This window comes from Stegodyphus dumicola, chromosome 1, assembly GCF_044657685.1.
Source record: "Stegodyphus dumicola isolate Sdum_Otavi_A_Nest chromosome 1, ASM4465768v1".
NCBI lineage: Eukaryota > Metazoa > Arthropoda > Arachnida > Araneae > Eresidae > Stegodyphus > Stegodyphus dumicola.
The window spans coordinates 109,084,076-109,228,254 of record NC_140768.1 but is presented as its reverse complement, the minus strand read 5'-3'; the positions used below and the strand labels follow the sequence as shown (position 1 = coordinate 109,228,254).

Genomic DNA, 144,179 nt, shown 5'->3' with positions numbered 1-144,179 from the left:
AGAATACACATAATTGCAACATCTAATAAGTTATCTCATTTCTTCTTTATAATTTGAACTTCTGTCATTCTCATTGTTGTTCTTGCAAATCCTTAGGCCTCAGATCATACATAAATAATTAGAGAAGGTTGTGGTCCGATGCTTGCTAGGGTGAACATTCAGCTGATATGGCAAAATTGCACAGTGAATGGCAGTTGGTATTTGCTTTCACTATCATAGATCATTGTTTGTATTAGGCTGGCATAATATTCAACAGTTAGAAGAGAAAGATTCAACGGGGCCTTAAGTGTGCAAAAGTTTGCCTTTGTTAGTATGACGAAAACAATCATTATGTTGATAAATCCATTTTAAAATCTTGGGATATTCATTTTCTGAATGCATTAAAAGGGGGAAAATTATGTAAATATTTTTTTAATTTTCAGAATCTGGTTCTAAAGCTGGGTGGGGTGGAATATGCAACGCAATACGGTAATTCTGAAGATCATTGCTCGTGGCAGTACAAACTAAACGGTGGTAACTTGCATGCTGTAGAAGAAGACACAAATTGCAGTTCCAGATGTATTAAATGCTTTGAGGTCTAGGGAGTAGCAGTGGGCAATACTAAGAGTGAAATTCAAGGTATAGGAAGTAGGAATGAAAATTACTTTTATCAGATAACTTAAATGGTTATGTTACTAAGCGTTCTTATTGGAATGTAGGTTTCTTTTAAATAATAATACTATGATAGTTACCAGTAGTTCATTCATGAATATTTTTGATTGGTTATGATCTTATTGTAATCACATCCTTCAAAATTAAATTGATTGCTTAATTTCTCTCTTGATTTTCATACTATAATATAAAAGGAGGAAAAAAGTCTGCAAGTAAACGTAACTCCTATTTCTCTCTCTATATATAGACATGTATCTTCGTGTGCAACTAAGCAAAACAAATGTGACTTTTGCTTCTTTAAAAAAATTGTGTAAATATATAGGATGAGAATTAAGTTCATTTCAAAGACTTATGACACATGAAATACACATGATCAAAATAAATTAGAAAATTAAGTTCAAATAAATTTTAAGCTAAATTACGTGTTGCAATGTAAGTTGCAATAATTCAGTTGTAATAATTAATACTAACAAAACCCATTCTGCAAAGTATAAAAATTCTTCTGCAAAACTGAAAAAATGACCAACACTTTGGCTTATTTGATAACTTTCAAATTCACTCCTTTGTTTGCATTTTGAATTTATAACTTTAATTTTCCACAGAAATTTGTTTTTGATTTTAAAAAATTTCACTGGCATAATTCATTCACTTCAGCATATATTAATAGATGCAGAAGGTTTTTGTACCTTACATAATTTTAAATCTTATGTAAACTAACGTAATTAATAACAAAATCGAAACATAGATCAGAAACTGCATAAAATTTAATTAATAATTACTACTAGTGTCACACGAAATGCTATGAAATTAATTAATAAAATATATAGAATTAATATTCCACATGTGTGAAGTTTGGAAGTTTTACGTTAAATATTTTTTTTAATTAAGTATTTTTAAAAATGACCCCTTAAAGCATGGGACCTTTCGTAATTAGAACTTGCAAATCCACTTCGCTAGTCTTTCATAACATTGCTTTTCTTTTATTAACAAGAAATATGGCATTCAGTTATTTAATTTAAGATATCAAAAATAATGCTACTGAAAGGCATGAATACTTACTTAAATTTGAAATTAATTTGGTTGACTTAAAATAATATTTAAAAAAATAAATCTTCATATATACGTCTAAAAATCAGACCTTATTAATTTCTTTTATTTGAACGATATCTGAATTCTGCCTTGGTTTGGACTAGTAAATCATTGAGCAATTAAATGCCAAGCTATAAGAGAACTAATGTAGTTTACAAGTGCACTGAATTTTATTTCCGGTATTAACTTTCAAAGAAAGTAAAATTTTCTGCATATTTGCATCATTTGGATTGATAGAATATGGCGAAGCATGCAAAGGCTATCAGCCTTAAGGAAAGTATATATTCATAGGCGGTTTTGTAAGGAAAAGTAGCTTGCATTTCCATTTATTCATGTGTATATATATATATACATTGTTAATGCTAAAATCAATGCTTCATTAAAAATTCATTATTATTTTATTTTTAATACAACATACAAATACAGAATTGTTTTAAATTCCAATAAACAATAATAATTTATTTTTAAGAAAACTTATTTTATGATTTATATATTATATTACATGAATAAGAGAAACATTTGTCAAGAAATGTATTAAACTTGTATTAGCAGATTCATGCTATCCTAGTAACAAGACTATCATACTTCAAAACTGTATTAAAACTGGGCAAAATAAAATCAACATAAATTCTACATTAAATGTTTAAAAACTTGTAAGTATGCAATGGTAGTTATATATACAATATAATATATGTTGTCATTTATAAAATATTAATGAAATGATATTTTTGGAAATAATGCACAAAATTTTAGTTTTGTTTTATAATTAGTTTAACGAATTGTTAGAAAAATATTTTAGGTCATTTCCATTTCCCCCCTGTTGATATTGGTATATTAAAATATATGGAATAATTAAGTTGCATCTAGTTAGTAAAACAAAACATTACGAAGAGTATGATACGGCATATTTTTAATCAATATAATTACTTCACTTTGGAATTATAATATTTTCGTAAATTAATACCACTGAAAAAAATATTATTACACTAAAGGAATAAACGAGATTCTCGACCGCGTTGTTCAAGTTTCTGTAATTTTACTTCATAACACACTCGTACATAAACATATTAGACTGAATTATAAACCAGGTATAACTAATTAGGTAATCCTAGAAAAAGAATAAACTAAACCTAGTAAGCAAAAAATATATACATTACATTCAGAATTCTAAATGTTTATATAAACGTTTCTCGCAAGGCCTGCCGGGAAAAAGATGTCAAACGTTCTTTGGTCAGACGATTGGAAAAGAACGCTAACATGATTAGTTTTGTTTTCAACAACCACATTACGATTTCAATTAAATACCACAAACAGTGATTAAATTTCGAAATAATTAGTTTTAAATAATAATACGGGCAATTTAAGGCGTAATTTATCGGATGCACAATGACAAAATACTACTACTAGATCTGCATTTGGAATAAATATTTTGCACTCTTTCAACTCATTAGACATTACGAACACTGATATTAATTAATCGCAAAGCTTAAACGTTTAAATACTTACTCACTACATATAACAGTGCAAAGTGCATGAGAATAATCTGCATAAAATGAACAAAAAATATTTCAAGCAGTAATTGTAAACCTTTTCTTACTTACCTGCGCTATACAACCAACATGCATTCAGCCATGTTTTTTTCTGCAACTAGCTTTCAAACACTTTTCTCCTGATTGGCTAATTTCCAGTCAGTCACGTGATTCTTCCGCGCGGCTACTAAAACATTATTAGTAATGCTACAAGCAAAATCAGCTGTTACCGCTACAGTTTGCTTTCAACTTGTTACCATTACAGGAAATTCTTCTGTAACTTTACAAAACTTTTGCCTGTAAAGAGCGAACTTTTTTTTTACCGTGTAGAAGAACGGTGGACATTGAAAGAAGAATTGCCAGTATGAGCAAAGAAGCCAATTTGGTGGGCCAAGACCACAGCAAAGTCAAGAACACGGCTACGGAAGCAAAGCGAATCAGTGGGCAAGGAAACCCGAGTATCCAAAAACAACCGGCGAACGTCGACAGTTCAATAGTAAGCCAGAAAAAAAGTCTGAAGGCCAGCGGAAAAAGAAGGAAGGCATGGAAAGGAAGAAACAAAATTTAAACTAAAACGGATTTCTGCTGATGGAAGGGTGCGGAAATCCGAAGGCCAAGAAAACCCCTCTTCCTTCAAGTTAAATACAGTTATGGTGAAAAATTTGACTCTTCCAAAGATTGAAGTTTTGGTGAATAACATCCCAGCCACCGCACTCCTGGATACAGGCGCGCAGTGTTCCTGTGTGGCAGAAGTTTTTTCTTAGGAAGTATTTCCATAGACACCGCATATATAATTCGGATAATACGACAGTGTTAGCTGCGCAGGGAGAAAGATGCAAGTGCATAGGTAAATTACCCTTATACATTCGTATCAAGGATGAACAAGTAAAGATCATGTTTTTTATCGTAAAAAATTTACAAGCACATGTCATTTTAGGGATAGATTTTCTTTCAGAGGCGGAAGCAAGCTGTATTTTAACGAAGCGTCCCTTAAGCTGACGATGAAACCAGTTCGAGAAGAAAAAACAGAACCACCGACGTTAAACCTCGACCACCTGCCTAAGGAAGAGCAACAAAAAATTCGACAAGTGGTAAGTGAATTTGCTTCGTTATTTAGTGATACTCCCGGATTTACTCAAGTTACTAACCATAGTATCGACACAGGAGATTCACTGCCAGTTCGCCACAAACCATATCGATATGATAAGAATAAAGAAAAAATTATAGAGTGGCACATTCGAGATATGTTACGTAAAAAGATCATAACGCCCATCTCAAGTAGTTATGCTAGCCCGGTTGTGTTATGTAAGAAAAATAATGACTATCCGGTAACACATCCGAAAAGGTGGCGTTTTGCAATTGACTATCGTAAATTAAACTCCATGACTAAATATCCGGTATATCCGTTACCTATTATTGAAGAAATTATAAGGAACATATCTTCTACCAAATATATGACTACGTTAGACTTAACGACTGGTTATTTTCAAATAGGGGTTAAACCGGAAGATGTGCCTACGACTGCTTTAATAACCAAGTCTGGCACTTAATATAAGCTTCATCTATACTATAAGCTTCATCTGGAACTCGCTAATTCATCATATCCAAAATTCACTGCCCTTGAACAAAAGTCTTGGTCTAGAACGGAGAATGCAATTAAACGTCATAAAAACACCCTTGCAGTTAAATTCGAAAAACTTCTTTTACAATCTTCCAGTTCAAGTAGTTCAAAAAATCTTCCCATTGTAAACATTAAGCCAATAATTAATATTTCTAATGCTAGTTTATCAGAAGAACAAGAGAGAATTCTAAAATATAATTTTAACTTCTACCAAACCTGTAAACTCTCATTTCCAAAGACTTTGGCTCCTATCGAAAAAGCTTTTAAGTTCAGTAAAGTTTCAGATTCACAGAAAGAAATGATTAGGCATCTTATCGCTCATAATGTGAAATTCAATAATAAACCTTTAAAACCAAATCTAACTGCGAGAGAAAGAGCTACAATGCGCGAAATTCATTCTAACCTGGATATTGTCATGTCAAAGGCCGACAAAGGTGGCCAGATAGTCGCTCGTCATGGATAAAAACACTTACATCGAAACTGTCACTAAAACGAAGGACCATATAATCCGATCTCTAAAGGTCCTTTCCCTTCGGACCTGTCAAAAATAAAAACTGCGATTAAATCTTCACAAAACATTTCAAGCAACTTGAAACATTCGCTTATCCCATCTGTTGCGAATTGTGCCAGATTATCTGCTCTTCCCAAATTTCATAAAAGTGGTATTACTTTCCGCCCTGTTGTATCAAATTTAGGTACTGCCTCGTATCCATTAGCTAAATATTTAGTTTCTAGATTTTTCAACTCTATTACACAATAACATTTAAACCATAAAAAATTCAACAGAGTTTGTAAAAAAGGTTAAAAACATTTCTCCTAGAAATTTACTCATGGTTTCTTTTCATGTAAAATCATTATTCACCAATGTTCCAGTGGAGGGTGCATTAAGATGTGTAGAAACCAGACTTCGCGAATTTCATTTCTCTTGCATCGAAATTGATGAGTTAATTTCTCTCACTCAAATCTGTTTGAAACAAACACATTTTGTTTTCCAAAATAAATATTACAAGCAAACTGAGGGATTAGCCATGGGAAGCCCCCTCAGTCCCATCCTGGCTGATATCTACATGCATTGTTATGAATCAAAATTGTTTGAAACTTTAAACTTATCGGTATGGTCCCGCTACGTAGACGATACTTTTACCCTGTTTGAAGGTAATAAAGATGATTTAAATAAGGTTCTTTCAACAATGAATTCTATTGAACCTGCTATTCAGTTCACTTTTGAATTTGAAACTTGCAATTCTCTTCCGTTTCTCGACATTCTGGTCACACGTAACACATCCAACTTCAGTACTACGGTTTACCGTAAACCTTCATCGGTTTGCCTTCCTTAAATCATGTCATCCGACTAAACAAAAGTTAGCTTCATTTTATTCCTATGTTTTCCGTGCTCTTCAAGTTTGCTCCTCCAAACTAATGATGAAGAACTAAATTATTTAAAAGCAATAGCTATTGACAGGGGCTTTTCACCCAACATTATTAATAAAGCAGTTAAAAATTTTTCATCTCAACACACTAAAAGGCACACTCTTGTTTTAGGAGATTATAAAAATTTTGTTGTCATTCCCTTCTTGCCGTCAATTAGCTATAAAGTTGCACATATTTTGCAGAAATTTAACTTTCGGGTCGTTTATTCTCCCATCAATAAAATTCCGAGTTTCATACTCAAGGATCCCATTCTGGATATGAATTCCTGGGGTATTTATAGGATTCCTTGCCAGTGTGGTTTAATTTACATTGGCCAAACTAAGAGAGTCTTAAAATTTCGCGTCAAGGAACATGAGGCATATGTTAAAAAAAAGGAAACACAGAAGTCTTCTGTTGCCCAATATTGTTGGTTTGTTGGTCCGAAAATCACATTTTCAATTTTTCTGCTGACAAAATTATTCAAAAAACATCTTCCATTGGAGAAGTGGATTTTCTAGAGGCATTTAACATTCAAAAAAATCTTTCTGTTCTAGTTAACGATCCTAATTCCAATCCATCTTTGCCTTCGGCCTTTAAAGAAATTATGTTTTAGTTCTGGTTTTATCATTAGATGGCGCCACTAGCTTATTTTTTGTCCAGGCTTTCTTATCTTATCTCATTCATTATCCTTTCTCCTTCATTTGCGCTTTTGCAGCTGAAGATGGTGGTTCGGTAAAACCATCGAAACTAAACCTGTGAAAATTTGAAAATAGAACGCGGATTTTTGTTGTTTGACTTTTGAATTAGTAAGGTATAAAATATCAAAGAAAAATAACTTTAATATACAATGTTCATTACCATACGTATATTTATACAATATAAATATAAATGGTTAGTTAGGTTTCGTACATGTATAATTTATCTTTATATTTTGTATTTTTTGTATTGTATTCAGTATTGTATACGTATCTGAAGTTTAATTTTACTTGTTCTCCTTTTGGGTTACGATTTTAAGTGAGAAAGAATTGTTAGGGCCTTTATAGGGATTAAATTATATACAATCAATTAAGATCCGACTTTTCCTTTCTTTTAAAAATTATATATACTATTTTATAAGTATACATAAAATATAACAGTTTTTTAAGCTACATATTTATATATCTTTGTTTGATCTGGTTTGTTTGATTATAGCAAAGCATTTGACGGCTATTTGCCTGAGGGTAAGGATACCTCGTGAAGAACTTTCTAAGCAAAACTGACTGGTATGTACGTTACACATGGGGAAAACCACGAAAATGCCATTACGTTCATCGAGATTCGAACCGCGGGTCGACCTACCAATGTTCAATGACTTTACCGCTCAGCCGCTGGTGAGCCACACACACACTCACATCCACATCCACACATATACATTCAATTGTATTTACATGTCGTCTATAAAGTATAACCGTGTACAATTTGGAATGATGGAATAGAAAGATCGATTTGTTAATTCATTCCAAGTTTCAAATCAGATGAATGGACTCGAAAAAAAAAAAAAAAAAAAAAAAAGGCACATTAAAATACGGTCACTGAACTAAAATGAGCTATGAAAATTTTAACGAAGGTTTCGTATTTTATCTTATGGAAACAAAGTATCAGAAACTAATTAAATGTTTTACTTCTTAGAAAAATAGAAAATATAAATATTTGTAAATAAAAAGAAAATATCTTTAAAAAATAAAATTTAAATTTACAAAAATATAAGAATTACAGAATATTGCAGAAATTAAATAATATAGCGAATAAACTTATTCGTCACAAGCTCGCTAAATGTAAAATAGATTGTACAGTTAGAAAGCTCTCCTTGTCGCAGAAATGTACTGTTCATCAGGTTTAACGGTTATTCAGACTAAAGTGCGAAGTTCAGTGAGTAGCATGTATTTTCCTTTGAATGAATTAGCAAAAAAAAAAAAAAAAAAAAAAAAGGGGGGGGGTCTCTTGAAAATTAGATGCAATGTTAACAAATGGATTGAACGAGCCCTTCTATAGCCTACTACTATGTGTAAGGATTTTCGTGGTTTTCCGTAAGGTATATAAATATGAGCCCATTTTCCTTAGAAAATTCTTCATGAAATCATGCCTAGCCAACCCTTATATGCTTTGCCATATTCAATTAAATAAGCACACAAAATCAAAACTAGGATACTTTCCGTAAACAATTAGTGCTAATTAGTGCTGTTCAACTGGAATTGGATCGGATTATTTGTTTATAACAGTGCTTTTCAGCCACGTGGCTTACATGTATGTAATGCTCGGGGGGGGGGGGTAGTTCTTTTTCGAAGTACGTCCCTTGCCTCGTGCATTATCGCTATGCCTAACGAACATCGTTCGGTCCTTGTGGACCAGTCGTATGCTGTATTAAAGAATTTTGGTCTTGCTTTGGATGATCCTGCAAATAAAGAGATATACGAAGCTCTTAACAAAGTGGATGTTCTGCAAGAACAATTACGAAACGGCAGGCCTGCTAAGGCAGCGCTAAGGAAAGCGGAGAAGATTTTCCTTGCCCTTATGGAGAAGGAAAGCCTTTCATTGGATCAATTCTGTGATAAAGATTTCATGAAAGAATTTCCCAAAAAGCATCCGATTGTGATTGAATTTCACCGAAGGCAAGCTGAACGGAAGAGAAAGCAGTTTCTCATATCAGATAAAACTACAGATGATGAATGGCAAACGCCTACGAAGACTGCTAAGATTTTCGCTGCTCCTGTTAAGGAACCGTTGAAAACCCCTACGAAGAAGACTTCCGCTGCTACTGAGATTTCCAAAGTTGTAACGTCGAATTGTTTTGAAGCTCTCGCTACAGTTCCTCATCCAGTGGCTATGGACTGTGCTGATAATTCCGAGAAAGCTGATAAAGATCTTATGTTTGTTTCTAACGCTAAGACTGATCATAAAAGTGAACGACTTCCACCGATTTTCTGCCGAAGACCGGATGTGAAATGGAGCGAATTGAGAGGACAATTTAACAAATTTGATGTCAAGGATTACTTTGGTGTTTTGACTAACGATAAAATCACTCTGATTTTTAATACAGCAGATTAAAGAGATAGAGCACTAGCTGTGCTAATGAGAGATGAAGTGCAATTTAGCACCTTTCGCCCTAAGAAAGATACACCGCTGAAAGTGGTTATTCGTGGATTACCTGACAACTCGTCTGTGGAAGAAATCAAGGCTGAGTTGGTTAAAGATGGATTCCCTGTATTAAACGTAACGCAGTTTACCAAGAAAATTGATGGTAAAGAAATAAAGTTACCAGTTTTCTTTGCATCATTCAAAAGGAACGAAGTGAGTAGAAACATCTACAGAAAGAAAACTCTGCTGGACCTTAGAGTCAAGTTTAGAAGATACAGATGCAATCTAAGCAACATGATTTGCTTCAGATGTCAACGATATGGACACGGTCAGATGTTTTGTAACAATTCGCCAAGATGTCTCAAGTGTGGGCAGGGACACCTGACCTACACATGCAAATTAGCCAAAGAACTGAAACCTACTTGCGCGAACTGTAAAAAGGATCATATTGCTACTTCGAAGTTATGCGCATTTAAGCCAAAAATTCGTGTTGTCTCTGACAGGAGGAAAAGGATTCCAGCGCGGAAGTCGCAGTCTATGAATATGTCTCCGTTGACTGAAATACCATTACAGAAAGAAAATAGTATGCCATCAGACTCCCACTCAGATGCTAGTACTCCAGCTAAAGTGGATTTCGCGATGGATAAAAACCTTCAGAAGATTGCAATCAAATTCCTAGAATTTGTTGAAAAATGTAAGAAATTTGATTCGCCGCACGACAAAGTATTACTTGCCCTGGGAATGGTTGAACAGATAAAAATGGACAGAACAGATAAAAATGGACTTGTAAATTTTCTATTATTCTTTTGCATGATGAATTTGATTTAACTTTGCTTAATTTCGAGTTTGCTCGGGCTTCAGGGGATAGCACCGCCCTCCGGATTCTGCGTTCCTGCTCTGGTTAGTAGACACGCCTACGTCTCATGACTGACACCTCCCTCTACGCCTGCCATGCCTTAGGCCTTCTTTTTCATCACTTCAATAGTTCAGCTACAACTTCAGAATTTTTTATAGTCATGTGCTTATACGCAACTCTTCATGAGCTGGAAACAGCGCGCTTCGCGCGCTATCCCAGCAATAATTTATCTGATTGATTGATTGATTGGGGGGGGAAAGAAATTCCTAGACGAAAATAATGCAATAATGAAATGTTAATAAACAAATAAATATAATCATTAAATTCATTTGATAATTATAATTTAATTTGCAGTTATAAGGAGATGTATGTTATTTATAATCCCCAAAAGTGCATACTAATATTATTAAACTGTATAATAAATACATAAGAGAGCACTTCAAAACTTATCGCATCCTATATAATTTGTCTCCATTCTAGTACCATGTACATCCTTGTACACATTGCGGACTTACAGTGAAGAATAGAGGAGAACTCTGTAGCTCCATTCAAGTTTTTATTCTTGATATACTGATACTGAATGAGACCTAAAAACACTTTTCTTTTACAATATATCTCCCCTTATGATCCCTAACGCACCTGCTTATTTTCCCCTTCGCAATTAACGTCAAAGTCCCCTTCCTGACCGCCATGGAGGTAGGAAGTAAGATGGAGTCGCCCTAAACAAGTTTCTCCCGTACCCTGCTCTGAAGCACCGGCGATCCCTACGTGGTGACCAAAACATTGGGCCATTTACCATTGAGTTCTACGGGATTTGACGCGTTCGGATGTAAATATTTTGTAATTACGTCGTAAATATACATATAAATGTATATATTTTCTTTTTCTACAACACTTCAGAGTCCTAAGTATGTGAAAAGAACATATTTTTAAACAACATTTTATTCTGAACGGAATTAAATGCTATACTTTTCACAGGACAGTTTTCTCAGAATGGTTTAATTTGAATGAAATATTTTCGCAAGTTTTCGTTAATTACATTAGAAAAAAAATTAAGGTAATTCGATTTGATTCGGTTAAGGTACAAAAATTAAGATCAAAGTTTATTGTATTATTAATATTAAAATTATGCATTATTTCTTTTCTATTTATAGAGCTTCTTCCTAAAATACTTTCTTAAATATGACATGATTTTTTGGCTTCTTTTAAATCGAAAAATGTAAGTCAATTTATAATTAATGCTCTATTCGGTTCATTTTAAATTAGAGAATTATTAGGAATTAGCGAAATACTTTAAATAAGTATTTCGCTAATTCCTAATAATTAAATAGGTATTAAATAGTGCTTGACTTTCTCTGAACATTTCTGAAAGGGAATAAAATAAGGTTTTTTTTTTTTGGAGGGGGTAAGTATTATTTAAAACTTGTAACTGAGTTATTATAAAATGTAAGGGGAATAATTCTTTTAATTATACTTATCAGACTTTTTTTTACCCTTCATTTCAACAATACATATTCCAAAACTCTTTATTATGTTCTTAAGTGCGCATCTCATAGCATTTGCTTTACAATACCTTTTAACAAATTGCTTTCCAATACGAACAATTCTTGCTTAAATAGTTTTATAACGTATTTGTCAACAGGATTTCAATTTATGTTTACAATTCAATATTAAGGTTATTCATTATAAATTAGACACATTTCTTCACGGTACTTTCACAGTTGTTTATAAGTGAATAAATTCTTCATTTCAAATACATTTATAAATAATTTAATGAATATTTAAGTATTTTGTCAAAGGCAGATACATGGTTTTTGCAAGCATATGCACAAATACCCATACATATTTCCTATTTTTTATTTCCGGCATGTGCAAATCTTTAATTTCTGTGCATTCACTATATTTTTCGTGTAAAGTAATTTGCACTAATTTAGCATACACCCGAAAGTTTTACATAAAAAATATATATGAATATAATTTGAATGAAAATTATAAGTATTATTTTTAATACCCACTCAAAGGTCAGTTTTTCTTCAAAATTCCTCCACGATGGCATCTCTATCTCTTTAGGCAGATAGCCCTTGCATGCGTTACTCTATTTAAAAAAAAACGTAATCTGACCTATGTGCCTAATTATAAATATTTTAACATACATAATTTTATATTTATAAAACATGTAAGCCCAAAGTGATTATTTTTCAGATATATAAAATTAAAACTATGGGTTTAAAATGAGCAGCAGTCAAGCCTCTCCAATAAAAAATTTTAAAAGGTACATGTTACAATAATATATGGATGTGAAAAAAATTTGTTTTATTTAAAACATTTCGACGTTTGGAAAATAAAATAAAAGTAGCGAATACTCTATCAAGGGTATCGAAAGACGTATACAATTTTAGATGTACCGTAAGGTATTTTTCATTCTTTAAGCATAACACTTTTCTTAAAATCTATATTTTTGTAATGCAACAGCTTATAATTTTATAAAACAAATTCATAATCCAAATCGCTGTTGTTAGTTATCGAAAAATAACCAAGATGTGATTTTTGCGTAAATGTCACTAAACTATACAAATTGCTATTATCCATCACACTATGAATGTTTCTTTCATGCGAAAGTGTCCCTTTTTCGATTTCTATGGAACTGTCGTGTGTCGAAATACTATCAGAATATTGTCAAGCGAGCTTCTGAATGTAAACAAAGAACACCCCATCTGGTGGCCCAAGCTTCAAAGCAGTGCTTCACTTTTAGCGCGGGTTAGCCCCTCCTCCCTTTCCCTACCTCCATGCTGACCGCATTCGGGACGCCACCGTATGAACGTTGCGCCTTTTTTTCGGTCGTGCGCAGTTTGATAAAGGGAAAGAAAAATATACTGCTGTAAATTAAGAATTTCTCCAAGTGATTTATTCTCGACGCAAATTAAAAAAAGTGCACCGAGATACAATTTTTAAATTTCTCATTAAGTTTCTCACCAAATTTAACAAAATTTAATATTTGAGCACAATTTACGTCGTAGAATCGAAATATAGAAAATAATCGTCATGCAATTTCAGAAATATATATATGTATGTAATAATAAAATTCCATAGTCAAAAATACACTTAAAATTCTAACTGTATGTTCGTTTTTTAATGGCGACGGTCTCTTATTTGAAAGTACGTGGAATTAAATCCACAGTCCCGTAGTCAAGTTGTTTTCCCTGCCTTTTCTACACGTACAGTTATAGATTGTGCTGGAGATATTTAAAGCGAACTGAAACATGGACCTTATAAGAAATAGACTAACCCAAACGGGTTTTCTCCCTCGTCTGAGACATTGCCGGCTGTCACATTGATCACATCCGGAGGAATAGGGACGACTTGCAGAAATTTAACATTGGTTGCCTATTGCTGTGTGTATAATTGTCGAGAAAAGTCTGGTTGTAGCGCCTCATTTCACAAATTAGAATTTCTACATATTTTTATTTTTGAAACCGAGATTGATTTTAAAAAATTTAGCATATTTGTCAAGCATAATTAACGTTCCAAATAATTATGAAGCTATTGCACGCTTTCAGGGCTGGATATTTTTTTAGCTTTTCCTATGCCGTAAAGAAATTTGTAACTACTTCTTTTAGAAAATAATATTTTAAATCTGAACTAATAGAAAATTTCAAACAAGCAATTTTCTTTTGCAAGTTTTATGCTTTTTATTGGTGTAAATAAGTAAAAAATGCTAAAATATTTAAAAACGAATTTTTGAAAGTTTTCTTTAAAATTCTAAATTGCTTTTTTAAAATTATAGATGAGTAGTATAGCACAATTTCTATAAAGGAATTTTATTTCAATTATATTTCATAATACATCATAGTGATAAACACCTTTGATTCCTTAAAAAATTTATACATTTAATTCTAATATTAAAATTGTATTTAACCGTAATAATTAATTATGCTTGTATTTTATAGTTATTATTTTTTTAATTTATTTTTAGTTCTGCATAAATTTTTTTTGTTTACTGTTAATTTAATTTATTAGCCCAAAGCTGCGGTAGCCTAGAAAGGATGTTAGTTTCGAAGCGGCATTTTGCACTGTTTTACTATAAATGTCCGTGTCTCCTTGCAAATTGTTGTTACCAAATATTATCGCCCTGTATTATATGTAAAGAAATTAAATAATGAAGAATCTGCATGAATACATGTATGTTTCTCGCACTGTAACAAAAACGACAGTATCTAGAGCCATCAAATTTTGAATGATATAATCTTCCACCCGAACATGGGCATCTGGACGGCCGAATTTCGAATTTGTTTTAATCTATTTTATATTTTGTAAAACTTTAACGAATTTATGATTAACAAACTCAACGAGTTCAGAGCGAGCACTGTACGGAAAATAACAGTTTTATCTCCAGTGCGGAAATTCTAAAGATATGCTGTTTTCAAATGTATGAGGTTTACGGGCGAAGACCATGATATTCAATAAATATAGGTAACACACAAAATTTGAAATAAAGGTTCTTTTTGGGCGTAATATAAAATCTGAGTGCTTCTACATTTTATTTTATCTCTTTTCTTTCCCTTCATTACGCTCAGAAAATGTTATGTTCCGAATTTTAAGAATTAATAAAATAACTAATCCACTTTAATGTTAATAATTTATTAATCATATAATCAAATAAATATGATCGTTTTGAATGTTATTATAGTTTGAAAAATCACTGCCTGAAAATGTTCATTAAATTTTTTTAAAAAATTGTCAAATCTTGTTTAATTTACCTTATTTATTTCAAAGTATCACGTACTGTCAATCTTATCTAATTTATCTAATTTTACTTTATTTTTACGCAAAATCAAGTTTATAAATTTTGTGCTTAGAGTTTTTACCAAAGTAAATATGTTTGTACAAGAATTACGTGTGAAAAAAATGCACGAAATGAGTAAAAAGTGCTTTAATGAGATATATTAAATCCTATTTGGAAAAAACTGTGGCTTTCATAATCTCATCACTATAGAACGTAACACATTTAATAATTAAAAAAAGTTATGTGATACAAACCCCATAGGTTTCAATGTTAAAGTAAATCAGATCGTCCCTACTCTTCCTTGCCGACATGTCGGTGACGCACGCCCCGCCCACTGGGTTAGTCTATCTCTTATAAGGTCCATGAACTGAAATGGCTGACGTCATTTCTTGGAAGCTCCGCCTTTCCAGAGGCTATAAAAGGATTCGCAAAGGAATATCGAGGTCTTTTCTTTAATGTAACGATGCAGTAAACTTCATACAAAAAGTTAGTAATTCTTTTTTATTTACTCCGGAAATATGATTTTTCTAACTGCTATTTCTCCTGACCAATAATAAATGGATCCTGTTTTTGAAACTTATCGTCTGATAATTTAAGCTACGACTGCATCTATATTTCTTCACCAATCTATTTATTCCGGACAAAAGCTGGTACATCACATGTATATATTCTAAGACTTTCGAGACAGGAAAAACTCAAGTTAAATTCCGTCAATTGGCTCAGTAGAAGTGAAATATCGAACTGTCTCCCCACTATTTTTTGTGGAAGGTGTACATTTAAATTTTACTAATACAGTAAAATTGGTCTTAACTAGCACCCAGTTAACCGACAGCATCAAAATAGTGGCACTTTTGAAAGTCTAGATTTAAATCCGAAATTCACCGCCTACGAGATAAAAACGTACTTAATGAGCTAACAATCTAGAAACTTAAATGTTGAATTTTTTTTAAAACTTTTTTTTTTTTTTTTATTTTTTTTTTTTTTACTTCCAGTGGCGAGCACTAGTCGTTTTAGGCATTGGCTACTGCCGGAAGCTGTGATCACTTTATCGTGGAGGCACCTAATAGGTGGTTGCCTCCTGTGAAGGTACAGGCAAATTACATACGTGCCTTCCCTGGAATTCGAACTTGAGCACTTCGGTACTGCAGTCAAAGCTTTAAAATTAAGTTAATGTAAAATCATCATAAAAAGATGAAAAAACAACTTTCTTACTTCGTAGCCTTCAATGTATAATACTTTGCTTGGCACCTTCATAGAGTTGCAGTTTCCTTCGTAGAACTTATATCTGGAGTCCTGTTTAAGTCTCTGGCTGCCGTTTTATGAATCTCTTCAGTGCTATTAAAATAATGACTTTAAAGATGAGATGAAGACAAAAGTGAATACTTGAGAAGCGTGGGATTTTTCATTACTAGATTCGACACATTTTTCAGGTCACGTGTGTCGAATAATACACTGTCATGCAGCAGAAATCAGTTACTGTTTTAGGCCTAAGGGCGCCGAATTCTGTTTAAAATTCTCTCAGTTATGTTTTTATAAAATATCAGGATGATTCTCCAGAACATCAGTGAATCGAGAAGATTCGTCTAAAATTGGACAGAATCAAGATGTTTCTCCAAGCATCAATGAATCGAGATGATTCGTCTTCCGAACCTTCACTGAATGGGGATGATTCGTTTAACATGGAATAAGGGTTATTCCACTCAAACTTCACTGAAGCGGCATGATTCATTTATCAGAATATTTATTTAAATCAGAATGATTCCCTAAAACTTCACTGAATTTAGATGATTCGTTTATAAATGCTATATTTATTGCATGATTATATACTAGAAACTTGATTATATACTAGTATATATTAGAAATATAATTATATACTAGAAATTACATATATTAGAAAGCCCGGCGGTCATACGAAATGACCGCTGTTTTAGATATTATAAATTGTAATTAAAATGATTTGTGCAGAGGTGTCTCCTAATTCAAACTGAATTAATCTGAATTAGTTTATTTACTGCACAAAATGAATTTTTGTTTAAAATGCAAAGTGTAAATACTTGATCCCACACTGGCAAGAATACGAAATAACAAATATCCTCGTGAACAGATTCCGTGGAATAAAGATATAATTACAGTTGTATACCGTTTCAAAACCAGATGATTGCCGATGCAAACAAATGTTCAACGCTCAATTTGCGTTCAGCTGAAAATTCAGTTTAAAATACAAAAACAGATTTAATAATTTTAAAGGAAAATGCATTTATTGGCAACATTGTATTTCATATCTAGTTTTGGCAACAATAAAAGAAAATTCTGAACTTGGATTTGAAAACCAAATGTATGAGAAACCATTGGCTAGTACAGTTACGCAAGCAACCAATAAACTATCGGCGACAAACACTTAAGCCGCATGTAGTATTTAAGACTAAAAAGCCCGGCGGTCATACGAAATGACCGCTGTTCTAGATATTGTTGCGTGCGTACGGGTTCGTTACGAAATGAATGCACAAGTCCGATAAAAATGAACAAAAATTTATCATTATCACAACAAAAATGCTTAAATCTTCTCAAATTATCATGCAGTATTACAATATCTCACAGTAGTAATCTTTTAACTACTCAAATGTCCAATAGAACGTAATTCAAAACAGCTAAAGAAAGCTAATCCGCGAATTCGCTACAATCAACAAGAGCAGTTTTCTAAACAACAACAAACTAAGCAACTACTACGAACTGAGATGTTTTCCTCCTTTTATAAGATTTTAAAATCACGCGCTAGAATTTTCCAGCTAAACGGGTGGCACCTTAGTCGTCCTCACGGGTGTCAATCGGCTGGTCACTAGTCCTTGTGTCAGTGGCTTGGGGTCAAGCTCTCGGGAGTACCTGCTTTCGGGAAAGCCGACTGTGGGGCTTCAGTTTGCGTATAGGTCCGGCTAGCCCTAACACAGGAATCTGTGTTCCCTTGTTGGGCTCCGTGGTGGGCGGGGCCGTCGGACCCGAATCTTTTCTTTCTTAAATATGGCTTCTATGTTTCTTCTCAAATCAAATGAAAACGACCAAAGTATTGAAATAATTGATAAATCTCTTACTAAGAAAATACGTACCGATGCAAATGCCAAAGTAATCACTGATAATCCACGCTTCCTTGTAGTCTCGAGTCCCTCCGGTGAACTGCAAAAGATGTCCCCTTTCGTTGTAAGCAAATATATCCGTTCTTGCATAGGTGAACCAAAGAACATAAAGCGTCTCCGTTCTGGAGACCTGCTTATAGATACTGTCTCGCCAACCCAATCTGCTTCCCTTTTGTCACAAACCAAACTTGGAAATGTAGCTATAACTGTGTCAGCGCATAAAACTCTGAATTATTGTAGAGGTGTGATCTCGGAAATCGACCTTCTGTGCGTTTCAGAAGAAGAGTTCGTTTCCGAGTTAGCTGACCAAAAAGTCTGTGGTGCTAGGCGGATCAAGATGCGTAAGGAAGGTCAGTTGACTGACACTAAACACGTGATCCTGACCTTCAACTCGCCTGATCTGCCGAAAAATATTAAGGCTGGATATCTTAACTGCCCCGTAAGGCCTTATATTCCAAACCCCATGCGATGCTTCCAGTGCCAGCGTTTTGGCCATTCCAAGATGTCCTGTCGTGGAACCCTGACGTGCGCTCGATGCTCGTCGGTTGGCCACGACAGCGAAAATTGCACCGCTGCAGCACTGTGTATAAATTGCAAGGGCAACCATCCAGCATTTTCTCGTTCCTGTCCGAAATAGAAATTAGAAAAGGAAGTGCAGACCATAAAAGTTTCCAGGAACATTTCGTATGCCGAAGCCAGAAGACAAGTTCAAAGCACACAGCCTATATCAAACAAATCATATGCCAATGCCGTGAAATCAACCCGCACAATAGCCACCCAAACTTCCATAAGTACACAGACTCCACCAAATAAAAACCAGCATCCTGCAAGCAAGAACAAAGAAAATCCAACACATACCATACAAAATAAAGAAAAAGCAATCCCGAGCAAACCCAAAACTGTGCCTCCAATAATAGAAACCAAAAATAGAAGTCCCAGCAATAGTTCTGCAAATAACATTATTTCTGAATCTGCAGATTCAGACAGTATGGAAGTGGAAGACGGTCTAGAAGTTCCCGATCATCTGCTTCCGCGCAAAACCAAAAAGGAACACAGGAACAACAAACATCAATCATAATGGCCACCCTCGTCTCATGGAACTGTCGCGGTTTCCACCGAAATTTGCTCGACATCAAAGCCATAATCAATGCTTATCATCCTGTATGCTTCGCAATACAGGAAACAAATCTAAAACCAGAACAACAGGCAAAACTTCGGAGGTTTTCTTTCGTCAGGAAAGATAACATTGCAGGTGAGCGTGCCAGTGGAGGTGTAGGTCTCCTCACCTCACTGGATTATCCCTCAAATGTGCTTTCTTTGACGACATCCCTCCAAGTTGTCGCTACTCAAACAAATTTTGATATTGTTGTTACAGTCGTTTCTCTGTATTTGCCTCCAAATGAGCATATTGATCAGCAAGATTTAAATGGTCTTTTAGAACAGCTGCCTGAGCCTTTCATCATAATAGGAGATTTTAACGGCCATAGTCCGCTCTGGGGTAGTAAAGATACAAATTGCCGAGGAAGACAAATTGAGCAGATGATCGAAGATCATAGCCTTTGTCTCCTGAATAATGGGCAGGATACTTACTTCCATGAGCCTACAAAGACATTCCATGCTCTCGACCTTGCCATCTGTTCACCATCTCTGTTGCCTTTTTGCACTTTTAATGTGGGCAAAAATCTTTACAACAGTGATCATTATCCCATTTTTGTGTCTCTTGCACGAAGAGGAGCAAATCCCATGACGAGACTCCCTCGGTTTATACTGGACAGGGCAGACTGGGAACTCTTCTCTTCCATTGCAGAGCTCACAGATCAAATGGTAGAAGATGGGCATATCGATGACGCTATTGAAGCTGTTACTAATACTATTATTCAGGCAGCTATGCTCTCCATTCCTAGAACATCAGGAAAAATACTAAAATATTCAAAACCATGGTGGAATCGCGACTGTCATGAAGCACTGAAAAAACAGAAAAAAGCATGGGGCATTTTTCGTAGATATCCGACTCTGCGAAACCTCATAGCCTTTAAAAGAGCCAAAGCAAATGCACGAAAAGTAAGAAGGCAGAGCCAGAGGGATTCCTGGATTTCATATGTGTCCTCAATAACATCCTCTACACCTAGTAAGCGGGTTTGGGAAAGAGTTCGAAAAGCATGCGGAATGTATAAAGACCACTCACTTTCCTTTCTGGAAAAAGATGGCCGAGTGATTAGCTCCATAGAAGAAATTGCAAATACTATTGGTGAGACATTTGCTGCCGTTTCTTCCAGCCGAAATTACTCACCTGCATTTCTTTCTATCAAGCAACGCTCTGAGAAAAATCCCATCGCTTTCAACTCTTCCAACTTTGAGCCGTACAATAGAGAATTTACTATGATTGAATTAAAGAGAGCTTTGTTGCAGACACATAGGTCTTGTCCGGGTCTGGATGGCGTGTATTATGAAATGCTAAAGCATCTGTCCTGTAAGTCACTGAGTGCCCTTCTCACACTTTACAATAGAGTGTGGAAGGAGAGTACATTTCCCAGTGCATGGAGGAGAGCTGTTGTCATTCCTATTGCGAAGCCAGGGAAAGACCCGAGGAATCCCTCGAACTATCGGCCAATTGCCCTTACTAGTTGTGTTTGCAAACTGTTTGAAAAGATGGTAAACAGCCGCCTAGTCTACTTCTTGGAAAAGAATAATATTATATCGCCTTATCAAAGTGGTTTTCGAAAGGGGAGAGCAACCGTAGATAACATGCTCCTCTTAGAGACATCTATTCGAAAAGCATTTGTAAGAAGAAGCCACCTTGTCTCGATATTCTTCGACATTGAAAAAGCTTATGATAAGGCATGGAGATACGGTATACTCCGGGATCTTCACGAGAGTGGCTTGCGCGGCAACCTACCAATTTTCATTCAAAACTTCTTGAACACTAGAACTTTTCAAGTAAGAATTGGCTCTGTTTTTTCGGATGTTTTTCAACAGGAAGAGGGTGTGCCTCAAGGCTGTGTGCTTAGTGTAACCCTGTTTAGTTTAAAAATAAACTCAGTACTAAAAGAACTTCCTTCCACCATCTTGGGATCTCTATATGTTGATGATCTTCAGATTAGCTGTCGAGGGGCAGACATGAGATACGTAGAGAGGCAGTTGCAGATAGCTCTGAATAAGATCCAAGAATGGTCAAACAAACAGGGATTTACTTTTTCCAAACAAAAAACTGAGTGTGTGCACTTTTGTAGGAAGCGAGGTCTCCATCCTGAACCTGAGTTATATCTCAATGGTTCAATTATTCCAGTTGCGCCCGAAGTTAAATTTTTAGGAGTGACGTTCGACCAGAAATTGACTTTCCTTCCTCATGTTTTAAACCTGAGAAAGAAGTATCTAAAAACATTAAATATCTTAAAAGTGTTGGCGAACACCTCCTGGGGTGCAGAGCGTTGCTCCATGCTTCGCATTTACAGAGCCCTGGTTCGCTCTAGACTGGACTATGGCTCAGTTGTTTACGGATCTGCTCGGTCATCAGTTTTGTTAAAACTCGATCCTGTTCACCATCAAGCTCTGCGGATTTGTTCAGGAGCTTTCAGAACTTCTCCTGTCCAGAGCCTGTATGTTGACTCTAACGAACCATCACTTTATCTGAGGCGTGAGCAATTGTCCCTATTGCAATATTTTAATATTCTATCACAACCTGAACATCCCAATAAACTGTACTTATTTGATGATGTGTGTAACACTTTATTTGAAACACGTCCATCCTGTGTTCCTACCTTTCCTTTAAGAGTTCGCCCTATCATTGAGGAACTTTCCCTCTCTGATATGCGCCCCCAAGCAGTACAGAATTTTGAATTCCCACCTTGGGAAAATGCACAGATTCAGCTTCTTGATGTTTTCAAGCATCACGTCAAGGCAAGCACCAATGACATCATTTATAGACAACTTTTCGCTGAGCACAGGCACAAATATAGCAGTTATATTCCAGTTTATACAGATGGATCCAAGTCAACAGATCATGTCGGGATGGCATTTGTAATTGAAGACCACATGGAGGGCAGACGCTTGTACCATGCCTCCTCTGTCTTAACATCTGAATTAACTGCAATATATTATTGTATTTTGTACATCTCTAGGCTCTGCCACAAAAAGTTTATAGTTTATACAGACTCCTATAGTGCACTGAAATCTTTAGAAGCTTTTTCTAACACTCAAAACCCAGTCATAGTGGATGTTCTCAAGATACATATAAACCTAACGAGTCGTGGATATGAAATTCTGTACTGCTGGGTTCCCGGTCATGTGGGAATTAAAGGGAATGAGCTGGCAGATATCACAGCCAAATCTGCTGTTGAACTGTCCAGTCGCCTCATCCCTTTTGGAGACATCTGTTGTGTTGTGAAAGAGAAGATACGAAAAAAATGGCAGCAATTTTGGGATGTTCAGCGTCAAAACAAGTTAAGACATGTAAAGCCTAAAATTGAGCATTGGGATTTTGCTGGAAATCGTAAAGAAGAAGTTCTTTTGACTCGCCTCAGAATTGGTCACACAAGAGTGACACATGGCTACCTTTTAAATGCAGAGAATGAGCCTGTTTGTTCAAATTGTAATGTTTGTCTATCTGTCCGTCACATTTTAATTGAGTGTCCATATTTTAATAATCTTCGTCAGAAGTATTTTAATAGCTGTGACTTACCTCTCGACCGTTTAATCGGAAGGGAGGTGAATTGTAATTTATTTTATTATTTAAAAGAGACTGGCTTTTATCACTTAATGTAATTTGTTTTAAAGATTGTGTCTTGAATTTTAAATGTGTGGTTTTAACTTGTTTTTATATGACTTCATCCTCTGGATTTGACACATTTGTCTACTTGTTTTTATTTATTGTATTTTAATTTCATCAATTGTACTCACCCCATCTCGCGTTTGGCGCACTATAATCAACTTTGGTTTTGCGCCATAATCTCTCACTCACTCACTCACTCACTAGAATTTTCCAGTACTTTCTCGAAATCTAAAAGAGATATTTATTTATTTAATGCACGCGCTCTTGTATTTTCAATTTTCCGGCTTAGCTTTCTTTTAATATTCGTCACGCGCTGCACTGCGCGAGCAATAAAACCATTTAATTTATAATTGAACTAACATTAGCTTTTTAAATACCAAATTCGTAACACTGCCCCCTTCCCAAGGACTGCACGTCCCGGGCAGTACAATCCCTGGACAGGAAGCTAAACTTAAAACTGTGGCATAAATGCATTAATAAGCATTACATTACAACAATAAACAACATGAACAATAAATGCAATAAATAAAACAAATCAAATGCTATCAAATACAAATCAAATACTAAATACAAATCAAATACTAAATACAAATCAAATCAAATACACATTTAAAAATAAAATGGACCATGGTCTGATACTATTTACAATTATTTAAATTATGTACTATGGCCATAGTAACGAGCTAACCTGTCGTAATGAACGACTTTAGGTTTAGAGTTCGAAGACTTACGGATCCGAACCACGACGTCGTTCAGCCTGTTTAGGACTGTGTACGGACCATCCCAAGGTGACTGTAATTTTGGACAGAGTCCTTTCCGTCGAGTCGGATTCCACAACCACACCTTGTCTCCTTCGCGGAACTGATGTTCAGTAGCTCTTGTGTCGTAGCGGGTCTTCAACTTCTCCGTCGCCAAGTTGACTCGCTCTCGTGCAAAGTTGTGCATCGCTTCAAATCGGGCCTGGAGATCTTGAATATATTCCTCAGGCGATGAAGGAACATCCGGAGGGCGACCAAACAAGAGATCACAAGGCAGACGAAGGTCACGACCGAAGAGCATCTGTGATGGGGAATAGCCGGTAGTCTCGTGGACAGCACTGCGGTAAGCCAGTAAAAACAGTGGTAATTTCTTGTCCCAATCCTGTTGGTTTCTGGAAACCACTAATGAGAGGTTATTAAGGATGGGTCGATTGAACCTCTCTACCATGCCGTCCGACTGGGGATGCAATGGCGTCGTTTGAGTTTTGTCAATGCCGAGTAGTTTGCATAGTTCTTTGATTACTGCCGAGGCAAAATTCCTTCCCTGATCGGAATGTAACTGAAGAGGCACTGCGAACCTGGAAATCCAGTTCTGTATCATTACCTTAGCTACTGTGACAGCCTCTTGATCAGAAATAGGATAAGCTTCAGGCCACTTGGTGAAGTAATCAATGACAACGAGTATGTATTTGTTGCCATCAGCAGTTCGTGGCAGAGGTCCCAGGATGCAAAGGCGATACGTTCAAAAGTCGCCCCTACGTTGTAACGTTGCAGCTTGCCTCGGCTGCGTCTCCTCGGTTCTTTCCGACCTGCACAGGCATCGCAAGATCGGCACCACTTTTGCACGTCATCCTTTGCATTATTCCAGTAAAAGCGCTCACGAACTCTCTGCAAGGTCTTCATTATTCCAAAGTGACCTCCTGTAGGGCTGCTATGTAATTCTTTAAGGACATCAGGAATGCGGGATCTTGGAAGTATAAGTTGCCATCGGAACGTCTTCCCATCATCCGACTCGAATTTCCGGTATAAGACGCCGTTTCTAATGTGAAGTGAATCCCAGAGTGCCCAATATTGTTTGGTTGTAGGACTACAGATAGAAATGTCCTGCCAGGTAGGTTTTCTGTTTGATGACTCCATTAAATCAATTATGGGCTTAATGTCGCGGTCTTCCAGCTGGTCTTTCGTGACTTCATCATCACTCCACGGTTCTCGATCAGCCGATGTTGATGTTGTAATTTGTCTTGCGACCGGAGTCAGCAGCTCGTATTTCGCTTCCACCCTGGAACAATATCGGCAGCATTCTGGGCAAGGTCGTCTAGACAGAGCGTCGGCGTTCCCGTGTGATGATCCCTTACGATGACGGATAGTGATGTCATATTCTTGGAGTCTCTGTATCCACCTGGCTATTTGACCCTCAGGATTCTTGAAATTTAAAATCCAGGTCAATGATGCATGATCGGTGGGAGCAGGAATTTTCTGCCGTATAGATAGTGATGGAACTGTTCTACAGCTTTGACTATGGCGAGCAACTCTTTCCTGGTGACATAATAATTCCTCTCCGGTTTAGAGAGGCACTTGCTCCAATATGCCACTACACGTTCTTGGCCGTCTATTTCTTGGGACAAAACAGCACCGACACTTTCATTGCTCGCGTCGGTGTCGAGAATAAATGGTCGGTCGAGCTGAGGATACGTCAGGATTGGAGCAGATGTTAAAGCCTCCTTTAAGTTGTTAAATGCATCGTCGCATTCTTTTGTCCACAAGAACTTTTGGTTGCTCTCTGTCAGCTTGTGAAGGGGTCTTGCGATGGAAGAAAAGTCCTTCACGAATCTCCTATAGTAGGTGCAAAGCCCTAGGAAGCTTCTCAGCTGATGGACATTTTCGGGACGTTTCCAGGATTTAACCGCTGATACCTTTTCAGGATCCGTGCGCACACCTTCTGCAGAGATGACATGTCCCAGGTAAGTCACTTCCTTTCGGAACAATTTGAATTTAGCGGGACTCAGCTTCAGATTGGCTTCTTTCAGTTTCTGAAGCACCTTCCTAAGATTTTCTAAATGTTCTTCAAAACTCTTTCCGACGATGACGATGTCGTCCAGGTATATCAGGCAGGCTTCGTAGGAAAGGCCTTTCAAAACAGTCTCCATGAGGTTTTCGAATGTTGCCGGCAATTACACAGTCCAAACGGCATCACCTTGAATTGCCAAAGCCCTTGTCCCGTAGTAAATGCCGTTTTTTCTCGGTCATCAGGATGTATTTCTACCTGCCAATACCCACTCTTTAAATCAAGTGTTGAGAACCACTTGCTTCCAGAAAGAGTGTCTAGAATGTCGTCAATTCTAGGAAGAGGGTAACTGTCTTTCTTCGTAACCTCATTCAACCGGCGATAGTCAACGCAAAATCTTGTTGAGCCATCCTTCTTTCTGACTAGGACGATGGGAGATGCCCATGGACTTACTGAAGGCTCGATGACATCGCCTTCTTCCATATCTTTTAACAGTGTTCGCACCTCTTGCTGTTTAGCCAACGGTAGACGTCTTGGATGTTGCTTGATCGGAGGATGATCGCCGGTATCTATTCTATGTTGTGTCAAACTAGTTCGACACACGTCAGAAGACGAGCGGGAGAAAACAACTTGAAGATCTTTAATGACGCGATTGGCAGCATTCTTCTCTTCATCGCTTAATTGCGCATTCTGAAGTAACTCTGAAGCAATGCTTTCTGAAGACACGGATTCTTGGATGTTACTCTTTCTTTCAACGCTGGTTACTGGAGTACATGCAGCAACCACTTCACCTTTCTTAATAACTCTCGCCTTCTCAGTTACATTGGCGACTCTCACCGGGATAACCGTTCTGGATAGGTCGACGAGTGTTGACGTTACTAGTACTCCTTTTGGGCTATTACAGTTATTGGGATATTCTATGATGCCGTAGCGGAAATTTCTATTTTCGGCTATGGATCCAGGAAGTAAAAACTCAGTTCTTGCGGGTATTGTGATATCGTCTTGAGCTATAATTTTGTGGATAGATTTCACTCCATCATTAGTTCCGAATAGGGCTATGCCCTCAGATGTAGAATGCAATTCGTTGTTTTTAAAGTCCAGAGAAAAATTGTATTTCCTTAGAAAGTCCAATCCGAGTATGCAAAAATCAGTGATCTCTGCTACATATGCCGTGTGATGGTAAGCGACACTTCCAAACATGATGTTAACGTTTACTTTTCCGTCGATGTTGATCTTCTTACCGGACACAGTCTGGAGGGTAACGCAGGGTGGCTTCCAGATAAGTTTGCTTCCCAGTTGTTGAGCCAAATCTTTTCGGATGATGGTAACGTTGGCTCCTGTATCTATCGTCATATTGCAGGGAATTCCATTAATATGTCTTATTATGAAAAGTCCATTACTGCCGCCTCTCACTGCAGAAATCTGAAGTGCTTTTAACTGGGGCTTTTCTTTATCTGGCAACCTCCGCCCCGCGAGATGGCCACTAATTAGTTTCCCTGGTGCTTGCTAGAAGCGGTCTTAACATCCGTGCCCTGGGGTGTTCTGCAGTTCCGCCGTATGTGTCCTTCAGCTCCACAGTTCCAACATTTTAAGGTCGGTTTCTTTTCACTGATATTTCTTCTTAAGTCATTGAGTTGTCTGGTTATATCGTCTAGACGAACAGTAACTTGATCCCTTGGTTTCTGGACATGAGCAGCTCTGATTGCGTGGCGGTCTCTACGAGTGGCTTGCTGGGCTGTCTCAAATTTCATGGCGTACACTAAAGCGCTTTTCAGATCTTTAACATCCGCCATTCGCAGTGCTTTCTGTATTTCAGGGTCCCGGATGCCATCGATGAAATATTGCAGGGACAGTATTTCCCTTGTTTCTGTCGGGCACTCCGAAAAGGCGTGATGTGACAGCCTTTCAACATCCGTGGCGAGCTCCTGAAGTGTTTCGGTGAGCTTCTGTTGACGGGATTTTAATTGGAGCCTGCTGTAGTCTTTTAGACATTTCTCGCCGAAGCGCAGCTCCAAAGCGCCGGATAGAGCTTCGAAATCTAGCCTTAGATTTTCGGGAAGCGTCTGCAGGATATCCGCTGCGTCTGCTCTCAGAGAAGCGGCGAGATGACAGGCCTTAGCTTGAGAATCCCATCCATCGCATCCGCAACGATAGAAAACTGGGTCTTATACACTTGCCAGGATGTCTTCCCATCATTTGTGGATAGCTTCAGAGATGGACGAGCAGGCATCGGTAAGAATTTAAAATCATCACTCCCGCTCCCTGCCGACGCTACGAATTTCTTTAAAGTATCCATTTCTTTGGCAACTGCAGAAACTCTCTCATCAATTTGTTGTTCGATTTGTTGTTTAACGGAACAAACTTTTCCTTCTATTTCTTCTTTGACTGAATCAACTCTGTAACCTATTTGTTGTTCCACGGCCGAAACTCTGTCTTCTATTTGCGCTTTCACAGAAGAAACGTTTTCTTCAATTTGTCCAACTTTAATTTCAACCGCGTCTATTCTGCCTTCCTAGCCTCAAATTTATTTTCTATTGCGCAGGTAATTTCTCTTTTCATTTCGTCCTGACCTGCTTTCATCTCGTCTTTAAGGGATTTCATTTCTTCCTTAACGGATATTTGACCAGCATCCATTTTCTCTTTAATTTCTTCTTTAAATGATGTTTGGCCAGCTTCCATCTTTCCTTGTACAGCTTTTATATCTTCCTTAACGGAGTTGACGGCTCCTTCCATCTTTTCTTGGAAAGCAGCAAATGCAGTCATCATTTGCCTGAATTGTTCTTCCATCGCTCTTGTTATTGGCATTCAATATCCCACTTCTGACACCAAAAATTGTTGCGTGCGTACGGGTTCGTTACGAAATGAATGCACAAGTCCGATGAAAAATGAACAGAAATTTTTAATTATCTCAACAAAAATGCTTAAATCTTCTCAAATTATCATGCAGTATTACAATATCTCACAGTAGTAATCTTTTAAGTACTCAAATGTCCAATAGAACGTAATTCAAAACAGCTAAAGAAAGCTAATCCGCGAATTCGCTAAATCAACAAGAGCAGTTTCCTAAACAACAACAAACTAAGCAACTACTACGAACTGAGATGTTTTCCTCCTTTTATAAGATTTTAAAATCACGCGCTAGAATTTTCCAGTACTTTCTCGAAATCTAAAAGAGATATTTATTTATTTAATGCACGCGCTCTTGTATTTCCAATTTTCCGGCTTAGCTTTCTTTTAATATTCGTCACGCGCTGCACTGCGCGAGCAATAAAACCATTTAATTTATAATTGAACTAACATTAACTTTTTAAATACCAAATTCCTAACAATATTATAAATTGTAATTAAAATAATTTGTGCAAAGGTGTCTGCTAACTGAAACTGAAATTACCCAGGGCAGGCGGCGAGGACGTCTCTTTGCTTACTGCCCCACGGGGTTTCCTCCTTCTACTTGCTTAATTGCTTAAAGTAGAGTGCAATGAAGGAAACCACTGGCGGTACATTTCTTAAGAGCCACCGCTTGCTCAATAAATAAAGGCGATTTAAATAATAAAATGTTAATTCACGTGTCAAAGATCTCTTTGTCCACAACATTTCTTGTGTAGATCTTTCCATCATTTTTAAGCTCGCAGAGGACCATCAATTATTTTTAATATTACGTCCATTCTTTCACGAACTCTTGAACAGGCAATAAAAGTTGAGCGTGTGCAGGCTCAGGTAAAAAAAATGTCAACACGCTTAAGCGTTTGGCCCTGAGACTTATTGATGTTCATAGCAAAGGAAATTTTTACAGGAAATTGTCTACGTCTCAATTTAAATGGCAACCCTGCGCCGTGGCAATTTCACCCCATTGGCTAGTACAGTTACGCAAGCAACCAATAAACTATCATCGACAAACAGACACTTAAGCCGCATATAATAAAGATATTTTTTTATTTCATTTTATTTGATTTTTCATCGTTGCCTGTTTTTGCCGGTTGCATATTTCCGAATTCTATAATATATAGATGTTAAATTTATTTATTAAATATAAAATGCACGTGCTCTTGTATTTTTAATTTTTCCGGCTTAGCTTTCTCATGATATTCGTTACGCGCTGCACTGCACGGGGAATAAAACAATTTACAGTTACGCAAGCAACCAATAAATTATCGGCGACAAACACTTAAGCCGCATATATATAAGATACGTCATTTAGATAAAATTTATTTTCCTTATTTAATGAAATCACGATATGGGGTTTGGTCTCGCCCTGGTCCAAAGCAACTCTTGAACTCTAGAAGTAAGCTTTCTCCTTTCCAAATCATAATATCAGATCCACCCTACTAAGAAAGGTACTTTGAAGGTAAAAATTTTGAAATCTCAGAATTATTAGAAGGCAACATGACTGCACATGTGGAATTACTATTTTGTTTATCTTCATTACTTTTGCTAGAGGACTGCACTTAATGCAGCACATTTTTGAGCCATTTATTTTCCTTTTCTAAATTTGAATTTTGTTTCTTAATTTCTCCTAATTCTATGAGAATATTAAAAATTTCACTTTAACAATCATCTGTTGTAGAACCAGAGCCTTAACCATTTGAGTTCTTAAGAGTTTGCAAAAGGAAGTTGGTTAATTTATTTATTAGGATAATTAATATTTGTATTAAGGGATGTTGCTTATTTCATTGTAATTTTGTTATACGTAATAACTTTTTTATGAAGTTCTGCAGAGTAAAATTCTACGCAGTTTTTAAATTTAACGTTTGGTGTTCCCTTCAGCCATTTTTCCGGTATATTTAAAAGCAAGACGAAGGCTGGCAGCGAAGCTGCTAGTTAATATATATTCTTTCAATTCACTTCAATTTCAACTGACAGCATTTTAATCTGCAGTCTTACACATTTAACGTTTTATATAGCATTCACACGCATTTTGTCCGTACTTTTCAAGAATTTTGGTAAAAGCACTTGCTGTCACTGAAATTCCAATCATGTAACTCATATTAAATGCTAAAAACTTATTGATTTCTTCCATATTTCATTAGTACAGGTATCTCTTTGTACTTTCAGTTTTCCTCATCTATCTCAGTAGCACTTCAGTTCAGGCGCGATACCGACGCTATCTTGGGTTCCCGCGATGCTTTCGCTATCCCTGTATAACATGACATTTGAAGATTTTCGAACACATGTGAGTTCATAATTCTCTTGTGGTTCGGTGAAGTCCATAGGAAATATGGAGGAAAGGAATAAAATCATGTCAAGTAAAATATAGGGTCCAACGTCATAGTCCAACAAGCGATATTTGTGAACACGAAAAAATGCTCAGCTCAAAATCATCAAGCGCTGCAGCAAGTCCATAAAAGGCAGAAGGTACTGTGAGGCGTTGAGTAATGTGCTAAGCAACAGATAAGCAGGTTTACAAAGATCTGCCAGTAATAGTATGTCATAATAATAGCAGTAAAGAAGAGAAAGCATATATGGAAGGGAACATAAGAGGTATAACAAGCTAAGAGTGGGGCTAAGCAGCTTTACAAAGATATGCCAGTAATAGTGTGTCATAATAATAGCAGTAAAAAAGAGAAAGCGTTTATGGAAGGGAACATAAGAGGTATAACAAGCTAAGAGTGGGGCTAATTGTCATTAGGAACATAGATTAACTGAGTATACAATACAAAAATTATACAATATAAAACAATGCAAAAAATTAAGTGATGTGTCTTAACACAGCCATTGGCCTTTTTCTATTTACATTTGCAGAAACATCATAGTTGAGAACAGGAATAACACTGTTATTGACATCCGGAATTTTCCGGAAGAATTTTTCTGCCAGTTTGGCGATATATACACGAATTTCAGGAATGTTTAACTCTCGGTGGATTGCCGTGTTTTTTATAAACCATCGGGAGTTCACCATTTCTCTCAAAATCACATTCTGTACTGTTTGCAGTTTCTGCATGGTGTTATTACAAACATAGCCCCATACGGGGCAGGCGTAGGTGAGGATTGGTCGCATCATGGTTTGGTAAATGAGTAACTTGTTGTCAGTCGAAAGAACGCTGTTCCGAGCAATTAAGGAGGCGAGTGTAAGTTTACGTCCTCGGAACTTGGTAATAATATTTGTGACATGTGGGGACCATGTGAGCAAATAATCAAGTGTAACACCTAGGTAGCGGACTTGCTTTACCCAGGGGATTGGGATGCCATACATCAAAACATGCAGGTTCAGATCAAGTTTCCTCTTTTTTGTGAATAATATGACATCAGATTTGGAAACATTGATTTGAATTTTCCAGGAGTTTAGCCAGCACTCCAGTGCCTGGATGTGATTTTGTAGTGCCTGTATAACTGGGCCTTGAGATGCACTTTGGGTAAGAATTGCAGTATCATCTGCGTACATTGCCAAGGTGGTGTGTGGTGTCTATGGGATATCGTTCGTATAAATATTGAACAAAATTGGGCCTAAAAGACTGCCCTGATTTCTAGCGAGTGTCCTAACAGCATACAGTTTGCTTATATGCTTCCGGGCACAAATAAAATGAAATTCCAAGCAGAATGTATGGTTAGATTTATGGACCTAAAATCTACTTGATTTATATATTAGTCTCACATTTAGACTTAAAAGCATACATCCAAACATGTAAGAGCTGTGCGTAAATTGGCAGACTCATCCATCTCATTAATGTGAGTACCAGTATTTATTTAATTGCCGCTCAAACTGTATAGTGGTTAGAAGAGCCGCCTGCGATACCAAAGAACCCCGGTTCAAATATCGTAGAAGGTACGATTGTAACTCTCCGTCTCTTCATAGAAGGCAAAGTGGCCCACCTATTAGGCGCTTCTATAATAGAGTGACCACCACTTCTAGCCTTAGTAGTGTCCAACGTCGATGATGACTGGTGTCCACCATTGGAAATAAAAAAACGTATTTATTTAATTTTGGGCTAATTAGATAAAGATTATCAAAAGTCTAATAACCTTGAATTATTAAAAACGATTATAAATTTTCGTCTTTAACTTAATACCAATGTAAAATTAAATGAATTTTAATTACTTGTATTTTAAAAATATAAGTATGCAGGTAATAATGCATGTTAAAAAAACTGCTTTTGAAGTGAATAAGTATGCGGTAATCTGCAGAACTTTTTAATTGGTAAAAGCAGTCTTCACTTCAATATAAACGCCTCCAAATAATTTTCTACCTGGTTTTATGAAATTTTTAATATTTCAAAAAATGGCTTAAATTTTTTATACCTTAATTCTTAAGTTTGAAAATGCACCAATAAAATATTGTATTACCTATAACTATCTGCTAAATTTTATGCTTATACCTTGTTTACCTTACGCATTATGACCTGAAAGGTGTTTAATTCTTAATATTTTGAAGGTACTCTTCCTGTTCATTGATTATTTGTTTTCGGAAAGTCAGAGAATTAATTTACTCATATATCAGTGCAATTAAAATTTAGAGTGAACATTTTCCGCACGATGGAAAGTAACAACGCTCTGACAAAGTGCATAAGAAGCAAGGATTTTCAATAAGGTCCATCATGTATGAAACACCTGAAAAGAAAAAGAAAAAAAAATAATTATAAAGTAAATGTATATTCTGATTCGTGTAATCAAAATTGGTGAAAAACGGATCTGTAAAGAATATGTTTCCCTACTGAAATTAATACAAGTTCCAAAAGTGAAAATGAAAGCCATGAACTATAAATGTCATCTTTCTCCAAGCGTAACTAGTTTCCTTACGATACAGATTTCATTTTCACTTCGGCCAGATTATCTATTTAGGGAAAAAAAAGTGAATACAGTTGCTCAACATATAAATGTAGAAAACTCTCTCCCACGTAAAAAAAAAAGGCACTTTAGAACGAAATTAGTTTGGAAGAATATTGCTTAATACCGGTATTTTTTATTCTTCGTGCAAAGCAAAGGAAGTATTAAAATCTCAAAAGATTTTGGTTACCAAATGTCAACGGAAATATCCATTTTGACTAATTTTTTTCGTGAACGTCTGTACGTACGGACACAATAAAGCATGCTTTATTCCAAAACGAATTGTAAAAGGGGCTTTTTTGTGACTTCTGTAGATATGTACGTACACATACATCTAACACAACTCAAAAAAGAAAGTTGAAATATGTATACGGGACTGCTATAACGTCTAGTTATGCATTTACTTTTTGTATTGCAATCGACAATACTGTGTGTATATATCCTACACATATATATTGTAAGTATGTATATATCCTATACATATACTATACAAAAATTAACCGAGATATTTAATTTCATAATTTGCAAATTTTGGTATTTAAAACCTGCTTTGAGGGGTCTGTTAATTTAGAAAGATTCCGGAAAGTATCTTTAAATGAAGTGCAGCAAAATGTGTGTAAAATGTTACAGGCTGTGCTAAGAAGTCATATGGGATCGATTTTCTCAAACTATATGACCGTGAATAATTTTAAACATGTTTCAGAAATGCTGTGCTATACTGAGATTCTCCATTATTTCATAGAAGGAGGTAATCTTGTAGGAATGTAGTGTTATGCGGTGATTTCTCCTGGTTTCTTATCCTGTGAAGAGTGAAATCATGATGTAGGAATGCGATATTTATACCGGGAATTTTTCTATTCTGTAGATACGTTTCTATTCATCTTACAGAGAATCATTTTGTAGGAACGGCGTGTTATGCGGAAATTACACTTTTTCTTAAACCGCATAAAAGCGGAACCAACTGCAGAAATGCTGTGTTGCTCTTAGCTTTCTTTTACTTTCTAATTGCCTTGCAGCGAAATTATGTACTAAGAATGCCTAGTTTTATGGGGATTTATTCTATTCTCTCCTCGTTTTAGAGTGAAACAGTGTTGTAAGAATGCCGGACATTCCGCATAGAGAGTGTTAGAGGGCACTCTTGTTTTAGATATGTAATAGCAGAAATAAATATTATATGGAGGTTTATACAGTTTTTTACTTCACGCCTAACTATGTGTGTTTGTGTGTACGTAGATACATACATACATACGATAATGGTTTCGGTCCAAAAATTCGGTAGTGAGTTTTCAGCGAATAAGAACGAATTTGGGTCACCCACAACACGTTTTCACTATTTGACTAAGTGACTAAAGTGAGACCTACAAGTTCGAGTTATTTAAAACAACTCTCGTAAGATTACTTCCCATAATAAAAGATAGGGCCAAACTGGAAGCGGAACGTTTTAGTAAATACCAGTTGAAGGTCTAAGAACTGGCCGAGATTATTTTAAGGAAAATTTAAGTTTTTAATTTGTTAAATGGGAGCCCCGATGCAGAGGTGATTTAAATTATTTTCTTAGATTGTTACCACAGCTTTAGGATTTCTTCGAGTTAAGAAATCCAAGCACGCTTGAAAGTTTGAGCTTGCGGTAAAGTTTGAAAGCAGGCGTACAGCAAGGTATGGCCAGAGGTCGAATGGACAGTTTTATAAGCCACAAGGAAGGCCCCGGTTTGATGGTGATATGTGTTATTTCTAATCCATAGTTCTATTTGGGAGAGCTATGTCTGCATTTATATTCGATTCAAATTACAACTTCAATTAAGTCTTAATGACTTTTATTTACACACATCTTTATAATTACAGTATATGCGTGGTAGTTGATAATTACTTTAAGAGAGTACATTTTAGTTGGTTTCTAAATCAGAAGTTTCTCTTTACGCTTCTCCGGGCGGTTCGAATTTAGTCTCCTACCCGATCTCAATTAGAGAAAAAGAAAGGAAGAATGCCCTCCATCTAGTGGCAAGAATGGGACATCCTCCCACCTTTTGATTTTACATCGAAAGGATGGGAAAATCAAAACAAAATTTATCAATAATCAAACAAAAGTTCCGGTACAACTTTCACAAATATGAAAATTAACTAATACTCTAAAAATTAATACTTACAAAGGACTATTACACATCTAAACATTTTCATACCATATCCAGATAACATATTCCAATTTACTACAGTTAGGACAATTAAACTTCTAAGATATTGAAAAGAAACAAAAATTAGTATAACAATTTAAAAATACGTAACAGGTTTTACAGTTTTATCTCCATATCTAGTTTGGTAGTTCATATCACTGTCACACTCATCGGCAGAGTTCTTTCTGTTCATGGTCAAGTCATTAAACAAGTTAGGTCTATCAAGTTCGAGAGGATAAATACGTTTCACAGGTCTTAGGAGTTCAACCGTTGCAGTTTTCACTTTGAAAACACGTACTTCGTTGTCTTTCCCAGGATATGTTTCTACAACGCGACCTAGTATAGGCCAGTCTGTCCTTTTCCTTCTGTCGTTCTACAAACACTAAATCATCTTTCTTGATGGTTCGCGAAGGTGCGGTCTTTGGTCGATGTCCAAGATATTCATCTGTAAATCTTTTACGAAATTCTACACGTAATTTTTGGTGGTATCGCCACCTTTTCGATGATTTTATCCAAACTGTCCGGAACACCTTCAGTTCGCACATCCTGAATAAACATAGATGGAGTGAGTGCACATAAATCGATGGAATCTTCTGACTCGTATGTTAATGGTCTGGAGTTGATATTTGCTTCTGCATCACATAGGATAATTAACATTTCTTCATATGAAAATAATGCTTTTCCTAAGACTCTTCTCAATAATTTCTTGAGCATCTGGACCAGTCTGTCCCACCAGCCGCCCCACCGTGCTGCGGTTGGTGGATTTAACTTCCACTGAATTTTCATTGTCGAAGAACTTCTGATAATTTGGCTCCAGTCAACAGATCGGAGTAAATTCCTTGCCCCTGCAAAATTTGTGCCACTGTCGCTGTATACTACTCTAGGCCGTCCTCTTCGTGCTATAAATCTTCGAAATCCGAGGAAGAATCCATTAGTCGATAAGCTTTCAATTGCACTATAACTCCACAGGTAAAAAGCAAGATCCAAGCTATGAACCGCACGATAAACTCCACTGGTAAAAAGCAAGATCCAAGCTTTTCTATTTTCTTTTAAATAAAGTGGTCCTGCTACATCAACACCTGTCACTTCAAATGCATAAGCATCTCTGACTCGATCTTCTGGGAGAGGACAAGGCACTGTATCAGGAGCTTTCGCCGAGTGTCTCTTACATCGAACGCACTTCTATATGACTCATTGTATTGTTTTTATTCCTTTTATTATCCAAACGTTTTGAAGAATATTGGTCAAAAGAACTTGAGTATGTAAAAGTTCTAAATGGTAGTCTTGTATCATTCGTTCTACTAATTCATGTTTGGATGGAAGTACAATGGGGCACCGGAAGTTTTCATCGTCATGTCTTCTTAAAATCTTCGTCTTCAACCTTACAATTCTTTCTCCATCTCTAAAAGTAAAATGTCCCTTCAACTGTTCTTCATTAGAGAATGCTTCTTGTTGAACGGTCTTCAATAATTTCCTCTCCGCAATGTCTAATTCTTCAACACTCAGGGTTTTGTCATAATTTCTTCCTCCATGTCTACAATTATTAATGAATCTTAGAATACAAGAAATCATTCTCACAATTTTAAAGTAACTTGAAAAGTAAATCAGATACCATTTTTCAGCGGTGATATTAGGCAAAGTCGAAATAATATTCTTTCGCTTTTCTCTCGTGATTTTCTCTTTGTTAGTAATCACTTCACTAGTTGGCCACTCTTCATCGTTCTTCATAAGCCATTCTGGCCCATGCTACCAGCGAGATCTCACAAAACTCTTAATCAAACACCCTTGTGATGATATATCTGCAGGATTCGAATTTCCTGGAATATGACGCCATCAGATTCCGATGACAATTTTCGTATGTCTTTTACTCTATTTGCGACAAATGGTGCCCATTGGTCATCTCTTTGGATCCAAGAAAGAGCAGTACTCGAATCTGTCCAATAGTTCTTAGGAACGTTGTCTAATATGAGTGTTCATAAAGCAAGATATGATGCCTTGTGTTCTTTAGCGATGAGGCTCATTTTCATCTTTCCGGTTGCAGCATGCAATAAGCAAAACAAGCAATAATGGAGTGGCACGAATCCGCCGAGAATTTCACGAGCAGCCCCCTCCATACAGAACGTGTGACTGTTTGGTGTGCATTGTCCAGAATAGGCAACATTAGACCATGAGGTTTTGGAGAACATTTCCCTAGACGCCTTACCTCCTTACGAGGCGATTTTCAGTGGCCAGCGCGCTTGCCTTATTTAGCCCCGTGTGGTTTCTTTTTGTGGGGCTATCTGAAATCTCTAAGGTACAAAGACCCTGGCTCAACCGAAGAACAATATTCAAGCCGCTATCGACAACATACCTGTTGATATGCTGGTAAAAGTTGAAAGAAACTTAAAAAACTCGACTATCTCAATGCATTGACCAAAACTGAGGTCACCTTAAGATATTATTTTTGAACCGTAATAAAAAATAACTTTGTGTGTGTAATAAAAATTTTTGTATGTAATAAACCGTAATAGAAAAAGTGTCTCTCTATAACTTGGAAAAAATTAAACTGATATCGCTTATACTATTTGTGTTATTCACTTTTAAAATAAGGTAGTTTCCCTGTAAGAATTGTAAGAATTGGAGGCTCCCTTCAGCCCACCTGGACACAAGTGTCCCCATAGCTCAAAAGAAGGGACCCCGTATCTCCACAAACGAGGGCAGCCAGTAACCCAGCCACCTCCAAACAAAAAAAAAAAAAAAAAAAAAAAAAAAAAAAAAAAAAAAAAAAAATGCTAAATCAAAACTAAATAAGCACATCTAACACAAAATTACAGACTAACAAACAAACAAAAAAATCCATAAACACAAATTCACAACTTAGAACACCACAGATATCAAAACCCATATAAACACAAAATTCAGTTTTAACAGAAAATTCCTACTAGCGCCCTATTTTCATTCAGAAACTTCATTAGAGCAATAGAATAAGATTTAAAAACTTTAAAATTAATGACACTTACATTAAAATCAGTAATGTTAAAAATCTGTCTAATAGGGCCTGTTAAACTACAATCAACCACGAAATGCCTAGCATCACCATCAACCTGACAACTATTACATAATTTATTTTCCTGCAGATTAAATCTGTTGAAATAGAACGGAAACCTACCATGTCCAGTTAAAACCTGATTAACATCACTATTGTTCATACATTTCATTTTATTTGTGATTTTAATTAGTTCCATAAATCCTTTGTTTTTAGGTGAAGAGAACCATTGTATTTTCCATTTGTTAACGTAATATTTTTTCATTCTTCGAATTGCAATTCTCTTCGAACCTGTTACTTCAATATCCATTGCACTGACATTTGATACCGCCTGCTTGGCCAGGCTGTCGGCCCTCTCATTACCAATAAAGCCTGTATGGGCTTTAACCCAATGTACCTTAATATTTAAATCTGAACTCAAAGTTTCTAAATGACTCTTAATTTCAACAATTAATGGATTAAAATTGTCTGGGCGGGAGAGCGCATGAAGAAGTGACAGGCAGTCAGCGTAAATATTTACAGACGTGGGTATAAACAAGGTATTTTTAATCCATAATAAGACTTGTTTGAACGCTTCACTTTCTGCCTGGAAAACTGAATTATATATGTTCAACTTAAACATTATATAATCCACCTCAGTTCCATAGTAAAAAACAACAAAAGCAGCTCCTACGCTCCCTCCGACCCCAGAACCATCTGTATAAATATCAAACACATCAACAGTTGAATTACATTTATCAAAAACAAAACCAATTCTATTGGAAGGATGTATTAAATGAATATTAAATTTTTCAAAAACATTCTTTGTAATTAAATAATCTTCATACATTTTCAATTCCATTCGTCCAGTTCTAAATAAAAATTTCTCATAATAAAATTCATATAAAATTGAGAGAGGAGGCAGCCCAGCCAACACAAAGACGGCCTCGGTTGGCACCGTTCTAAAACATCGGGTTAAAGCTAAACCCCAAGCTCTCTGAATACTGTCTAACTTTATCCGTAATCTAACCAGTTCCCGCCCAGGATCCCCAGGCTCCAATTCCATACATGATGATTGGAAGCACTACATTTAAGTAAATCTTCTTCAGAATGGAGGATTTCAGTAGTTTCCCTGTATTAAAAAAAAAAAAAAATATGTGGGCCGTAGTTTCCCTGTATTAAAAAAAGTGAAAAGAAAAATTATGTGTGCCGTGGAAGTAGTCAACTGATGAATGCTCATGCTTACAAAGTTTTAAGTATTGCCATTATTTTGTTTTTATTCACTATTTGTTTATATTTGAGTGTAAATTGATGAAATTATCAGGATGCTGAAGATATCCGGAATTGTAAAACTTGTTACTGCTGCTTGGAGTTGTAAAAAAGAGTTCCACATTTTTGGTTTTCTTCTTTTCTTTTCTTTTTTTTCGTTCGTCTGGCATTATAAACAGATAGCATTTATTTCATATATTTTATTATGTTCATATATTTCGTATATTAATTTAAGATTCCAGTAATACTTTTTTTTTTTTAGCTAACACCACTCAGAGCCATCTATACCTCAATCTATCAGCTGGAAATACTACCAGATGTGGCAGGGGACTAACGACGGCATGGAAAAAAATGGCTCTGTGTAGTATCAGTTTAAAAGTAAACACCCTGTAAAATCCCTACCATGTTATAAACCTAATTTTATGATCTGCATTTTGCGCAGAAGTTGAATAGTTGAAATATTGAAAGAGAATGAGTTTCAAGGCACGAGCTACCTAGTTTAGTTATTATTTATTATTACTTAATTATTATTTTCAGCCTTAGCATTGATGCATTGACCATCAGTATGTTCGTTAATATGATTCAGAAAGGCATAGAGAAAAAAATGTGAATGGACGTATTCAGCTAATCAATGTTTTTGAGTCTACAGTAAATATATTCGTAAATAGGAGTAATCAAAAACATTTTGACAGAGATCATTGAACAATTTAAAAAGTTAATGCTCTCTGTATGTTCGACGAGTTCACATCAATTAACATATAAAAAAAATTATTCGAGACTGATCATTAGGGATTCAAAACAAGGTTTGAACATTGGATAGTACACAGGTACATTGATTTGTCATAGGTACAGGTACATTGATTTGTCATTTTAATTTAAAGCATTATTCGAATCGTCAAAGAATCGGGAGCTTACTAGTACTATAATAAAAAAAAGTTGAAATGTCACAAATATATCGTTTGACAGGTTTGCTTGAATTTGTTAAACATTTAGTCTTCAAACTTTGTAAATACACTAGTATATGTATTCCCTTATTCAGTATTCATGTTAAAATGTTAGAATAGAAATGCTGTGTTATGTACGCTTCGCAATAAATAAATAAATAAATAAATATAAATAAATAAATAAATAAAATAAAAGGGGGGGTTCTATATCTGCCGTTGTACTGGGCCAATGGACAAAATTCAAACTGCGTTTTTCACGTCACGAAAGCGCGACTTTATATATGTATTAGATTTACACTGCTGTCTAAAAATACAGCATATTTTTTGTGTCTAATCTGAGAATAAAACAACACAGAAACAAGAAATTTAAATAACATGTTCACTAAACAGTTCTTTAATGAATGCGAATTCAGTGTTTCTAAAGTTCAACACAGACATGAACTATAACAAAAACTGCACACTTGGCAGTGAAATTCAGTCTTGGAGAAACAGCACATAACAGTTTTTGTGGAAAAATGTGATGGTAACATTACAAAAATAGGTTCTAATAAGGAACGTGTCCACCCCTAGCTGCATAGCTCCAATACATTGATGGCAGTGATGTTCCATGCTGTCAATTAAGTTGTTTGTCAGTGAAATGTGAAGCAAGGACCAGACACGTTGTAATCCTTCTTCAAGCTTATCTAACGACCTTGGGGCAGGGACTTGGGAGTCTAACGACCTTGGGAGCAGCAACCTGTGTCCTGAGGTAGTCCCAAAGCTGCTCTATTGAATTCAGGTCTGGGGATTGAGCTGGCCATTCCATCCGCTCCATACCGTAACCCTCAAGATATTCTTCAGCAAGAGCTTGGTGTGGTCGCGCATTGTCGTACATCAGAAGATATCTAGGACTAATAGCCATATGGGCGGATATATTGATCAAGGATCTCATTTGGATATCTCACACTAGTCAAAGTTCCTGCATGGAACATATGCAGGTCAGTGTTACCACCGAGAGAGATCCTAGCCGAAACCATTATTCCACCACTTCTGTAATCGTGCCTTTCCACAGTGTGGCATTGATTGTATCTGGTGCGTTGTTTCCTCCAGATCAGCTAACAACCTGAATCACTCTTCAGTGTAAACCTGGATTCATCTGTGAAGAGAACAGACGCCCATTGTTGACTGGTTCAGGAGACGTGTTCTCTTGCCCAACATAAACATGCACCTCTATGTCCTCGAGTCAAGGGGACACAAACAACGGGTCGTCTTGTATACAGACCTGAATTTTGCAGGCGTTTACGCACTGTAATGGCTAAGATTCTTGTTCCTGCTGCCACTAAATGATCTGCCATGAGATGAGGCACAGTAATATGTAGAGACATTAGGATTTTTTTTTGGAAGCAGGAAAGATGAAAAATTAACACCTTCGGGAATCGAACGATGGACCTCTGGAATACCGGCCCAGCGTGCAGAACCACTACACCACGAAGGCACGCTAGGAAAGCGGGAGAAATACCTTTATATACTTCCCTTTTTAAAGGGCGACTGGAGTTTTTAAAAGACCCAATCGTGTGGAGAATGCTCATCCAACACCCTTTTAGTTCGAATGCCACTGTAGCGATATTAGGTTAATTGGAAAAGCCAGAGAGTTGAAAAATTAGCAAACGCCTTCGCTGGGAATCGAAGCATGGACCTCTCAATTACGCGCTGAGCGTGCAGAACCACTACACCACGAAGACACGCTAGGGAAGCGGGATAAATGCTTTGTAAATGTTGCTCTTCCTTCGGAGCTAAATAACGGCATTCCGCAGTTGTTGTAACCGTTGATCTGCCTGAAACTTGTCTTCTAGACGCTGAATCCTTGGATTCAAACTGATTCCACTGCGAGAGACATTGAGACGTCTAGCAGCAGCATCTTGTGACATCCTCATTTTCATCCACAAGTTCTCTCGTCACTTCGACGAATCGGGCAAACAACTTCACCTGGACATTAATAGACGCTCCTGAATATTGTCAATGAAACTGCTAATAACAACTAAATATCAACACTCGTGAACAGAACTTACAATTTTTGCATGCTTTGATGCTTTGGTTGCATATTCTGGAATTCTACTCTTACTAGAGCTTATCACGGAATCCCTTGAGGGGCCTCACACGTAAGGGCTCATCAAATTGTTCCGCCATAAAGGTGTGTACATTAAGATGAAATACAATAAAAATAAATTATAAGAAAACATTGAGACGCATTGTCTCTGAAATCTCACTGGCGGGTGAGGATGCGATGACAGAAGACTAGCATTGTCCAATCAGGGTGTGGCGGCAGTCCTGTGACTCCTGCTGAGCTGCTGAACTTTTTATATCCAAAATTTCCAATAAAATTAATACGAAGGTTACACATGTTGATTTTGTCTCTGCGTGTTTGCGCTATCTAAGAGAAAAGCTGCAATTGGCCTATTATTCCTGTTTTTTTTTTTTTTTTTTTTTTTTTTTTTTTTCAAACATTTCGTAAGCAAAAATATCTACGAAGCCGGTGCACATGTTCTGTACGTACCTTTATCATAAAATTTAGCATTTATTCTGAGCAGAAAATCAGAAATAAGTAGTAATTTCAGGTCAGCCTGAAGATTTTTATTTCTAACATAGTATGGGGCTTCGATGATTATCCTGAGGATCTTGTTTTGAATTTTTTGTAAGGAATAGAATTCACTTTCTCTGGCATTTGCCCAGGTAGGCGAGGTGTATGTAAAAATAAATCGGATGTCTGAGGTGCAAATTTGACTTACGGTATAGTGACAGGAGCTGATCCTTTAGAAGGGGATATAATCTCAAGGCTACTCTTACGTCTTGCTGCGCACTCGTTGTGAGAAGACCATGTGAATGAGCGATTTAACGTGACACCAAAATAGACAGCTTGGATGACTTTTGGAGCTTGATGTCTGAAAAGGGTGATGTTATTGGTGATGTTGTCTTTGGTACAAAATTTTCTGATAAGTAAGACTTGTGACTTCTCCGGATGAACGCGAGTCTTCCATTTAACCTCAGGTCCTTGATAACAGGTATTTTTCTTGTAACTTGACTCTTTTTTTTTTCATTTTTTCTCAAACTCCTATATAAATATTCATTTCTATAAAATAAACTATTGTTTTGGGGTATATTTTCTTAACTTCGTTTCTGTCATGCTTACAAAACTGTGAACTTAAATGTTACTGACACTTTTGTAACGCTGAGCTTTGCAAAACTTGCTGTTGCTTAACTTTTGAAGGACAGTGTATATATAGCATTTTTCTAACATGGGTATTTTGACACAAAATTGGACTTTTTCTGAAATGACATGCCAATTTTCTCCTATATTTCGATTCTACGACTCAAGTTATTCTTAAATATCAAATTTTGTAAAATTTGGTGCAAAATTTACGGAGGAATTCAAAAATTTATCTTGGCGCATTTTTTTAGTTTGGGCCCAGAATAATTTACTCGGCGAACTTCTTATTTTATTGCAACCTATTCTGCTTTCTTTTTTTCCCATTGTAGACGAGTGGAAAAAAAGTCATCGTTCATACTTTCAAATATTTTGACAAAGTGCGTAAACCACATTTGTCCTTATTATCGCACAAAAAAGATGCCAAATTTCAAAACGCTCCAATATGTAAATTCATGTATATCTTAGAAAATTTTCAATAATAAAAATTCTAATTTTTTGCAGGTGTGCTAAAAATACATCTTTTTTAAGATGATGTTAAAAATTGTATAGGTTATAATAAAAGACGTTTTGTAAAAATTCATAAAAAATATTTAAAAATACAAATTTTAAAAATAAATTATAAAAAATGTGCGAATTATTTTGGAATAAGCCTAAGTTTCGATTTCTGGAAGAAGGAATGAAGTAAGTTTAATTAAAAAAAAAAAAAAGGAGATGTTAATAAATATATATCAAATTCAATTAACATTGAGGAGCTAAAATTTTGAGAGCTAATTTTTTAAAAACTACTCGTGCGATGTTTCCAAAACTATATAGTTTGGTATAATTTGAGTCCTAGAATCGAAATATAGAACAAAATTGACGTCCCATTTCAGAAAAAGTCCGATTTTGTGTCAAAATACCTATATTAGAACAATGCTATATATAAATCTAATACATATCCTTAGTCGCGATCGAGACATGAAAAACGCAAGTTGAATTTCGTCAATCCGCTCAGTAGAAAGTGCTTTTTTTTTCTTTTTCTTTCTTTTTTTTTCCGCAGTGTACATGTTGCTTGTCATTATTCTTTGTTTTATTTCATGGTCAGACCAAGAATTCAGATATTTATTTCTCACTTTTGGAAAACAATATGAATCATACAAATTGTATCGAACTGAGGTGAAGTAAATTGCTGTTAAATTAAATGCTCACTTCTACGAATACCATTTAAGATATCATACTGTCTGAATAACTTCCTGAATTAGTTGCTGAATGATAACATGTTTCCGTTGTTATGGTAGTCGAATCTTATATGCCCATTAAGAAGACTGATAACTTATCTCGTGCAAAGCATCCACGATAGAACTTTGTAGTTTTTAGAAAAGAAATATATTAAGAAAGTAATATTTTTAAAAAATTAAGTACTGCCTTTTTGTGGAGGTCGGACAACTTCTCATCGAACAAGGTATAAATTGTTTTAATTTTCTTAGCTTATACCAGCAAACAAATCTTGAAATCTCTGAAGCTATTCCTGAGTGTGTTTAATGTATTTTGACAACAAACTATTAATTTAAGAATCTGTGTGACTTATTTCCTGCAGGTATAGTTATAGGAATAAAAGTGTAACAATGATGTTATTTATTTTTTAAAAAGGAAACATTTAATACATTTTAAATAGCAGGATTTAACAAATCAATGTTATTTTAGCTTTAGAACCTGGGAAGAATTAGAATATTTAATAACATTTAATTAATTTAATACAAACAGTTTCAGAATGTACTTTATTATACTTATATATAAATGTACATAGCTATATAACGAAAAATTTGAAATTTGAAATTTGAACAAAAAAAGGAAATGCAACGTACATAACTATATATGTTTAGATAATATAAGATATACATATGTATATTACAAATTTTGTTCACATTTGTTGCATCACTGATTCGTAATTATGATATTTTTATACTTGTCTTTTATATTTTTATACTTTTTCACTTATGTGTTTAATTGAAAAAGGATTTTTTTTTTATTTAAATTTCAATAAATTTGCTTTAATTTTTAGTCTTGAGATGGAAGCATTGTTTTCGCGATTTATTCCCCAACCTTTTATTGTGTCGTAGAACGGATAAAGTCATTAATATTAGTAATAGATTTTTCTATTGCAAACCCATGCAACTGGTTGATTCTGTAATATTTATCTTTGTATTTCCTCGCATTCTAATGTCACGAGAGGGAACTGCTTTTAGAAAATTTTTTCGAATTCGTATTGCACCAGTGGAGTTAGGTAGAGAAGTGCGGAGGGAGCAGTCCGTCCGAGGGCTCAGTCATGTGGTTAGTCGAACCATATTATAAGGTATTTCTCCCGCCTTCTTGGCATGCGTTCATGGTGTAGTGGTCAGCACTCTCGGCGCATATTCGAGAGGTCCGTGGTTCGAGCCCCAGCTAGGGCATTGCTCATTTTTCACTACTTCTGCTTCAAAAATACCTAATGTCTCTAAAATGTAAAGCAAAATGAGAGTCTGAATTGCATACCGAATTAAATTGAGGGGGAAATTAATGTTCACTTGAAGTAAAGCATTCAAAGAGATCTCCTTGAGATTTCAACAGCTACATACTCTTGTTATAGCTTTTTTACTCCGTCAAAACTTTTGAAAGCGAATAACGAATACCAACTAAATTATAATCATGGGACATTATTGAAGAAGAATTCTTGGTTAAGCAAAAAATATTTCAAGAGTTTTATTTCCATTATTGCTAGGGAACAGGAACGTGGGAGGGTAGTCGTTTTGAATTTTTGCAGTTAATTGTAAAATACAATCTTCAGACCAAAGTTCCAAATATTGAAACGCTAGTACGAACTTTTCTCACATTAGCTCTAAGCATTGCTGGTTGTGAGAAAAGTTTTCTAAATAAAAACCATAAAGGCTTATTTTGCATTAAAAAAGTATTTAAGAACTATAATTGTTTATGTTACATCTAAGAAGTATATAAGAGTTATAAATGCTTATTTTCTATTTAAGAATTATTTAAGTACTAAACATTTTTATTTCATATTTAAGAAATTTTTTATAGTGTCTACATTATAGCAACTGGAGCAATCAAGTAGATCTCTACGATGTTTATCCATGGTTTGTTGTATCCATGGTTTAGAGGGGAAAAAAGCAAAATAATAATATAATTTTAAAATCCAAGATAAACAATCGGTGGTTTGAGACACTTTTCTTTGCTTAAAATTGTTTGAAGATAATAGAATCTTGTAACAGCACAGTATCATTGAAACTAATTATTCGATAAAACCTTTTTAAGCTTATAGTGGCGAATTTTGTTTACAAACCTATCCATTATGTCATATGATGTTCATTATGTGTTCCTCATGGAAATTATCCCTGTGAATTGTATCTTTTGAACCCAAAAGTCTGATGTGTACACCACATGACTTCCTTGTACAGAATATTAAATTATACGCATTTTTTCTTCCATTTCATCTAAACTTATTGGATTGAAATAAATCTACTTCGCCGTCAGCGCATAAACCACAATAGAATAAATGCATTCTTTAAAATTCACTCTATTTGTTTACCATAGCGACACTCTGGCGCTAGATTCACATAACAGTATTATATTTCGTTCATATTATAACTTTATGACTTACTTTTTTCTAGTCATTAACTACTAAAGAGTTTTTGCCAGAAGATCGCATTAAAGTGCAATAGGCAAAGAAATTTTCAAATGAATGGAACTAAGAGAAGTACCAACACCCGTGGGCGAAGAAAATTCAGCTGCGTGAGCAGGCACATCTTAATACTTACGAAAGTAGGAGTTCATATATTATAACTCAGAATGCACAAAATGTATATCATTTAAAGAATTATCTAATCGTTGCCACATGTTCTATTCAAATACTATAATAAAGCTAGAACGATGTATAAAAGAAATTAAGCAAACAAAACAAAAAAGAAATAGTTTTTCACAGACGATTGAGTATTTCTCATTCAATTAATTCAGTTCTCACTTCGCGACAAGGCAAAAATACATAAAAACTCAAAATATCTATATTAAAATTTACGAAGTGAATTCTTAAACACTTATTTCCTCGAAAAAATTCCAGAAAGGATTAAGCATGATTTAATTCGCAATAATAAATGAAGGCGTTATCTTTATTGTTGCAAAGCTAAGTTTCTCTAGATTGGCAACAAATCCACTAGTCTGCTGTTTCAAATGTAAACAAGCAATGGCCGCCATCAAAAAAAAATATTAGGCTTAGCGGCACTTAAACAACTTTAAAATTGTTGATAATTCTAAAAATATTGCATACAGATTTACTAAAGGCATAAAAACCTTAACCGGAAGATAAGAACATAATTCAATCATTTTTAAAGCAAAAAATGTACAATTTACAAACATATAAGAGTAAAGAAACTGAGATCACTGAGCCGGATAACAGACTGGATATATATATAAATATATTTATACACGTTTGGTGCGGCCGATTGCAACTAAAATACGAGGTGCACATCTACATGTTATAGCAGTCCTATATACAAAATTTAAACGTTCTGAGGCTACTCGTTTTTGAGTTGTGCATACGTTCTTACAGACACCACGAAAAATTCTCTTCAGAATTCATTTTAAAGCAGTTTTATAATTTTTTTTTTTTTTTTTTTTTTTTTTGGTAGGAAAAGATTCTTTTATTCTGTCCTTACGTACAGATATCACGCAAAAACATCGTTAACTTGCATTCGATAGCGGTCAAAATGGATATTTTCGTTGAAATATGCTACCTGAAACTTTTCGCGATTACAATACTTCCTTTTTACTTCGTACAAGGAAGTAGAAAAGGGCACCAATGTGGTGCTTACTGGAGATTCCGGAAGTCGAAGTTTTTGTAGTCAAGAGCCTTCAGTGATCCAAGTAGGCAATTCCCGGATCAAAAACAAAAGCAAAACACCAAGCTTCCTTTTCAACCACAATAAAAGAATCAGTGTAAATTCTTAGTTTACAGCAAAACTGAATTTATTAGCTTTTCTTCAAACATGACTATCCTTTTATCAGCTTTTGAACTCATGACAACAGATTTCTTTGTACGAAAATAAACAATAAACTGCAAGAAGAGTGTAGAACAAATGTCAAAGTGCAAATGTTGACAATTGTGTCAACAAACAAACGGAATTTTAAGGAAAGCAAACTGAGACATCATTAATTCTGTCAATTATCGTTTAGAATATTTGTTAGTATTTGTTAAAAATACTGTAATAAAACGTTTTAATGTCACATTTCTGATTTTCCCAAGTCAGGCTTTCTGGAGGTAGCAACATAAATCTTACCAAGACTTTTCAGACTTTTCTTCTCTTCTTCATGTGTTCTGGATGCAAACATCAGAAATCTCACCATTTTAGGCTTTCTAATTTAACCTTTTATTATAGCTGGTAAAAAAACATTGCAGGATAAATTCGTGTATTTTAAGTTACTCCGGGCTAAAAGTGAAAGAAGGAAAAGCCGAAAAAAAGAAGCTTCTTAAGTAGCATAAAGAACAATTATTTCAGTCGGAAAGGAAGATACATTATTGTTTTTATACCATATAACTCCATTCGGCAATTGGCTGTAAAAGATTCATTTTTCGATACATGGCATAAAATTCTCTTCTATATAAAAAGTCATATTTTTAAAAACCTGTACAATAATGAATCTGTTTTATTATAAACTCCGATTGCAGTATTATTAACGATTTTGACGGATCTTGGTGTTTTTAATACAGATTTAATGCTAGCCGAATTCTCAAATGTTTTTATTTTTCGCTTTCAGTGTTTCAGTTTTCTCTTTCAATGTTTCAATTATCAAGATTATGATTCTCCTATTTCAACCGTGATAGAATTATAAAAATATCTTGTTTTATGTATTAGTTTTAATCACCAGTGTCACTAATGGTTAAACTGATTTTAAAGGCTGACGCGCATTGTGACATTACTTTATGTATTTTTTCCAGTTGAATTGTTCATTGATTCATTTAATGAAATTCCAGCGTTTGCGGAATTTCATTAAATCAATAAATGACGTATGAATAAAAAGGTTGAAATGGGAAACGTTCTTTTCTATCAAGAGTGGCAGAACTGGGATGATTTTTTAAAAAGCCTCATCTAGGAAAGCCTGAAATAGGACACAACCTTAAACGCACTGTGTGCATCACGTGTTAGGCAGATAGCTGTCAGCTGATTAGTCATAATTAGTTAACCAGTCTATGATTAACATATATAATATTCTGCCGTCTTGAAACATTTTCCTTGAAGTTCACGGCTGGCAATTATATTTATATTTTACAATAATTAAATCAGGCCATTTTTGTCAAAATAAGCTACAGTTATATTAATTGATAAACAACATGAATTTTTATTTTGTTAATTTGTATCTTTTTTTTTCCTTATGTTATTGTATAGGAACTTGTCATTAAAGTGGGAAGAATATGCATCTGCGAATATATAGTGTCTTTCATTTGGTTTCGGACACTTGTATTTTTGAAATTTATTTGCATAGATCTGTTACTAAATATTGAAAAACATATTCCAAATATTTTCCTAATATACTATTTTTCTGTATCTTGAAACTTGCATGTTATTAAATAAATATCATCCAAATATTCGTTGCAATAAAGTAATTTATTCCAAAATTATTAATCAGTAATTTACATAATAATTCGGACACTCGAAAGCTTTGTTGAGATGCTTTTTCAGACAAAATTTCTTATCATAATTTTTGTTTTAAATGAAAACACATTACACGAATTATCCTCTGAATTTAGAAATTATGTTTTTGGGAAGGTATATTAATAGTTCCATGTCTGAAATGAACATGGCAAGACGATAGAGTTAATTACAAGTTCTTTTCGAAGTTTTTGATTAAATATTTTGTGGTAAGGAGTGCAAAACGTTTCAATACATCTAATGAAAAAAGGGCCCTTTTCTTTCTTCATTTGGGTCAATCTCCGTCACAAAATCAGCCAGTTCCTGTTCCCTTTCTAACAATTCCTTTAATTTCTTTTACGTTAAACTCTCTTTATATTCTTCGTTATTGCTGCTCTCACCACCAGCTGATATTATAAGATCATCCAATTCGTCATTTCCCATTTCGTAATCGTCATTCTCGACTAATTCTGGGATTTTTCTCTCTTCCATATCTGATAATCCTTTGCTTTTGCAATTGTATGAATTTCTTGACTTCATTTTTAATCGATGGTAAGTTGTTGTCAACTTTAAAGTTATTGTCAACTTCTGGCCAGCTCTGATGCCAGCAAGCATTCATTTTTTATGAATTCACTTATTACCGTGAGAGTTTAATCATTTCTGTGCAGTTTCTTATGCTGAACTGCTTCCCAAATACCATTAGCGTTCCATGCTTTCTTTCGTCTAGTGTTGTATTTGCAGTGATGTAAACATGCCTGACATAGTAGGCTTCGAGTGCCTTAATTCATTGGTGGATTAAGTGTTGTTCGGTGGAAGGAACAAAACATCTACATGTGGATGCAATATTGTAAGGGCTTCAATACCGTATCCTGGAACATTATCGAGAATTAGGAGAACTTTAAACCTCAGGTTTTGTTTTTCTAAGTAATGTTTAACTTTTTTAATAAATGAATTTCAAAACTAATCATTTAAAGAGACCTATCGTAACGACACTGTGCAATGTACCACGTAAAACTGAATTCTCCCGTAGGAAAAATTAAATAGGGATAATTAAGATAACGCGTATACGCAAAATAGCCTAAACAAGTAATAAATTGATACAATGAAGCATATTTACTCATTTCTTTTTCCTTTCTTATCCAGACATAATGCAGAACAGTTGTCAAAGATAGCATTTCATTCATTTATTGTACATCATAAATGTAATGCCTGATTTCTCGGTACAGAACAGAAAATTAAGAATGCATTTTTCACACATACCAACACCGCCTTTTTTTTTTTTTTTTTTTTTTTTTTTTACAATAAACAAGCTTTTTTCATTGTTGGGCCCCTAGCGCCATTTTGGGAAAAAAAAGCCTGAGTTAATCATTTAAATACAATAATTATATGCATTATAATGCATTCGCCTGTAAATTCAGTGTATTCTGTATCGGATTCCTCGCACAATGCAGCGAGTTGGAAATTAAAAATTACTGCCGCCGAAACAAAAACTTAATACTTTAACGCGAGTTCAGAGTTTTTAATAATGGTGCGGCATTGCACTCCAGCTTTTTTCATATAGATGTCAACACTTTTGTACAAGTAAAATGATTCTTCAAAAAGATGCCGAAGATTTATTGCATTCCTATCCTCATTAATTAATCAGTGATGGACATGAGAATTGGCACTGCATAAGAGCGTCTCGACAAAAAATTGACCGCACCTGTCCAAGTTAAAAACCTGAGAAAAATAGAAAGGTGTGGGCACTTTTATGTCGGTATCTTTCTATATTCTTTCCACTGATTTATATCTTTATGTAGGTGAATTATGAAAGTATCTGTCTTTTCGAACAGAAGCCGACCCGCTTGAAGGTACGGGCAACTTCTTGAGACAACCTTATGGAGAAGACTCATTATGCTGTCTGTGATATCATCCCTTTCTTCATCCACCGCCTCATAGAGAAATAACTCCACCCTTTTGTATTTTTAACATTTATTTCACAGACAAAAAAAATTAATAATAAACTACAATACTAATAACTGAAATATATAAAGTAATACAAGTTAATTTCGTTTTCATTAATGGCTCCCACGAGCCTTCCGTATGACCTCTCTGTCGGTCTTCCTCTTGGAAACTGAAACTTTTGGCGCCTTCAGATTAAGAACCAGCGCCCTCTATACATCTTGTTGGTTGGCGTCACCCATACATCACACCCTCCATCCAAGATTGAAATAGGGTGAAAGCCTATTAAAATATGACAAATTATGGTGACGTCAAACAAAAGAGTTACTTACCTACTAAAGTCTACAAATTAATCAATACTGAAGTTGAAAGATATATAACACAATACTTACACAGGTTACTTCTACACCTACTACAAGACTTCTTCTAAAACTGTAACATATAAATGATTAAAAATTAATAATCAAATAATTCTAATGCAATAGAATACTTAAAATTTCTATGATATATTTAAAAGTTTCTAGGAGAGTAGCTGAAAAAGAAACACACACATAAAAAAATAATAATCTGAAGAGTTCATAAATGTCTATGAAAAGTTCTTTCTTTCACACAAGTCACTTAATAGTCTCTAGTCTGGACAACGCATCAGCATTGCTTAACTTAGCACCTGGGCAATGTGAAATTGTAGTAGCATACTTTTGTAATGCTAAAGCCCATATCTGTAACTTAGAAGATTGTGGTGCGTTCTTTGTGATGAAAGTTAATGAATTGTGATCAGTTATCAGTTCCACAGGTGGTCCAAAAATCCAAGTTTCAAACTTTTTCAAGCTCCAAATAACAGCATAAGCTTCCCTCTCGATAGTTAGCCATGCTTGTTGTGTTTTGTTTAGTTTCTGGCTGGCGTAACTAATCGGGTACAACTTTCCGTTTTTCCTTTGAGATAAGCAGGCTCCAACACCTGTCGAAGATGCATCACATTAAATTATAAAAGGTAACCCTGGAACAGGGGTATAAAGACTAGGTGCTTCCATTAGGCATTTCTTTAATTTATCGAATTCTTCGTCGTGCTTTTCTGTCCAGCACAGCTCTTCAGGACTTCTTCTTTTGGTGAGCTTAATGGATAAGCTGTTTCGGTGTAATGTGGAATGTAATCTCTGTAATAATTACATAGGCCTAGAATGCTTTTCAATTGTTTCTTTGTTTGAGATCTAGCTAATTTCTGGATAGCCTCCACTTTCTCTACGATGACTGCAGGAACCGATGATATGTCCTAGATACTTAATATGAGTTTTAGCGAAGGAACACTTCTTGAGATTTACAGAAAACTGTAGTTCTAACATATTTGAAAAAATGGTCTCAAGATGTGCTAAATGTTCATTCCAACTATTTGAATAAACTGCTATGTCATCGACGTAGGCTCGAGCAAAACCTTTGCATTTAGCAAGGGCCTGGTTCATCACTCTCTGAAATGTTGCAGCGGCGTTGCGTAACCCGAAAGGCATGACTTTAAATTGATACTGAGCTCGATGTGTCTTGAAACATGCTAATTCTTGACTTTCTTTTTCTAATGGTATGGTCCAATAGCCTTTGAGTAAATCAATGCTGGATATCACTTTGGCTTTTCCAATGTGGAATAAGAGCTCTTTAGGATTTTCCATAGTGAAGTCATCTGGTTTCGTTACTGCATTAAGGGATCTAAAGTCAACGCAAAGGCGAAGATTACCGTCTTTCTTCATAACGCATACAGTAGGGTACGAAATTTCAACGTTGGTTTCTTCAATCAATCCCATTGACAACATTTTTTTTGATTTGTTTATCTACTTGAGGCTTCAGTTCTTCTGGAATTCGATAAACATATGGCTTCTTTCTTTTAGTGTCATTTAATCTTATTTTATGTTCTTCTACTTTGGCAATTTGTACCTTATTTATAAATAAGTTTTCGTATTTTCTTAACAAGTTCATCATGTCATTCCTTTTATCATCATCTAAATGGCTTAAGTCTACTTCGCTAAGATGAAAATGATTGAACTTGTCACTCACACTGGGTGTGGCATGGTCTTCTCCTAGTTGTTCTTCGTTCTGAAATATTACACCTACTGCCTGTACTTTGGATTAAATTTTCTAATTTTATTTACGTGTACTCTTCTTATTGTACCATCTGTCAGTTTGACTCTGTAAGAATCTGGATTACAACGAGATACTATTTCTGCAGGTCTTATCCATCTGGCATATAATTTATTACTGGAATTTGGAATCAGCAGGTTCACTTGATCTCCAGGATTGAATTCTTTATATATAGCCCTTCGATTAGCATATCTTGCATATGCACCTTGTTTCAATTCTGCAATTATAGATGCTTGCTCTGCTGCTATTTCTAAATTCATTTTTAGCTCCTGTAGATAATCAATAGCGCTTTTACCCAATTTTATTGGTAATGGAATTTCTCCTGACCATGACGATTTTAATACTAACAACGGACCTCTGGCCTCTCTTCCATACGTTAATTTAAATGGGGATACTGCCGTAGTACAATTTGAAATTTCGCGGTAAGCGAATAACAGGTATGGTATGTGTTTGTCCCAATTTTTAGAGTCGTTTCTAATGATATGATGAAGCATACGTTTTAGAACTTGGTTATACCGTTCAACTAATCCCGAACTTTGTGGATGTCCTGGTGTTGCAAGACTTGCTCCTAATCTGGCATTAAATTCTTGTGTTAATTCTGCAACAAAATTGGTCCTTGATCGCTAGCTATTACCCGAGGTATGCCCGTTCTCATAAAGATTTCTAATAATGCGTCGCATGTTGATTTTGCTGTAATAGTTCTCAAAGGGACAGCTTCTGGCCACCTAGAACGTTGGTCGACTAAACATAGTACATATTTGTGTTTACGTGCTGATGGAGGTTCAGTTGGACCGATTATATCTACATTTACTGTGTCGAATGGAAATTCAGGTCGCTGAACTGGAACCATGGGTATACGATCGTTGGTTCTTTCTCTACTTTGTAATTGACATTCCTTACAAGTTTTACAATATTCTTCAATATCTCGTGACATGTTCGGCCAATAAAATGAATAACGAATCCTTTCTTTTGTTTTCCTCATCCCTAAATGATTTGCAAAAATAGATTCGTGAGCTAATTTTAAAATTTGTTCCCTTCTAACTTTAGGTAATACCAATTGACTAACTTGTTCTCCGGAAATTCTTTCGGCATGATAAATCAAATCATCCATTAAAAAATATTTATTTTTTATTTCTTTGCGCGTCTTTATAGATACTGCGTAATGTCTCACATTCCCTTTACTGTTTAAAAATACTGGCATCCGAACGTTGAGCCGCATTTAATATATCCTCACTTTCGTTTTCGGTCTGAAAGCAATTTTCCTCTCCTCCTGTCATAAATAAATCAGCGCGTGTTTTGCCGTCGAATTGTTTTGACTGATGACTCCTCACTTCCGGTATCTGCGATGGAGACACTGTGTCGCAATCACTTAGTTTTTTCGTTAAGCGAAGATATGTACGAAATAGCATTTAAACACTAAATATAAGAAGTCTAAATGGAATTTTGAGAAAACACTTCACCACATTGCATCGATTAACAACGTGTATACAAAATTTGAATTCGATAGCTTATCAGGAAAGTGGTTAAAAATCGATGACGAAATTCGACAAAATCGATGACGAAATTCGACAAACGATGACGAAATTCGACAACGAAATTCATAAAAATCGATGACGAAATTCGAAATTCGAGTAACACCATGAGTAAACTAAATAAAAGCTTAAGTCATTATGTTAATAGCATATTTTGTTAATAATCACATTTTAATAAAATTAAACAATTAACGTTTTAAAGATAGAAAACATAGCTATATCTATTAATTTTTAGCGATTAATTATTTATTTGAAAAGAGAGCAAACGTAACTATATCGATTGATTTATTTAATCTCTCTAACGTAACTATATCGATAATTAAATAGCAGCAAAACAGCATACTCTTTAAATAACAGCATACATCTACTATTCGAAGCACCAGGTGTTGCCATTCAGTAAAGCGTAAGATATTTGATTTTCAAATTTAATCTTTCTGTTACTATAAGTGATTAAAAAGCAATAATTATTTAATTTTTGTTTAATTTTACTCTATTTATACACATTTATTTAATTTTTATTCTATTTATATACATTTTTAGCATGTGTTATTTACATATTTCACTAAAAATTGAAATAAATGTAATTTCTTAGACTACTATTTGTGACATATCTCATTTGCAGCATACATCTACAGAAATTCAATTCAGTCTCTTATCCTTCAAGTTGAAAAAAAAAATTGCAAAATCTAGAGATTTACTGTTTAATTTATAACACTTTTTATCAAAAGTTATAAAATGTTCTAAAGCAGAGAAACGTTTTAAATGCCATGCACTAAGAATAGCTAAAATTCTGGCTTATAACATAATTTATACATATTTTACAATCGATTAAATGTAACACTTCCAAAGACACTTTAAACTTGCATATTCCATGTATGATAATATCATTATATATTTTAACCTTTTATATACAAAAATAAGGAACAGAATATTTTTACATATGATATATAATATCACTCATAAAAGTATTATTCTAAGGGAAAAAATTGAATATATTAACAAGAAAATCAGTGAAACACGGAGATTACCAAATTTTTAATGCATAGAAAGTAATATTAAATACACAAACTTTTCCTAATACTTACGTAACAACAGGTATTTGATATATGTACACATGTACTGTATTTTAATTCGAATGAGATAAATAATTCTTTTTAGACAAAAGAATACATCATTTAAAAAATAACTAAGATTTGAAAGTATACCGGATATATAATGAAGAATACATTTGAGGCTATAGCATTATTTACGTTTCTTGGAATAAAATGTAGTTCTTTTTTTATTCAACTCAAATCGATAATTTTTTAGTGTGAAACACTAAAAATATTTTTTTTTTCTCATCTGAGAATTCGTTGAATTTACCTTAACATGTGAAATGAAATTAAGTGAAGTATGTTATTAAAATTTGCACTGAGAAGATTCAAAAAGTTTAAATTCACCTCTTTACCATTCTCCGTCTTTTGGCATTTCTAACCTTTCGATATAGTCTTCCATTTCATTGCGATCTTCCTGAGACAAACTAGGTATTCCATCGAGCCATTCTTTCATTTTTTGTTTGAAGTTATCGTACATTTCCCGGGATATTTCTTTCATATCACCTACTCTGTTCCTAATTTCTTCTTTTAGCTTATTCCAAGCCTCTCTAGCTGTTTCGAATAAATTTCTAAAAATGCTCTTTAATCGTTCAAAAAATCCTTCAGATTTCTCGTCTTCTTGGCAATTGACAGACGTAACAAGAAGACACAAGAAAATGGCAACGAAGCTTGCTGTAAAAACCATTTTTCCTAACTTTAAATCTGGATAGGAGGTAATTCTAATACAGCTTTGAGAGACTGTTTGAGACATTTATGTAATTGACGATAGTTATAAGAGTAATTGTAGCTTCAGTTTATGCATTGAAATGCTAATTTCCATAGAAGCATATCTACTCCAAATTTCCATTCCACAATAGTTAACCATGAATTGCAAAACAGCAGATTTCAGAGAGAAAAGGAGGAAAGTTTCCAATTTCGGCTTCTGTGAGCTGTTATTGGATACCACCTTTATTGTAATTAGACGTCTGATGAAACACTTTTTTATCCATTTATTTCCTTATAGAACAGAAGCGATTTCTCACGCCATTTATTGTATACCCATTCGAAATTAAAGCTGAAATATACAGAACTATTACAATATGATTTCTTCTGTTATTTGATGAGGATAGAGCTTTCCACACTATGTATTCGTTCACGATCTCGCATTTGCAAGCCAATAGAACAGCAAAACATGCTACGGTATAGAACTCTAATTGAACATTGTTAAACTAAAACTGGAAAACAATTTCCTGTTAAACGTGTAAGGATCTTAAGTTTTACTAACGTTTATTTTATTTTAAATCTTTACTATCACTTCTTATTTTCTACTTCCGGCCAGAATTAAAAGCGTTAACTTATTTATGCAAAATTTGTCTGGCGAACGCCAAGTACTTAAGTTGTGGCTTTTTGCCAAGCGAGAGAGAGGAAGGAGTTAGTCGAAGCAGGCCGCTTGCCTTAGAAGTTTTACTCGGTTGCTGTTTGCCTTCCAGGCTAGAGGTTTAATCCTCGTGATAATTTTAAACGTATTGTAGTGTTAACAGTTCTCTGTACTACATACGGCTTCCTGTTAATATCCGGCCAATCTTACACGTAGGCCCTTGTTGATTATTCCAAATTTAAGTTAGAGTTTAGTTATATTTTTATATTCTTACGTCCAGACCACAAGTAGTTGGTCTCTGTATTCCGAAGTACGAAAATTATTGTAAAGAGTGAAAAATAAAGGGTTTTGTATACCCTTCCTGTGTATCTTGTCTACTTCCCACAGTTATTGAACATAGCTTTAGTAAGCTCCCTGTTCCGAGTCAGGTCTGTGCATGTTCCCAAAGAAAGTAAGACGGAACATTGAACCTGATAAACGGTTTGATTCTTCGAATTCAGCACATATTTAGAATTATAAATGGATAAAAAGGGGGGGGAATAAAAAAATAAAAAAAAAAATAGTCAGTATGCTACTTACTGCTTACTGGCCGAATTACACATGAATACTAGCAAACCTCTAAAACAGCGTTTCTCACCAGGGGGAATTCTAGACTGGGGGAAATTTCATAGTTTTAGGAAGGCAAATGTCATCAGCCTTTTATTTAGTTACTTATATTATATACTTTTTATTTTAGTATATGAATACAAAAAACTACTTCGGGTTTTGGTATTGATCAATATTTTCTTTACTTTTTGTTGCTTTTGTTGCTTCCCACAGTTATTGAACATAGCTTTAGTAAGCTCCCTGTTCCGAGTCAGGTCTGTGCATGTTCCCAAAGAAAGTAAGACGGAACATTGAACCTGATAGTGGCGCCCAACGAAGAAGAATAACCATGGCCGAGTTTCAAGAAGAACCTGTGCTGCCTGCAGAAGCGGCTCAGAAACCAGAAATGCCAGCTGCCGCCCTGGAAGGATTTGGTTACATCGTCCAGACCATGCGCCCTTCGATGAAACCAGAAGCAACATTTAATGGAAACTCACCGGTAACCAGTTTTTTTGGAAAAATTGGATGATCACTTCATGCTCTACCCCGTGCACGAGTTTCGAAAAGTTACCTTAGCTACCAGCGCTTTGAGGGGCCAAGCGCTTAACTGGTTCAAATGTATAGGCAGAAGTCTCTTGGGTCAAGCAGAAAGTCCCACCTATACTTACGAGAATTTCAAGACTGCCCTAGTAAAAGCCTTCCCTGTCGTAAGGGATCGTGCAAAATTAGAAACGGAACTTTTCAGCATATATCAGCAAAGAATCGAAAATCTCTCAAGCTTTATTTTAAGAAAAATTCACGTCTTCAAACTCTTGTATGGAAACCGTCCGGATCCTGAGATAATTCAAGTGATTTTGCCGAGGTTACTTCCCCAAGTGCAAGACTTTATTGAATTAAGGAATCCCACTACACTGGAAAAGTTATTTGAGCTAGCAATCCAGTTTGAAAGTAGAAGAACGGCGGACATTGAAAGAAGACGCCAATATCAACAACGAAACCAATTTGGTGCGCCAAGACCACAGCAAAGTCAAGCACACGGCTACGGAAACAAAGCAAATCAGTAGGCAAGGAAACCCGAGCATTCAAAAACAGCCGGCGAACGTCGACAGTTCAATAGCAATCCAGGAAAAAAGTCTCAAGGCCAGTGGAAAAAGAAGGAAAGCATGGAAATGAAAAATGATTTAAACTAAAACGGATTTCTGCTGACGGGAGGGTGCGGAAATCCGAAGGCCAAGAAAACCCCTCTTCCTTCAAGTTAAATAGAGTAATGGTGAAAAATTTGACTCTTCCGAAGATTGAAGTGTTGGTGAATAATATCCCAGCCACCGCACTCCTGGATACAGGCGCGCAGTGTTCCTGTGTGGCAGAAGATTTTTTTAGGAAGTATTTTCGTAAATATCGCATATATAATTCGGATAATACGACAGTGTTAGCTGCGCAAGGAGAAAGATGTAAGTGCATAGGTAAATTACCGCTATACATCCGTATCAAGGACGAACAAGTAAAGGTTATGTTTTTCATAGTAAAGAATCTGCAAGCACATATTATCTTAGGAATAGATTTTCTTTCAGAGGCACAAGCAACGCTGGATTTTAATGAAGCGTCCCTTAAGCTGACGATGAAACCAGTTCGAGAAGAAAAGGCTCAACCGCCGATGTTAAACCTTGACCACCTGCCTAATGAAGAGCAACGAAGAATCCGACAAGTGGTAAGTGAATTTGCTTCGTTATTTAGTGATATTCCAGGACTTACTCAGGTTACTAACCATAGTATTGACACCGGAGATTCAATGCCAGTTCGCCACAAAGCATACCGGTATGATAAGAATAAGGAAAAAATTATAGAATGGCATATCACCGATATGCTACGTAAAATGCTACGTAAAATTGATCCTATATGCTACGTAAAAAGATCATAACGCCCATCTCAAGTAGTTATGCTAGCCCGGTGGTTTTATGTAAGAAAAATAATGACTATCCATTGACACATCCAAAAAGGTGGAGATTCGCGATTGACTACCGTAAATTAAACTCCATAAATAAATATCCGGTATATCCGTTACCTATTACTGAAGAAATTCTAAGGAACATAACATCGACCAAATATATGACGACTTTAGGCTTAACGACTGGTTATTTTCAAATAGGGCTTAGGCCTGAGGACGTACCTAAGACTGCTTTTATAACCAAGTCTGGCACTTTTGCATTTCTGCGTATGCCGTTTGGCCTTTCAGGGGCACCGGCAACATTTCAGCGATATATGGACATTGTGTTAAGGTCTGTTCTTGGAAAGTCCACATTTATCTATTTAGACGATATCATTATTACTAGTGATAATCTCGACCAACATGTACACGATTTAAGACAGGTGTTTTCTTTATTAAATGAGGCCGGTCTAAAAGTTAATGTCGAAAGTGCAAATTTGCAGACCCTGAATTATAATATTTAGGTTACAAAATATCTCAGAAAGGAATCGAGACAGACGAATCAAAAATAATTGCTGTACAAAAGTATCCGACTCCAAACACGGCGAAGAAGCTCTCTTCTTTGCTAGGACTTTGTTCATATTATAGGTCCTTTATAAAAGATTTTGCAGCTATTGCTGAACCATTGTTAAAATTAAAAAGGAAAAAGGCAAGATTCTCGTGGACGGCCGAAGCCAATAGTGCGTTCGAAAAATTAAAGCAAGCATTAACGCAAGCCCCTGTGTTGAAATTTCCTGAAAAGGATGAGAATTTAGAAATTTCAGCGGATGCTTCGGATTATGCGGTAGGAGCGGTACTTTCACAAAATCAGCAGCCCGTGTCATTTTTTAGCAGAACTTTAAATCAAACACAAAGAAACTATTCCGCGACCGAGAGAGAGGCACTTGCAGTTCTGTTAGCAGTGCAAAATTTCCGAGTCTATTTTGGAAAGGCGCCAATAACAGTGTACTCTGATCATGCGGCGGTAACTAGATTGTACTCAGGGAAAAACTTATCCCCAAGGTTAATAAGATGGGCACTCAAGCTACAAGAATATAATCTGGTAATCAAGCATACCCCCGGAAAGGAAAATATCGTAGCAGATGCCCTATCCAGAATTAAAATAGATGAAGAAGGTAATACTGTAAAGGTGGCAATGCTCACAGCATGTACAATAAATTCTCGAGAAACTGTAATAACCGAACTGGGTAAGGATCCTGAGTTTGGAAGCATTTATGAGTATTTAAAGGATCCTGAAAATTTTATCCACCAAGATATTGTGGCGGTAAGAAATAGGGCGGCTCATTACGAACTAATAGATGGTCTATTATTTTATACAAAAACCACAAATTCCAACAACGAATTTCGACCTGTTATCCCAGCTAGTCTTAGATTAAATATCCTGCAGGAGTTGCATGACAGCCCTTTAGCTTCTCATGCTGGTATTTGAAAAACTATACAACGCGTACGCGAGGCAGTCTATTTTCCTGAACTGCAAAAGTTAACAAGGGCGTATGTCCAGTCCTGCCCAACATGTCAAGCAGTTAATTATATTAATTTCCGCCCGGCCGGGTTTCTAAATAGTATTAAATCCGAATTTCCAAATGAAATAATTGGCATCGATTTATTGGGCCCTTTCCCAAAAAGTCAGTTAAATAAAAGTCGCTATCTCCTTGTTATGGTTGATCATTTTAGTAAGTGGACCGAAATTGTTCCCTTAAAACGAGCCTCCGCGAAAGTAGTTACTGATTCTATTTTAAATAAATATATTTTAAAATACGGGGCGCCCCTAAAAGTTATATCGGATAATGGTGATCAATTTGTAAGTAATGTATTTGAAGACATGTGCCAAAAACTGGGCATACGTCATTTAAAAATGGTCCGGTATCGGCTGCAATCAAATATAGCGGAACGGGTCAATAGAAATATAGTGCAAATTATCCGTAGTTATGTTAAAAATTTTCATAAAAGCTGGGATAACTATGTCAATGAATTTGCTTTCGCCCTTAGGACCGCTAAACATGATACAACGGGCAAAACTCCTGCTGAGTTATTTTTAGGCAGAAAGATTATAACGCCGTTAGATAAATTATTTTATGTGCAACAAAGAGCCCCAGAATTTAAAATGGGTGATATAGAAAAATTAATTAAAGAAGCAAAAAAGAATATTGAAGTATCACAGAGAAAACAGAAGCTTTATTATGATATGAAACGACGGGTTGTAACTTATAAAGTAGGGGATGAAGTGTTAAAAATTAAGCATTCACTTTCTTCAGCACCAGAAGATAAAACTGCCAAATTTTTTCCACGATTTGAAGGACCATATGTCATAGAAAAAATAACTCACGCTATAGTGGTGTTAAAAGCCAGAAATGGTGAAACATGCTCCGCAAACATTGATTAAATAAAACCATACTATGATCGTAATAAAATGCAAATTTTCAAAGATCTTTTGCAGGATCCGGCACGGCAGACACGGCAGGCACAAGCTCCAGAGGTGGAACAACGTCAAGCACAAGGACAAGGACAAGCCATTAGGAGGCAGGAGCAATTGAAAAGAAAGTTTCCCCCGTTGGAAAATTGAAGGTAACAAGAAAAAGAAGCCGTTCCACCGTCCAGAAAGGAGAGCTCACGAACACCCCCAGAATGAAGAAAGGAGAAGTACGACGAATGCAAAGAAATCCAGGAGAAATAACGGCAACTATAACTCGGCTCCCAAACGGAAGATCGACTCATCGGACAGGACTCTCCGCAGCAAATGTCGCCGAACTGCGGAAGGGCCACTAGCGGCCGAGGAAAAGATACAAGGAAAATTTGAACAGCCAGCAACAAGGTCCAAGCAATAACGAGAAAGAAGTGTCCCGGTTCCGCCAAGACCAGCTGCCATCAAACGGCCAAGACCACAGGCAGAGGCGAAAAAAAAAGGTATTCAAGGGTGACCGAACTGGAGGAAAAAGAAAGCTTCTAGAGGAAGAAACTGAAGGGCGAGCCCACACAAGAAGGAGGATAAATCAAACGAGAATCTTCGCTACCTTCCAGGACTGGGCTCAGAAAAGAATGTCCAAATATCACAAAGATAAGTAAAATTTTATGTTACTTTGCAAATTTAAGTTAATCTTTCATTCTTACTGCAAACGGCAGATTTCAAGAAGTTTTACCTCATGTGAGGTCTACCTTTATCGCCAAAAAGGCGAGAAATGAGTTGTTACAGATTTTGGTATTATGTTTTTCAATTACTCGCGCGTAAAACTAAAGTTGATGTATAATAGGAATGTGTAAATACTTAAATATTGTAAAAGTTATTGTATAAATTTTATTTAAAAACATGCTGGCAAGAAAGAAGTTTTAGTCTGAAAGACTTTTTGAAATGTAGTATTTCAATGTAGAAGAATTGGCACTTGCTTTGAAAAGAATAGAAGTTAACAATGTACTATTAATGTATGTTTTAAAATGCGTAAAATTAACGGCATGTTAATATGTTCTTATATACAATGTGAACTGTTATTTTAAATGTTAAGAAATACTGTGATATGGTAAAAGTGAAAGTAATGCCAAAAAATTTTTTTTATTCGTGTGACTGTAAAAAAGACCAAATTATGGTGAATATGTGTTAAAGGTTGAATGAATGTAGTTAGGCTCTCTGACGCTACACTTCAGAGTTAGCCACTTTCAGAATAGTACCTCAGGGTTTAGAGTTGAAGATAGGGTGTGTTACGAGGTCTTGTCATGTTGAATTTTAACACGTTAGTGTTTTGATTGTAGGAGGCAGTGTTGAACACGTATACATAAACACATTCGTGTTTGGTGTTCTTTTACAACACATGTCAGAGAGCACGGGGAGAGATAATTAAAATAGTCATGAATGAAATAAGAATGTTAAGAGAAATATAAATATGCATGTTACTTGCCATTTCATTGTGTAACATTTCATTAAACTAGTTTTCCTTCCAGATCTCTGGAAGGAACCAGATTTGAATAAAAGCTCCTGTTTAGATGCAGTACAGATGAAAAATTGGGTGTCCATGGAGCTGCTATTGTAAAAACAAATATATTTTTTAAATTTCTAGTTTCTAGTGAGAAATGTTTGTAAAAGATTGGCCTCGCGTTAGATTCTAGAGCTAAAAGTTTTCAACAAGGTCGTTTTAGACCTCAGTTTCAAACTAATTAACTCTGGCGGGAAGTATGTAAGGATCTTAAGTTTTACTAACGTTTATTTTATTTTAAATCTTTACTATCACTTCTTATTTTCTACTTCCGGCCAGAATTAAAAGCGTTAACTTATTTATGCAAAATTTGTCTGGCGAACGCCAAGTACCTAAGTTGTGGCTTTTTGCCAAGCGAGAGAGAGGAAGGAGTTAGTCGAAGCAGGCCGCTTGCCTTAGAAGTTTTACTCGGTTGCTGTTTGCCTTCCAGGCCAGAGGTTTAATCCTCGTGATAATTTTAAACGTATTGTAGTGTTAACAGTTCTCTGTACTACATACAGCTTCCTGTTAATATCCGGCCAATCTTACACGTAGGCCTTTGTTGATTATTCCAAATTTAAGTTAGAGTTTAGTTATATTTTTATATTCTTACGTTCAGACCACAAGTAGTTGGTCTCTGTATTCCGAAGTACGGAAATTATTGTAAAGAGTGAAAAATAAAGGGTTTTGTATACCCTTCCTGTGTATCTTGTCTACTTCCCACAGTTATTGAACATAGCTTTAGTAAGCTCCCTGTTCCGAGTCAGGTCTGTGCATGTTCCCAAAGAAAGTAAGACGGAACATTGAACCTGATAAACGGTTTGATTCTTCGAATTCAGCACATATTTAGAATTATAAATGGATAAAAAGGGGGGGGAATAAAAAAATAAAAAAAAAAATAGTCAGTATGCTACTTACTGCTTACTGGCCGAATTACACATGAATACTAGCAAACCTCTAAAACAGCGTTTCTCACCAGGGGGAATTCTAGACTGGGGGAAATTTCATAGTTTTAGGAAGGCAAATGTCATCAGCCTTTTATTTAGTTACTTATATTATATACTTTTTATTTTAGTATATGAATACAAAAAACTACTTCGGGTTTTGGTATTGATCAATATTTTCTTTACTTTTTGTTGCTTAATTTATAAAATCACTTTAAAAGAATCTAAATCTAAATAAATGTGCATGTAGTTTTCAAGTTTCGTGAAGGACGGGGGATGATATTTTATCAGTGGTGAAAGGGATATATAAAGCAATACAGATTGAGAATCACTTCTTTAACACGCTTGCTAGGATTTTTATAATTTAAAATTATCAATCACATTCACGAAGCGTTGTAATAATTATGAGATTTTTTATTCTATGTTACTGTTTTGAAGGACCCACAGCTATTCTCTCTTTAACTAATTTATAAACCAGATATCTAGATTGTTATTAAGTAAAAACACAGCAATCTTACTTCGAACTTTTAATTTTGTAGTTTACATGCGACAAAATTTATAAGAAATTCTTATTGACACTAAATGTAGGTGATTAAAAACCTATATTTACTGTGAATGAAAAATATTAATATTACATACTTTTTATTTATTTATTTTTAATTACACACACACACACACACACACATATATATATTATAACGAAATGTACAGTCAGGGTAATATGGCTTCCTCGCAAAGCAGTTTTAGGGTTGCCATAAAATGACAAGGGAAGTCAGGGTTGCCCCAATTTGGCGAAAAATAGCCCATTTCGCGACAAAATTGGCGATATGCCATGGAACCGTCTGGAACGAATTCTTACCATTTAGCCCAGAATGTTCTCGAACACAAGCCGAAAGTTATATATAAACCCTGCTGGTCCGCAGTCAGTTAGTGTGTGTGCGCCTCGTCTAGAGTGCGAGATAGTTAGTCTCGAGTTAGTCCGTGCGGAGTCGATCGAGTTGACAGCCGGGCAGCGAGGGCGAGTGGGTCGTTGAGTGCATCGAAGAGTCTCTTAGTGTATTGTCGAGAGAGTGCGTTAAGCTCTGGGAACGACTGAACCGAAGAGTCGGGAGCTGTGCTGTGTGTGTCGTCGAGTGCATCGCGAGTTGTAGCGTGGAGAGTCTCGAGAGTATGTGGAGTTCCAAGAACGACCGAGCAGAGTCGGAAGCTGTACTCTGGTGCTTTGCAGTGAAGCTGTCTTTACAGTGATAGCTTGATAACCTGAAAGCTGTGACGCTGATCATGTCAGCTTGTTTATAACAGTTCGACAATTGTATGGAGATGTTGGAGCTGTCCTGGTTAATACCGGCCAATAAAGTGTATTTCGATATTCCACCAAGTAGTGCTGCCATTATCACTCCAAATCTGCACGAACCCCGTAACGTACGTAACGTAACAACTGGTGTCAAAAAATAACGTAACAATGTATATATACGAGGCGTATTCGGAAACTAAGTACCGTTTTGAAAAAAAAAAAAAAAAAAAAAAAAAAAAAAAAAAAAAAAAAACAATTTTTTCGAATCCAATTTTATTTGTACATGAAAATACATGTCTTAAACTATTTTTCAACATAGTTTCCGCCAATGATCAAACACTTTTCATAGCGGGTGACCAGTTTTTGTATACCATCGTCAAAGAAACTTCCCGCCAGTTTCGATAACCACGACTCCACAGCATTTTTCGTGTCATCGTCAGATCCAAAGAACTTGCCACCAAGCTCGCGCTTCATGTGCAGGAACAAGTGATAGTCGGACGGCGCCAAGTCCGGGCTGCACGGCGGGTGATCAAACTGCCCCCAATGAAACTGTCGAATTAACGATTGAGTGACACCAGCAGTATGGGGCCGAGCATTGTCATGGAGCAACACAATTCCTTTACTGAGCATTCCTCTTCGTTTGTTTTGAATGGCACGCTTTAGTTTTGTTAAAGTCTCACAATATCGTGCCGCATTAATGGTTTCACCTCTGGGAAGAAATTCAGTAAGCAAAACGCCTTTCCTATCCCAGAAGACAGTGCACATGATTTTTTGTGATGACATTGTCACTTTGAACTTTTGTTTTTTCGGAAAATGAGTGTGTCTCCACTCCATCGATTGTTGTTTCGATTCTGGTGTGAAATGACACACCCAAGTTTCATCACCTGTCACAATTTGGTTTAAAAAGTTTTCTCCCTCATCACTGTACCGCATGAGAAATGTCAGGGCACTACCAAGTCGCTTTGTTTTGTGAACATCAGTGAGCATTTTTGGAACCCATCGGGAACACAGTTTGCGATAATTCAAGCGGTCAGACACAATTTCGAACAAAACAGTACGTGAAATTTGTGGAAATGCCTCTGAAAGAGTTGTCATTGTGAAGCGTCTGTTCTCATGAATTGCTTCATCAACTTTCCTTACCAAATCATCGGTGACAACAGAAGGCCGACCACTCCGAGCCTCGGCGTGGACATTTGTTCGACCTGCATTAAACATTCTTACCCACTTTCTCACCATTCCATCACTTATCGCGTATTCACCGTAAACTTCTGTCACTTGACGATAAATTTCGGCCGGTTTAACATTCCTCGCGTTCAAAAATTTAATCACGGCACGAATCTCAGAGTCAGCGGGAGAACTAATTGTCTTGAACATTTTGAATGTGCACAGCAAACTGAAAACACAACATAGAGCAACCAAAATGGCGAACCAAAATTTTTTTAAAATACAAAATATTATCATTTTCCCAACATTCTTTTTGTAAAAGCAGTCGCAAGGATGGAAGTTTAAAGTGTCCAAAAATCAAAGAAAAATAAACTGTACATTTTTAAAAATAATTTTTTTTAGAAAAAATCCCATTGAAAAAGTGTTAAGCTCCCTTTGTTAAATAAATTCGTATTTAATCGATTTATTGAAACACGAAATTTATTTTAAGTTCGTAAAATAGCTAAGTGCCTACGTTTCATGACGATGTGAAAATGGAGTGTATAGAGTAAAATCTCGCTTTCCTATAGCCCATTATGTCTTAAAATGACGCGATTTCGTCACAAAACATAAAATTAAAAAAATTCGAATTCGAATTTCGAAAAAATCGCTTCGAGGTGCACTGGCTCTTGTCTATATGTACCTATGTACCAAATTTCGTAGCCGTAGGTCTATTAGCTTGGGTCTATTAGCCGTGGGTCTATTAGCACGAGCGAAAGACACACACACATAGAGACTCTTTATTTTATTATATGTAAAGAAGATAGAGATTTTGTTCTAACTTAACTAATTTTTCTTTAAGAAACTCGGCGATTTGAAAGCAAGAAGTTGCACCAGTGTTCCAAATAAAACATTTTTATCTTCAGCACGCCCGACTGTTTCCATTCGGCAAAATGTAAGACATTTATACTTCAATTTTAATCCACAAATTCGGCTGTTTGAAAACAGTGTGTTGACATTGCCTCGAACAGAATATTCATTGATTCCATTCATTCATTTTCAGATTTAATCTTTCTGTTACTGAGTAGCACACCAAGTGCTTGAAAACATCATACTTCGTAAAAATAATTTTTCCTACTTTTTAATCTGATTGACATAATTAAACCACATTTAAACCATGGGGTGTCTGATTGGAAATGTTGAACATTTTTTTGAAATATCACTAGCTGAACTCATTAAAATTTCTATATATATATTGTTACGTATTTTGTATTTAAATAGTTAATGTTCGTAGAATTATAAATAAAATTTTTTTTATTCTCCGTGCAGTGCAGCGCGTGACGAATATTAAAAGAAAGCTAAGCCGTAAAATTAAAAATACAAGAGCACGTGCATTTAACATTTAATAAATAAATATCTCTTTTTGATTTCGAGAAATTGCTAGAACAATCTCACGCGTGATGTAAAAAGCTTATAAAAAAGGAGGAAAACCTCTCAATTCAGTTAGTTGTTGTTTTAAGAGTTTGTTTTGAAAACTGCTCTCGTTGTCTGTAGCGAATTCGCGGATTAGCTTTCTCTAGCTGTTTTGAATTAAATTTTGTTGAGCGCTTGAGTAGTTAAAAGATAACTACTGTGAGATATTGTGATACTGTACGAGTATCTGAGGAAATTTAAGCATTTTGTTTTATTTGTTGTGATAATAATAAATTTTTGTTCACTTGTGCGTTCAATTCATAACGAATCCGTACGCAGTTTTTTTTTATGATAACTGTTTTAGGTGGTTGGCCTCACGAGCGGTTAGCTCGTAGAAAAATGTAGAAAAAAATGAAAAAAAATGTATGCCAGCTCCTAATACTCTATCAGGAATTCTAAACATGCGCGATTTTTAAATGTGATTTTTCTCTTTAATTTTATATGGTATAAGTACGAAGAACGTGATATTTTTTCTTCATTTTTTCATATATGCAGGTACTGCGTATATACCTTTTCAACGTATTCCTCCAAATTCTGCTGACTTTTCACCTATGGACTACTGTACCTTTGGTCTCCTGAAAAGAACTCTTTCCAAGCACAAACTCACCACAATTGGATGGACTCTTCAAAGTAATAGAAGAGAAATGGAAAAACATACATCAGGAAATTTTGAGAAAAGCCCATCTATCGTGAAAACCACGATACAGACTTATAGTCCAGAAAACATTCTATCAGATCAAGCGTTTAAAAATACGCTCTGAACATTTTGAACATTAATTAAATGGGCCCGAAATCGTTCTAAAAGAGTGTAACACCCTCAGTATGTTCTCTTTTCCGATAGAATAAGCCCTTTCATCCGATAGTAATAAAGATAGAATAAGCGGAAATAGACTGGGCTTTATAAAATAAATTCTTTTATTATCAGTCGTCTTAGAATTAGCGAGGATACATTTGTTTATTTTTTTCAGGATCTGTTTCGGAATTTCCTTTTTGTACACTTTTATATTAGAGACCTTTTTTGGTTTTGTTATTGTTTTATATAAGCAACAAAACGACTGAGTAAAAGAGAAAGTTATACCTTACATTGCTTCTTCGCATGCTAGTTGTTATGTTTTTCTCGTGCTATGATGTACCTTGTAGTTACGTGTTGCGAGTCCTCAGTTAAAATTTCAAGTGTTTCTTCAAAAGAAATTACCATTTCTGACAATGTTAACATAATTTTATTTAATTTCTTTGCAAATAAAAATACAAAAATGCTAACAATTTACAAAATTCTATCTTAAATTTTAATTACTTACATTCAACAAAATGTCGGTTTTAAATTAAAATATAGATGTTCAACTTCTGTAAATCCATGATAGGTTAAAACATTCTGATAGAATACAAGGGCCCACCAGCGGCCGAGCGGTTAAGTCGCTGAACACTGGTAGTTCGGTCCGAGGTTCGAATCTCGCGAACGGGCTGGCTGCATGGGCGTTTTCGTGGTTTTCCCCATGTGTAACGTGTATACGAGCCAGTTTTCCCTTAGAAAGTCCTCCACGAAGGCATCCCTCCTCTTAGGCAGATAGCCCTCGAGGCTTTGCCATACTCACACACACACACACACTCTGATAGAATACAAAACAGATTCGTATTATTAGAAGGTATATGAAATTGTAGGAAAAATAGCATTGATAAAGATAACAGATGAAGAATCAGAATTTGAGGCTGCGGTTAAACTCAACGAAGACTTAAAACATGATAGTTTTGATAAAAACATAAAGCTGAATCAACTACAAACCCCTTGATAAATTTCGAAATCATACATTTTATACGCATTTCTATATCAAAGCGAAAGACAAAAATTGAAGGAGGAAAATTCTTATATCCTTGTCAGAAGATAAAAAATGAAGGTTTACGTAAAAACGACTTCGGAAATGTTTTGAAAAGAGGATAACAGAAAAAGACATACAGGATATTGAAGTCTGGGCTGAGATATATAGATCAGGGTTCCTTAAACTGTGGGTCGCGACTCCAAGGGGTCGCTGGACCTGCAGCAGGGATCGCCAAAACGTTTAGCAGTTTTGCTATTTCTTTAACTTGTTATAATAATTTTACAATTACCAAATATTTTACACAATGTATCTGAAAATAGATAAAGATAAGACAATACAGACAAAGGAAAAAACGAAAACGTTACGACGCATTCTTTTTATAATATAAACGTTCATTTTCTTTGATTTGCACGTGACTCTGTCATTTCGTCTGTTACTTATTTAAAATTTTCACATTGTTCTATGTCTTAAAATTCGAAATTAAAGTTAATGACCTAAAACTCCGATAGTATATTACATAGTATAGTACAAGTGAAAAAAATTGAGAGTTTCACGCACGCGTGTGTCGGATTTGAAGAATACTCCCACAAAATTTTTGCAAATATTATGGGGTCGCGAAAAAAATCTCAGTCATAAAAAGGGTCGCGACAGAAGAAAGTTTAAGAAACCCTGATATAGATTAAGAAGTGCATTTAAGCAAGTTTAAATTTGAAGCTTAAAATATTAATAGCATTCTCCATTTAACTCCATCCAATAACTAAGCGTTTTATTATTTCTCATTTTTGAAGTTTTTTTTTTTTTTTTTTAAATTTTACTTGTTTATGTTACAATCAGAGTATGACTATTTATGTAACGAGAATTAAGAATTAACACATACAGTGCAGGATTTACGTCTAAGCTACACAAGTTTAGGGCCCCACTTCTTCTGTTTTGGGGGGGGGGCCCAAAAAATTAAAATGTAATATAACAGACTTGTATCTTATATAGCTTAGGGCCTTATCAAGTCTAAATACGGCTCTGAAGACATACGACCATACTGCAGATCCTGCATGATTAGCAAATCAAAATTATACGCTGACGAATTATATCTTTAAAAAAAATTCCTGCAAAATAACATATTTGTTTTTCGAGTGTAATTTTATTGCTTGATCACCTGCTTCTTCCCAAATCTATCATGTACGGAGTAATAAAATAATAAATGGAAATAAAAGAATTTCTCAAAGGTGCGTTTTTAAATTCTCAGGCCCAACACTGTTAAATAACATAACTATATTACCACTACGTTCAAAGACCATTACAATGTCTTCCCATTTTAAGAAAAAGTTTAATTACTTGATATGCATTCTAAATTCTTTCAAATGGTTCTGCTTGTAAATTTCTAGTCGTTTTAAAACTTTTTGTTTGATATAAACATTATTTTGTAACCTATTCTGAGTTTAATGTTTAACTGTCAATATATATGAATTACAAATTGGAACTAACAAAAATGTCTTAAAGATACCAAACTTTAGATTTCAGATAGAAAATCAATATAAATTTGATTTTTTTCTCTTTTCAATATTATTATTGTTGCTTTTTTATGTTTTTTTAAATATTTACTAACTGAAAATTAAATTTATTTAAAATTATTTTTTATTTTGTTAAAAAATATAAAGAAAATTCTCTCCCGTCAGCTGTTTTTAGATCTTACATTCTTTCCGCAAGCAATCAAAGTTTGCGACCATGGCCGGATTTATGTATAAGATACACAAGCTATATCCCCAAAAAATTAAAATATAGTATAAATAGTGTTAAATTTAAATTTAACAAATATTCTCTATTCGCATAAAGCAAATATAAATTAAAATTTAATTAAGAAATTTAAATTGCAAAGAAATAAAAATAATTATTATTGCTGCGAACTAATTTACAATATCATTTAAATTCTAAATAATTGCATGTATCTAAAACCACGAAAAAACATATTATTCCAAAAAATTAAATTTATTATTCCAAAGAATTGCATAATTGAATAATTGTTGAGCAGGCAGGAGACAAACTTATCAAGGGTAAGTTGCCCCCAAACCTAACTCTTCAATTATTCAATTCGTGTTTCGTCATCCATATAGGCAAGGGTAAAAGTAAAATTTAAAACCGAAAGTAAGACCAAAAGTTGTGAATTACCTAAAAAAGAAATTTAAACAGTTGAATTTTGATAAAATAGCAAGTAAATAACTAGAGTTAAAATGAATTAAAAGTCAATAAAAGTTCGCAGCAATAATAATTATTTTTATTTCTTTGCAATTTAAATTTCTTAATTAAATTTTAATTTTATATTTGCTTTATGCGAATAGAGAATATTTGTTAAATTCAAATTTCATTCCTTGCAGCAATGGCGCAAGAGAATTATTTAAATTTAATTTTACTATTTTCTGGTGAAGCAATAGTGTTAAAATATATTATAAGAGACTTACTTAAAAAGGGCTCCACATCTGAAATAGCTTAGGTCCTTATCAAGTCTAAATCTGGCTCTGTTTGACATCAATGATTTTTAGTGTAAAACAAGTAATCCGAACTTATGGAACAAATAATATATGTGCTAATGCAAAGCCATACATGTGTTTCTTTTTTCTGATAATTTTCTCCAAAAAATTTTGTCTTTTGTAGTTTACTTTTTCCTAGAAGCTTCTGTTCAACGGTAAACAAATGAGTATTAATCACCAGTGCGATTGTGCACTTTTGACTGGTGGCGTCATCTCCTGACATCTATTGAAACTAATTATTATTATCAAATATTTAAATTTCTTACGTATCACTAGATAGCAGCACTAACAAAGTATATGCATTTGCTTTGGATGCATTTTGCTTTCCATTGGATCTCCATATAGTCACAACAACTGTATATTTTATCATATTTTTAGATTAAAATATGACACTAATGCAAATATAGTGCCTTAAGTGCACATGATAGCATCGACTAGTTTTTCTTTCCACCAAACATTAATATATTTTATTATATAAAACATGGTCATGTTTATGTTTTATGTATTTTATTTTATTCATTTATACGTTTCTGTGAACAACAAACTGTGGAATAAAACTGATTTTTTTCCTTTAAAATAAAAGTTGTATTTTATTTAATAGTTCCTAGAAAAGATTTTTTTAAAAAAGGTAAATGAGAAATAAAATAAATAAGAAAACTGCGATTTAAAATAACCTATGCTGCTAGAAAAGATAAATTAAAGATCTTTGCCAAACACCAATACTCTGAGCATCTTCTATGTTCGAAAGCGCGTGGATTAAAGCTGATCTTGACAACACGTGTTAAAGGCTGCTTCCAAATTTCCTTCGTTAATTCTTGTAAGCATGATCATATTTACGGAAAGACAAGATTATATATATTGAGGAAAAACAGCATCTTCTTCGAGACGTAAAAAAAACACACATTTTATTTAATAAAAAATGTAAATTTTGTCCCTGTATCAATAGAAACAGTTGATAAATAATAGTAAATAAACATAATTTTATTGACTGATTGATTGATTTTGGCTATAAGTTATTACAAATTTTTTTAAACCAAAATTTTTATAAATTTTCATTAAGTTACGATGTCTAGGGGAAACTCACTACATGGCACGAAAGATTTAAACAAAAAGTCAACTCAAGTCAAAGCGTCTCAGTTAATTAGACATGCATAATAATGATTAATTACATAATAGTACATATATTTAGGTATATTTAGGAAAATTAACACCCTCGCTGATCCGAGCGCTCCCTCTCCTGGGTGTGCCCCTGGATATAACCAAATTAATGTCATTATACTATTTATCAAACCGATAATCAAGTACATGATTAATATGTAGGAAAAAATTCAGTTTCTTATAAACGCGTAAAAATTTCTTCTGATGGGTCTTTCTCTCCTCGGTAGAAGCTCAAAAATTAGTTTTGGAATTGTTTAAAAAATTATGTTATCTCACTCTTATGAATAATATTAATTTAATGTTCTATAATTTAAAAAAAAGACTACAGTTCTTTACTGACACTTTATTGCTAAATCAGCACTAATTCATATAAAATATTCTTCAGAGAACTGAAGATATTCTAATAGAAAAAGTCCAATAAAAGATGGGAATTCACCAATTTTAAGAAAAACGAAGTTTAACCTTTTATTCTTGCTTAGAGGTTTTCATTTTTAAAATACAGAATTAAAAATATGTACAATTTTACATATTTTAAATACTAAAGAAGGAGGATTTGGAGGTTGTTTTGAAAATGGGAGAGCGAAGTACACGCCCTATTTGCCAATGTGTAAATTAAGCTCTGATAAAGTTTGAAACAGAAGTCATAGCCACAGTTTTCGAACGCTTTACACAACATAAGCAACCAAACATTCATTAAACTTTTATTTTGTCTTTACCGTGTTTTTAGACAAATGGGAATAATCGATGTATTTAGGAGGGAAAAAAACAGAGCAAAATTTTTTTTTTTTTAATCATTGAGGAAACTGAGTAACAAATCTACTACTACGAACATGAGTGAAAGAATCGTAATCCGAAGTTCACACTTTTTTTAAATCTTATCAATCGATTTGACTGCCTACCCTGGAACGTATGCATAAGCATATGAGTTCACAAAACTGATAATTTTTCTAAATACAAGTTTCACTTAACTGTAAAATTAATTACTGATTTTAAAGTTTTAAAATGTATCTCACGCGTATTTTAAAATTAAAATAGGAAATATTCGATAAACAGAAAACAAAATTAAAATAGAAAATAATATTAAGTCATTATTTAAAATTAAAATAGAAAGTAATGTAATTTGTTCGCTTTTCAAAATTCGATTAATGATATGCGGGGCAGTCTCCCCGGGCGGAAGAATTTAACAGCGCCAACATTTTTAGAATTTAGAGAAGTAATGAACAGCAAAATTTAGGGACGGAAAATTTATGGAATTTACATTAGGCAACAGAATTTAGGGGCGGCAAACTTTTTTTTTAATTATATAAAGTGCGATATAGGACCCACAGGAATTGCATAGAACGAGAAAAATGGCTACCGCCACCCGTAATGATAGGCAAAGCGTATATACTCAAATCAATATCTTTTAAGCTGGAGTTGTTTACTAAAGGAGCAACTGTAATGAACACATAGAAAAGACAGACAAGAGTTTCTCAAACACTTACTACTAATGGTATATAACATTATTTCCCGATGTAGCAGTGTTTACATAAAGGATTTAAAAGAATACAAAATTTCTTCCCTTTTGGTACATGATTGAACATGCATTTTATTGTTATTATTTATGTTTAATAAGTTTTAAAAGCTTAAAAAACCCAGATCTAAACTTACATGCCTCTATCTTACCCAATTCATAATAATCATAATATTTATTTGATGCAAAGCAAGATGCCGCCCTTTTCTAATGGATGTTGTTACGAGAACCGCTGACACGCAATCGAAGCTATGAACATTCCTATTTGAAAGGTTTGACAGCAATCTGTAGTAATTAGTATATGACATATCACATCTGCTTTAAGTGTAAATAATTGGTACTTTTTTATCTCCTTTTGAGTTTTGTACCAAAAAACCAGAATTTGTAGGAAGTTTTTAACTCATTATTTTATTGTAAAGAAATCTGACACAGAAAAGAACCAATTGCTGTTGAAATTTATGGTGAACGTTTCCGGTCTAATATATCTAGCAAATGATTTCTACTCGAAAATCACGGTTAAAATCATGAAAAACTTCCAAAATAAATAAATAAATAAAATAAAGTAGAATTTTAAACAAAAATCTGGAAAGGTTCAAATTTTAATGTCGTCCATAATTGCTTTTTTGTAAAAGTTCTATATGTTTCGCTAACGTCAGAATTGATCTCAGTTCTTGGACTTAACTCTGTTGACTATTCTTTCTTTTACTATTCTATTCTTCTATATAAAGGAAAATAAAAGTTTGCATTCGTTGCTTCAAGAGCTATGAAACTTCCGATCACTTAATATTCTGAAAAACATTTCAAGTACATTTTGGCAACCCCGACCAGTACAATCCGTTCGGAACATCGTTTTCCTCTAGTGTTAACTGACGTCGTGGCATCTGTTTGTTTGAAAAGTGATACGGACATAAAAAGTGATTCGACGAAAAAGTCAGATTTGAGACTACTATCCTTTCGGGTTAAGAATACAGCTGTTGTAACCTAGTCAGACAACCAGTGCTGAACACTGCAAAAATAACAGGTAATGCATTTGAATGAAGCATTGAAACAAAAACTCTAGAATGCTCCGAACGACTGAACGAGCTTATTTTCCAACGCAACAATGGTCACCCATGTCTCTCAATACCGGTGAAGGAAGGAAACATAGAAGCACATCTCTGGGATGCGTTGCCTGACACCACCGTATTCACCGGTTGTTGCTTCTTCAGATTTCCTTTTGTTGAGATCCATACAGAGCGGCCCTTCTGGAAAGCAATTCAGTTCTTATAAGAATATGAAAAACTGACTTGATGGCTAGACTGTTTCAAAAGAACAGGACATTTTCATGGAACCGGTTGGTTATCTGCTAGATGAACAAATATTTTAGCTCTGGAAAATACTTTAAATAAAGCTTTTTTCAATTTTGAAAACAAACAAATAGCTTTTATTTACTCTAAAATGGGCAAGTCTTCTTTATATAACCAATATTTGTGCCTGGACCTTTGCTTCCGTAAATGGTGTTCCTCGTGTTACATACAATCACAGATCCTTTCAGATGCACTCTATTGTTGCTATTTTGCATCTAAAATATGGCATCGCTCATCACATATTTTTTCCCTCTTTGCTCCATTTTGCACTTATGTGTCTTCAAAATATTGTTTTAAAGTGAATTCCATTTTAGTGTTCGACTCTCTTATCAGTCGTTACGTGAAATCTCTTACCAGTAGTTACATGCAAATGAAATCTAGCTATGCAACCTTGTCCGACTGCCTGATAGTATAATTAGCCATTTAGCACTAAAAAGTTATAATTGGGCTCTATTCACACTAACGAAGCTCTTTTCAAGAGCCGTAAAATTTATGTTTGGAGAAAAAGAAACTTGTAAGTTTTCCCTTGCCCATTGGAACGATAAGATAATCTGAAATTAATATATCAAGAAATATATATAAAATATATATTAATATTTCTGAAAATTAAGAAACACTGAGTAAAAATATGACTATAAGAAATAAAATAATATAAGAAATAAATTATCCTAATCGACTAAATCAGCCAATTTTCTTTAAAGCGTTCTTATTCGAACCGCATTTCCTGAGCGATGACTCCATAACAGTGTAGCCAGCAGCCGTGATAAAATACCTGTCTATCAACATGTGGATCACCCTAAATCGATTACTGGTCTCTTTCTAGAGAACGTGCTAGGAAATGAACAAGAAAAGAATAAGAAATGAACAAGAAATAATTAAAAAATTTTCAAAAAAAGGAATAAAAGAATTAAATGTTTACTAAAGGAAATAAATGTAAAAGCTAAGTACAATGAACTCTAATGCGACCATTTACGGTTCGAAATGATTTACCCTTCTAACAAGATCGCGATCTTGAAAAGATGAGATTTAATACCAAAGTTTCACTGCTATACTTACAGATGACTCACAGATGCATTTTTCATAGAAATATTATTCACTGTATGTCATAAAAGTTTAGTCAATAACTAAAAATTTTTCGAATAATATATATCTGCAAAATTAAATAATACTTCTAAAAGTTCTTATAAGAAATGACTGAATTTAAATATAAGGAATCCTCTTTAAGGCGACCCCTCAAGATTTGATACCTTTTAGATCTTATGTGGAAGTGGTCATCTTGCATAATGATTAAAATGTATGTTTATTTCTGTTCTCAAAAACACTGATCTCCTTAGGAACATAGTCACCAAACTGCAATTACATATTAATTTTAAAAAATGAAAACTTTCAGATTTTAAATTACGACTAAACAGCTTAAATGAAAAAAAAATTACATACATATATACGTTTCGAGAACATTTAGGCTAAAAATACTTAAAAACAGCATATCTTTAGCAGTTCTGAAAGACAATCTCGCGTGCTGGGCATAAAAATTTTTATTCCGTACAATGTTGCTACTGCTGGCTTTGAAATCTTTGTTTCTTAAGTTTCTTAATCAAAAATTCGTTATTGAAGTTTTACAAAATATGAAATAGATAATAACTAAAAGTAGTGTTGTGTGAACTGTATTAGTTGCTTTGCATAGTTATAATCTTAAATAATTGATAGCACTGTAATTGCTAGGCACTTTATTCTTGCTGTTCTTTTGCATTAATTAAAAAAAAAGGTTTTGTTTCAGTACTTGCAGATTTCAGTAATATACATGAATGGGGTATCAAAAGAACTAAAGACAAATTCGAAATTAAAAAATCGTGCTTTCTTGGTGCTCACATTCGAGTGGAGGACTACGTTATTCAAAATTTGATGGTTTTTAGGTACCCTTGATTTTCAACATTGCAACAAACATACATGCATTCATGCAGATTCTTCATTATTTAATTTCTTTAAATATAATACAGGGCGCTAATATTTGCGGAGCATAATTTGAAAAGTCATTCGATGCAAAATCCTATTTCGGGAATAATAGTCCTTTTGGGCTTAAAAATCTGCGTTAAACTTTTCTGGGTATAGTTATAAGGTAATTCTCCCGCCTTCTTAGCGAGCCTTCGTGGTGTAGTGGTCAGCACACTCAACGCATAATTGAAAGGTCCGCGGTTCGATTCCCGGCGAAGGTTGTTGCTAATTTTTCATCTCTCTTGCTTTCAAAAAATCCTAATGTCTCTATAGTGGCGTCCGAACTAAAAGGGTGTTGGATGATGATTCTCCTCACCCAGGATATGGCGATTCGGTCCCCTAAAAATCACAGTCGCCCTTTAAAAGGGGGAGTATATAAGGTACTTCTCCCGCCTTCTTAGCGAGCCTTCGTGGTGTTATGGCCAGCACACTCAACGCGTAATTGAGAGATCCGAGGTTCGATTTCCGGCGAAGGCGGTTGCTAATTTTTCATCTCTCTTGCTTCCAAAAAATCCTAATGTCTCTACATAGTTTTAAATTTGAATCCTCCAACAACAAATGTAAAAATGAAATATTACTGGCCACCAATGGCCGAGCGGTAAAATCTCTGAACACTAATATTTCGACCCAGCGAATGAGCTGTCTGCATGAGATTTTCATCATTTTCCTTATACATAAATTGATATGAGCCAGTTCCTGAAAAAATACTCCACAAAAGCATCGATCTTCTTAAGCCGATAGCCCTAGTGTGCTTTTCCATAATCTAATAAATCGAAATCCTCTACTGGAATATTGTATAGCTGACTTTTGTTATAATTAACAGACAGAAATGGAAATAATTGACTGGGTTGTACATGAAAAGGTTAACAACATTTTAAGAATGAACTAAAACAAAGCAAAAAATAATTATCTCTAAAAAAATATCAGATTACAAAACATGAAAGAAAACAATTTGATGATTAATTAAACAATTTTTATAGAGGTGAAGACTGTAACGAAACAAGGTATAATTTTCACTAAAAAAAATTAGATTAATAAATGGGAAAAAATAATTTGATAATTAATTAAACAATTTTTATAGAGGTACCCTCATGTAGTTAATTATTTTCCTTTTTCTAATCTTTGTTAAACTATATTTTTCATGAAAAATTAAAAGCAAAACTTTATAAAAATATAATTTATTAATAACCTTTGCTAGTTAACTATATAATTTTATTAAGTGCTATAAATTGCATTAATTTTCTACTGATTTTAAATTTTTAAATGCTCAAGTTTCCTTCTTACTTTTCCAGCAAAAAATTTATTAATTAAGTCAAAAGCATGAAATTGGTAAGTAAAAACATCTTCCTTTCCTTCTTGCAGCGCTAACAAATCATTATGAAATGAACACAGATTTCTTCACTTTTGACTACAGTCATAGACACAATCGTTTTATTATAGGGAATTTTCTACTCTTCTTTTCCTTTTCCTTCTATAGGCCTCCCCACTCTTTTTTTTTTTTTTTTTTTTTTTTTTTTTTTTTCGCTATTACCTTTTGGGCCATTTATTTTAATTTTATTTTCTCCCAGGCTTTTCGAACTGGTATAAAATGTACGAAGTTCCTTTTTATTCTCCTCTGAAATAAAAATTGCCCCCTTTCTCTATACCGTGCCTTCGCACCTAAGCTTGATTTTTCGCCCATCGGTGCAGAAAGACTTAGCGGGTGCAAAACAAGACATCTGTCTACTTTGTCTGTCTGTCTGCTCTTAAAGGTATTGGCAATGCCCAGTTTTGTAAAATAGGTCTTCGTAATAATAATAAGTAGATAAGGCTTCTAAATTGTGGCCAGCAGCCTTTGCGCATGCAGGGATAACTTGTTACCCTTTATTGCAGAACCAAACAAAATGATTCGTTCTGTGACCATTTGATTTCACTTCGTTTTACCTTAATGGTTTCAGGTAATTATCTTTTCGTCATCCCGCAATAAACTAATTTTCCTTTTTGAAAGAGCTTGGTTTATCCGCAGGCCGGTCACCTGAAGATAATCTGAATTAATCATACTTCTGTACATAGAATGAGCACACATAAAAAATCCTCATGTACGCAATCAGCAACGGTAAACAGGCAGGGGGCAAAAAAGCCCCAAACCTTTGATGCCAATGTATTGGAAACCTCTAATCAAGGCGTCAAAATTTTATTTGAAGATCGTTACAAATGTTCATGTATCAGATTGTTACATAGGTGCCAAAAGAGGTAGAAATATTTATAAAAAGAAAAGAAAGAAGTTATGTAACGAAGAAACGTAGATGTACTCATGAACTTTGACCTGCCCTCGAATTATCGAATCCATATGCTGAATGTTGCCTGGTAACAGACAGAAAAAGAATTCCTTACAGTACACAATCTTACGTAATTCCGCCTCTTACTGGTTACAAAATTTTGAAGAGAAAAATTAAGTTAGAATTAAGTTAATTTGATTTAGAGAAATTAAATTAATGTAGGGGGAAAATAATTAATTTAGAGAATTAATTAATTAAATTCAATTAGAGAAAATTAATTTAACACAACATTTATGTTGTGTTAATAAAATTATGTTTTATTGTTAAAAACAATAAATTTTCCGTGAAGGAACTGATAAACAACTAATATTATATAAATAGATTTTATTAATTGAGATTGAATTTAATTAGAATAATTAGATTTTTAGTTGTAATAAATTTGAATACATGCTTTTTTTTTGTGATGTATTTCACAAAAATTATGTTTTTATTAAATTAGTCCCTGCGTGCCCGGCCGCCTAAAATAGTTATTATATAAAAAAAAAAGTATGTAAAAGGATTTTAATGATTACAGCTAGTGTAATTTCATTAAAATATTTAAGGTTTTTTAATTAGATATATCATGAATGAAATGCATTTTTATCTAAATTAAATCAATTAGATTTAAAAGGTTTAAAAAAATAGAAAGTGCATTTTACTTTTAAATCACCTAGTTTGCTTGTCACTAACAAACAGATTATAGTCTGTTATAGATACAGATTATAGTCTGATTAATAATAGTGCAATAACAGAGAGATTATAGTCTGACTATTATATTTCGCTTTGTCGAATGACAAAACATCAGAGTTTGAGACACACATATATTTTATTTCTGACATGGTAATATATTTCTATTTTTTTTTTTTTTATTAAATTTGAGAGATAAATATTTTACACTTTGCCGACTGGCGGAATATTTCTTTGAGTACGGGATTAAATTTGAAAGATAACGTATCTTACCCTTTGTCGAGTAGCAAAACAAACTCGAAATCCAAAATTCGGGCTTCCAGATTTACATGTTGGGGGTGGACAAACAAAGTATATATTCAAAACTAGGTGGTTCTGGGATGTTCATTGTTTTTCCGCAATGCGAGGAATATACACACACGCATACATACAGATTCTTCATTATTTAATAATAGAAATAAATACTTCATAATAAACTAAAGTAAGGAATTATTATATTAACTAATTAGCAACAATTGCATATTATATATTCCAAGTTCTTAACAAAATATGTATTAAGTACATGTGAAAAATATACAATTTATTCTCCTCTTTCTATGCACATAAAACTACACTTTTCTGAAGCCTTTTTCAGGGGCTTTGTGCGCAATCATCGTAAAAACAATCGAACGGAAATTCTAAAAAGAAACAATATATAATTTTGGTAGATCTTCGTAATGAAAAATGTGACGTAATTCCTAAATATCAGCCATTTAGTGCATACATTTACGTTATCTATTTTCTTGTGATAATATCATCACAAACATGTTAAAATGTGTTTACTTAATCGCGTTTAAATTATGATAAAACGTTCGAAGTTCATAGGGCTTCAGCCTTCCCGTGACATCTGCTAAAGTGCTTAAAAGGTTTGATTTAAAAATTCTTCTTCTTTTTAATATATTCTTTCCTTCTTAATTATCTTAGTTATGAAAAGTTTCTATTTCCATGTGAAATTGGTCTAATTAAGCTGGTTTCTAATTAAGCAAAATTCAAGAGCAAAGTTCCAAATTCAAATTCTAAATTAAAGGCGAATATAATTGTGAAGAAGGTAAGAAAAAAACAATAAATTTATTAAAGAAGAATTTGTATTAAAATAAAGTAAAAATTGCTCCACGTGTAACTGACCAGAAAACATTATTTTTATGAGAAATCTATAAAAAAAGATGCTGCTAATTTTCATGTAAATAATTAAAATACGCAGCAGTGTGGGGAAAGACTCGAAGGGTAAGTGAACTGCCAGAGTTAAAGCAATTACAAAATAATACAGAATTACCACAGATTATTTCAATATATTACATTCAAAATCTTGAATTTTTCAGACATCAAACCATAAACTCACACGAAGAATTGGAAATTTGTTTTCTAACCATTGATTATTCTACAGAAAGAACTATCAAATACAACAGAAAATTTTAGAAATTCTTTGTTAGGAAAGCCTTTTATTTGATACAAGAGGTGGATGAATTTCAACGCAGAACGAATATTTATGATTGAGCAATACTTCGCAACACATTCTTACGAAAAGGTTGCCAAACTGTTTAAAAAGACTTTCTAAATATTCTTGAATCTAAAAAGACAATGATTTTCTTTTACTATCTTGATTTCGAGAAACTTAAAGAGTTTGCCGTAAGAAATTAAGTATCCGCCTCTGTCTTCGGAGCTCGGGCAAAATGGACGAAGTCAGATATGAAATTTTGCAGTTACCGAAGAAGGGTTTCAGCAGCATGTAATCGCAATCAAATTTATGAGATAGGAATAAAGTTCACAGCTTAAACTGTGATTGAAATTTCCTTTGATATTATTACTTGTAACAATAGGAGAGAAGCAGTTCATCCATCGAAGCAATTTGCCATTAATATCCATTCTGGAATTTCCGTAATTTTTTAAAGTTTGGAATCGAATCACTTTAAATGCCCCAATCACTTTTCAGATTGTTGCCAATAAATATTATTGCACTGTATTCAGGGCTTAATTTCTGAGATTAGAAGTGCCGGAGTCTTATGGAAGACCGTCAGCGAAGAGGAACAAGAGTAAATAAATAAATAAAAATGACTATTAAACTCAATATTAATTTAAAAATTAAATAGTTAGTTATTATCAAATTATTTAATGTTTATAAATTGTTATTTAATCAATAATTATTATATAATTAATTAATTATAATTTAATTGATGATTATTAAATAATTAATTATTATTTATTGAAACAACTAAAGATTGAAGTAATTATATAATTAAAATTAAATAAAATGTAAAGAGATAAATTGAAATTTAATACGCGATTTTTAATACATGAATTACATAAAAGAAGTGCCGCAGCCTTCTTATTCAGGGCTCCGGTACGTTCCGGCTAGAATTATGATTTATTACAAAAACTAAAAAGCACCGGAGCCGAGATTCGGTGGGCTCCGGCCCAATTTAAGCTTTGTTCGTAGGGGGGGGGGTCTTTTATCATCACAAAAATTAAAAATACTTTAAAGTATAGCTGGTGAAAATTCCCGGGCGAAACAGAATGAGGGTATGAGTGGATGGAAACAAAAAGAGAGAACGTTCTCTTTGACCACGGCTCTCTGCTGATATAATTATAGCCATCAAGCAGATGTCTGTCAGGGGTAAAATGAGTCCTGAATCTAACTCCTAAGGATGAATGTAAAGTTGCTGGTTACGCCTTCCCCCATTAGTGGATACTGTAGGAAAACGATGTATAGGACATACTTCAGCAGTTTATATCAGTATTTCACTCTTATTGTACTCGCTGTCACTTCACGCACATTTAAGAACACAAATTTTCCTTCCTGCGAGAATAAGTAACTGTAAGCATCGATAACAATACACTAGATACGCGTTCGGCATGGCGAGAAATTTACGCGTTCCTAAAAAAACTCCCCCAAATTTATTCTTTTCTTAATGAGAAAGGTTTTCGCATGTGAGTGAGGGGACTTTACTTGAATGGGTCATGTTGTCATGAGTTCGTATTTCTAGGGAAATAGAGTATTGCAAGGTCTGCTTATTGTTAAACTAAAACGCTAAGAATTCTAATTTTTTCCCCTTTAAATTGTGGTTCAGTTTTATATATATATCAAAAAAAAAAAAAAAAAGTACCGTAGCTCATCTTATTTAGGGCTCCGGGGCGCTCCGGCTTGCAATTTATCTTAAAAATTGAGAAGCGCCGGAGCTGGACTCCGGTGGGCTCCGGCGCAATTTAAGCACTGACTGTATTATATTTAAAGAAACTAAATAATGAAGAATCTACATGAATGTATGTATGTTTCTTGCATTGTGAAAATACAACCGTACCTAGAGGCAACACATTTTGAATAACGTAGTTCTCCACCCGAGCATGGCCACCTGGAAGCCCGAATATCGAATTTGTTTTATTGTCTATTTCTTATTTTATAAAACTTTAACGAATTTTTGATTAAAACACTCAACAATTTCAAAGTGAGCAGTGGCATCTCTGTAGGAAGTAAAACTTTTTTTTTTTTTTTTTTTTTTTTTCTGGCTTGTGAGAGTGTCTATCGAAAATTCTAAAGATAAGCTTTTTTAAGTATTTTTAGCACAGTGTGACGTTAAGCCAAATGCTCTCGAATCGTGTATGCGTCTGCAAGTGAAATAAACGCCCGTTTGGGCGTAATATAAAATCTGAAAACTCGCTTTTTTATTTTAAATAGTTTTTGCACTTTTTATATGGAAATTAACATCGGAGCTTTTAAAATTAAGAATTCCTTTTGAAGTACTTTTCGTGCTGTTTGATGCTCATGAGTAAGCAGTAAAGGCTGTTTTTATTTAAAAAGAGACGCGAAATATTTATATGGACAGTTATAGTTAAACTTTTTTATCAGTTACCATTTTAAAATGGTAAACTGTTCTTTGATATTGTTATGAAATGTACAGGCGCGGTGAGATAGCTTCCCCTCAAAGCAGGTTTAGGGTTGCCATAAAATGGCAAGGGAAATCAGGGTTGACACATCTGGCGAGAAATCGCCCATTTGGTGACAAAATTGTCGATATGCCATGGGCAGATGGAGAACCGTCTGGAACGACCTCTTACCGATTTAGCCCGGAATGTTCTCGAACACAAGCCGAAAGCTATATAAACCCTGCTGGTCCGCAGTCAGTTAGTGTGAGAGTGCCTCGTCTAGAGTGCGAGATAGTTAGTGTCTCGAGTTAGTCAGTACGTGCCGAGTCGATCGAGTTGACAGCCGGGCAGCGAGTGCCAAGTGGGTCGTCGAGTGCGTCGAAGAGTCTCTTAGAGTATCGCGGTTAGTGCATCGTCGAGAGAGTGTTTTAAGCTCCAGGAACGACTGAACCGAAGAGTCGGGAGATGTGCTCTGTGTGTCGTCGAGTGCATCGCGAATTGTAGCGCGGAGAGTCTCGAGAGTACGTGTAATTCTGAGAACGACCGAACAGAGTCGGGAGCTGTACTCTGGTGCTTTGCAGTGAAGCTGTCTGCACCGTTGTAGCTTGAAGAATATGTCGCTAATTGTTCCAGCGAGTAGTTTTACAGTCGAGTAGATCTTCGACGACTGTAAAACGTGACTTTGGAGCTGTCCTGATTAATACCGTCCAATAAAGTGTGTTTCGATATTGCATCGAGTAGTGTCGATTCACTCCAAATGCACACAAACCCCGTACGAACGTGAAGGAAGAAAATAACGTAACAACTGGTATCAGAAATAACGCAGCAATATATTGCAGTCAAACCTGCTTTTGTGCGGTCCTTTTCTATGCGATTGATTTTTGTGCGATATTTTTGGTACAATTTTTTTGTGTGTGTGATTTATTTTGTGCGATTTTTATGCACTTTATGAATTCGAACTGCGTTATCGTTTTAACATCGTTGTAATATTTTCAAATATCAGTGTACATATATACACTGTAGGGCGCTGTGTTCACTTGTTATCAACAGTCTCCCGATAAGGCACATTCAACAGTTTTCGTTCGATCCACTAAGCAGCATACGCTTAGTGTTCATAGATTTTTTTCACGACTCCTGTGACAAATGATTCATTTTATTGCGAGATTAAGAGGTAAATTAATTATTTTTCTATTTAGGTATAGCTTTTATGACTTTATTTTTATTTTAGAAGTAACTACTCCCTTAAAATGAATAACTGTAGGGGGTGAAAAACTGAAATGTTTCAGATTTTAGATTACATCCAAAGGGGATTTTTTTTTTAACGTTTTGTGTGTTACCTTTATTTATTAAATATTATGTTCTACGTACTCAAACTATAAAATTCAGTTCAAAAGCGATATCGCAAATGAATATTAAAATGAGCATATCTTTAGAATTTCCGATGCAGAGTCTCACGTGCTGGAGATAATTTTTTTTCGTTCAGTATTATTGCCATTGCTCTCTTTGGAATCGTTTAGTTTTCAAATCAAAAATTCGTTGAAGTGTTACAAAATTTGAAATCGATAATAAAACAAATTTAAAATTCAAATTAGGGCTTCCGCATGCCCATATTCTATGGAAGATTACGTTATTCAAATTTTGATGGTTCTAGGTACCGTTGTTTTATCACAATGCGAGATATATACATACATTTATTCAGATTCTTCATTATTTAATTTCTTTAAATATAAGACAGGGCAATAAAATATGGTGACAACGATTTGAAAAGTGATACAGCCTTTTAATGATTTCAACGCAAAATGCCAAAACGAAATTAATAGTCCTTCAGGGCAAATTGGCCCTTTTGACTAAAAAAAAGGTAAAGAGAAAGACAATTGCATTAAAAACTAAAACTGAAATATTTAATAGACTGGCAAATGGCGAAGTATCCACAGCTGTTTCTAACGAATTTAAATTAGATGAATCCATTCTAAGAGACATACAGTCGCATACATCGACATACCATACAACGGTACACTAAAAGAACCATACAAGAGTAAAATAAATGAATCTTAATTGTGCAACAAATGAAAACATGTGACGTGACGTTTACAAGCAACTGATCAAACGACCGTCGTCGCGAAAACTTATCACCGACTTTAACAAAATATAAGTCAATTGGAATATCTTTAAGTGACGAAAAAAATTTTGAACCAGTTCGTCACAAGCAGATGCACGTTTTGGACTACGGCGAGTGGCGGTGAATGTGCATTTTGAAAATTTCTCCATTATTATTATTATTATTATTATTATTATTATTATTATTATTTATGTTTTCATGTGTAATTTAATTATTTATTTTGTTTGAAACCACTTTCGAACTAATTTGCAAATCTTTGATATATTTCCTGATTGTGGCTTTTTTTATGCGGTTTCTCTTCACAGCATTGAAAAAAAAAATTCTCTAATATGTTCTAAGACATTATTTGTTATACGTATTTATGAAATTTCTGAATATATATATATATATATATATATATATGCGCTGTTTCTTTTATTCTGCTTCTATCTACTGCATAAAAATAGGTTTGACTGTAGTATAATCTGAAGTTTTTAGATTCTAATTTTTTTAAAAAAAAATAAATAATAATTGTAAACATATTTAATATTCCTTACACGATTTAAAGAAAAATCAAAGGCTTGAAAAAAAAATTTTTTTAGGTTTATTTTATACAGAATGAATCTAAAGTGACTTTTGTAACATGTTTCCGCTCCTATCAATTCAGATGTCGTTCTATTTTAATTCTAAGGGGGAAACTGCTTAAATGTGTTAATTTATGGAATATAATCTTATTAGCTGTAAGCAGTTTTGTCTCCTAAAATATAAATTTATTGATTGTACAAAATAGCACGGAATTTTTTAACGATAGCATAATAGAATGTACCCGTATCTTTTCATCGAGAAACGAGTTCCAATCAGCTGGCTTTCTGACCTTAGAGCAGTTTTCGAATTAGAATAGAAGAGAAACACACCAATGTGACTATCAAAATCGCAATAACAACCTTGTATTTAGCGTACATTTATTGCAATTTTGATAGTTTTCGAATTGTATGCGATAAAAAGTAACTTCACGTGATGCAAAACTAGAATCGATTTCGTCATCCATGGCTTGAATTTGACGTCGAAAAAGGGTAACGAAAAGTGTAAACTGAAAACTTAACAGTTTCAGTTGCCCGTTTTGCTTCGCTACAGGAAAAGCCAATTGATGCAAATTAAGTGCAGGAAAAGGCAAGCCAGTGGAGAAATAAGAGCGCCATCTACCGTGCAATGAATGAATCATCTTTTGGTAACCACTCCTAATGTTATCTTACAGTTTCAGTTTTGATTTTCTTGTTAGCAACAGGATAAAAGCACAATGTTGTAACGTTTGCAGTTAAAGCCATTCGTAACGGAGCGTCGAACCTTTAAAGATAGTATCGGTTGTTAATCAGAAGCTCCTGTATTGAGTAAGCCCTTATTTTCGACAGGTATTGCATACAGTTTTAAATTTTGTTACGTTATTTCAGAAACGTTTATGGTGCTGAAGTTATTAATCAGATATTTGCTTGTTATTTTTCAGTTTTACCTGTTTATTTTCGAGTAAACATGAATGTTTTGAACACGAACCTTTTTCTATTTTTAAGTGTTTCAGTAATATGTTTTGGCAAAATTATTTTATACAAACGCAGTCGTTAAGATAACTTTATTTTGCAAAAATATATTAATTATTTGTAAAGATATGTCGACATTTGTTTATTATATTATTCTGAAATTTTTTTAAATTTTTTACAAGGATGTTGCTTTATCCTTGCAATAGAATTAAATCATTATAGTAACTGAATTGCTTCATAAGGGTAGATTGTTCTATCTGAATTCTAAAAATTATATAATTTTTAAATGCTATGTTTATTGGCATATATTTAAAAATTTTTGAATGATGAGAGTTATCATTGTCATTTGAGGTTATTTAACTGAAAATAAGTTTTGTTTTAATGTTAAAAGACAAGCCCTCGCGAGAGCAGATATTTAATTGACATTAAGAGTTATATTAGATACGTAACATCCGCCAAACGCAGTTTCGTTAGCATGCTAAGAAACTTCCACCTTATAACAAGACTCCTTCTCAGATGGCATTATGCTATGAAATTAATTTTAGAATTTTTAGCCCAAATCGGCAATTTGCCCAGAAGGGCTATTAATTTCGTTTTGGAATTTTGCGTCGTCCACTATAAAACGGCATTTAACCTTTCAAATTGTTGCCACCAAATATTAGAGCCCTGTATTATATTTAAAGAAATTAAATAATGAAGAATCTGCATGAATGTATATATATATGTTTCTCGCATTGTGAAAAAGTAAGAGACCTAGAGGTGTAAAATTTTGTATATGGCACCTCCACTCGTATATGGGCATCTGGAAGTCCAAATTTGGAATTCGGAATTTGTTTTATTATCTATTTCATAAAGATATGCTTTTTTTTTTTTTTTTTTTTTTTTTTTTAAATATTTAGTGATATTGCTGTTGAATTGAATTTTAAGGTTTAGGCGCGAAGAACATGATATTTAATAAATAAAGGTAGCACACAAAACGTTAAAAAAACGCTATAACACAAGAATCGTTAAAAATCGTATTATAAAATCTGAAAGCTTTTAGATTTTTTTCAAGTTTTTATTTTTTTATTAAACTGATTCATGAAAAAGTTCCAAATTTTTCGGATATGTACTAATGAACATTAAGACAAATTTAAAACTCCTCCATGCTTTGTCAATTTAATTATTGCTTTGAAATGTATGTAGCGAAACATTTCCTTGTAAATAGACTTAATTTTCCTTGAAGTTACTAGTTTATGCACACAACTTTAAAAAGTGGACAGATATAGCATAAATTGAGAAAATCATAAACTCAAATCCTTCTTTCGATGGCGAAATAAAAAAAAAAAAGGAGAGAGGACAGATTTTTCAGGTGGACTGTAATTCCATTTTTTTCGGATATTTAGAGATTTGCTGTAATTATTTTAATATGTATTAAAACGCCTCTAAGAAGACCACGTATGAATTAGGCGAGCTTTGGTCTGCATTGGTGGTTTTCTTAGAGAAATAGTCTTCAGACTTTGTCGTCTCGCGGAAGCCTTAGAATTATAAGATTTTTTTCATGGAACCCCATCCTACCGTTAGAAAAATGCATTTTAAAAATAATACTTAAAGGAGATCATATGCTGTGGGTAATTTATGTAAAGACGATTAAAGTACTATAATTTTTATTAAAAATATTTAACATAAAATTAATCTAATTTACTCATTAATAGCATTAACTGGTGCTCTAGATGTCATCTACACTTAATTATATTATAAGTGAATGGGATGTGCTTGTATTTTTTATATAAATTGTTGAAGTCTGTCTGTGTTGATGTTATCTAGATTCGCATTTCATATTATACGTTAAATTTGCTTCTATAATTTGTTTTTGTTGTCACATACGTCGAGAAAGATTTTTCGCTTAAATGCGTTGTTCCGAATAAGATATTTATAGCTTGTGAGAAACGTCTGGTTATTCTGTATGAATTCGCAAGCAAAATTTTAGAAGCTGCTATTGCTAAAATTTAGATTTTTCTCGTTGAATTTGTTGATATGACTATAATTTGTTCCCTTTACTTCATTGAAAAGTCTTCTGATTTATTACAGTGTACTCGAACGGTTTTTTATCCAGTCATACTTAGTTTTCTCGTCTGGGAAATATTCTCTTATAGAGGTGGTCATGGCAAAGTCGTTCGCTTTATTTCAGCTTGCTTGCCTTTTAGAAGCATAGTTTGAATATAAATAAGAATTTTAATTTAGAACCCCATTCCTTGTTCGTCGAACTTTGTTCGAACAAAACTCTGAGAACATGACATTCTTGCATCAGATATGTCTCAACTTTCAAAGATCCCGTCCAGTGGCGGAGCGGATGAGATCGCTGCACGTTAGTATTTCAAATCGGGTTCAAATCCCTGTGAATGAACAGTCTATATGAGCACTGTCATGCCTTTCCTTATGCTTGGCATGATTACGAGCTTAATTCCTTCAGAAAATCTTCCATGAAGTATCCCTTCTTTTAGGTACGACAGTAAGAAGTAAGTTGGACAGCAGAATTTTACCTTTGGTCGTGCAGGTATAGTCCCAACGTACTAATGTACAGCTCTGCCTCAATTTGAGACGCCCCGGTGGACAAATCTCAGGGCCTTATTTCATAGGATAATTTTTCTAACTTAAAAGTTGACCCATAGATTTTTATTTAAATAATTACTAATTTCAGGTGAATTCAGCTGAAAAGCCGAAATTATTGTAAAATCATTTAAAAAAAATAAAAGATTAAAATTTTTGGTTGAAAAAGATGATTATTTCCAAAAAAGGGAAGCTTCACGTAATAGTAGAATAGTAAATAGTAGAACAGGGGCAGAATATCAAAAGGAAATAAATTAACCTTAAATTTTAGAAAATTGATAGCTAACTATGATTTAAGGATAAATGAACTTAAAAAAAAAAAAAAAAAAAAAAAAAAAAAAAAAAAAAAACTGATATGAACACCAGACTTCCTTGTACGTTTATTAAATTATGAACATTTTTGGCTGAACTTCATTTAAACTTATTTCTTCGAATTATTCTAACTTAGTTAATCGATTCCTCAAGGGAAGTTGAAAATGACATCAAAAATCACAAATTTTGAAATTAAATATCTCGGTCAGCTTCTGTCATACGGGAATCAACTTCTTATAAATGTATTTCTTCATGACGAGTATGAAGCTTTTCCATACATAAGTATAGGAAACGAAGACAGCATTAAATGTTAAATTTCTTTATTTGTCCAATATTATTTTTTTTTTTTAATTTGATACTGCCAAAACATGGATATTTTCGTCATTGCAAGTATAGGACTACTACCAACTATTGCGGAATAAAAAGGCCAGGTAGGGTCATTTAAGCTGGGTAAGAAAGATGAGTTATATTTATACTTTTGATGCTGCCGATTGCAATAAAAAATATAAGGATCTACACTGGCGAAAAAAAGAAGGGACAGTTCTATATCAACTTGCGTTTTTCATGTCTCGAAAGCGCGACTTAGGATATGTATTAGATTTATATATAGCAATGTTCTAAATAGGTATTTTGACAAAAAAACGGACTTTTTCTGAAATGACATGCCATTTTGTTTTCCATATTTCCATTCTACGATTCAAATTATGCGAAATTGCTAAATTTTGTAAAAATTGCGCGAGTAGTTTTTACAAAATTAGCTCTAAAAATTTTAGCCCCTCAGTGTTAACTGAATTTTTATACATATTTATAAATCTCTCTTTTTTTTAATTAAACATACTTGATTCTTTCTTCCAGAATTATAAATTTAGATTTAGATTTAGAAAATCCAAATATAATTCGCACAATTTTCATGATTTATTTTAAAAATATTTTTTATAAATTTTTAGAAAAAAATGTTTTTGTATTACAACCTATAAAATTTTTAACATCATCTTAAAATAGATGTATTTCTAGGCGCAGTTGCAAAAGATTAGAATTTGTACTCAAAATTTCCTAATATATATGTGAATTTACATATTGGCACGTTTTGAAATTTGACATATTTGTTATAAGCAATTAAAAATGCCAAATGTGATTTATGCATTTTGTTAAAATTATTTAAGGGGACTCATACACGTTAAAACCCATAAGATCTTCGAATATGTGACTGTTGAAAGAATTGGAATAACTTACGTATTTTAAAAGCAATTACTTCCAACATTTTACAGCTGACTACACATACTAATCAAAACGTTTGTCTTGGCACAAATATAGTTATATTTTAATCCGCTTTGTGACAAAAGTTTTCGTCGTGTTTCCACCTTGCGCGCACAGTTTAAAATATTCTGTGGCATAATTTAATTCCATATTTAATGTATAGCTTTTATAGCATTTGGAAACTACTGTGAACCAAAAATTCTAAGAATTTCATGTTAAATTTTTATTTTATTTGGAGTTGAGTTTGTAAAATGTATTTTATTAAAAAAATCTGTAATGTTTTCGTGCATAAATTTTTTTAATATTAAAATATTCATCAGATTTTTGGTTCAGTTAGAAAATAATGCCCATATAAAGAATTCCATCCAATTTCAAGTATGTACCATTAGCCATGTTTAAAATACCATGCTCGCAATGTGGAAACATTACAAATAACAAAAATATTTGTGGCAACACAAACTTTCTGGTTACTAGATCCCAAAGCAGCTATATTATGCAGTCAACTGTAAAAAGTTGGAAGTAATTGTTTTTAAAATAAATAAAATATCCAAATTCTTGCAACAGTCACATATTGAAAAGATCATAAGGGGTTTAAGGTGTATGAGCCCCCTTAAGAGTATGAAGTTATATTTTTTCCGCTGGTTTACAATGAAAAAAATCTGATGTGCACACCACATGACTTCCTTGTATTGGAATATTAAATTGGAATATTAAATTATACGCATTTGTTCTTGCATTTCATTTAAACTTATTGGATTGAATTAAATCTACTTCGCCGACAGCGCATAAACCACAATAGAATAAATGCATTCTTTAAAATTCACTCTAGTATTTGTTTACCATAGCAACACTCTGGCGCTAGATTCACTTAACAGTATTATTAATTATATAACCGAAAATAAGTTAACTGTTACATAATCCAATAATTATATAACAGTTAACGTATATATTTCGTTCATATTATAACTCATAATGCACAAAATTTATAACATTTAAAGAATAGAATTATCTAATCGTTGCCACATGTTCTATTCAAATACTATAATAAAGCTAGAATGATGTATAAAAGAAATTAAGCAAACAAAACAAAAAAGAAATAGTTTTTCACAGACGATTGAGTATTTCTCATATAATTACTTCAGTTCTCACTTCGCGAGAAGGCAAAAATACATAAAAACTCAAAATATCTATATTAAAAATTAGGAAGTAAATCTGAAACACTTATTTCCTCGAAAAAATTACAGAAAGAATTAAGCATGATTTAATTGGCAATAATAAATGAATGCGTTATCTTTGTTGTTGCGAAGCTAAGTTTCTCTAGATTGGCAACAAATCCACTAGTCTCCTGTTTCAAATGTAAACATCAATGGCCGCCATTAAAAACAGGCTTAGCGGCAATTAAACAACTTTAAAATTGCTGATAATTCTAAAAATATTGCACACAGATTTACTAAAGGTATAAAATCCTTAACCGGAAGATAAAAACAACATAATTCAATCATTTTTAAAGCAAAAAATGTACAATTTACAAACATATAAGAGTAAAGAAACTGAGATCAATGAGCGGGATAACAGAGTGGATATATATATAAATATATTTATACACGTTTGGTGCGGCCGATTGCAACCAAAATACGAGGTGCACATCTACATTTTATAGCAGTCCTATATACAAAATTCCAACGTTCTGAGGCTACTCGTTTTTGAGTTATGCGAGATACGTACGTACATACGTTTGTACAGACGCCATAAAAAATTCTCTTCAGAATTAATTTTAAAGCAGTTTTATAATTTTTTTGAAGGAAAAGAGTATTTTATTCTGTCCTTACGTACAGATGTCACGCAAAAACATCGTTAAATTGCATTCGATGGCGGTCAAAATGGATATTTTCGTTGAAATATGCTGCCTGAAACTTTTCGCGATTACAATACTTCCTTTTTACTTCGTACAAGGAAGTAAAAAGGAAAAGAAAGTAGGTTGCTATAAATTAAGAAGTTCGCCAAGTGAATTATTCTTTGCGCAAACTGAAAAAAATGTACCAAGATAAATTTTTGAATTTCTCCGTAAATTTTGCACCAAATTTTACAAAATTTAATATTTAAGAATAACTTGAGTCGTAGAATCGAAATATAGGAGAAAATTGGCATGTAATATCAGAAGAAGTCCGATTTTTTGTCAAAATACCTACATTAGAGCAATGCTGTATATAAATCTAATATACATCCTAAGTCGCGCTTTTGAGATATGAAAAACGCCATTTGAATTTCGTCAATCGACCCAATAGAACGAGAGATATAGAACTGCCCCCCTTTCCCCCCCGCAGTGTACATGCAGGTGTCAGGGAAGAGATCCACTTTTAACTCACTTTAAATTCATTTTCCAAACTGTTTTGGAAAAAAGCGTCCTTTTTTCTGTCCGTAGATACACACGTCACGTTAAATATAGTCAAAATGGATTCGAAGAAGGTCAAAGTGAATATTTCCGTTGAACTATGATACCTGAACTTTTTTGCGATTCCTTTACTTTATACAAGGAAGTAAGAAACAACAGTATTACCTGCAAAGATTTATTTTTAACGTACTTTAACTACATAATGAGACAGGAATAAACTGTATTTCTTCAGTTCTTAGTCTAGAGAAACTCTTACTTTCATAGCTGGAATATACTGGGATTTTAATTCATAAAGGAGGTCTGTGTCGTTGATATTGTTGGGTGCTTACTGACTTAATTGTCATATTATACTGAAGATGAAATGTATGAAAGTCCACTGTTGTTTCCACTCTTCATAAAATGTGTTATAAACGAGTTAATATTTTATGTGGAATGCTAAACATATGTAATTAAGAATTTTTATTAATACAGTAAAGTTACAACACTTACTAAAAGGATCACGTTCATTATTCTTTGCAGAACTTTTCTTTCCCTGAATTACTGACATAGCTTATTTCACCTGCATATGCATGTTTATGAATTAAATGTGTATTCAATTGAATAAAAAGAAATAATTATTTAACTTAAGTTTTCGATATTTTGCTCTTTGAACAACTTGTTATTAGTAATTTATTCTCAGGCAGGATAGTGATGTTCTATTTTTAATTCCTTGCATAATTATTTTCATATTATTTTCGAAAAATTAGCAAGCCTTGTAAAAACACGTTCGGGTATATTTAATTATCAATTAAATAAATTTAAAAAAAAAAAATCTGATAATGTAAAAGCTTTCAGATTTTACATTACGCCCAAGGGGGCGTTTTTTAACGTTTTGTGTGTTACCTTTATTTAATAAATATCATGTTCTTCGCACTTAAACCATAAAATTCAGTTCAACAGCAATGTCGCAAAATAATTTTAAAATGAGCATATCTTTGGAATTTCCGATACAAAGTCTCGCGCACTGGAGATAAAAAGTTTTTTCTTTCCTTTTTTTTTTCTTCCCACCCCCGTACAGTGTTGCCATGGCTCGTTTTGAAATCGTTGAGTTTCTTAATCATAAACTCATGAATGCTTTACAAAATACATAATAAAACAAATTCCAAATTCGAAATTTGGGCTTCCAGATTTATATTCGGGTGGAAACGTACGTTTTTCAAAATTCGATGGCTGTTGTTTTATCACAACACTGTTGTTTTATCACAATGCGAGAAACATACGTACATTCATGCAGATACTTCATTATTTAATTTCTTTAAATGTAATGCAAGGCGATAACATTTGATGGCTGCAATTCGAAAAGTGAAACAACGCTTATCGTCAATCGACGCAAAATGCCAAAATGAAGTTAATAGTCTTTCCTGGCAAATTGCCCCTTTGAACTAATAATTATTTCATTAATAAATGTATGCAAAAGTCATTATTAATTTTTATACTCCTTAACTTCAGAGGAATGTTTCCCCCTCAAGATATTGACTTATACATCGAAGAATGTGTATAACTGCAAATGTAGTGTGCTTGCCATAAACAAAGAAGTCCAAATTTCAGTTTACTAAATTCTCTGTTCTTGTCGGAATGCAGCCACATTGCTAGTAAAAGGAGTAATTTACAGACGGTGTTTACATATTTTGAGAATGTTTTCGGGGCCGTTTAATCATTGTTTAAAATGTAAAGAGTATTTTTTTTTAGGAATATATTGAAAAAGTACATGCAATACTTGCATCAGACTTCATTTTTTAAGAAATGCAGTGGTACTTTTTGAAGTGTGATTTGTTGTTTCTTGATGAAGTTTCATCCTTTGGAAATCATTTGAATAAAGAAATGGAATTTCTTCTTTAAATATCGGACGTCAAATTTTCTGTTGATGGTATGTTAATTGATACTAAAATTTTCTTCAACTCTTTTTATTTCCCTTTCTAAGAGAATCATACTACAGTCATTAGCGTTTTCCTGAAACTTTCTTTGCATTGATGGAGCTAGGTCTTAACATATTTTTCTCTTCGTTTTCGATAATATATAAATGGTTTTTTATCCCAAGGGCGTTAGCCCAGAAGGACTATTAATTTCGTTTTGGCATTTTACGTCGAAAGTTTTAAAACTCTGAATGACATTTCAAGTTGTTGACACCAAATATTATTTGTTTTATTATCTATTTCATATTTTGTTAAGCATTTATGAGTTTTTGATTAAGAAACTCAACGATTTCAAAGCGAACAATGGTAACGCTGTACGGGAAAATATATATATATATATATATGTATATATTTTTCGGCGCGCGAAACTGTGTATCGGAAATGCTAAAGATATGTTCTTTTTAATTTATTTTGTGATATTGTTCTTGAATTGAATTTTATGGTTTAAGTGCGAAGAACATGAGGTAACACACAAAACTAAAAAGACGCCCCTTTGGGCGTAATATAAAATTTGAAAGCTTTCAGATTTTGTTGTTGCAGTTATTTAGGTAAAACGATGCTTCTTCGAGGGCCATAGTGTATTTTCATTTATCTTCTGCTAAATAGTTTTCATACAGGATTCTGGAAATTGTTCTGCGTTGAGTCACATACGTCGCCAAAGCTAGTGAGCATTACTTATTTTAGCTTTTTAAGTTCTATATCTTGGTTTATTATTTTATTTGTTGTTGCTGCCAATGTATTTAAAGACTTTACAATTGGTTTCTGCTTCGGCGGATTTTATGAACAACGATTTATTTTTAGAGAGATCAGATACATGTCTTTTACGGCTATTGTTTTGGAATATCATTTTCATATAGATGTAATGACTGAAGATGTTTTTCTTTTCGATTAATTATGTTACTTATTTTGCACTTAGAAATTTTGGTACTATTCGGTTTCGAGGGCCGTAAAAAAATTGCAACAAAAATGTACGCGCAAAAGCGCCAAATCTAGCAAACGCGCTCTTTAACAGCGCGCCAAATCTAGCGTACGCGCTGATTTCAGATTGCGTAAGTTTATATAGTTCTGTGTTTCTTAAGACGCCATTGAAATACTAGTTTAATTTTTAAATCCTTTTTTGATTTTAAATCCTTTCTTGATATCCTATGGATTTAACACTTTGGGAATTGCCCATGACGAAAACTCGGCAATAGAATTTTGGGTGAAGTGCAGAATCACCCACTGCTTGACGCGTTTTTAAGAATCGCACATACTCGGTATCCATGTGCACATCGACCTATTTTCACTTAAAAAATATCCTAGAATTGCACGAAAATGGCACTGCGCACACCCTTAACTTTATCTATGAACACGTCGACCTATTTTCACTTAAAAAGTAAACGAAAATTGACAAAAATCCAATTGTTTTTACCCTTGTAAAAAGCGGCAAACAAATAAGTGAGCAATTCTGCACTTTACCAAGAATATTTTCAAAGAAAATGCATCATTCATTATAGAAAATTACGTTTGAACAACCAACCAGATGAAATTATGCTTTAGCAATAAGTCGGTAGCAATGCAGGCATCTATTCAGTTATGTTTAGCAATTTTTATATAAATTATAATAATGATCTGAAATAGTTATTTACTCTTATGCTTTCATTCAGTTATGTTTAACATTTTTCATATAAATTATAATAATAAAAAAGTATTATATGAAATTAACCTTTCATCTAAATAAAAACATCAATCTTAAATAGTTATTTACTATTATACTTCCTTTCTTGCCGCAATCATTAGGGTTGCCGCAATTATTTTTGGCAGCATTGGCATCAACAATAGTTTGGAGATTTTTTACGGTCCTCGAAACCGAATAGTACCGAAATTTTAATATCATGCATTTCAGAACGTGTTTGAATGATGGAATACATTTTTCTCTTCGGAAAACGCAGAAGCATATCCCACAATCCACAGTTTATTTATATGAGACATTTTGAAAGAAGGATAAATTTAAAAGAGCAGACGATATTTCTCATTTCAAATAATGAGCTATTGCCATAACTTTTTATTCCAAATCACGTGATTTTTTAAAATTCTTTATTGAAGGTTGGGTTAATCTTTGGATTATGGTAACTCGGCGATTTTTTGGCGAAATTTTGGCGACCAACCCTGCTACAGCAACCTGCTAGTTTTTGTTTGGACGCCATTTTGTTTTCACGAAGTAAAGGCATGTTCCCCCCCCCCAACAATATGCTAGCCGAATTCGGCCTATGCTAGAACATTTTATGGAACAAAAGTGCTTAGTCATGACGAAGATTAGGTGCGAAATAGGGAGAAAGTGCAGAATCTCCCACTGCTTGCCGCGTTTTTAAGAATTGCACATACACGGTATCCATGTACACGTCGGCCTATTTTCACTTAAAAAAATATCCCAGAATTACACAAAAATGGCATTGCGCTCACTCTTGACTTTATCCATGTACACTGCTAAAGTCCTAGCTAGTAAACTTTATCGCCTTACCAAAATATCGCCAAACTACATGTTACCATATTCCAAAGATTAGCCGAAGGTTGTTCTAAAAATGTCTAAACACTGTTTATAGCTATCCTGCTGCGTTGGCATCATTACTGTCTTTTTATGAAATGGACCATCTTGGACCATATACTTGACAGTATGTTTTTAATTGATTAATTTTCTGTTAATGTACTACTACAATTCATTTTTTCTGGTAATACAGGGTGTTTATAAATTCCCGGACCCATTTTGATGTTTAATAACTCATAAAGTAATAAAGAGAGATTAAAATTAATAACATAAATGGTTAGATAGACTCAAAAAGTTTCATGACCCTTGTCAATGAACTGGCACTTGTGCCCCCTTCGTCGCGCGGAGAATATCAAGTCGATATTCAATTTCACGCCAGGTACCGGCAAGGATGTCGGCATCCACGGAGGCTATTGCGGTTGTAATTCTGGCTTTTAGGTCAACAATATTCGACACTCTCCTCCTGTAAACGTTGTCCTTTACAAATCCCCAAAGGAAAAAGTTCAGCGGCGTTATATCAGGTGATATGGGTGGCCAAGGAATTGGACCTCCTCGCCCAATACATCATCCTGTAAAATGGTCATTCAAAGAGCTACGAACGATGGTGTACCTCAATGAGGTGGTGCACTATCATGTGGCTGAAGCTCTTCTAGTTGTGAAAATACGAAATTTTCCAACATGTCTAAGTATACGACTGATGAGACCATCTTTTCTGTAAAAAAGAAAGGCCCAATGACTCGGTCGTGCATTAGTCCACACCACACATTAACCTTTGGGGAATCCCTTTGTGCCTCACGGTATTCATGGGAGATTTTAGATCCCCATATGCACACATTATGGCGATTAACAATGCCAGAAAGATGAAAGGATGCTTCGTCGGAGAACATTATGCGCTTCAGAAATTCAGCATCATCTTCTATCCTCCTTAGCATATCTGTTGCAAAGGCCATCCTCCTAGGCCTATCGTCCGGTTCCAAAACTTGAACAATTTGAACTTTGTATGCATGCAGTCTTAATTTTTTCTTAATAACCTTGTACACCGTCGAAATCGGCATATCCAGTTCTGTTGCCGCTGATCTCACAGATCTTCTAGGATTGTGTAAAAATGTCTCTCTGACACGCTCAACATCAAAATCACTTGTGCAGGGACGTCCTTAACGTTTCTTATGTGCGATACTTCCAGTTTCTAGAAAATTCATTTTTACCGCACAATGCTGCTTTTGGATGGAGGATCTTTTTGGTAAATTCTTCTGCAATTTCTCTGTGTTTGCATTATGGATTTCGTTTCTATGAACCACCATAAAATCTGTGCTTTCTCTTGTGGTGTATGCATTCTCCTTAATATCCGGTTGAATAAGGTATCACATACAAAAGTACTAGAACAAACACATCAAAAGTAAACATAACATTGCTATAGTTGCCAAAAACAGAAGAGAGAAAAATGCAATTAATAAGCAGACGATATTTAGAAAAGTACAGATATTTAGACTGGAAAAAGAAATTATCTGAAATTAACCACAAGCGTAGACAATATTTACAAAAGTAAAGATATTCAAACTTAAAAAGGAATATGTATACGTTATTCTATCAATAAATGCCATAAGTTTGTTTATATCTTCACTATTTTATGAGTTATTAAACATCAAAATGGGTATGGGTATTTATAAACACCCTGTATAATGAATTTCAATATTCAGGTAAACAAATGTAGAAGGAAAAACAGAATATACAGTGGCTTATGTTTGTTTTCAAACAGTTGTTTTTTCAATTTTTTTCGCAAATATTAGCAAATATTTTGTTAAATATTAGCAAAATCACTTAGTTTATTTCCCTTACACATATACACTGGTGTGCAAAAATTAAGGACGCAGTCGAAAAATTAGCATATCAGCTGAACGAAGAGGCAGAGCGAACAGAAAGACCAATCAGGAGATTAAGTAAGGTGATGTACGGTAGCACATGCGCAGATATGCAGGTAGACGTAATGGGGGGAGTGTCTGAGTAGTATAAAGCATGTTGTCGGTGTAAGATCAGTATTTCTGGAAAAGAGATCGCACGCCGTATAGCAGTTAAAATCACACCGAGTTGCTGCCTCAGCGAGAAATGGCGAATAATCAATCTGTTAGACGACATCTGGATGCTTTTACCCGAGGTCGAATCATTGGGAAGTTGGAGGAAGGCCGCAGTGTGATAATTGTGGCTGCAGAGTTCGGAATTGCTCACAGCATCGTTTCACGACTTTGGAGACAATTTCAAACTACAGGAACAGCTATCCGGGGGTTTAGTAGTGGTCGTCCACGAGGAACCACACCCGCAGATGACCGGTAGATCGCCTTACAGGCCAGAAGAAGCAGGCGGCAGACAGCGGGAGAAATCGCTAGACACACGACACAGGCGACTGGACGACCGATATCGCGTTTTACCGTGGCCAGAAGACTGCACGGTGGTGGTCTGTTTGCACGACGCCCTGTACGGTGTGTACCTCTAACGCCTGCCCATCGGAGAAGGCGTTCTCTGTGGTGCCGGGAACACCGGAATTGGAGAGACAATGAATGAGGACGAGTACTCTTTACAGATGAGAGCAGATTCAGTCTGAGTAGCGATTCTCATCGCATACTCATCTGGAGAGAGCGAGGAAGCCGCAATCATCCCTCGAACATCATTGAAAGGGACAGGTATGGAGGTGGCGGTGTTCTCATTTGGGGAGGCATCATGCTTGGTAGTCATACAGACCTTCACATGTTCGACGCAGGTTCAGTCAACGGGACCCGTTATTGTAACGAGATTCTTCCTTCATATGTGCGTCTTTTTAGAGGCGCTATGGGTCCGCAGTTCCTTTTCATGGACGACAATGCACTATGTCATCGCACAGTAGCTGCCGAACAGCTCTTAGAGAGTGAGGATATTGAACGTATGGATTGGCCGGCACGATCTCCGGATCTCAATCCCATCGAGCATGTATGGGATTTTCTAGGAAGACGCTTGGCAGCTCGTACCTTACTACCAGTAACGATTCCGGAGCTTCGATTGGCGCTGCAAGACGAATGGGCAGCAATGCCTCAACAACTCATTGACACCCTCATTCTCAGCATGGGCAGACGCTGTGAAACCTGCCTAGCAGTCAGGGGAGATCATATCCCCTATTAAAAGACCGGATGTTTCTTGCTGGACACCCATCACAGGGGTGTTTCGGCCTTCAGTCGCATTGCGCTTCATGCTACTTTTTCAATAAAGCTTCTTTTTATCCCTCTGATTTCTCTTTTAGTAAGTGTTGCTTACATTACTCATGTCCTTACGTATTGGGGATCTTACGGTATTAAATGTGTTGATTTGGAAAGCTTTTGTACAAAGTTATATTGAAAAAACCGTCTCGTCCTTAATTTTTGCACACTAGTGTACTATTGATCATATAATTTTAAAATTTGTTTGTTTGGGGAAAAAATTTCAAAACATTTTGTATAAAAAAAATTCATTTATTCGAATAGTTCTGAAATTGAACTTAAATAAGTATTTGAACACTTTTATAGGCTATCCTTTGACTACACTTTTCAAGCATGTTTTATTTTGTCCTATTCCTGCATAGGATTTGCTTTTAGTAAAGCTTTCGTATAAATGTTATGCTTCCATGTTCTTTCTTCAACTCACTCTATAGGATTTAAGTCCGAAGAGTATGTAGAGGTTTGATAACTTCAGAACAGCTTTATAATAACCACAAGCCAATATTTAGGGCTGTATGTTTATGGATAGAACTATAAGGTATTTCTCCCATTTCCCTGGCGTGCCTTCGTGGTATAGTGGTTCTGCACGCTGGGCCGTTATTCCAGAGGTCCGTGGTTTGATTCCCGGCGAAGGCGGTTGCTAATTCTTCATCTTGCCTGCTTCCAAAAAAATCCTGATGTCTCTACAGTGGCGCCCAAACTAAAAGGGTTGTGGATGGTGACTCTCCACGCCCAGGATTTGGCTTTGGGTCCCCTGAAAACCCCAGTCGCCCTTTAAGAAGGGAAGTATAAGAAGTTTAAGAAGGGAAGGTATTTCTCCCATTTTCCTAGCGTGCTTCGTGGTGTAGTGGTTGTGCACGCTGGGCCGGTATTCCAGGGGTCCCTGGTTCGATTCCCGGCGAAGGCGGTTGCTAATTTTTCATTTTGCCTACTTTCAAAAATACCTAATGTCTCTACATAACTTAATGTATTTTGCATTCCAAGTTTTCTCGCAGACGCTTTCATGTGTTCATTAAGGCTATTTATATATTTATCCCAATTCATATTACTTTCGATAAACATTAAATTTCCTATTCCAAAGGCAGCGAAACATCTCCCAAACCATTATGCCTCTACCACAGTACGTAGCATCAAGCAATAGGTTTTCCAAATTTAATTATTAATTCGGATTTTGCACTTATTAATTCGTCTGTCGAAGATATTAAATTTTGACTTTACTGAAACTATAACATTGTTCTAATATAAATAATTGTTTATCACGGATTTTGCAAATGCCAAGCATATTTTCTTTACTTTCTTCTTGACGAAAAATTTCCTAATAAATCCTCTGTTTGTTTGTGTTAGCTTGGACTATGTTCTGAACTCCATTGTGTTTTTAATAGTTGCATGCAGTTTGCATCATTTTATTCTATTAAAGGTAGTTATACGCTTTACATCAAGGATTTTTTGGATATTTGGAATGCTTTTACCATCTTTAAAAGGATTAATTATTAAATTTCTTATAGAATTAGTCGTTAATTTGAAGCATCTTGAGATATTCCCTTCAGATATGAAACTGTTAGTATCTTTTGCTAGGCAAATAAAAATTTCCAAATGCAGACTATAATACTTGTGATGCATTTTCATTTAAAAGAAGAAATTAGTATAGTAAGAAATGCTGTCCACCAAAACATTTCAACAAAAATTTAGAGTGAACGAATCAATGCGACTTACTGATTAAAACTTTCTGAATAAATTATTTTATTACATGGGATATTTTGAGGGTGCGTACTTTACAACAAACAAGGCTTAAAACAGAAGAAAATATAAAATTCGAAGTCTCTTCAATATTTAGTACAAGATCTATGCAGATAAATTTAAAAAATACGAGTGTCTGAAAACAAATATGAGCCACTGTAATTCGAGAGCAGTTCTTAGAAATGAAACAAATTGAACGAAATTTAAATTCGATTGGATTTTAATTATTTGGATTACGTCAAGGCAGGTTATGCACGTTACACATGGAAAACTTTCATGCAGCCAGCCCGTTCGCCGGGACTCGAACCCTGGTCGATTGGTTTATTTGATTACGGCAAACACACGAGGGCTATCTGCCTAATGGATGCCTTTCTTGGGGAACTTTCTAAGGGAAACGGTCTCTTATACACATTACACATAGGGAAAGCTACGAAAACGCCTATGGAGCCAGCCCGTTCGCCAGGATTTCGAACCCCGGACCGAACTACCAGTGCTCAGCGACAGTTCGGCTGCTGGTGGGCCGAACCCGCGTCGAACAACCATTGTTCATCAATTCTATGCTTAACCGTTGATTCATTTAATACCATGAAATAAATAGGATTTTATTGAATAATTTCAAAAACTTAAATTTATTTAACTAACATGCTAATGTAATAACCACAGTACAGAAAGGCACTGCGGTTGAAAAAGGAAATCAGTAACAATTTATATGTTTTATATCATTTTTTTAAAATCTTAATTTACATAAGACGATATTGCTGCATTATTGAATTATTTATACATAATATTTATTTAAATAGCATATATTTGTGTTCGTACATGTGGATATGTGCAAAATTCGAAAAGATATAGCTAATTAATGTTCTTATTCAATCTTTGTGCATTCCTACAAATGAAAAATTCAAGAAGAAATATTCATAAATGGTACTTTCTCGAGGCTAGCTACAAATTTAATAGCGAGTACTGTTTTTCCAATTCAAAACAATTAAACGTTAAAACAAGCAAATCTAATATTGTAGTTGCAATTTCAGTCAAAAATGGCAAAATTCCGTCATTAATATGTAAATTGATTAAAATTAGCACCCTCCTCCAAAAAAAAGTCAACTTTAGATTGCCTTAGGTTGGGTTGATTTTGAAAATCTTTACCAATCTAAGGCTGCATTTCTGTATAATGTTTCAAAAATCAGTGCCAATTTAAGGAAAATTTTATTTTTTTAAATTTAATTCAATTTATTAATTTTTTAAAGTTTACATAAGTAACTCTTAATGAAATATTGTTGAAATATTTAGATATTAAAGGCGCTGCTCAACCAGTATAGTCATTAGTAATATTGACTGCCTTACCGATAACACGATTCGATATCGCAACCGAGGGTGTGGCTTCGAATCCGGATCAATGAGTATGTATCACTGTTGTGACTTTTTATTTCGTGTTGTTTCTCACTTAGCTACAGTATCCAGCATGTATTTGTATTCCTTTCCAATTCTTTCATCCAGATAGTGAAATTTCGACAGATACGTATGGTTGATCTACTTTTGCACTGAAAATTTTTGAAAAAAAAAAAAAAAAATACGGCCGCTTGTTATTTGTAGAGGCTGTAGAGGAACTGTTTTGTAGAGCAAGGTTGTGCTGAAAATATTTTCACCTATCTTACCTTAAGTCATCTTACCTGATGCTTCCGTAAATTGAGGGGTATCTGAGCCCTCCGATTCTCTTCAAAAAAAGCGTACGGTCAAAGAAGGGATACTCTATTGGTAGTATAAATGCATCGACTCATATTGCATATCACTTTCTTGCTAAAAATAAAAGGACTTTTCAGTTTAGAACTGCTAAGTCCTTCAGCATAAAATGACAATAAAATTACTTGTTTTCTTTCTAGGGTTAAAAAACTTCGATCCGATTCTTCATATTTCCCTAACGCCCGAAACAATACGATAAACTCTTTTCGACTTAACGTAAACTTCTTAGATTGTCGGAGAACTTCTGGTCACGTCTCTGGCTTTCATTACCAGAATGCTAAACCGTTACAAAAATGTGAAACAGATGAATGATTTGTTCAGACTTCAGTTTTAAGTTACAAAAAATAAATCCGTTAGCAAACTAACTTCCCTTTCCTTTGAGCTGGGTAGACAACAATGATACAAATTATTTACTAGTCACAGTTTAAGTTTGAAGCCTACCCACCTGGCTCTGCTTTTCCACGACTGCTAACTTAATTACACTCACTCGCCAGTTCATAGCAGACTGAAGTTGCCAACTTTTTCTTTTCAACTTTGATTCTCGCTCTTTATTTAAACTGTCTTCATTTACGCATTCTCTTGAAGGCTCAGTTGCGAAACTAATGTTTGCAGGCGCCTAGGCTAAAAGCGTCATCCTGAAGTAACACATTGCGAATTAGCATGACGTTCCTATCATAACATGATGAAGTAGGCACAAGATGTTGCGATGATGAGCTGTTCGTATACCAACTCTGCAGACGCAGGTAAACTGCCTAAGAAATGACAAAGTCTATTCTAGTCTTCAGATTCTGCAAATTTTAACAGCAACATTGCTGCTTGAAATCCGGTTTGTAGTTTTTCGGCTGAGTTTTTTGCCGCTCTCGATCTTCCCAAATACAGGATATGATGGCAGTAAGGAACGCGTCAAAAACCCAAGGTATGCTTATCTGTCCAGGTAAGCGCCATCGAAGAACCCCGTGCATCAACCTTCATGGGAAATATATTAAAATAGTCAGAAACTTGAGGTACCTTGGAGTTATAATTGACGACACATTGACTTGGATGCCACATTTAAAGGAGGTCAAGGCACGACTTCACAGGATATTTCATTCCATGCTCAGAACAGCAGCACCAACATGGGGAGTTTCTTCGAGGATGCTTAAGACGTGGTACTCTGTAGTTGCTGAACGTATTGCACTATATGGAGCCTCCATGTGGGGCATAACGATCACTACTAAAATGGAGAATCTGCTACGCTCAGCACAAAGACCATTCCTCCTGAGCATTACCCGAGGATATAAAACCTCGCCCACTAATGCTCTAAACGTGATTTCAGGACTACTGCCTCTGCATCTCTTAGCTCAGTGCGAGAGTGCAATAGTGCGAGTGCTCCGACTCAAAGAGACAATAAGTTTATGGGATAGGACTTATGTTTATACTGACTATGAGCAAAGCATTCCCGAGCCACCTTGCCACCCGGCCGAATTCAATATCTCGATTAACTGCAGGTTACCAACGTGGTTCAACGCCACTGCAATCTACACCGATGGTTCCAAAGGAGAATGTGGCACCGGTAGCGGGTACTGTGTTTTACTTGGGAACCAGATCTTAAAGACCTAGGAAAGAAAGCTTAAGCACCACAACTCAGTTTTTCAGGCTGAACTGATTGCATTAAAAGCTGCACTTGTCTACGCACTGGAAAATAACTATTCCAGTATATATTCAGACTCAGCCTCTAGCCTCCAGGCAATCCAAGGCAAATGTAGTAAAAATCCACTCGTCAGGGCCATACAAAAACTCTTACTAAGAACACCTAAATACTATAGGCCTGAACTCCAGTGGGTACCTGCCCACACTGGAATACTGGGTAATGAAATTGCAGATGCAATAGCCAAAAGAGCAGCAATTGACCCCCACGTTCGCATACTTGACGTGCCTCTCCCGGGTTCGTTCTTAAAAGCTGAGCTCGAGAGAGAATTACTCAAACGTTGGCAACATCTGTGGGAGACAGAAACCACCGGCAGAAGAGTTTACAGATTTTTTCCAAAAGTCTGCCGGCTTCTAAAATCTGGCTCGTCTCACTTCACTCAGTATATAACAGGACATGGTCCCTTCATGACTTACCTGCATCGCTTCAGACGACGCGAAAACGAGCATTGCTCATGAGGGATGGTAGGAGATCCGGACCACTATCTGTTCGCTTGCAGAGAGACCGCTAAATATCATCTTAGGCAACCAGTAGCAAACCACATCCATGCATGGGCCGAAGCTACTTCTTAAAATCGCAATGCATTGAAACGCATATGCGATTGCATAAACATTGCACGCATAATCTCAGACAGGCTGGAGTAATTCTCAGCCACCATCCTCGTCACCAGCACAGCCCCTGTATGCTCTGTACCTGTAGCGAACTAATTTTATCTTAAGTTAGCTTATTCGGCTTTTCTTATTCCCTGTATATATTTATCTTCTTGAACTGTAAACCTTGAATTATGAACCTTGAACTATGTATTTTGCCTTATTTTATGTATTGTTTCCACTGTTTTGCCTTTTTTTTTATTTTATGCATTGTTTTACTTTCTAGTATTTTACTTCTTATTACTTTTAGTATTTGTAACCACCTATCCATTACTCTGTAAATATGTAACTGGAATTGTTCTTCACGCCCGCAATGCACCCTTCTTCCATCATTCACTATCGTCTTCGTCCAGCATTTGTTTGCACTGCCCCCAGCAGTCGTCTTGAGCACAATATGTATTTATAAGTGTGTCTTTTGTTCAAGTTATTTCCGTCAGCGGGGCTACCTGGCCGATATGCTAACTACCCAGTGGACCGGCTGCCTCGCTGTCGGTGGAAAGAAAGTAAGGAACGCGTTGATTTTCTCATCTTGTATCCAACTAAGGGCATCGTTTAATTCTTTCGGCGGGGAGGCTGAATTTTCCTTGCAATTTCTGGCTGTAAGTGACTTGTGGGAGGTTTTTCTTCAGTGGGGTTTGGGCTGTCTTAGAACTTGGAAAATTTTCTTCAGAGAATTCAGGTATTTTTGGCTGGGGAGCACTGCCTTTTTCTTTCAAACCTTTTCTTGTATTCGCTGCAGCCCCTATAGAAACGCTATACCATCCTCATCGAAACGTGGAAAGAGCCGCTGCAGCTGCTCACGTGGCAGGAGACCACAAAATATACAGTTAGGCTTATCTTCCGGTTTCATATCGCATTCATTACTTCTGTGCTGTTTTCCAAACTTCACACACCTTACCGAATTACTGCAACAGTACTGAGAGCGTCCAAACTGCTGTCTGTCCGCGGTAGCATTGTACGTGCATTTTCTTAGGGTTGAATTTTTCAATAACGACGTTAAAGCTGAACATTTTATTTAGCTGCTGTATCTTGTTTCCTTCCGGGGCTCTTTTGAGTTCGAGGAGGTAGATGGGTAGGTTGATTTTCTTTCCTTCGTGACTTTTCGAAAACTGCTTAACTTTTAAAACAGGGAAGTTCTTGAACTTCAGGTCTTGGACTATGGCATTTTCTGTAATAGTGGCTGGGAGGTTCTTCATTATAACGCGGATCGGTTTTTCAAATTCGAACAGGTAGGAATGGAAGGGTATTTTCTTCTCTAGAAGTAGTTCACTCATCAAACTGTACACTGAGGTGACAAAAGTCATGGGAAACCTCCTAATATTTTGTCGGTCCTCCTTTCGCCCGGCGAAGTGCAGCAACTCGACGTGGCATGGACTCAACAAGTCGTTGGAAGTCCCTTGCAGGAATATTGAGCCATGCTGCCTCTATAGACGTCCATAATTGTGAAAGTGTTGACGGTGCAGGGTTTTGGGCACGAACTGACCTCTCGATGATGTCCCATAAATTTTCGATGGGATTCATGTCGGGCGATCTAGGTGGCCTGGAATTGTCCAGAATGTTCTTCTAACCAATCGCGAACAATTGTGGCCCGGTGACATGGCGCATTGTCATCCATAAAACTCCCATCGTTGTTTGAGTACGTGAAGTCCATGAATGGCTGTAAGTGATCTCCAAGTAGCTGAAGGTATCCATTTCCAGTCAATGATCGGTTCAATTGCACCAGAGGACCTCTCGATGATGCCGACCGAGTCCATGCCATGTAAAAACTCGGTGATGAGGACCGAGTCCATGCCATGTAAAAACAGCCCAAACCATTATGGAACAACCACCAGCTTGAACAGTGCCTTGTTGACAAATTGGGTCCATGGCTTCGTGGGGTTTACGTCACATTCGAACCCTACCATCAGCTCTTACCAACTGAAATCGTGACTCATCTGACCAAGCCACGGTTTTCCATTCGTTTAGGGACCAACCGATATGCTCACGAGCCCACGAGAGTCGCTGCAGGCGATGTCGTGCTGTCAGTAAAGGCACTCGAGTCGGTCTTCTGCTGGCATAGCCCAAGGAAGAGAAATTTCGCCGCACTGTCCTATTGGACACGCCCCTCGTACGTCCCACGTTGATTTCTGCGGTTATTTGATGCAGTGTTGCTTGTCTGTGAACATTGACAACTCTACGCAGACGTCGCTGGTCTCGGTCGTTAAGTGCAGGTGGTCGGCTACTGCGCTGTCCATGGTGGGATGTTATGCCTGAAATTAGATACTCTCGGCACACTCTTGACACTGTGGATCTCGGAATGTTGAATTCCCTAACGATATCCGAAATGGAATGACCCATGCGTCTAGCTCCAACTACCATTCCGCGTTCAAAGTCTGTTAATTCTCTTCGTGCGGCCATAATCACGTCAAAGCCTCTTCACATGAATAACATGAACACAAATGAAAGCCCTGCCAAAGCACTTCGCATTTATACATTTTCTACGCGATACTACTGCCATCTGTATATTTGCATATTGCTATCCCATGAGTTTTGTCACTTCAGTGTAGTGCGTCGGGTTCTTGGTGTATACAAAAATCGAGTTTCCCCTCATTTGGGATCAAGGATCAAGGAAGTGCAAGTTACGGAGTTCATAGGCAATTACGCCTTTACCTCCACATCTTCAAAGGAAATTACATCATCAAAAAGAGGGGATTGTCAAATAGGGTAAGAATTTTGAAAAGCCGAATGACTTGGAATAAGTGCCTTCACACTGAGTCAAAAAAAAGGCAAAAAACTCAGAAGGTCTTAATTTTGCGCCGAGAAAGGGCCAGAATAATTTAGATAGGGGCAGCCATAAAATTTAGACTAGAAAAATAAAAGGTGAAGTTTCCTTGAACCTTGATAATCATGTTTTGCATACGTCAGAGGTGAAGAACTCGCAGGGGAATTTTCCGAAGGGGGCTCTTCATGGGTGCGAGGGAGGGGGGAACCTATTTACAAGTCGAAAAAGTAGTTCTGCCAGTGATCAGCTGGGAGGGAGAAGTTTCATTTTTGACCGCTATTCAATGCGGTATTTAAAGGCCTAAAATGACGCTGTTAAACGCCTGAGAAAGTTCCTTGTTAAAGGAAGAAAAAAGCAGTATATAAGAATCTTTTTCATTTTAAATCAAATCAAGAGTTAGAAAATATTTTAAATCAGTCCTTTTTGACTGTGATGTTTCTTATTAAAGAAACTTTAAAGGGGGTTCCCCGAGTTAATGCTGTGTGCATTAAAGAACTTTAGAGGCGGGGGGTTAAGGAACGAGAGGTAGTTATTCACGTGGCTGTCAGTGTGCTCATATCTAGCCCGTTTAAATGGGAGAGCTGAGTATTCCTGGTTAAGAACCGCTCTGGGTCTTTTCGGGGAAGAAGCAACAGCAGGATCGTATACGGGTAGCATATGAAGCACAGGATTTGCAACACGTTGAATATTTTTGAAAAATTTTTCCGAAAGTCGCTGTATATGGCGATTAATGGGCAAAATTTTGAGGTCATTATGAATCTCTTCGTTCCGTACGAACCACGGAGCTCTTAAAATTTACCGAAGCATTTTAGATTGGAAAATTTGGACATGTTTTCTGTTAGTCAGTGTAGATGGGCCCCAGACGGAACACGCATATGTAAGAACAGGCCTAATCATTGATTTGTAGAGCAAGATTTTGTTATCCGTTGACAGGTCGCTATTAATAGATAAAAGGGGGCGTAGGGCGGTTTTGACAGCTGTCGCACCCGCTATGATTTTGCGGATGTGAGGCTGCCAAGTTAATTTTGAGTCTAGTAAAACACCTAGATATTTGTAAGAAGAGACCCAGGGATAGGGTTCACCGAAGAGCATTAAATTAGGTAAACTTGGGATATTTCTTCGGATGAACATAGTGGCAGCACATTTTGCGACGTTAATTTTGATTTTATACAGACCGAGCCAGAGTTCTAAGGTCGAAAGGTAACTCTGCAATTGGGAGATTACCTGGAGGGTGTTGGAGTGTTGTGAAATGATGGCTGTATCGTCTGCGTATAACGCAAGATCGATATTTGGGGCCTTAGGAATATCATTTACATAAAGGTTAAAGATTGAAGGGCCAAGGAGGCTACCTTGAGCTACACCAGCATAGATTGGGCGGGGAGACGAGAATTCGTGGTTAACTCGCACGCGGAAACTGCGTCCGGTCAAGTACGCGTTAATAATTTTAATGAGATGAGCCAAAAAACCAAGCCGCATGAGCTTGTAAATAATCCCGTCATGCCAAGTCCTGTCAAAGGCTTTGGCCACGTCCAAATAGACAATACCAGTTTTCTCTCGCTTACGAAAGCCTTCATGAATGAATTCCACAACACGGAGTAACTGGTGTACCGTGGAGTGTTTAGGTGGGAAGCCGAATTGTTTCGGTATTAATAAATTTTGATCCCGACAGAATTCATTCAGGCGATTAAGTAAGACAAATTCATAGATCTTTGAGAGAGAGGATAACAGACTTATGGGTCTGTAATTAACGGATAAGTTTAAATTTTGTCCCGGTTTTGGAATGGGGACGACTGCTGCAATTTTCCAACAGTCGGGGAAATAGCTTCTCCTGAGCATTAAATTTATAAGTACCGTGATCCAAACGATAAACATTGTGGGGAAGTTTTTGATCATGCGATTCGAAAGGGTTGTGTTAAAAAATCTTTAACCCGTGCTTGTATGCGCCCCTGTGTAACCGGGCGGTTACAGTAGGAGTCGTGATTTTGTGTGAATTGAGTTGCAAGGCTGTCAGCTATGACATCAGCCTTTTCTGAGTCAGTGTAGGCCGTCTGTGCGCCATCGGCCGTTTGAAGGGGCGGAATGAGTGCTTTATGTTTGCGTAATCGGGCGGCTGCGCGCCAAATCGATTTGTCTTCAGTCGTTAGGGGCTCGATGTATGTTTTCCACTCCGCTTGTTTTAATAAGCGGGTTTCGGTCCTTATCTCGTTCTGTATCTTGCGAAACTGGGCACGGATATTGGGATCTCGTGACCTTTGCCAAATTCTTCGCAAGTAGTTCCGCTGCTTAATTTTGAATTTAGTCTCAGGTGGGAGCTTAGCACCTGGGTGTTTACGTGGTTTTGAAGCCGCAGCTCTCGCTTCTTTAAGTAAAGACTCCAAACTTTTGATATGCCTGTCAAAGTCCGAATTGCTGGAAATTTTGATGGGAGGGAGTGAAGTTTTTCCAAAATAAATCTAAAATCGTCCCAATTTGTTGAGGCTTGCTCCTCTAATTTTGAGTATCTATTTTGAATATCTAGGGTTATCAAAAGGGGGTAGTGATCAGAGTCCAATTCTTGAATTACTTTTATCTCATGCCGAAAAAATATATTATAAAAGGCAGCCAGATCAAGAACTGCAGCGGACCCTCTTACAGGTTAAAAAGTCGGAAGGGTAGGAGCTATGATCTGTACATGGTTACTCTGGCACCATGAATTTAGACTAATACCATACCTGTTCCTATTAGAACAAAACCATGCGGTATGGCGTGAATTTAGATCACCAGCAATAATTAGGTGATTTGAAATACTCAAAAGTTTATCAAAATCACTGACAGGAAAAGCTGGCCTTCCACGCAGTAGAAGTAGATAAGCTGAGACTGTTGTCAGCGGGGAGGAATTTTGAAGGAAAATTTTGATAATTGTCGCTTCCAAAAAATTTAAATCAGGGGACGGTATCATGTGGTGCTTTAACGAACGCTTCACATAGATACAAGTGCCACCACTGGGATATCTGCCCTGTGACACCCTGCCAGTACAGTAAATGTCATAATTCCCAATTCTGGGAGTATTCCCTGGGGTAAGGCGAGTCTCCTGGACTAAAAACACGTCAATACCGTGCTCTACTACAAAATCACGAACTTCGTGAATTTTAGGTGCCAATCCATTGGCATTCCACGTGCAAATGGTCAGTTCTCTGGTGGTATTTGAACTGTAATTCATAAAATTGAATTTTAGGCCGTTATTAGAGGTTCATCACTGAAAAACAGAAGACATGGGTCTAAAAATGCCGAATTACGTTGAAAGCTCAACATAGCTTTCATAAATATAAAATGCCCTCATTAAAGCATCTGCTTGCCTGAGTTTAGGCATTGCTTTTTTGAAGGCAAGAAGCAGAATATGCTTGTCTACCGCTGGGTCGCGGTAGATTTCGATTAAGCATTTTAGTGTAGATGAAAAGACATCGTCGGAATCATTGCTACACTCTGCTGTGGCTGACACTGCTGGGGCTTCTGCAACCGGCAGTCTTGGATTCGTGGATTTGAATCCGTGCTCGGTGTTGTTCTTCACTATCTGTGCATAAGATGGTGAACTGACATCTGTGCATAAGATGGTGCTTGGGGGAGCAGGCATGGGACGTCTTGTCTCAGCGGTTGCTGTGGGCTTAGAAGAACCCTGCGGGGGGCTGTCTGTGCAGCTGCCCTAGTCTTAGGCGTGGAATTTTTGCCACGAGCCCGTTTGTTACCTGGGTAGCGGGGACAAGATTTGTATGATGCAGGATGATCTCCTGCAGCAAGTGGCAGGTACATCTAATCCTTTGGTACACTCTCGTGCCCAATGGGGTCCAGAGCATCTGACACAACGGATTGGAAGGGTGCAGAGTTCCGAAGAATGGAAAAAGCCCTGGCACCGAAAGCACTGAGTAGGGCCCTTGCGGCCGCGGTAACGCTCAATGCTGATCTCTGTGCCCCACATGTCAGTGACGGCAAACAGATGATCGAGGAAGGGGTGTGAGATGACTTGTAAATAAACAAGTGGCATTGAATGCCTGGAGCCAGGCTGAGTAAGCCGAACAATGCCATGCACTTTAAATCCCATCGCCTCAACTTCCTCTTTGATGTTTCCGACGTCTGTTTAAACAGGGAGGCCTCTGATAACAATTTTGACTGGCCCGTCCTGCTTGAGATCGAAAGTTTTGAACTGGATGCCGGCTTGCTTCATCCAGCGGGTGACCTTCCTGAACTCCAGCTCTGTTTGTACAAAAATTTTTAGATAGGGTCCAGTCAGAATGCTCCGTGAATTTGGGGCAATTTCTCTTATGAAAGACACTTGTGTCTTCCAGTTCTTGCTGCTTTTGAGGTGAATTGCCGGAATCTCAGGCTGCGGTGGGGGGGGGGGGGATACGTTCCGTGCCAGCTCGGAATTTACTCCCTCAGTGGTGCTCTCACTATTCTTTTCAGATTCATTTTTATCATCGTTGATAATTGAATTCCTGATTCTTTCGTATTTATTATTAATCCTCTCCTTTTTTGCAGGAGTAGTATTTTTTGAACTACCTGATAATTTTGAATAGTAGAATTTGCTTCTTTAGTGTTGTTTGCTAAATCATCTATTGTGAGATCCACAATTGGCGCCTTCCCTTGCGTACGCGCCGCGAGGGTGATAAATGGTTTGGACGCCTCATGGTCGCAAGGATCTTCTGTGGATTGAGCAGCAACCATCTTGGCTAAGCGCTCGCTCTCCAATATATTTGAAAATTCCTCTCTGGTCGAGGGAAGGTGGAAAATCGGTACATCAAGGACATTAGCAATCTCATTAATTTTGTGAAAAAGAGTCTTACCCGCCCGGTCGAGCTGGTCGTAGCCACTTGAGTCCAACGGAGATGGAGTTCTCTTCAAGAAGTTCTTCTGTTGTTGAATCGCTTCAAACTGGTGTTTCAGGTCGTAAAACTGGATATTTAATTCCATGCGTCCATCATCATTCGTCGCTGATTTCACAGAGGGAGCCTGATCCCTAATATCATGCATATTCTCTTCAATAATCGCATTATTAACATCAAAATTCCCAGGATTGCCCTGAGTTGGCGGGAGCTCGTTACACGAACAACCGTCACCCTCGCCGTCCATCCTTGGAATCGCCCTCATTTGGGAATTGTGGGCTTCAGCACAGTGTATCGTGAACAATTCGTCCAGCGTCATCCAATCCGTTTCGTTTTGGGAGAATACAATCGGTGGGTGCGGGCTCACTTCGCTGGCTCCTCCTATTGGGCATTCCTCTGCAATTTTCCTGAGTATCTGAAATCGGTTTTTCTTGTGGTATCTCCATAGGGACTGGCTTTTCTTTAATTTTTACTGTCTTCTTGGGGAAATTCCAATTACCTTCCTTATCAGCGGAAGTGGCGTCTTGTTTCGTTCATTGTCTTTTGCTGTTAAGCTTCTTTGCGTATTCCATCGCTAGATTACCCACTTTTTCAGGGGACTTAGCAGCCCTTAGTCGTTCTTCAAATTCCCTGTGGCGCGTCAGGTGTTCCGTTCCGAATTCCTGTAGAAGCAGCTGTATTTTTTCCTCCCCGTTGTCCTGAATTAATTTCTGAAATTTTTCCTCTCGGGTTCCTTCCTCCTTTGCAATTTCCATCTCCGATACAGCGTTATCCTTTTTCGCTTTCACCTTTTTCCTGAGTCTGGGATCCTTCAAGAATTCTTCGCGTTTCGATGTGGATGGTAGTGAGAAAGTCGAGAGTCCTGAGTCCGTGCAATCGCTGGCTTCATCGTCTGTATTAACTGCCCTAAAAAAGGACATACTTTCCGTGTAACCCAAAGGGTCACTCTCAAAAGTCAAAGCAGAGCTCAATCAAAAACTATAAGTACACTAACCGACCGCCTAAGGGACTGGGTCAGTTCAAAGTAAGAATCGCGGAGCTAACCAAAATGCGTGCAACACGCTCGGAGTCACAGCTCGGTTATCGCATTCTCTTGAAATAGACGAACCTGTAGAATTTCAAGAAAGAAGACTTAGCATAAAAAAACAACATGCTAATTATAATAGATTTCACAAAAATTCTTCTTGCTGTTTGAACGAATTGTGCTGTACTTCTTGCTATGTGAACCATTACAAATTTTTTTGGTTGGGGGGGGGAGATGAGAAATAATTAATTTTACATATATATGATATGTAAATTAAATGAAAATTACAAAGGCTCTGAATTTTATGAATTACCCCACCCCTCGCACAAGATCTCATGTTTTAAGTGGTAGCTAACAATTGATCAATGATTCAATTCAAACGAGGATATACTTAAATTTTGAGTTTCCCGTTTAAAAATATATATATATATAAATCTCTACAATTAAAGCAAACAAAAATGTAAGCCATGCAAATATTTCTCTTACCTTTTTAAATAAAAATCTTCAGTCTGATAGCTAACGTTGATAGTTTTGTAACATTTTAAAGCTGTCATCAAAATCTTGCAATATTTGTTTCCGGTAGTTGAAGAAGCTACCTGCAAGAGATCATAATTTTTTATCCTGATATCTAATATAAATACCTTGTATGGGTCCACTAGTGAGCAATGGTAAAATATATGAGCATTAGTAATTTCAACTGCAGCTCAAATTCTAACGAACGGCCTACCTTTATGGAAGTTTTAATAATTTTTCCTATGTCTAATGTGACTGAGAGACAGTTTCCCCATGCCCTATACAAAGGCATACCTTATTTTACGTGGATGGCCCTAACATTCTTTGCAATAATCAAATAATTTAACCCAGCCTGAATCTGTTTTCCTTAGAATGCCTATACGATTTTTTCTCCTTCCTCTTCTCATGCCTTCATGGTGTAACTGGAAGCATACTTTATGCATATTCGAGAGGTTCTGGGTTCGAGTCCCAGCGAGGGCATTGCAAATTTTTCACGTCTCCTGCTTCATGAATCTACAGTGACACTCGAACTAAAAGGTGATGGACGATAATTCATCACCATCAAGATCTGGCGATTGGGTCCTGTCAGCCCCAATCGCCCTTTAAAAGGGGGAGTATGTAAGGTATTTTCTTCGTCATTTCCGGATGCCTTTGTGGTGTAATTTGAATCATACTCGACGAATCATTCGAGAGGTCCTAGGTTCGAGTCCTGGCGAGGATCTTGCTTGTTTTTCATGTCTCCTGCTTCAAAAAAAATCTAATGACTCTATAATCAAGACATGGGTTTTCATATTTCAATAACGATTGTTTCCCATATCAAAATAGCTTAGTGGTTGCGTTACAGAAGAAAAAGCTCGTTATAGGCCAGGTTTAACGTGCAGTGATTCTGGGTTCAAGACAGCCGGTAGACGGTATCAATATGTATTTACCTATTTGCCGCATGAAATTCGGTCAAGGCCATTGAATATTTCTGGCTTTCCATATAGCATTTTCGTGCAATATCGAAAATTATTCTCGATTACTCTTAATTAATGTTATTTTTTCATTGTATAGCAATGAAATGTAAAGTTAAATTTCACTTTTTTCATTTTTCAGAGAAACCAACATGGATGCAGGCAAGGAGAAGAAAAGAGATTGTATCATTTCCGATAGTGACGATAGTTCTTGCATAGACATCGAGTGTGACCTTTGCGGAACGTTGTTTGAAAGTGTGAAATCGTACGAACAACATCTGAAAAGTAAGAAACATAACAAAATGTTAAACAAGAACAAATTGAAAAAGGAGCTGAAAAAACCTGATGAATTAGTAGACGAAGCTAATAACAAGGACGACGACGATCAAGATTCAGAAATCCATTGCAGTGTCTGCGGAAAGGCGTTTAACGACCTGTTCCAGTATAAATCGCACTTGAAAGGAGGTGTGCATTCAAAAAATCTCAAAAAGCAAAAATTGAAGGAAAAATTGAAAGACATGGATGGTATCATCGATGGTAACGTTGAAAACGAAGGCGACGATGATGGAGTGCTAGAAAAGCCGTATGCCTACTGTGCTGCTTGTCAAAAACACTTCAGCGGTCCGGAAAGTTACCAGCGGCATTTGAAAGGTACTACACACGAGAAAAAGCTGAAACATCAAGCAATTCTTGAAAAATTTAAGAAGGATAATCCAGATGACGCAAAACTTGTAGATGATGAAGATGATGGATATTTAAAATGCGATGTGTGTAGTAAGTTCTTTAGCGGACATGTCCCATACTCCATACATGTTGAGAGTGCTGTCCACAAAAAAGAAGTAAAAAGGCGGAAAGTTGCGGAAGATTTAAAAGATTTTTATATTCGCGATGCTGAAAATGCAAAATTTGTATGTAAGGAATGCAAAAGACCTTTCTCAGACATTCTTGCGTTGAAGATTCACCTGGAGGTAAATGACCACGAAAAGCAGAAATCAAAACGAGAGATCATGAATTTATTATCATCTCATTCTGAAATTGTTCCAGTGAAGTGTTTAGAAAATTCGGTGTCAGATGACGAAGGCGAAATTGATGGAGATGCTAAGCAGGACTATGATTTTCTTGTTTGCAATATTTGCCGTCTCAGTTTCAGCGGCCCTGCAAGTGCTCGAGATCATGTAAAAAGTAAGAAGCATCTTCGAATGAAGAAAGAGAAAGAGGACATGAAAGCTCTGAAAAATAAACTGAAGATAATGCGCCCGAATTATGAAAACGAAAACACCTCTCGTGATAAACACAGTGACGACACAGCAATGATATCTAATTCCAAAGCCGACACTGCTGACGATGCTTTGGACACATCTAAGCAAGATGGCTTTGAATTCATTTAATAACTATTTTAGAATCATATATGTTCTGTTTGCATTGTTATAAATGAAATTGCTCAATTAATGTAGATTTTAAGAATATCTTTATATATCTATATTATCTATCTATATATATATTAGAATATCTCAGAACTTCATTTTTCATATTTTACGTTTAAGACTTGTAACATTTTTATGTACTGCATTTTTTTCTTTATTGGGCTTAAATAAATGTTAGCTGTAAAAATTAATATTCAGATTCCTTAGTATAATATTTCGAATTCCTTGAGCAATATGCGCCTAATTTGAGAGTTCGTATTTGTTAAAGTTATTACAAATTCTGAAGTGACGTTAGACATGTTTCATGGGATGTTTCCTGTATATATGTGAACATGAACAGATAATTATATTTAGTGTCTTAAAATCGTTATCCACGAACTAACTGCATTAAAAATCTTTGTTCAATTTAATTCTTCTAAACTTTGCAAAGTTATTATACATAGCATTCATTTGTAATTCATTTGTAATTAAATGTGCATACTTAACTTCATTTTCTATGCAAAATATAATACAGTTTGTCAAATTTTATGAAAGACTCTTCTTAAAAGATTAGACAAAAATTTTTAAAAACATGTTATGTGAAATGGGTACGGGCATTTCTTAGTTTCTTTGTACGTATTTTGAGTTATTCCATATGCATATAGCTTATAGTGTTGCTTACAGTTACAGTTACAAATAGCAAACAATTGCATTGGAAATATAATGAAATCCAATTCTCGAAATTCAAAGTAAGTATTTTATATGCAATTTCAACCTTAAATTTTTCGATTGTTTACAGCATTAATTTTTGGCCGGGGAAAAAAATTAATCTTAAAGAGCAATCAATGAATTTTCTTTCTAACAGGAAGAATAAATGAAGAATTTTTCAACTAAAACTTATTTTAGCTTTATATCTTTCAAAATGCTTTTTATTTTTCTTTTAATTAAACCAGATAGCATTCTATTTTATATTTAAATTTAGAAGGCAGTGTATTGTGAATTTTTCTCAGAATGCCTTATTCCAGTTTAAAAAACTAATCACTTTATATCCAAACTTGTAGTTGTTATTTCATTTAATTTTAGCTTATTTTATTTATTTATTTATTTATTTATTTATGTGCATGTGTAATTTTTTATCAACTCCATCTAATGGTTGCATAAATTTTATGATTACATTCTTCCCTTAATAACTACAACTACATATAATAATTACATGAATTTTATGATTCTGATAGTTTCATAAACTTTACAGTGATTTCACATTAAAATGCAAGACTCTAGGAAATAAAAAAACTAACAGAAGTCTTAAACGGAATTTATAATAAGCATTAATAGCCTTTATTATGAAACTTTTACAAACACTACTGTTATGATTCTTAAATTCTACCAAATTCTGTTCTATGAAACTCTAAATATGTAATATTTATTTACTATAACCTTTAAACAATACCAAGGAATAAAAATTCCCAGAACTAATTTATGTGTACTCTAAAATGGTATTTGTATATTGAATCACACATTACAAAAAGTGGGGAATATGTAATACTATAAAAACACTTAGGAGGGTTTTTACATTCATACTTTTAACTTTTGTAATATGCAGTAATGCTTTAAATTATCTCTTGTAAGTTCATTTATGATTTCAGTCTAGAACCTCCATCCAAGAGTTCAGACGATCACATGCACACATAAAATAAGAAAAATCTGTGCTACAAATCTACGCTCAAAATTATGCTTTAATTTATCTTAGGCTTAAATTGAAAGCTTTGGATAGGTATTGTTCCTGTCCCATAAAATGATATTGCTGGTGCTCTGGAATGAGTAATCTGTAAGTGAATATTTTCCGATTCTAAATCATACAATGATGTTTATTAAAAAAGCGTTCTTGTTTTAGATAGGCTAGTTCAAAATATCGTGATTATTAATTATGTACTGTTCTTTTTTAATAAATAAGTCATTACATTCGATAAAGCAGTTGTATTCATTTGAATTAAATTTATAGGTGAAACAAAAATCATTATTGAATAAGAACTACTAAATCTAACTTATTTACACATCAAAAGAAACTTATATATCACTGTATTTCGTCCTGTTTTATTGTCCACCAGCGGCCGAGCGGTAACGCCGCTGAACACTGGTAGTTCGGTCCGAGGTTCGAATCCCGCGAAAGGGCTAGCTGCATGGGTGTTTTCGAGGTTTTTCCCATGTGTAACGTCTATCCGATCCAGTTCCCTTAAAATGACCTTCACGAAGGCATCCCTGCCTTAAGGCAGATAGCCCTCGAGTGCTTTGCCGTAATCTAATAAACCAAAACCAAACCGTCCTGTTTTATTCTACGCCTTCCCCTTACAAGCAATACCATTCAAGACTTGCTAGCAGAAAATTATAACATTCCAAAATAAAATCCTGAGAGCAATTATTAATGGCAAAAAGGCACTAATACTTATTTTAGTATTACTAGACGGAATTAAAGAAACATTTTCTTAGTATCATTTTAATTGAAGAGAAATAGATTACACATTTTGTATAACATAAAAATTAGCTTTTTTATTTACTTTTAGCACAGTGAATATAAAAATATGTTTGTCTTTCATTTTAAAATCTACGCAATTGAACCTTAATTTCATTTACTTACTTTAAATCAAATGGAAATTGAGTAATTATAAAAATAAAAGTAATTCCATTGCCTAATTTTGTCGGGAAAAAGACGTATTAATATTGTTTTACGGGACAGAAATTAAGACATAAAATTATAATTTTTGTTGAAATAACGAAAGTATAAAACTCCTTAGTAAAAGAAATATTTGTTTGTCTTTACTGTAAAAAGCAGAGCAATTATCCGGAGTTTTCAAACATGTCGACTGATCGTCCAGGGATTGGCTTTCTACTGTAAACAAATTTCTGATAGAAATTTATTTGTTTGTTTGAATGCGGCAAAAAACTTCAGGTTTGTCCCAATAAAAAGAATTCCATGATGTTTTATTTTCCCTTAAAATGGATTTTTCTTCCGCTGGATGGTGGCAAAGCCTTACTTTAACGAATGAATGTTTTATAATATGTAAATTTACAAGTTGTCACAGTGCAGTGAAATTTTTAAATTTCTTTCTGAAAGCTTCCTTTCTTAATTTTCCTAAGCTTTTTAAATACGAATGCAGAAAATATCCTGTCGTTGTCCATTTCTGCAAATGATACATCAAAGCAAAACTACAATAGATAGATTAGGTTAGACAATTAAACTAGACGTAATTAGATGTAAATTTTAAATTTCTAATAACAAAATTAAAGTATCTTGTTTGCAGAAGTGAATATACTCATTTAAAATAAAACTATTTGGAAAACGTTTGCCGGCGTAGGTTAAGTATATATTTCAATTTATAATAGTTTTCGTCACATTTATAAAATTTTATAAAGTTAAATACAGTTTTAAATTCATGTTATTTATAAAACGAAGTAACTTGTATTTTTGTACAAGAATTAATATTAATTTACCCTCTTGCCACAGGTGAGATTGTAACTTCATTCATATATACGTACTGAGTAAATGTAATTTTCTTGTTTTTATATTGTTATCATTTAAATAATTAATGTATTTATTTAAAAATTTAACGCGTAATTATATTTCTTTAACCTCTCAAGTAAGAATACTTGTGCATTTTTGGTTTTCATGTTCTTAATATGTAACGTGAATACGAGCTAATTTCCTTAAAAGTCCTCCATAAAGGCATACGTTCTCTTAGGTAACCAGCCTTTGCGTGTTTTGCCATATTTAAATAATCTAACAGACGTGTAAAAAAACGTTCAGCGTTGAAAAATAATATGCCATTTGTAAAATTAAAATATTTAAAAATTTGTTTTATATAACTCGAAGTATAACATCATTTGTAATGTGAGGCAAGATACTACGCATGGAAGGAATTTGTGGAATTAATTTTGAAAAACAGAAGAGCATGATGTAAAGTATTGCAATAAAATGCATAAAATAAATTCATTTTTCCCACTATCTTTTAATATTAAAAAGAACATATAAAAGAAGTTAAAATATGTATAAAATAAAACTCACTGCCTAAATTAAAATTGTTACAGCTAATTACAGCTTTAAAACTTTTTATTTCCGATACTGATGACATTTTTCACATCTATCAGATAATGAATCCTGCTCATTTAGTCATTTTTGTTAAAAAATATCTAATAGCTCCAGTTTTAACTTTAATAAGATCAGTTCATGGAATTACTAATTGGGCCGCCCAGACGGTATACTGAGAGTCTGACTGAGATACCAAAGAGCCTGGGTTCGAATCCCGGAGAAGGCATGAATGTAAATTGTCTGTCCATTCATAGGAGGCAAAAGTGGCCCACATATTAGGTGCCTCCATAATTAAGAGACCACCACACCTGCCCTTAGGAGTGGCCGATGACAGCATAGGCAAGTGCCTGCCATTCGGAAAAAAAAAATTGGGAACAATTAAAACATCATTTGTTAGACGAATTTTTGGATAAAATTAATAGCTTTCAATTACATCAAATAATGGAATCTCGTGTCACCTAGACGGTATAGTGGTTAGTGGAGCCTACTACGGTACCGAAGGGCCCAGGTTCGAATCCCGGAGAAGACATGGATGTTTGTAATTGTACATTGTCGGTGCGGCAAAGCAGCACTCTAAATATGCAGTGAGCCGAAAGTCCTCTTGTGTGGATTGGTGGGCGTGGAGAGGTGTGGAAGACCCCCGGATCCCCGGGGTGCTCTCCCTCAAAAATTGGGGGGGATATAGAAGTTCATCCTTTCTTCGGAGTTCCATGTAATATGGACACGACAACAACAGCAATGGAATCTCGTCGTATGAAACCATTTGAAAAGTTACAAGAATATAATTTAGCCATGAGAGATCTCTCGCATAAAGGTTCTATTGATGATTCTTCTCTGATTGAGAACGTTATAAACGGTAATTCCTGATTCCTCAAACAACAAAATAATTTTTTACGTCTGTAAATCCATTCCTGAATTAAAAAAAAAAAAACTGAAGATTTACGAAAAACTCTCTAACAGGTCAAAATGTTTGAGGCAAAGAAGAAATTTCATAATTCCCTTCACTATGTTAAACTTGATAATAAACGTACATCAAACACACAACCAGTGTGCTATTCCTGTGATTTAAAAGGACATAAAAGCGTCAATTGATCAAATGAATCAAATTTGCCATTTGATTTATCAGCAAAATTTTGTTATGGCTGCAAAAATTAGGTCATGTTCTTGCTAACTGTCCCAAAAATCCTCGTAATTCCACCACGGAATCTGATCCTAAACATTCTACACCTAATAGCACTGTAAATGCACTTTCTGCTCAAATTTTTTCCAAACATCCTATGCATGTGGATATTCAACTTGCATGAACCCCGTTAACTGCACTTTGTGACACTGGGTCACAAGCCACGCTTATTAGTGAGGAAACATACCGCAAGATTGGTTCTCCACCATTACACCCCTCCAAAATTACGTTCTCAGGAATTGGCCAAGACACAGTTCAAAGCATTGGATTCTTTCACGACTCCATTAAAATTCAAAGCACTATTTTTCCTGCTAAAATCGATGTAGAAAAAGAATATTTGATTCCTCTTGATGCGATTATCGGAATTGACTTTTTGCAAAAAAAAAAAAAAAAAAAAAAAAAAAAAAAAAAAAAAAAACAGTTTACATTTGATCAAGACGGTATTCATTTATGCAACAGTAATGATGATCAAATTTTTGTTAACGTTGGTAATGTCAACAGTGATCAACCCTTTCCATTTGGTCTTTCACACATCTCGAACTCTGAAATTCGTAAGGAAGTTCAACATATCGTTACGCCTTACAAACAACATAAAGCTAATTCTGTTATGAAAGATTTTGAGGGAACGAAAGAAAGTGAAAATCAGTTGAAGAAAACAGTTAAGTATGAGGATGAGGATGACAGTGACAAAGATGATGATGATGACAATCATGAAGTTAAAGAAGATGATGACAATGACGAATTGGATTTGGATGATGATGACATGTATGAACATGATGTTGACAATGGTTATGATGGCAATCATGTAGCTAATGAGCATGATGTTGATGAAGATGATGCTGATGACATTGATCATGTTGATGAAGATGATGTTGATCACAATGACAGTGATGATGATGGCAGTCATGAAGCTGATGATGCTGATGTAAAAGTGGGCCGGATAATGAAGAAACTGTGAAAAATAAACTGTGTCAGTTAAAACAAGGTTTACAAAAATGTACTGATCATGCAAAGGAGAGAACACCTGCTAAAATTGCAGAAACTCCCAAAGAACAGAAACTAGAAAAAACTCTGAAGGCGGAAAAGACTTCGAAAACTGAAAAAAGAAGCTTTTCACAGAAAACTCTTGATGCTGAAGCATCTATTGGTTCTACATCTCTCATCTAATCTGGTACTAGAACACTTTATCTGGAAAATTTACTTACTACAGAAGAAATCAAAGCTTTGTCTTTTAATATTTTAGATGTTGCTGTGCCGAAAAAAGTTACAAAGAAACGAAAAAAATTATTTGCATTTTTAAAATTTACTAGTGAAGCTAAAGCTGGGGAAACGCGCAAGCGAAAAAATTACGAGATCAGACTATTACATTAGATTTTGCTGGCGTGAGAAGCAAAAAAAAAAAAGAAAGAAAAAAAAGAAAAGAAAAAGAAAGCAGGAGTCCAAGGAAATTATTTGTGTCTGGCATTCCAGCTGATATTACAATTTCTCAAATTGCTGAATGTTTTCCCAAAAGCATCTCAGATAACTCAATTTATCACCTGTATATCGAAATGCTACCATAACTTACGTACAGGAGAAAGATGCAGTTGAAACTTTTGAGGCAACAAAGAATGCTCAAACAGCTGGGAGAAAAATTAATGTTCTATATTCTTTAGCTACTCCACGCCCAACGAAAAGTAACAAAAGGTCCTAGAATCATAGAAGAAAAAAAAATTGAAAGGACTTCAAAGGAAATGAAATCTTCAAAGGAATGATGAAAACGGTGTGTTCTATTGAAGCTCAACAGTACATCCTCCATTTACAGAAAGAAAATATACGGCAGTATAAGCAAGTAAAACGAGCGACTTAAACGTCGCAAACCTGCCTGTAAATGCAAGCTTCGGAAACCAAATGGTAATACTCAAGTTGTTCGGTCCTTATGAAATAACGAACGTTCATCCATCTGATTGTTACGATGTACGAAAGATAGGACATGAAGACTTCATCATAACATCAACCGCTGCTAATAAGATGGAACCGTGGTGCACACACTGAACATTCGCCACCAAGACATTGATTTTTTCACTTTTTCTGCTTTTTTTTCCCCCCAGATCTCTTGTCTTTTTCCCCCCGCCCGAGGACATCTGATCCATCAGGATGCCCGTGTGGGCCACAAAAGTCTTTTTTACGTCTACAAATGGCAACGTCCACAACAGTTAGATGGTTCTGCAAGCTGTGTAAAAAAATTTCAGATAATTCCGGCTTTGAGACAAGACGCTAGAAGAAGCAGCGATGGACTTCGAATGCGAAGGGATATAATTCCTTCTTATGGTGTTATTCTGTTTTGATGATACCACGAACGGACTTATTTTCTTCTTACTTCTTTTCATGTGTTATTTTCATGTTAATTATGTTCGCATGCTTTAATCATTAAATTACTATACATCCTTACTGCCGTAATCATTGGGACTGAGTGCAGTCACACCTTACAACCCTACATATAAAATATATGTACATATATATGATAATTTAATGCGTAGGAGGAATCTGATACTTTAACAGCTTGAAGTCATGGTCGGGAATGGATATTTTGATGTGTTGCAGCTTGAAGTCTACGTAATTGGAGGCATAAGCGACAAACTTCCAGATGTAGCCATTTCAGAACATAATTTTATTCCACTATAATTCACATCAGATCATTTTGTAGACAAGGAATTTATCCGATCATATTTCAATACGATAATTTTTTATGTACACTAATTTTATTATTAAGGTGTAGGCATCGTAGACTGAGAAGCGAAGTAGTGAGAAGATATAAGCAAGTTATAAGCTAGGGAAAGGAATGACGTAAGTAATTTGCGAGAGGTATTGATACTACTTAGGTGCTAAGTAGTATCAATACTAAGCCGTGATTGGTTAATTTAAGTTTTAGTTATTTGGGAGAAAGGATGACTTTAGAGGTAATTATTTCGGATTTATTAAGAATGCTGTAAGATATAATAAAATACGATGGCTACGCTAATAAATAACTGGCAACCTCAAAATAGACTCTTCTAAATTTTGTGTTCTCTCCTTAAGTTCATCTTTACTCCTAAATTTGAGATCTTTCCAAAATTATATGATGCATACATAGCGCTGCTTGCAAAGAGAAATTAATCTAAAACCTAAAACCTAAAATTAACCAATTGCAGCTTAGCTCTACATATGCACCTGCCTAGTATAAACACTGCTTCGCGAGCAATTACGTCACTTTTTATATAGTTGGATTAAAGCGACTAGTGCTATGAATGTCGCAAATCTTGTCACTCCTCATGAAGTAAATAAAATCATCAGGTCTCTCAAAACCCAAAAAGCTCCAGGTAGCGATGCAGCAATCAGATGCTCAAGAACATACCGTTCAGAACTCTCTGCAAAATCACGTGCATTTTTAACGCCTGTTTCTACAATCAGTACTTTCCACAGGCGTGGAAACATGCTAACATCTTTCTCGTTCCGAAACCAGGAAAAAAGCATGAAAATCCCGTAAACTACAGGCCCATTAGCCTGCTGTCATCTATCAGAAAAATTTGCGATAGACTCATATGTAATAGATTGATCAACAACTTTTAATGTTTAGCAGATCATCAGCAAGGATTCAGGAAAAAACTCTCTACTTCGACGCAGCTCCTTCGCCTCAGTGAATTCATAGGCTTGGCTATCCACAATAAAATGAGTGTTGCAGTCCTGATTCTAGACGTGGCAAAAGCTTTTGATGGCGTCTGCCATCCAGGTCTGCTCTACAAACTTATCAGACTCGACCTGTCCGTGAACTGGTTTTGCTCATAAATTCTTTTCTCCAAAAGCGTACTTTCACTGTCAAACATGGAAAGGCGATATCTGCTGTAAAGAATATCCTAGCTCAAGGTAGAATCCTTGGGCCTTTATTTTGCATAATTTACGTTAACGATTTCCCCAGCTTTCCAGACGACGTTAACATTCTCCTAACCAGCTACGCCGATGACACGGCAATTGTTTCTAAATCACGTCGACCGGGCCATGCTCTGGCTAGGCTGCAAGAGAAAATTCCAGCCATAGAAAAATGGTGTGGTTTTTGGAAAACCAGCATTCAATTCTCAAAATCTAAAATTCTTTTCATCAAGACTCGACCAAATTAAAACTCAAGTCACCTTTTTTGGCTCCCCAATCCCAGGGGTCAACAAAGAAAATTAACTTGGATTTATCTTCAATAGTAATTTCTCATGGAACGATCAAGTGACCCACGTATTTGGAAAAGCCTGCAAAATTATGATCAGACTATTCCCACTGTTAAAATGTGAACAACTATCTCTACATCTGAAAAAGAGACTATATTGCGGTCATTCGACCGATTCTCACATACGCTTCCCCTGCCTAGGCAAACGCAAAAGACAAGGACTACAAAAATCTTCAATGCCTTCAAAACAAGTGCTTAAGAATAATCACCGGAGCTCTCTACTTCGTCAGAAATCGTAGTCTGCACTCGGATTTAAACTTAGAACAAATTCAAGAATTTATTAATCGCATCAATGGAAAATTCTTCAACAGAGCGATTAGCTACAACCCGGCTAATTTCGCTAATATCTTAAGTTACGAAATACTCGATGATTTTAAACTTCTTCGTCCATTCGCCGCTCACTTGTTACAGTCTACCTAAACTGACCAATGAGAGCTCAGCTTATACACTCAGTAGTTTGCAAACTCACCGGAAATTTGTTTCGGAATCTACAAACCTCTTCATGTGTTCCGGCCAGCTTTCTGCACTATTCTGCCCGCAAAAAGATATCAAGCAAAAAATCATCTAAATGAATTCAAGAGCGTTCAAAATGGACGTTTTTGTTGAAATATGACACCCGAAATTCTTCGCTATTACATTACTTCCTTTACTTCTTGCAAGGAAGTAAAAAATAACTAAAACTGCAAGCTATTAGCAGGGAATAATTTATTTCGAAAGTTTTATTTAAACATTTAACACTGAGAGTGGATCATTAAATAACGAGGCAAGAATAAATTAAGTATCGAGACGAGCAGATATACCTCCCATTCAAGACAAATTACCTAAGTAAAGTCGAGAAAGGTCAGGGAGGGGAGACTACGAATTTACTTGTGGTCACACTAAATGTTTGCTGTTTAAGTGTGCATGTGCAATCCATGAGACATTCACACACAATGTGACATCTCTGGCTGGGACGGACGGTTCTGTTCTGAGCTCTTGATCCTTAGAAATTAAACCTTTGCCTATCTGGCTTCGTATTTTAGAAATTAAACTCTGCCCATACAGCAAGGTTTCGAACAGGTCTTCGTGAACATCGAGATTGTTTCGCAGAACACTTACATCTTAATTCCACGAATTATTTTCTTATCTTTCATCGATTTTAATGTAAACATTTGAACCTGTTTTCGTATTATTTTAATTTAAGTTGTTATTTTATATGTTTTAGTTTATCATTACTTGTTTAATTAATGCTTGTGAAATTTTAATTTCAGAAGAGAAACCCTCTTCCTAACCACATACGACACTTCGGCAAACCCCAAAAATCCCTTTCAGCGAATCGTATAAATTCTGATAATGAGATTTGTTTACTTCTGTTAGATTCGCAGTTGTGACGGCAAACGAGATGATTCTTTTTCGACTCTCTCTACTGTTCGGCCTTTATCTTTAGGAAAGCGCGCGAAACGGTCTGCGAGCGTTTACACCTACCTCTTGCATTGGGAGGTGTTTTTTGTTTCTCACAAGCGGGGAGTGCTGTGTTTATGCTACTTATTTATTTTCGATAACTGAAAAGCAGTCGTGTATAGTTATTACACTTGCTGGGTTTTTTTGGGGGGGGCAGAGGTTTAAACGAAAATGGACAGTTCTTCTGTTCCTAATAACCAGCTTTCCGCGGATGAAAGCAAATCCATCAACAACATCAAAATCAGAATTTCTACTACTACCAATTTTCAATACTTCAGACATTTCCTTCGCGAAATCAGTGTGGAGATACCTGCCCCTTTTCACAGAAAGTAGTTTCTCTTGTCTAATTAAACCAATTTTATCTCCTCCAAGCGAAAGTGTACGATAAAATTAATCACATTAAATAACATTAACTAAAAGCTTCCCTGCAAAGTCAATTTAAAGAGCAAATTAGATCTCCGACTGCTGATTTCATTCCTGCAAAAAGACCCAGAAAAAAGCCAAATAAAGGTGCCACTTCTGTTATTGCCACTACCAATAGATTTTATGAACTGTCTACTCAAGATGTTATGTACGTCGATCCCCAAGACAATGATGCGGCCTCTCAAGTTGCTGCCGGTCCATCTTCTCAGATCTATATTAATAATGCTTCGTTATCTACTCACCTGTGTTCACTTCTGCCAATCTAACACCAGCTGCTTCTAAGAAGCAGTATACTGTTACGAAATGTACAGGCGCGGTGAGATAGCTTTCCCGCAAAGCCGGTTTAGGGATGCCATAAAATGGCAAGGGAAGGCAGAGTTGTCACATTTTGGCCAGAAATCGCCCATTTGGCGACAAAATTGGCGATGTACCATGGACGGTTGGAGAACGTTCTGGAACGAATTCTTACAGGTTTAGCCTAGAATGTTGTCGAACACAAGCCGAAAGCTATATAAACCCTGCTGGTCCGCTGTTAGTTAGTGTGCCTCGTCAAGAGTGCGATATAGTCTCGAGTTAGTCAGTCCGTGCGGAGTCGATCAAATTGATAGCCGGGCAGCGAGTGCCGAGTGGGTCGTCAAGTGCATCGATGAGTCTCTTAGTGTATCGCGGTTAGTGCATCGAAGAGTCTCTTAGGCTGCTATCACACGTCGGTTTGTTTCGAAAGAACAACTGTTTGGAACAATTTTTCTGCTTTGTCACAACAGCCAATCACCACAGGTCGCTTTGGGGTTAACACAGGGAAAACTGGTTCTCCATTACAAACAAGCTAACAGCATTCGGCGCTGATAGCTGATTGGTTGAAAACGAACAACTTGCAACTTTTTTCGAAAGGAAGAAAAAAGTCGCACGTCTTTCTTTCAATAGTAAACCAGGCAGAAAAATTGTCCCAAACAGTTGTTCGTGTGAAACAAACGCCGTGTGATATGGGCCTTAGTGTATCGCGGTTACTGCATCGTCGAGAGAGTGTGTTAAGCTCCGGGAACGAATGAACCGAAGAGTCGGGAGCTGTGTTCTGTGTGTCGTCGAGTTGTAGCGTGGGGAGTCTCGAGAGTACGTGGAGTTCCGAGAACGACCGAGCAGAGTCAAGTCCTGTACTCTGGTGCTTTGCAGTGAAGCTGTCTCCACCGTTATTGCCTGATAGTGTGAAGGCTGTGTCGCTGATTGTTTCAGCGTGTTTATTGTAGATCTTCGACGACTGTAAAGTGTTTTGGAGCTGTCCTGATTAATATTGGTAAATAAAGTGTGTTTCGATACGTTGTTATTCACTCCAAATCCACACGAACCCCGTAGGAACGTGAAGGAAGAAAATAACGTAACAGTACTCTTACTGTATATGTTGATGGTATTCCTAATGCCGATCAATTTCTTCATGAACAACACGAAATCACTGAGGAAAATGTTTTTGGACAAGTCATAGACGTTTCCCGGATGCCTCAATGCTTCGCTTCCTCGAAAAATTAATCGCGGAAAGGAATATTCAAGCACACATTTCCCAGCTTCCAGAGGATAAACTCCTTAAAATTGTTATCAGAGGTCTTCCTACCAACAAAGTACACAGACTGCGGATCATCGAGGAACTAAAAGACATCGGATATTACCCTACTCATACGACTCAATGAAATGACGTAAACTGAAACCACTACCACTTTTTCTCATTTACCTACCCAAGACCGTAGAAAATAAGTCTACGACCTTCACACTTCTTCGTATACTTCGGTGTGAAACTTGAATCCCTGAGAAGACGACCTGAGCCTGCACAGTGCTATAAATTCTAGAAATTCCATCATAGTTCGCTGCATTGCAACTGGAACCCAAAATATGTCCGTTGAGGGCAAAACCACTTTACTGGATGAAGCTGAAGAAGAGCTTGCCTCGAGCATTTCAGAGGATGTTCTAGTAGGTATGCTTAGGGTTTCCAATTTCCAGCAATAGTGCAGGGATTAAGATTAAAGACAGAGTTAATTTCCACTGGATCAGGAACACTATTTGGTGGGATATAGATATTGGCCATATTAATATTTCTGTTGTTGAGAGTGATAACGATGGCAGTGCTTTCAAACGAAGAAGTGCGAATGTTGTGCCTATAATGGGATAACTGCCTTTTCACGTACGTAAGGGTGCCACCAGCTCTTCCGATCTGTCTGCCTGCATCGTAAGCTTGGTAGATGGGTAGTAGAACACTGGAATAAGACTTGAGATGTGTTTCCTGAATTAAGACTGAGATCGGGACGAAACTCCTTCACGCAATTGATCAATTCGTTATTTTTATCTAACAGAACGTTAGCATTCCTGCCTTTTACTGGAATTTCTTTGAGGGGAAATAAAGATGATTGCTAAGAGTTTCTAGCATCTGCGCTATATTGGCAAACCTTTTGATTTGCTCATTGACAGCCTTGAGTTTCTGCATACGGGTTGTGACTATGTTCCAAATTTCAAGAAAATTAGCAAAGTTCAAATTAGAAGAGTTATTTTCCTTGGCTTAAGGCGCAGGAGTACTACTGTTGTTATCTTGAGGTGTGCGAGAACTTTGAACAGAAGAGCTGATGAGAGCTGGAAAGTCTAGAGTAAGAGGAGATTGACGACGGGTGGAGGGCTAAGGATTAGAAGTGGATACAGGAGCAGGAATGAAAGACATAGTGGAAGGACTATTGCTTAAATTAAAATAATTAAAATGTTCACTTACGCGTCAAAATAAATTATTACACTACCAGCGTATCACGGACTCTAGAAACTAATGAAAATATTCTAAAGTATTCATTTATTTTGCTAAAAAACTGCTTGGAACTTAAATAAAATATCACTAATGTAAATAACAAGTCATTCTTCTTTAATAAGCCTATTTAACTATACAAACATATATTTGAGCATTAGGTAAATAAAATTAAATTAAAGCAAGTATAAAATACAAACTACATCTATTTGAAATCCGACATATTTCTTGGGTTCTGAGGTGATCCGGAAAAGCTGGCAGCATGAGGCCCTGAATACAAAACAGATTTAAGTTGTTCAACGCGAGGAAGAGTACAATCCTTAGTCAAGTGGTTTTACCCTTAACGAACGCATTTTGGGTTCCAGTTGCAATGCAGCGAACTATGATGGAATTCCTAGCATCTATAGCACTGTGCAGGTCCAGGTCGTCTTCTCAGGGATTCAACTTTCACACTGGAATATACGAGTTTGTGAAGGTCGTAGACTTATTTTCTACGGTTCTTGGGTAGGTAGATGAGGAAAAGTGGTAACGGTTTCAGTTTACGTCAATTCATTGAGTCATATGGATAGAATTAATATCCGATGTCTTTTAAGCTATGTTCAGGCGGGGGCATAAAGGGCATACGTGGTTAAAGCCGAGCTGCGTTACCAAGGCAACCAGTCTGTGCTACGTCACATAATCTGGTTTAAAGCTCGTGGCACAAGGTTCCAAGTTTTCAACTTTGCGTCGAGTTTGGGATAAGCGTCGACCAATCAGAGTGAAGTTAAAACGAAGCGGCTTTCTTTAAACGATTTCGCTGTCACATCGAAGGCGACTTTTTTTTTAATATGAAGCCTATCGTATCCGAACGAAATAATGAGTTGATCTCGCAAGAAATCTACGATAATGACATGCAATTTTTAATGAGTTTTCACAATAAATTGAAAAATATGGATGAAACTCGTAAAGCAAAAGTTAAGCTCAGTATCATGCACGCTGTGTATGATCCTGTAGATGATTGATCCCATCCATTATTTTTCCTTTTATCATGGAAATCCTTTAAAAAATGCACGCTTGCAAAAATTTTATTTTTTCTGTGTAAATTATTATTATTACTTTCTTTCTGTTTTATACTCTGTTATTGCTCCCGACGTTCCCACCAGGTATTTCTCTCACAGTTTCTTCTTCTTCAATGGCCAGACAGCCCAGGATGGGCCCATATATTCCTCAGAATCGAATTCCAAGCTCTTCTATACCTGACCATGGACATCCAATTGGTTATTTTTAAAATTCTTAAGTCTGTTTCAAAACAGTCGAGCCACCTAAGTTTAGGTCTCCCTCTTTTTCGGGTGCCGAATGATCTGGCCGAGAAGATCTTTTTAGTTACTCGATTTTCATGCATTCTGCACAGGTATTTGCCCATTTAATTCTCTGAATCCTTATATATTTTACTATATCTATTTTTTAAAGCATTTATAGAGTTCAGAGTTAGTTCTTCTTCTCCAGATATTGTTACATTTTATGCCACCAAAAATACAAAATACTTCTCAAAATTTTTCTTTCAAGGACAAAGTTTTACTTTTAGCTTTTTCTGTCATAGTCCAGGTCTCAGCAGAGTATGTAAGAATGGGTCTGATTAAGCTTTTGTAAATTAAAATCTTCGTTTTTCTGCCAATGAAGTTAGACTTCAAGTATTTTTTTTAGACCGAAAAAACATCGGTTAGCATCTGTGACTCTACTACGGATCTCGGGCATTAAATCATTGAGAGTATTAACCTCTGATCCTAAATATTTAAATTTGCTAACAGTTTCAAATTTGTAATTCCCAATTTCAAAATAGGGATTGCTGTTATTACCACATGCCATGTATTTAGTTTTATTTTGGTTGATTGCTAGATGCATTTTGCTGGTTGCAGCCTCTAGAGATGTAAGAGCTTCTCTAAGTGACTCGGGACTGCGTGCGACTATGTCAATATCGTCAGCGAACGCAAAAATCTGAACAGATTTGTTAAAGATAGTTCCACGAGTATTAATGTTGGAGTCTTTTATGATTTTTTGGAGGGCAAAGTTAAAAAGCAAGCAGGCAAGTGCATCCCCCTGCCTGATCCCATTTGAAACAACAATAGGCTCAGAAAGATTATTCTGGATTTTAACCCTGTGTTTGTCTCAATAAGAGTAATGGTGACCAAATTTATAAGTTTTTCAGGTATTGCAAATTCTCTCATAGCTTCGATTAAATATTTTCTGTTTATTGAATCGTAGGCAGTCTTAAAATCAACAAAAAGGTGGTGCGTTGCAATGCCATATTCATTAGTTTTTTTTTTTTTAAATTTGTCTAATGTTAAGATTTGTTCTGCTGTAGATCTTCCTTTGCGGAAACCACATTGGTAATCACCCACAATATTTTCTGTATAAGTTACAAGTCTACTAAAAAGTATATTGGAAAATAGTTTGTAGAAAACACAAAGTAGACTGATTCCCCTGTAGTTGGTACATTCCAAAATGTCTCCTTTTTTATGTATAGGACAGATGATGCTCAGTTTCCAATCTTCGGGTAAAACTTCTTGGTTCCAAACTGATTCGATGAGGTGGTGATTCTCACAGCTTCAGAATCATCGATTTCTTCATTACAAATAGCATTCCATATCCGTATTACATTTCTGGACATAGTCTTCTGTTTTCCGACCATAACCTAGTCTGCCTCACTTTGCCACCTTTTCTACTGTTCTCCTCTCTCCCATGCTACTTGTATTTCCAACTGGAGGTTTAGAGACATCTGGAGCGCCAGGACTATTGGAAATCCGAAAATCACATCTATCACTGATCTATATAGTGCTGTGAGTAAATCAACACCGACATCATCTCTTCCATTAAATATTCCAGTAGTAGCTACAAGCTAAATATGCGTACACAGAACTACACGCCTATCAGTTTTCTAAGTGCTCTCTCCAAAGCTACGGAACGTGTTATCCTCGACATTCTCATCAAGAACTGTAATATCCTTAATTTTTCCCCGCTATAGCATTTTGGTGTCCGGGCGATGCATAGTACCACTTGAGGTACGCGCGAGTAACGCGTGCCTACAAAAGTATAGATAACCTTAACTAGAAAAATAGCAATCTTAATTGAGATAGGCATTTAACATTAAGAATGAGATTTAATAAGGAGAAGTAATATAGATACATAATAATGGTTTAAGGAAGCGTACAGTCCCACCACAGATCGGCGTTACATATCACGTGGAAGGCACAAGACGAGTTGTTTCACAGACACGCACGCACACAGACTGAAGTCGTTACCCAGAACTGCCGGGGAAAAATTCTTCTCTTCCCGTCATCCCGTAGGGTGGTCAAGCAGGTTTACTGGTTCGCCAATTGACGCTTTTCTCCAGAGTTTTTGAGTCTGTATCGCCTGTTTGGCGCTGCCGTTACATACTCCCTCCGCAGTGTCAACGAAATGTGACATACTGACGTGGGGGTCGGATTAATCGTCCAGAACGGGTGATACCAATGTCCGAAGATTTTTTTACACTCTTTGGAATAACTTGTGAAGAGTCCATGGTTACAAAAGCGGGTTTCAATCTATCTATGGAGATTGTTTGCTTAGTCCCTTTTATTTCGAGATCAAATGTTTTATCTTGTCTTTCTAGCACTTTAAATGGTCCATCATACGGAGATTGCAGTGGTTTTCGAACTCCGTCGTGTCGAACAAACACATGCGTGGATTCGTGAAGCCGTGGATGAATGAAACAGGTTCGCTGACCGTGGTTAGAAGTCGTAGTCGGGCGGACACAGGCAAAATGGGATTTTAAGTCCTCCACAAACTGTTTGGGGGACGCGTTCATAGGTGTCGAATTGAAAAATTCTCCTGGGAGACGAATCGTCTTTCCATACACAAGTTCAGAAGTGGTTGCTCCTATGTCCTGCTTGCGGAAACCCATCAGAAGCGTTGGAAGAGCCGCCACCCAGTTACTGGTATCATAAGCTTTTAAGGCAGCTTTCAAAGGACGGTGGAATTCCTCGATAAGTCCATTCGCCTGTGGATGGTACGGAGACGTCCTGATCCTCTTGATTCCCAACAATTGGGAAAGAGCTCGAAATAAGCCGCTTTCAAACTGTTGCCCTTGGTCAGTAGTAATAACAGCTGGACAACCAAATTGTGTAATCCAGTGGTCATAGAAAGCTTGTGCTATTCTGCATGCAGTTATGTTCGGTATGGGTACTGCTTAGGGCCATTTAGTAAACCTATCTATCATAGTTAAACAGCAATACTTATTTTGAGAAGGTGTAGCGGACCAACGAGGTCAAGGTGGACGTGATCAAATCTCTGTGATTGGTCTGGAAACTTCATTAACGGAGTTCTAGTATGTCTGCTTACTTTTGCTTTCTGACATGGAATGCACTGTCGTGTCCATTGTGCGCAATCTTTACGGATGGAAGACCAAACAAATCGAGAACATATTAACTTTGTTGATGCACGAATGCCGGGGTGAGACAAATTGTGCAATTTGGCAAAAACTTTCTCACGGAATGCCGGGGGAATGTAAGGGCGGACGGTACCTGTTGACAAATCACAATATATTGGTAAACTACAATTAGGTAAGGTAACTTTTTTGAGTTGTAGAACTTTTGAATCTTTAAGTAAAGTTTGTAATTCTGGATCAATTTGTAGCATTTTAGCAATTTCCTCATAGTCGATAGGGTTAGGCTTGCTTATCGCTTCTATGCGCGAAAGTGCGTCCGCAGCGATATTCTCCGAACCTTTTATATGGTATATTTCAGTGGTGAATTGTGAGATAAAGTCTAACTGCCTAGCCTGACGAGGTGAACACTTATCCAAACGCTGTCGGAATGCATACGTAAGCGGTTTGTGATCGGTGATTAAAGAAAAGTTCCGTGCTTCCAACATATGCTTAAAATGCCTAATAGCAACATAAGCTGCCAATAGCTCCCGATCATACGCACTATAGTTTCTTTCTGCTTGCGAAAGCTTTCGTGAGAAAAATGCCAGAGGCTGTAAGTTTCCATCAACTATTTGTGATAGCGTTCTGCCTGTCGCGAAGTCTGACGCATCAACCTGTAAAACCAACCGGGCATCTTTCTTCAGGTGTGCTAAAAGAACCGCATTCGCGATTAACTGTTTACACTTTTGAAATTCATTACGCGCTTCCTCAGACAAATTCAGGGTTGTCTTATAATTTTTCTTAGCCCCTTTTAAATACGAAGTTAAATGTATTTGATTCTGGGCTACGTTGGGTAAAAATCGACGGTAAAAATTTAAAAATCCTAAAAATTTCTGCAAATCTTTTACCGTTTTAGGAAGTGGGTAGTTAAGTATCGGTTCAACTTTGTTCGTCGGAGGTTTGGCACCATCTTTATTAATTAAATGTCCTAAGAAAGATATTTCGGGAACGCCAAAAACACATTTCGAAGCATTTATTGTCAATCCATATGTAGTTAATCTTTCAAAAACAGTACGTAAGTGAGATTTATGATCATCTTCTGTATCACTAAATATCAAAATATCATCTAAGTAGACATAGGCAAATTTTAGATCTCCAAGAATTTCCTTCATAAACCTTTGAATTTGAGCTGCTCCGCACAGTCCGAAATTTAAAAACGGAAATTCAAAAAGACCAAATGAGGTGCAAACTTCAGTTTTCGGTTTATGATCTGGATGAACTGTTATATGATGATATGCCCGAACGATATCAATTTTTGAAAAAATTTTCTTTCCGCTAAGTGTATTATTAAAATCTTGTAAATGCGGGATAGAATATCAATCGGATTCGGTGCACGCGTTTAATTTTCGGTAGTCTCCTATTGGCCGTATATCGCCCGAACTTTTAGAAACTACATGAAGGTTTGATGACTATGCTGATTTTGATGGCCTACAAATACCTTGATCCATCATAAATTGAAATTCTTTTTTTACTGCTTCGTATAACTTAGGGCTTAACTTACGCGGTTTACTATGTACGGGAGGACCGTTTGTTTCGATGTAATGAACCGTACTATGCTTTACTCTGCCCAAATCAGATTTTAACTTCAGTAAATCCGGAAAGTCTTTCAAGAATCTGTGATACGATGAATCACCCGATATTAGCTTTACCGAAAAATAATTTTCAGAATCGGAAAGAAAACCAATTCGAGTTAATTTCGTAGTATTATCGATAAGCCTACCTTGTTCTAAATCGATTAAAAAATCAAAATGTCTTAAAAAATCGGCTCCTATTATAGGCACTGGTACATCAGCGATTAAAAACTTCCAAGAAAAGTTTCGTCTATGTCCTAAATTCACATTTGACGATTTTGTTCCATACGTAGAAATTCTGGAATTATTCGCGGCAAATAATTGTAACGAATCAGGATACATTTTCTTAAACTTAGAAGTCGCTGGCACACATGAGACATCCGAACCCGAATCAATCAAAAATTTTGAATTTAATCTGTTATCGTAAACATGTAAACGACATGAATGCACGACTGCCGACGAGTTTCGGTTGACAGCCGCTACTTCTAGTTTTCCCGGGCCGTAGTATTCTGAGAAAAAGAACAAGGTGCTCGACATTTTCGTGCATTACTACCAAATCGCGAATGAAAATAACAATAATTGCTAACGCGCTCTCGAGAATGCCCACGTGAAAAACTACGTGGTCTGTTATGTGGAACCCGAGGGAATTTATTCCTCGTTTTTTCGCGGGAGAGTCGCTCGACCTGTTTACTTAGAGCAGAAATTTCACTCCTTAAGGCCTTAAGCTCTTCGAGGGGGCCACAAGAATCGTTCGGATCGCTGGGGGAACTCGCCGAAGCTGCCTGGACAGCGAACACGCTATTGTTCGTTGGCGTGCGCACTTCAGCTATCTTGTCAGCCATTTTTGCTAAATTATCTAAGGATTCAGAACTTATTGATAAAATGGAATGCACCTCAGAAGGTAACCTTTGAAGCCATAATGATTTTAAAAATTCATGGGTGATATATTTTCCACCCAATTCTCGCATTTTTCTTAATAAGTGAGATGGTTTGTCATCCTCTAAATGCAATTCAGAAATAAGTCTGCGTATTTGTTCGTTTTCCGAATCCGAAAATTCCGCTATTAATCTAGCTTTTAGGGCATTATATTTTTCCGTCGCGGGGGATTAAATAAAATATCTGATACTGCAGAAAGAGTTTCAGGGTCTATGGAAGAAATCACGTGGTTATATTTCGTAATATCGTTACTAATCTTTGCTATAGCAAAGTTACTTTCAACTTGAATAAACCAAAGTTTAACATTATTTTTCCATAAAAGGGGGAATTTTAACCTCCACGTGTGAGATTTGTGGCTCCTGTGCCACCACATTGGATTCGTCGTTGGTTTGGCCTTCCGATCCTGGCATGGTTAACAATTATAATTATATCGTAAATCGTTAACTTAATGTTTTGCACTATGCTTTAGGACTTACGTATCAGTTTAGAATAAAATAATGAAGTCATTCAATATCTCAATAAAATATACCAATATTACACAAAGATCAATTTTAAACAATGAATAATTAAGTCTA

The 144,179-nt window shown here is 35.5% G+C and overlaps 1 protein-coding gene and 2 long non-coding RNA genes across 3 annotated transcripts; 2 read left to right on the top strand and 1 right to left on the bottom strand.

Moving 5' to 3' along the window:
• Positions 1 to 45,124: 45,124 nt before the first annotated feature.
• LOC146999197 (uncharacterized) lies at positions 45,125 to 70,991 on the top strand. The gene is made up of 2 exons (XR_015041781.1): positions 45,125 to 45,480; positions 70,600 to 70,991. It is a non-coding gene; the product is annotated as an uncharacterized LOC146999197 (long non-coding RNA).
• Positions 50,369 to 74,621, bottom strand: LOC118205925 (uncharacterized). Its single transcript, XR_015041779.1, has 3 exons — positions 74,372 to 74,621; positions 53,026 to 53,065; positions 50,369 to 52,915 (listed from the first exon to the last, which is right to left on the bottom strand). It is a non-coding gene; the product is annotated as an uncharacterized LOC118205925 (long non-coding RNA).
• A 13,861-nt stretch (positions 74,622 to 88,482) lies between these two features.
• On the top strand, positions 88,483 to 122,740 carry LOC118193225 (uncharacterized). Its single transcript, XM_085819241.1, has 2 exons — positions 88,483 to 88,501; positions 121,268 to 122,740. The coding sequence occupies exon 2, from the start codon at positions 121,278 to 121,280 to the stop codon at positions 122,511 to 122,513; it is 1,236 nt and encodes a 411-aa protein (XP_085675367.1). The 5' UTR covers positions 88,483 to 88,501; positions 121,268 to 121,277; the 3' UTR covers positions 122,514 to 122,740.
• Positions 122,741 to 144,179: the final 21,439 nt, after the last annotated feature.

What these genes read in the sequence shown, in the direction of transcription:
- LOC118193225 (XM_085819241.1), top strand. Translation starts at nt 121,278, where the DNA reads ATGGATGCAGGCAAGGAGAAGAAAAGAGATTGTATCATTTCCGATAGT.